We start from the raw sequence: 122724 nt of genomic DNA on the forward strand, positions 1-122724 counted from the left end.
CGCTCTGGCGAGAGGGTAAACAGTGACTTAACGACTTAACCATCCAGGGGTCCTTAACCCTTTTTTACCTTCCCCAGTACCAACCATCTCGGACCCTATGCTCAGCAGAGGAAGCCTTGTTCATGCTGCTGTCACCAGAGTATGGCCCACACTCCCCAACCAAACAGGGCCTTTTCGGTGGTGGTTCCCCGCTTGTGGAATGCCCTCCGCAGTGAAGTGCTCCTGTCTGTATCCTTACAAACTTTGAGGAGGAATTTGGAATCATTCCTCTTTGCCCAGGCATTGGGAGGCTGAAGAATGCTTTTCGGGGCTACCTTAAGATCATTGGAGAAAAGTATGTTTTTAATTGTAATTGTTCTTTGAAAGTTTTTGCTGCGTTTCCCTTTTTTTAGAATCTGTTTGCTGCCCTGTGGGCTGCAGGGAAGAGCAGGCTATAAATTCCATGACTAAAATAAATAAATATGCAAAAAGCAGTGCAATTTACCTTTACCTTAAAGTAAGCATGAAGGTTTCCAGAGAGATTGTTGCCATTGCAGTCCAGGCAAAACAGCCAATGCTTCTTCTTAAGTTTCCAGCTCATGGTTTGCCTAGAGGAGACAAACCATGAACCTGGGTTCAGGTGACACACTATATCATGGCATGTTCAGAGCAGCAGCACCAGAGAAGGACAGCTGTCAGTTTTCTCTCCAGGAACCCTGACGCACCTGAGCTCATGCTAAGGCATGGTTTGGCTTAGTGTCATGTCAACCAGCTCACTCCAAGTAGTAACTAATATATAGAGGTAAAGGGACCCCTGACCATTAGGTCCAGTCGTGACTGACTCTGGGGTTGCGGCGTTCATCTCGCTTTATTGGTTGAGGGAGCCGGCGTACAACTTCCGGGTCATGTGGCCATCAGGACTAAGCCGCTTCTGGCGAACCAGAGCAGCACACCATTTACCTTCCCGCCAGAGCGGTACCTATTTATCTACTTGCACCTTGATGTGCTTTTGAACTGCTAGGTGGGGAGGAGCTGGGACTGAGCAACGGGAGCTCACCCTGTCGCGGATTCGAACCGCCGACCTTCTGATCAGCAAGTCCTAGGCTCTGTGGTTTAACCCACAGCACCACTGATATATAAATGAGCATTTATCCCATGAACACAACCCCTTCACTCTTCCCCCATTGTGTCATTAAAGCAGGGAGTCTTTTATTAATTAACCATCATTGAAAATAGCCAGGCTATTGTACATTGCGGCAGCCTTTGGCTATGTGCAATAAAACTGACCTACTGACTGACAATGTGTCCACTGTAAGCCAGGCGCTAAGGGCCACCTCTGCCCATCACTCAACAACAGAGCCGGCTCTGAAAGCATCCCACCCTATCTGGGCTGGCCATTTCCCTGCAGGGACATCCCCTGAGCGACCAAATTGGATTTCTCCCCATTTTCCTTCCGCCACCTTGCAAATCTCTTTGCTACACGGTTCTCTTTCGACTGCAACTTAAAACAAGGGGCAGGGCAGAGAGTGATGGTTGGTCACGGTTCCCCCCCCCCCTCCTCGAGGAAGCTATGCTGACGTTTGTTTCTCCTCTGCCGGGTTGGTGGGGATGCAGTTATTTATTTATTTTGGAGGGGCTATAAATTAGGATAGCGAGAGCTGGGAGGAGTGCACTCAGCTCTTGACAGAAGCCGGAGGAAAAACAGCGCCTGTGGAGTTTTCCTTGCTGCAGACATCCATCCTTGGGAAGCAGACAATCTCTCTTCCTCCCCACACAGATACACCCCCCCCCCCAAAAAAAAAGATGAGAGGCCTCCGTTTTTACCTGCTCTCCATCCTCTGCCTCGCCTCCTCCCAAAAGGTGCCCAGGCTGAAGCTCAATCTGCAAGGTTTGTGAGAGAACTATTTATTTATTATAATAGTGCCTGCAATTTCTTTTTTTTTAAAAAAGCCAATCTTGCATTCATCTTAGATGATCTAACCAGAAACATTCCCTCCCCTCCAAAAAAAGGGGGGGTGTATATACAATAGCTTTTAAATTTATTTAATGCATGGTAGTTGCAGGAGATTGGAAATAAGAACAGGTTAGAATTGCCTCTGTTCAGCTTTCTGCATGAGAAACTATTTGCAGATTTGCAGAGTTCAGGACATCCTAGGTGGTCGCTCTGCGTTTGTTGGGGAGTCAGGAGGGGGGGCTCACCCCACCAGCCTGAAAATTGGGGGTCTGCTGAGCCTTTCATGGTCAGGGTCCATTTGTGGGTGTCGTCCCCCAACTCAGCTGTGAGATACTCGGTAGAAAAACAGATATATAACCTAAGATGTTATGCATTCCTTTTGCACAGAGGCATGTTGGATGAGGAGGAGGAGGCGGTTGCCACGGAAACCTGTTTATCATTAAGCACATTTTGGAGAGGACTGGGTCTGCTCAGTCACTCTGAGCCGACCAAGCTGCTTGTTTTCATCTCTCGGTCTCAAGTCTGACAGGGAGGGATTTCACTTGTGGGCAGGATGGGCAGCCCCATCTACTCAGAGTAGACCCATTGAAAGGATTGGTTTCGTTGGGTCCACTCTGAGCACGCCTAGCGCCGCAGGCAACACATGAAAAGCTGCCTTTTACCAAGACAGACTCATTGGTCTCTGGAGCACAGCATTCCCAACACTGACTGGCAGCTGCTCTCCCGGGTTCCAGACCAGAAGTCTTTCCCAGCCCTGCCTGGGGATGATGCCTCTAGGGATTGCATGCCTTCTGCATTCAAGGCATGTGTCCTGCCAATGAGCCGACTCAGAACTTCGATACCCCCTGCCCCATTGCCAGACAAAAGTCTGTTTTGGATGAAGCCAGTTTGCAACTTCCAAGGAAAGCAGTCAGGTCACAGGGTGGGGCAGCAAAGGCAATTATTATTATTATTATTATTATTATTATTATTATTATCCTTTTGCTGGCTACAGCCTGACACAGCAAACTGCATTCCAAGCACACCCCTCCCAAGGCAATTATAATACCATCTGCCCGTTCCTTTGGGTCAAGACGTTTTGTTTTGCCAGAACTGGCGGTGCACATCTTTCTTGCTGGAACCAAATCTTCCTTGCCGCGCGATGCAGCTGTGTGGGGAGGGGGACAGGTGTGGCTTCCAGGCAGATAATCCTGCTGCCAGAACAGAGATGAAAGGCGGGCGATATGCCTGTGTCACTAGACAGCACTGGGGGGGGTGTTTTCCTTTATCGATTTGCACTGGGGCTTCCTGAGCAGGCGCAGTCTATCTGAGCAGCTAGAATCCTGGTTTTCCGAAGCAGCATGGAGAGGGAGGCCCAACAGGCTTCAAATATTGTTGTTGTTGTTGTTTAGTCGTTTAGTCATGTCCGACTCTTCGTGACCCCCTGGACCAGAGCACGCCAGGCACTCCTGTCTTCCACTGCCTCCCTCACGCTGGTCTCTTCGAGAACACTGTCCCACCATCTCGTCCTCTGTCGTCCTCTTCTCCTTGTGCCCTCCATCTTCCCCAACATCAGGGTCTTTTCCAGGGAGTCTTCTCTTCCCATGAGGTGGCCAAAGTCTTGGAGCCTCAGCTTCGGGATCTGTCCTTCCAGTGAGCACTCAGGGCTGGTTTCCTTCAGAATGGAGAGGTTGGATCTTCTTGCAGTCCATGGGACTCTCAAGAGTCTCCTCCAGCACCAGAATTCAAAAGCATCCATTCTTTGGCCATCAGCCTTCTTGATGGTCCAGCTCTCACTTCCATGCATGCTTCGAATATTACATAAGATAATGACAGGTTTTTTAAAAACATATCTAGGGTTGGTTGGAAGATTTGGAACGAATGCCTTCCTTAAATCACTTTCCCAGCTTTCAGGTGTGGTCCTTGCTAGTCTGGAGCAAGGAAGGCACTCGGTGGTATGGCATCTGCCTGGCTTGTAGAAGGTCCCAGGTTCAAGTCCTGGCATCTCTAGGTAGGGCTTGGAAAGATCCCACCCCCACCCTTGCCTGAAACCCTGGAGAGCAGCTGCCAGTCAGTGTAGGCACTTCTGAGCTAGATGAAGCTCTGTCTGGGTATAAGGCAGCTTCCTCTGGTCCTATCCTGAGCCATGAGCTCAGTGGCAAAAGCCTAAGGGAGCCTGAACATCATGAGGCATCGTAGTGATGAGTGCATTGAACTCTGTAAATCGGTGGTGATAGGCAATCAGGGATGCTGCAGTGCAAACAATTAGGGACCAAACTCGTTTGCGAGCTTCTCTGAGTGATCCTAGGATTAAGCATCAACATCGTGTGGGACGAAGTCGACCTCCACACCCTAAATTTAAATCACATGACTTCCCACCACTCGGGAATCCTGGGAACTGTAGTTGACCGCCCGCCAAACTGCAATTCCCTGCACCCGTGAACTACAGTTCCCAGCATTGGGTTTTAAATATAGGGTGTGTCCGAAGCCTAATTGTTTGTTTATGAAATGCCATCGTTGCGTTTCAAGAGACATACACCTTCCTAATGTACTGTGCATTTTATAAGCGTGAAAACACCCATATTTGCAGTTAAAATCATTTAAACTTCAGAAGCAGGAGTCTCTTTCATTTCAGAGAAGGGAGAGGGCTGTGTCATCGTGAGACCGGCTTCCAGTTCTGTGGAATGATTTCGGCAGAACTTGCTGGGGAAACAGTAGTTCAGGGGTAGAGAATATGCAGAAGAGTCCAGGTTCAGTTCCTGGGATTTAAAAATAAAAATAAAAATCAGGTTAGCAGATGAAAGTGGGTTTTGTTTTCCCCCGGCCTCAGATCCTGGAAAGATGCTATCACTCAAAGCCGACAAACCTGCTCCAGACACACAAATAGCCTGATCTGATAGGAGCTGGGTTTCCTACATCCCTAATCCAAGACCCCCACAGTTTTTCCTGGACCCATAGACATCTGGGGCGGGTGGCAAACAGCCTCTTGGCTTATCTCACCTTTGTGATTCACAGATGCATAATTTGAAGAGGCACAAGAAGTTTCCATCTTGATGTTGTTGGGCAGAGCAGTGGCTCTGGGGCAGAACATCTGCTTCGCCCCACTTTCAATCTCCACCCCTCTCCCTCTGAAAACCCAAAGAGCTGCTGCCAATCAGTGCAGGAATACTGAGTGGGATGGAGCCTGGCTTGCACAAGGCGGCTCTTTGCGTTCCTCTTTAAACAAACATGAGGACTGGGACCTTGACTGTTGTTTTTAGGGGAAGGAAGCGGCCCAGCTCAGTGGCTAGAGCGATCTGCTTCACTTGCAGATGGTCCTGGGTTCAATCACCAGGAGAGACCCTCCGTCTGAAAGCCTGGAGAGGCGCTGCCAGTCAGTGTGGGCAATACTAAGCTAGATAGACCAAGGACATAAGGCCAGCTTCCTGAGGGCCTCGTGCCACTAAATAGGCCATTTCGGCAGCGAATGAATCAGCTTAGCAACCCTTTAATAGAGGGGCGAGGCAAATTCATGGAAGAGAAGCCTATCGTTCGCTACTATCCACAATGATTATGTTTTCCGTCCTCAGTTGGACTCTGGAGGCCAGTCGCTGAGAAACACAAACGGACAGAGGTGTTCTTGCGCTCGGATCCTGCTGGGGGGGCTTCTCATTGGGGCACCTGGTTGGCTGCTGTGAAAACAGGATGCTGGATTAGATGGGCCCCTCTGGGTCTGATCCAGCAACCGGGCTCTTTTGAGGTTCTTGTTGAACCTCCAGGTCCAGAGGCAGTCTATCTGGACTTCTAGGTAACCGGGGGCATTTGGCTGCTGCGAAAGCAGGGAGGCTGGACGTGGGGCCTGCCCAACATTTTCACACTGGCTGGGTTGTTGTTTTGTTTTACTCTGGGGCTAAGGCCTCGAATGCGCAAATGAATTGGCTTTTATTTATTTCTTGCTATTGCGTTTTTGTTCCACCGTTTTCCTCTACGGAGCTCAAAGTGGCACACGTGGTTCTCCTCCTCATTTAATGCCCACAACATCCCTGCGAGGTAGGAGAGGCTGAGAGGCAGTGACTGCCCCCCAGGTGGACGAGTGGAGATTTGGGCTCTCCCAGGTCCTAGTCTGACACTCTAGCGGCTACACTACAAGGGGTCTTTTGGGGGGACGGGGACGGACATAAGGACAGCCCCGATCTGTCAGACCAAGGGAAGCCCACGCATGAGGTCTGAAACCACCAGCTCTCTTCCTTTACGCTGCATGGCGAGGCTCTCCCTAATGAAGGGTGTAGAGTGCCTTTGTAAATGGAGGTTCCATTCCGAACGACCACGGCTAGCAGGAAGAACCCTCTGGAGCGGGGTCCATCTGAGGGGGTCTGGCCTAGACCAGTTCCCCACAATGGCCATTCAGACACTCCTGTGAAGCCCTCCGGTAGGCCACCATGGCAACAGCCTTCTCCTGTTGCATTGCTACATGTAGACTGCCACTGCATCTGGAGGCTCTGTGTGGGTCTTCACGGCTAACGAAAGCCATTAAAAACCCCTATGCTGCCCCTCTCCCCCAGTTTTTCTGGCTTTTGTCAAATCATGCCTCCAAATTCCATAGCCATCTAGGAAGTGGCACAACTGGGGTCTAGACACACATACACACACACACACACACACACACACACCGGTCCTGCCCCCTGGGTTCTGAGCAATGTCTAGTAAGTAGGAATAAATGGCCTTTGAGAAGGCCAAGCAGGTGTTTGTCCCCCTTTGCTGCAGAAAGATGCACTCTGCACGTCCTCAGAGAATCTCTGCACATCAGGTTTTTCTCAATGCTTTGAAGAAGGTAGGAAAGGCACTCTGCACGTCCTCAGGCAATCCCTGCACACTCGGAGGTTTCCCAGACCAGATAGTGCTTCTTTCAGGCATACCTGAGACCTGGGCATCTCTTTCCCCTTGGCTCCAGAGGCAGTGCCACACCTAAGATTGGATTGCAGGGGCCTCGCTGGGAGCCAGCAAGACAGCCGCTCTCTTCCAAAAACAGGAGGCTTTTTTTTGCAGAGAAACAGAGGAGGAGGAGATTTTATAGACTGGGTCAGGCTAGACTTGGCACTCTCTGCAGTGCGGATAAAAAGAGAGCTGCGAGCTCCGAGAGGAGGGGAGGCAGGGAACACAAAAACAACGCCCCAGATTCGTTCTCCGATACGCGGTTGCCACACGCAGGGCTCACCCTAGCAGATCCAAATTGCACGCTGCTCCTCATCATGACACATTTGTTAGAAAAACCCCCAGAGAAGAAAGCGTGTGGGTTGAACCAGAATTTCTGCAATGAGAGAGAGAGAGAGAGAGAGAGAGAGAGAGAGAGAGAGAGAGACCAGGTGGGATGTTCTGGTTTCCTGCCCTTTGAATGCCCATTCTGGCTTCCCAGTTCAGCGCCCCCATTTGTGGATGACGGACAGTTTCTAGCCAAGAGTGACCTTAGGGGAATTTCCCCATAAATGCTCTCCCCGCTCCTCAACCCCACTGCAATGTTGTTGTTGTTGTTGTTGTTGTTTAGTCGTTTAGTCGTGTCCACCTCTTTGTGACCCCCTGGACCAGAGCATGCCAGGCCCTCCTGTCTTCCACTGCCTCCCGCAGCTTGGTCAAACTCATGTTGGTAGCTTCGAGAACACTGTCCCACCATCTCGTCCTCTGTCCTCCCCTTCTCCTTGTGCCCTCCATCTTTTCCAACATCAGGGTCTTTTCCAGGGAGTCTTCTCTTCTCATGAGGTGACCAAAGTCTTGGAGCCTCAGCTTCAGGATCTGTCCTTCCAGTGAGCACTCAGGGCTGATTTCCTTAAGAATGGATAGGTTTGATCTTCTTGCAGTCCATGGGACTCTCAAGAGTCTCTGCAATGTTAGCACAGGGCAAAGGAGCTAAGGAGGTTTGAAGCATAGGATTGCAGAATCGCAGACCTGGAAGTGATCCAGAGCGATCTAGTCCAAACCACGGCATTGCAAGAATCAGTGGTACCCAAACCTTTGCTCCATAAGGTAAAAAGGTAAAGGGACCCCTGACCATTAGGTCCAGTCGTGGACGACTCTGGGGTTGCGGCGCTCATCTCGCTTTATTGGCCGAGGGAGCTGGCGTACAGCTTCCGGGTCATGTGGCCAGCATGACTAAGCCGCTTCTGGTGAACCAGAGCAGTGCACGGAAACGCCGTTTACCTTCCCGCCAGAGTGGTACCTATTTATCTACTTGCACTTTGACATGCTTTTGAACTGCTAGGTTGGCAGGAGCAGGGACTGAGCAACGGGAGCTAACACCGTCGCGGGGATTTGAACCGCCGACCTTCTGATCGGCAAGTCCTAGGCTCAGTGGTTTATCCCACAGCGCCAACCCACCCCAATGTCCCTTTCCCCTATAAAAAAGCATTATTCAGAATAGCAGTTTGCACGATAAAAACCTGGTCACATTCGAAACAGTAACGGTTAATTGCAAATGTAATCAAAACTGTTCAGATTAACTAATTCAATGAACGTGTTCCGGTGATGCCAGCTTTTCGGAGTCTGGTGGTCATTTGCGCCCCTGGTGCCCCCCCCCCCACCTCTTGGCACCCCCTGGGTAATTTCACCACCCTCCAGGGGGCGCTACCACTCACTTTGGGGAACCCCTGGTTTAAACGTTGAGCAGGGCAGTTTGCTAGGGACTTGGAAAGGATGTTCTGGGTATTCCAGTGGAGAGGTTGGTCCATCAGGGTGAATGGTGCAGGGCCCCACTGGCCTCACTCTGCTCTCAGGTAGCTCCCTACCGGCCGGCCGGCTCACAACCAGTCCGGGGGGGAGGAACCATTAGGGGGCTGCGTCCTCCTCCTCATCTCCCCCAGCATTGCACTTTTCAGAAGGAGGAGGAGAGATGCAAAACTAGAATTAGTGAGTTCCTGCCTGCCATTGGCTCTCTGGCGCCACCTACTGCCAGGCTCCTTGCCTTCCGCCCAACCTGCTCCAATGGGCACCATAGATCAGGCACCGCCAAACTCGGCTCTCCAGCTGTTTTGGGACTACAACTCCCATCATCCCTAGCTAACAGGACCAGCGGTCAGGGATGATGGGAGTTGTAGTCCCAACACAGCTGGAGGGCCGAGTTTGGGAATGCCTGGAGTACTATTTTGTACATACAAGACAACGGCAAGAATCCACCAACGGCATATGAATCAATATGGCTAACCTGATCCAAAACACCCACCCCACTCAAACATGAAAATAAAATTCGCCACAGCCAATCACAAACAAACAACCACACCCTAGGGCAGGCATAGGCAAACGCGGCCCTCCAGCTGTTTTGGGACTACAACTCCCATCATCCCCAGCTAACAGGACTAGGGGTCAGGGATGATGGGAGTTGTAGTCCCAAAACAGCTGGAGGGCCGAGTTTGGGGGATGCCTACCATAGATGGATGGATAAGATATAAGATCAATCCGATATGGGGAATTTCAGGTTCAGAGCCAAGGGTGGCCCTCCAGCCCTGCTTCTCCAGCCCTGCTCATGGGGTGTAATTAAAACAGGGCAGGTTTATTTTTAATTGTATATTTTTGTAAAGAGCCCACCGCCGCTCTTGGTTTCTGTGCCGCCACCCCCTGTTCAGTGTTCTCCTCTGCCCTTTCTCTGCCTGATTTTATTTTTTAAGCCCATGTATTATGCATTAACCGCATTAATATCGCCGCCGTGGAAGCTCTCTGGACAGATGAGGCAGCAGAATGGAGCTTGTTCCATTGAACTCGAGCTTAAGTGGAAGCCGGTTCCCATTTTCTCTCTCCGAAGAGAGAAAGCAGAATCTTTTTTCCAGTCTGAGGGCCACGATCCCTTCCCGGCAGCCTATCCGGGGGCCACAGAGGGGGCGGAGCAACAAATGCAAATCTTCCCTCTGTGCAATCAGACAGCTCCTCTACACGCCTGCCCCCTTCCTCCAAGGAGACCTCAGGTCCCAGATCCATTCAGGCTCCAAACCGCCGTGCTGGTGCGGACAGGACGGCAACATTTCGAAAGACGGCTTTATCCCTTGCACGCCCAGGAGATCGCTGAGTTTCGTGGGAAAGTCTCTTCTGCAGGTCACAAAGATCTCTGAAGCCTGCTCTCTAGGAACTCCGAAACCAAATAAACAGAAATCTTATAAATCTCTGAAAATCGCTAAATAATAACATTATGACCACTCACACCTCCACCACATATGTACAGTGGTACCTCAGGTTAAGTACTTAATTCTGTTAAGAACAGTTTCAGGTTAAGAACGGACCTCCAGAACGAATTAAGTTCTTAACCCAAGGTACCACTGTAATTATAAAACCTTTAGAAGACATCTGAAAGCAGCCCTATACAGTAGTACCTCGGGTTAAGTACTTAATTCGTTCTGGAGGTCCGTTCTTAACCTGAAAGTGTTCTTAACTTGAAGCACCACTTTAGCTAATGGGGCCTCCTGCTGCCACCGCGCCGCCGGAGTACAATTTCTGTTCTCATCCTGAAGGGAAGTTCTTAACCTGAAAGCATTATTTCTGGGTTACTGGAGTCTGTAACCTGAAGCATCTGTAACCCAAGGTACCACTGTCTTGTTGTTCCTATTTCTCCACCGCATCTCCAACCATGACCAATACGACCCCCTCTCCTTTCAGATGCCCAGAGGTTCAATTTCAGTGAACATGAGAGACCGGCGGCCATGTTCCACGAGCCCGGCTCCAACCAGGTCCTCGTCGGAGGCCGGGGGAAGCTGTTGCTCTTGACGTTTACGGACTCCGAAGTCACTCCGAAAGAGGTACAGAGCTTCAGGCGGCACAGTTAATCTGTGCTGGACCTGGGGGAGGGGTTACCGAGAGGCGTGGTCAGAGTCCGGTCCTGGGTCGAGGGTCCGGAGACTGTCCACCAAGGGCGAAGCGGGGTCCAAAGCAGGAAGCCGGGCGAGGTCAGGAACTCCGGAAGAACAGGTCTGGGTGCTGGCAGAAACAGGTTTCCAACCACGTTGCTCCCACAACCTGGGACTGGCCTGACTGGCCTTTATCTTCTCTGAGGCCAGGGGCGGTCCCGGCCCACAGGTGACTCGCCTCTCCTGGCCTTAAGGTGAGCACTCCTCCTGAGAGAACCCAGTTCCCTCTGCCTCTCTGCCCTGAGCCTCTGCAGCTCAGGAGAGGCTGGAGGGTTACTGGACCCAGGGGGAGACTCACCTTCCCCTGACAGGGCTGGGAGAGGAGCAACTGCAGGCAATGGGTCCTCAATCACCTCCGGAGTCAGAGTGGATACATCTGGTGTCTGCTCCTGAGGATCCGGCACAGGTTCAGGCCCTTCAGATTCAAGGCCCTGCCCTGGCTCAGCCGGCCCTGGAGGCGGGGACTCCTGTGCAGGCTGGGATTCCTCTGGTTCAGCCTCTGAATCAGACTCCCAGGCCATCACATAATCTGCAGAACTCGCTTCCACAGGTGGAACAGATTGCCAGCAATCGGAATGGTTTTAAAAGAGGGTTACACAAATTCATGGAGCCCCTTGGTGGCTACTAGGCCTGATTGCTGGGCTCTGGAAGCAGTGATGCTTCTGAATGCCAGTTGCCGGAAAACTGCAGCTAGGGAAGAGTTGCTTTTGAGTTCGAATCCTGATTGCGGGTTTCCCTTTGGGGCAGCTGGCTGGCCACTGTGAGAACAGGGTGCTGGACTAGATGGGCCATTCCCCTGATCCAGCAAAGCTCTTATGTTCTGAGGTCAAGGCTCAGAAGAGCTTGGGTTACTAGGGAGCACGTTTCTCCCTAGGAGGTGTCCGTGGTGCTGAAACGAACAACCAGGGAAGGGATGTAGCTCAGCTGTAGAGCTCTTGCTTTGGTTGCAGAACGCCGCAGGTTCAATCCTTGGCTTCCCCAGTCAGGGCTGGGAATCTCCCTTTTCCAAAACCCTGGAGAGATGCTTCCAGTCATTGTAGACAATTATTTTTTTATTATTATTATTTATTTATTTAACCCCGCCCATCTGGCTGGGTTTCCCCAGCCACTGTGGGCGGCTTCCAAAAAAAGATTAAAAATACATGAAAACATGAGTCATTAAAAACTTCCCTAAAAAGGGCTGCCTTCAGATGTCTTCTAAACGTCAGATATTTATTTCCTTGACATCTAATGGGGAGGGAGTTCCACAGGGAGGGCGCCACCACCGAGAAGGCCCTCTGCCTGGTTCCCTGTAACTTGGCTTCTCACAGTGAGGGAACCGGCAGAAGGCCCTCGGAGCTGGACCTCAGTGTCTGGGCTGAAAGATGGAGGTGGAGATGCTCCTTCAGGTATACTGGACCGAGGCCGTTTAGGGCTTTCAAGGTCAGCACCAACACTTTGAATTGTGCTTGGAAACGTACTGAGAGCCAATGTAGGTCTTTCAGGTGTTATGTGGTCTCGGCGGCCGCCCCCAGTCTCCAGTCTGACAAAACTTCCGACTCAGTAGAAGGCAAATTCCTGGGTTCCTATCCTGATGTCCTCTTTCTCTTGAGCTGCATCCCGGGACCAACACGGGGCGAAATAGCCTCCTAGTTTTCGCAGGGGCGTAGGGTTGGCGCCTCCCAGTTTCCTCACCAGGGTCTCTCTCCTTGCTCCAGGTCCCCCTGAAGGCTGATGAGAAGGCGGAAAAGGACTGTAAAAGCAAGCCCAGAGCAGTGCGGGTAAGGAGGAAGGAGGGAGTTGTGGGGACCGGGATCGGAGGTCTACAAAATGTTTCCTAAGTAAGATGGGACTATGGTGGGGGGCGTGTCTCAACTTCCTGCCCCACTTGTGCTGCAGCGCCACCAGTGGCTGGAGGGGGTACTGCAGCGCCAGCAGGGATCACGTGGCGACGCAAGGAGCCAATAGGATCCTAGCTGGCCCTATTACGCTACCGCTACTGCTGATTCGGGTCTCAGTCTGCGCAATGCATCTTTTAGGGGCCACCCTGGCAGAACTCCCGGCCTCCATGTTTGTTGAGGACCCTTCACAGTTGTTAAGCCAACAGCTGGCACAGACCATTGTGTAAATCTCCTGGGATCAGCACCTCCACAGCCAATCTGTTTTGGGATGCATTTTGCTGTATAACCCACCCAACCCTTAGGGCTAGAAAGGCTGCATTAAATTAAATAGTTGGCGCCCCCTAGTGGCAAGGAGGGCATGGTTCATCAACTCATGCTTGCTAGAAATATATTATTTTACATACACACCTATATATATATTTATTGCACTGAAAATGTTAAATGTAAATATTTCAAGTGTGTGCATGCAAAATGCAAACTCATGTTTTCCAGCAGCATGAGGTTATCAATGGCACGGGGAGGGTGGCTTGAGGAGAAAAGGGTATTTCCCTACAACTTCCCTCCAAGAGAAACAGTGGCAATTTTTAAATTCTCAGTGGAGCACAGATCACTTTTTAACAGAGTAGAACTGTCCCCATTTCTAACAAATATACATTGCTGCTTTTATTGCGGTTTGTGTTTTTATTGTTGTTGTTTTACAAATATCGATGGATCGGTTTTATTGAAGCCACCTTGAAGGATGCCATGGAAGCGTGGGTCATAAATGTTACAATAAATCAATACGCTTCTGTGTTTTTCCTCTCCCCTCCCCATCACCTTTCCTCATAGGACGACTGCGATAATTTCATCCAAGTGATCGAGAAGCTGGACAACAAAATGATGGTCTGTGGAACCAATGCAGCTTCTCCCAAGTGCTGGTTTCTGGTGAGCTTGAGAAATATCAGAGTGGTGGATGGACTCTGCAGGTGTTTTGCCTATTTTCATTTCATAAAAATTACCGTATTTTTTGCTCTATAAGACGCACCAGACCACAAGACGCACCTAGTTTTTGGAGGAGGAAAACAAGAAAAAAATATTCTGAATCTCAGAAGCCAGAACAGAAAGAGGGATCGCTGCGCAGTGAAAGCAGCGATCCCTCTTGCTGTTCTGGCTTCTGGGATAGCTGCACAGCCTACATTTGCTCCATAAGACACACACACATTTCCCCTTACTTTTTAGGAGGGAAAATGTGAGTCTTATAGAGCAAAAAATACGGTATATGTTGTTTGATTGGAGGTGGGGAAATCTACCCTCAGAGCAGTTTAAAAAAGAATAAAGCAATGAAATTATCTGTAAAAACAATTTTAAAAAACGTGGCAGGAAGTCGCATGAAAATCGAGAGGCCGCGAGTTCAGTTGATATATCAAAATGCATTCATTTTTCTTTTTTTGTCTCTTTACTCCAAGGTCAACACCACGACCTTCCAAACGGACAAGCAAGGCCGGAATATCACCGCTTCAGGGGAAAACATCTCACCAGCATCACCATCTCAAAATGCTGTGGTCATCACTGTAGGTATGGAGTAAGGAAAGACTGGCTGGTTTTGTTCTACTCAGATTTTGGGTTTCAAATTTTCTGCTTTGCCTCAAGCGGCAAAATCTCCTGGTTCACAAAGGCAGGGCAGGATTTAGGTTTGATGAGGCCCTAAGCTCCTGAAGGTAATGGGGCCCTTTATATGTCCAGCTGTCCTTTGTCAACAACAAATTGTCACTGTTTTTTGTGTTGAATATATGCTACAGTCATACCTCGGGTTGAAGTAGCTTTGGGATAAGTATTTTCAGGTTGCGCGCTGCGGCGACCTGGAAGTAACGGAGCGCGTTACTTCAAGGTTTCGCCGCTTGCGCATGCGCAGACGGTCAATCGCGACCTGTGCACGCGCAGATGCGGGCTGCATTCGCTTCTGGATGTGAATAGGGCTCCCGTTCACATCCAGAGGTACCACTGCATATGGTAAGTGATGGACCTAATAGGTATCTGTCAGGGAACTGCCATCGGCAGGACAGGAGGTGCCAAGGCTCTCTGAGGTAGAGAGAGACTTGACACCTGAAGAGGGAACCAGTAGGGGGCGAACAGGAACGTCAAGGGAAGGAGAGTCGGAGGAATGGCTCAGAGATGCTTCCAGTGAAAACAGTGGGGAAGTCTCAGGACCTCCTATAGGAACACCCGTTCCTCGGCGGAAACTGTCACGCAGAGAGTCCAGAAGACGTGTTTCCGTTAAGGAGCTTTTATGTTGGAAACGTTTCCGAAAGCAGCCACTTTCGGATTCTGCTAGCGACTGACACAGCCATGCTGGAGGGGCTCCGTCACAGGCAGAGGTTTGAGAAGCTGTTCAAACTCTGAGGGATTGCAATTTACACACAAGCAGCTCTTCATCCCATCACAGCAATCCGAAAGTCATCGACAGCTAGCTTGTGCCAGGGAGAGGCATCATGAGCGAACCAGCAGGAACCGGAGGGGCAGCTGGAGGAGGTCCAAGCCTGGAGGAAAGGTATAGGACGTTGGAAATCCAGCTTGCCTTGCAGACGGCGAGGCTGGAAGAAAGGAGGGCTCAGGATGCAGAGAGGGGGAGGGAGAAAGCCACCCCACTCAACAGAAAGATGCCAGGATTGGTGCAGAAATTTGGGGGGGACCCCAGGAACTACCATGCCTTTAGGACAGAGATGCAATATGCTCTCAATCTGCAATTCGATGACTTCCCTGATGAGGAATCGCGAGTGGCTTTTGTAATTAGCCACCTCGAATCGGGCGAAGGACTGGGTTAGACCCTTGATGGCAGCAAATAATGAGATCCTAAAGGACGCGATGAAGTTTTTTCGTGCCATGGACCTGATGTTTTCCAGTGACATTGAGCAGGGAGGGGTGCGAAGGCAGTTAATGGCTTGCAAACAGGGAAACCGGACTGTCCGTGAGTACTGGACTGAGTTCACTATGTTGATTCATCGATTGGGGTGGGACTTGGCTTCTGAGCCCATTCAAATGCTTTTCGAAGAGGGTCTGTCTTCGTCCTTGAAAGATGAACTTTCCCGGAACCCCAGAGCAGAGTCTATGGACCAGCTGACTAAAGCCGCGCTAGCCATTGGAGCGCGCCAGGAAGCGAGGGCTTTGGAGAAGCGGGAGGGGAAAGGAGAACGTTGGAGGGAGCTCCGCATTCCAGACATTCCAGAGCAGCCTTTCCCGCCGGCAGAGCCGATGGAAGTGGGAACAGCGCGTGCGCACACAGTTTCAAACATCGGTGAAGGGCGGAAGAAAGAGGGAAAGGGCGGGAAAAAATGCTATCTCTGCCAACAGCCAGGACACTTTGCCAGAGTCTGTCCACGGAGAAAGGAATGGCAAGGCATGGCAGGAGCTGTTGGGGGAGAGGAGGAGGAAAGCACAGAGCAAGTAAAAGCCAACGCCTGGCTGCCGTCGGGGCACAGCAGCCAGGCTCAAAAGCAGTGAGAGTGCCCGCACCAGAACCTCCCAGGCCTGCTCTAGTGATAGAGGTGTTGCTAGAGCTGCCAAATGGACACCCCCTACAGATCAAGGCCCTGCTGGATTCAGGCAGCTCCTGTAATTTCATGAGTAAGGAGTTCGCAGCTGAGCACCAGATACAAACCCTCCCCTTAAGTAAACCCCTGCAGGTAACCACGATTGACGGCAGAGAGCTGTTGGGAGGAGAAGTGAACCAACAGACAGTTCCCATGATAATGAGGGTGGCAAGACACACCGAGAGGATAGCGTTTAATGTGGCCACATTGGGAGGAGCTCCCATTATTTTGGGGATGAGCTGGCTGGCACTTCACGATCCTCTAGTGGGATGGCACCAGAGGGTGGTCTCCTTTGGGTCGGCGCATTGCCTGGAACACTGCAAGCAGGGGAAGGATCCAGGGGGAGCCAAGATCACCTTAGCTGGGATGGAGGTAATGAAGCAAGGGGAGGTGCCTCCGCAATATGCAGATCTGAGCAACGTATTCAGCGAAAGAGAAGCGGACAAACTGCCGCCGCATAGACCCTTTGACTGTCAAATCAACCTACTCCCGGGGGCTCAACTCCCAGTGGGCAAGCTGTACGCCATGTCAGACAGGGAGATGCAGGAGCTGAGGGAGTTCATTGACAAAAACCTGAAGAGGGGTTTCATCAGAGAGTCCCGAGCGGTGGGGGGCAGCCCAGTGTTTTTTGTGGACAAAAAAAACACAGATAAGCCGAGACTTGTAGTGGATTTCAGGGCCCTAAACGCCGTGTCGGAACCCCTGGCCTTTCCTATGCCCCGAATTGATGACATTCTGACCAGGGTGAGGAAGGGGAAGATTTTTACAAAACTGGACCTGCGGGGGGCGTATAATCTGATACGAATAAGGAAGGGGGATGAATGGAAGACCACCATGTTCACCCCTTTGGGAGCATTTGAATACCTCGTAATGCCCTTCGGTCTCCAAGCCGGCTCCGCATGTTTTCAAGCGTTCATCAACCACGTCCTGGGGCCGTTGCTCTACAAGAATTGTGTGGCCTTTTTGGATGACGTGTTGGTGTATTCGGAAAATGAAGAGCAGCATGTGAGGGACGTGAGAGAAGTGTTGGGCCGGCTGCAAGCCAATCAGCTGTGGGTGAAACTGGAGAAGTGCCAGTTTCATGCCAAGGAGGTGGAATTCCTGGGGTACCGCCTGTCAGACCAAGGATTGGCCATGGATCCAGGCAAGGTCCAGGCGGTGCTGGAATGGAAGACACCGAAAACCAAGAAGGATGTGCAAAGATTCCTGGGGTTTGGGAACTTTTATCGGAAGTTCATCAAGAATTTTGCACACTTGACGGCGCCCATCACCGACTGCCTCAGTAGCAAGAAGAAATTTGTTTGGACGGCGGAGGCGGAGAGAGCTTTTGAAGAACTGAAAAGGGCTTTCGCTTCGGAAGAACAACTTCTGCATGTGGACCTACAGAAGCCCATGAGGGTGGAGACAGACGCGTCAGACAGAGCGGTGGGGGCTGTGCTTCTTCAGCCGGGAAGAAATACGTCGGAGTGGAGACCGTGTGCCTTTTTCTCGAGGAAGCTGAATAAGTCCGAGCGGAACTACACGGTGTATGACAGGGAACTACTTGCCATTCACGAAGCGTTCCGGAGGTGGAGACATTTATTGATTGGGGCACAACACAAGGTGCAAGTGTGCACCGACCACAAGAATTTGGAGTATTGGAGAACAGCTCGAGTACTCAACCAACGGCAAGTGAGATGGGCACAGGAATTTTCCAAATTCCACTTTGAGATTTGTTATGTACCAGGCCCAGAGAACGTCAGGGCGGACGCTCTCTCACGCAAACCAGAGTACTTGGAAGGGGAGGGAGCAAGCGAAGAAAGACATGTCATTCCTGAGGACCGCTGGGTGTGTGGGGCGGCGCTGGTGGGGAGACGAGAGCTGGTAGAAGAAACGGAAACTGACGAATATGCCCAAAATAAGCTCAGAGGCCTCAGGGGAGAGGGTGAGAGCCCGGAGGGTTTTGAAGAAAGAAATGGGGCATTGTATTACAAAGGGGCACTGTATATACCAGAAGGTGAATTGAGAGGGAGGGTACTCAAGCAGTTGCATGATAGTCCCACGGCGGGACATTTTGGACAACACAAGACCATGTGGATGGTCACCAGGGAGTTTTGGTGGCCCAAGGTGAGGGAAGATGTAAAGGAGTATGTAAGAGGGTGTGACCAATGCCAGAGGGCCAAGGGGGAAAGAAGGGCGCCGGCAGGGTTATTGGAACCACTACCCACGCCAGAACGGCCTTGGGAGGCGGTATCAATAGATTTTATGACGGATCTGCCCAAATCCAAAGGGAAGACGGCCATCATGGTAGTAGTGGACCTGTTAACTAAGATGTGCCACTTTGTAGCATGTTCACATGCAGCCACAGCGGAAGAAACAGCGAAGTTGTTTGTAGAACACGTCTTCCGGCTGCATGGCGCCCCCTTGAGGGTTGTCTCGGACCGCGGGAAACAATTTACTTCCAGGTTCTGGAGGAAGCTCATGAGCTTGCTGCACGTGGAAGTCAATTTTTCGACGGCCCGGCATCCTGAAACCAACGGGCAGGCGGAAAGAGCAAATGGCATCCTCCAACAATATCTGAGGTGCTATGTCAATGACAGAGGGAATGATTGGGTCGAAAAGCTGGCGCTGGCAGAATTTGCCTACAACAATGTGGAGCATGTGTCCACAGGGATGAGCCCCTTTTTGGCCAATTACGGGTGTCACCCCAGGGCATTCCCGGGGGAGGGGGGCGAGAGATGGAGCGTCCCAGCGGCCGAACATTTTGTAGAAGAGATGGAAGCGATCCATCGTCAGCTTCAGCTCAACTTAGAAAGGGCCAAGGCTCAATATAAGAAGCAGGCAGACAAGAACAGGAGGGAAGGTGAAACCATAAGGGTGGGGGATCAGGTGTGGTTGTCCACCCAAGGGTTGCCGTTCAAAGGGGGTTGTAAGAAATTAAGACCCAAGAGATTGGGACCCTTTGAGGTCATTCAGCAGGTCAACCCAGTGGCTTTCAAACTCCGGTTACCCAACCACATGAAATTGCATCCAGTGTTCCACAGGTCATTACTGTCACCGTACAAGGGGGGAGGTGAAGAGGAGCACACCAGGGGACCGGTCTTGGAAGAGAGGGAAAGCAGTAACCATGTAGCGGAAATCCTCGATTCCAGGTGGAAGGGCAATCAGGTGGAGTATTTAGTGGCGTGGGAAGGGGAACCGGAGTCAGAAAACACCTGGGTGACTGCAGAGGAGGTCAATGACGAGGTTTTAACAGAAACGTTCCACCAAAGATTCCCGCGGAAACCACAGCCGGTAGCAAGGTTTAGAAGGGAGTATTTCGGCACCACAGACGAGGAAGAGGAACTGGAAGGATTCGCGGAGTCGGAGTTGGAAGAAGGAACGGACTCAGATGACGAGGAGTACCGAGAGACTAGGAACCACAACGAGTGGAGAAAGGTGTTCGAAACTTCAGACGATGAGGAAGGTTCTTTCCGGGGTTTTACCTCCTCACAACCCGTAGGGGAGGAGACGGGAGGGGGTGAAGGGGGCTCTGGAGGGGAGGTGGATGTCAGGGAACTGCCATCGGCAGGACAGGAGGTGCCAAGGCTCTCTGAGGTAGAGAGAGACTTGACACCTGAAGAGGGAACCAGTAGGGGGCGAACAGGAACGTCAAGGGAAGGAGAGTCGGAGGAATGGCTCAGAGATGCTTCCAGTGAAAACAGTGGGGAAGTCTCAGGACCTCCTATAGGAACACCCGTTCCTCGGCGGAAACTGTCACGCAGAGAGTCCAGAAGACGTGTTTCCGTTAAGGAGCTTTTATGTTGGAAACGTTTCCGAAAGCAGCCACTTTCGGATTCTGCTAGCGACTGACGCAGCCATGCTGGAGGGGCTCCGTCACAGGCAGAGGTTTGAGAAGCTGTTCAAACTCTGAGGGATTGCAATTTACACACAAGCAGCTCTTCATCCCATCACAGTATCTAAAGCCCATTTGCACATGTTGTCGTGCAACCAGTCCATGCAGAATGTAGGCACCCTATATATAGAAAGGAGCAAACCAGTGATATGTTAGGGAGCAGGCTAGCAGGCGGGGCCCGTGACTTACATCATAGGAACCTACACAACACAAAACACTGTTGCTGTATGTAGGTTTTATTTTATTTGCTTTTTACCTTATATTTTGGAAATTTACATCCAGGTGGTTTTTTTCCTTTAAATTTTTTGGGGGGCCCCAAGAAGAGAAGAAGAAGAGTTTGGATTTGATATCCCGCTTTATCACTACCTGAAGGAGTCTCAAAGTGGCTAACATTCTCCTTTCCCTTCCTCCCTGACAACAAACACTGTGTGAGGTGAGTGGGGCTGAGAGACTTCAGAGAAGTGTGACTGGCCCAAGGTCACCCAGCAGCTGCAGGTGGAGGAGCGGAGACGCGAACCCGGTTCCCCAGATTAGGAGACTACCGCTCTTAACCACTACACCACGCAGGCTCCCAAGAGAGTGGGGCCCTAAGCTATAGCTTGTTTAGTTTATACATAAATCCGGCACTGTACAAAGGGCTCTTGTCCGTCCCAGTAATTCTTCATGGAGTCAGTTGCACTGATGTAAAATTCTAGTCCACATGATGGAAGAAATATGTAAGTGTATAAGTGTGATCACAGGCATCAGCTGTCAGGAAGAAGGCAAGTCTATGTTTCGGCTCTCATAATTTCGAAGTCTGCAATGGGCGACTCACATTTTTTTCTTCCCCGGCATGTTCCAATTTCAGAAGACACCCTTTATTCTGCATTGTCTGGAGAAAAAAGCAGCATCCATAGAAGCTATGGGAAGAAAAAAGGACTGAAGACAGAAAACAGCTGGCTGCCCCGTAAGAAACTCTCTCCCTCTTCCATCCCTTTGTATATGTCTTAAAAGTCCTGGTTTTTATTTATATTTTGGTTGGTTTGGGATCAACCAGGGGCAGCTTACAGACCCTGCATTTAAGGCATGTGACTTCCCCCAAAGAATTCTGGGAATTGTAGTATGCTAAGGGTGCTGGGAAGCATAGCTCTGTGAGGGGCAAACTATAGTTCTCACAACTCTTCTGCACAGGAGAAGCCATGTGCTTCAAATGGCTTGTTTTTGAACAGTTGCTTTCACTGGCATTTTTAGGAATATTTTAGATAAGCGGCTCGGAGGTTTCGGGTCATTGGGCAGTATGGAAAACCCGTGAAATAAATACATTAAAATAAATAGAACATCGTCTGCAAGTAACAAAGGCTCGGAGTGGATAAGGAAAACACCATTGGGGTCTCTGGCCTTTTGCAATTCTGAGGAAGTGCTGCGAGTGCAAAACACAAAATGGTTGCCGTGGAGTCTCGACGTAGCACAAAACGGCTGCCCTGTTTAAGAGGGCAGGAAATGGGCATGGCCACAAAATGGCACCCATCAACCACCCTGTAATAAACAAAAATCTGCCCTTATTCCCTTATGGGGAACACAAGAGCCCTTATAGAGTCCTTTGCAGGTTCTCCATCGGTCGGAGAAAAGAACAGAGGCCAACCAGAAAATATTGAGAAGCAAAGCAGCTAGTAAGCCTGATCTTTATTGATCTGTTGCAACAGGGTGCTCCCCTCTCACGCAGGAGAAGGAGGAGGACCCAGAACAAAGGTGTGCCAGCCCTTATATAGACATTTTAAATTGCCCGCACTGGAGCTCAAGACCACCCCCTCCACCAGAAACATCATACATACATCACAGAAAGGGCGGTCTACAACAGAAATCTGAGTGTGTTGTTTACCTCCTGTCTGGCAGGCTACCTGTTAATGGTCACTTGATTGGATACCCTGGGGAGCCTGGCCTGTCTTTTGTAATGATAAATACTTAGTTCCTGAGCCAGGTCATAGGCTCACCCTATTCATACACAGACAAACCCTTCAGACAGGATTTGTGAAGGAAAAGACAATGGGGAGGTTTTTCCATTTGCCTTCGACCTTGCAGAGAAAACATTTGGTCAGTTTGGGAATCAAAATGGTTTCAGGGCTCTTTTCCTGTGCTGCTTCAGACATGTGGTTTATATATTTATGTACATGTTTGCTTGGTACATTTATGAACATTTCTTATATATATATATAAGACCTTAATTTTTTTATTTCAGCCCCATCAATGGGGGAAAGGCACCCACATCAGCCATCGGCCGTAATTGCTCATAAAGCTAATGTCTTTGCAGCTCTCCTCTGAAATGCTTCTTCCCCCGCCATTTTGAGAGCCACATTTGTTTGCAGGTAGCCTGCCCTGGTCCACAGGCCCAAGGACAAACATGGATGGTGCCACCCTTTTCCCATCTCTCTGTCTCTCTTCCTAACACCTCCTTTTTGCTAGTCTGTTCCTTCCTGTCCCACTGGCTCTTAGGGCAAGTACAGTGGTACCTTGGTTTACAACCATAATCCATTCCGGAGGTCCATTTGTAAACCAAAACAGGTTGTAACTGTTAAGTTGTGGGTGAACATATCAGACGACACAGCAATTCTAAAACAGCTCTTGTTTATTCACAGGCCAGAACAGAACTGAACTGAAGGGTTCAGCCAGCCTGCTTATATAGAGCTCCACTACAAAGCAACAGTAACCACTTCCTATAACTATCCAATCGCCGAATGTCACTTTCAATCCCTTATTTGCATATGTGGACCTGAACTATCTACAGTATCCCCCTGCTGGCCCAGGGTGAGAACTTCAGTACATAACCGTAACCCAAGGCGCGCTTTCGCCAATGGGGCCTCCAAAAAAAATTGTTCATAATCCCAAAAAAAAGGGTTGTAATCCCAAAAAAATTGCAAACCGGGAAATGTACTTCCGGGTTTGACGTGTTTGTAATCCAAAACATATGCAAACCAAGACGTATGCAAACCAAGGTACCACTGTAGTGATTGCTCTTGCTTATGAACGGAGAGCTTGCAGAGGACTTTTGGAATCTGGTTAGATACATGGTCAACAGGAATAATCGCTCGCAATACATGGCTGCCCATCAGCTGTTGACTGCAATAATGGGGCCTCCATGTGTAGATCCAGTCTATCCCTTGAGAAGGGCTCCTCTCGTGTGTGTTTTTCCGAGCACAGGTCCTAAATACCAGCCGTACCATTTCAATTCTCTCCCGCCCCAGCAGGTGCGGAGTTTGTTGGCGCCGCCCTGCTGGCGGAGAAAGACCAGAGCAAAGATGAAATCTTCTTCTTCTACAATGAGGTCAACCAGTCGGCCGGGCTGGACGAGGAGCCTTACAAAGCTGGGCTCGGGCGTGTCTGCAAGGTTAGAGCAAGGCAGTGACATCTGGGAAGAGGTTTCCACCTGGAGGGATGGGGCGCGGACCAGTTACATGGCCCGTGGGCAGGGGCTAGGGGGGGCTGTAGTCCCAGCAGCACCCGGAAGGCCACTTAGACACCACTTAGACAAGCGCCGGGAGCAGGTCAGTAATAACTCACGGTGTTGGTAAAGCTCTTTATTCAAAGAGACAAGACAGCTCAGGAAGCCAGGCCTAGTGAGCACAGCAACTTGTCACAGTAGAACTTGCCTCATGAGGCAGTTGCAAGGACTAAAGGTCCCTAAAAGGTAAAGGTAATGGACCCCTGACAGTAAAGTAACGTTGCGGACGACTCTGGGGTTGCGGCGCTCATCTCGTTTTACTGGCCGAGGGAGCCGGCGTTTGTCTGCAGTTTTTCCGGGTCATGTGGCCAGCATGACTAAGCCGCTTCTGGCGAACCAGAGCAGTGCACGGAAATGCCGTTTACCTTCCCGCCAGAGCGGTACCTATTTATTTACTTGCACTTTGACATGCTTTCGAACTGCTAGGTTGGCAGGAGCTGGGACAGAGCAACGGGAGCTCACCCCGTCGCGGGGATTCGAACCGCCGACCTTTCGATCAGCAAGCCCTAGGCTCAGTGGTTTAGACCACAGCGCCACCCAACTAAAGATCCCTGCCTTCCCACAATTGCATAAGTTTGTTCCTACCCCTGGGTCCTTCCCAAGCAATCTGAGACTTCCTTGCCTTGTCTGTCTCTGCTCCACCCTCTTCATCCCTCTTCTGGGAGAACTGGTCACAACAGAAGAGGGAGAGTCCTTGGCATACCCTCCAAACATTTCTCCGATGAAAATGGAGACATTCTATTCCGTACCCTTCAGCATTTCTCTGGTGAAAATAGGGACATCCTCTTCCATACCCTCCAGCATTTTTCTGATGAAAATGGGGACAGTCTTTTCCATACTCTCCAACATTTCTCTGATGAAAACAGGGAACCAAACAGAGGGTCTTCTCGGTGGTGGCGCCCGCCCTGTGGAACGCCCTCCCATCAGATGTCAAGGAAATAAGCAGCTAGCCTATTTTTAAAAGACATCTGAAGGCAGCCCTGTTTAGGGAAGTTTTTAATATCTAATGCTGTATTTTTTTTAACACTCGATTGGGAGCTGCCCAGAGTGGCTGGGGAAACTCAGCCAGGTGGGCGGGGTATAAATAAATTATTATTATTATTATTATTATTATTATTATTATTATTATTATTATTTCCTCTTCCATACCTTACAACATTTCTCCGATGAAAATAGGGATGTCCTATTCCATACCCTCCAACATTTCTCCAATGAAAATAGAGACGTCCTATTCCATAGCCTCCAACATCTCTCCAATGAAAATAGGCATTTCCTAAGGAAAAACGGGACATTACAGGATCAAATCAGAAACCAGGATTCTGTAAATCCCGGACTGTCCCTGGAAGATAGAGACACTTGGAGGGTCTTTCCTCGCTTCTTCACCAGCTGGGCTCCTCTCTGTCTCCTGGCCCCCCTCCCCTCCAGCCTCTGCTTCTGCCTCGGAGTCTGGGCTGCTCTCTGCCACAGCCTCCTCCTGCTCACCAAAGCCTGTTACCTCGTCCACCTCCTCCCAGTCTGCTCCCTGTGACCACCCGTTGTTGTTCCACCACCACTCCCTGAGCTCTGAGTCTTCTTCTCCAGCTGGTGTCCCCCTCCTCTCCTCTGAATGCATCCAGCCCGCCCATGACATCAGGTCTTCTGCCCTTCCAGGTGGACCAAGGCGGCAGGCCTGTCATGGCGGATTCCTGGAGCACCTTCCTCAAGACGAGGCTGGTGTGTGGACACCCAACCGAGCCCATGCGCTTCCACCGCCTCCAGGACGCCTTCGTCTCCAGGAAGGAGGGCGGTAAGGGCGAGACGGTGCTGTACGGCGTCTTCTCGAGTGCGTGGTGAGTTAAGGGCAGGATCCAACCCAGCTCCCATATCAAGGCCAGCCTACCTTAGTCGCATTAAGTGCACTACAGTCATACCTCATGTTACGTCCGCTTTGTGTTACTTTTTTGGGGTTACATCCCACTGCGACCCAGAAGTACTGGAAAGGGTTACTTCCAGGTTTCACCACTCACGTGTGCGCAGGTGCACAAAATGACATCACGCGCATGCACAGAAGCGTTGAATCGCAACCCGCGCGTGCACAGACGTGCCGCTGCAGGTTGCGCTCTTTTCGTGTTGCGAACGGGCCTCCAGAACGGATCCTGTTTGCAACCAGAGGAACCACTGTACAGTGGTGCCTCGCAAGACGAAAAGAATCCGTTCCGCGAGTCTTTTCGTCTTGCGGTTTTTTCATCTTGCGAAGCAAGCCCATTAGCGGATTAGCGCTATTAGCGCTATTGGCAGTTTAAGGGCTATTAACGCCTATTAAAGGCTTAAGGGATTAGCGGTTTAGCTGCTAAAAGGCTTTTAGCAGCTTAGCGCTTCAGAAAAAGGGGTTTTGGAGCAGAAAAAAAACTCAAAAATTTTCGTCATTTTTCGTCTTGCGAAGCAAGCCCATAGGGAAATTCGTCTTGCGAAGCGCCTCTGAAAACGGAAAACCCTTTCGTCTAGCGGGTTTTCCGTCTTGCGAGGCATTCGTCTTGCGGGGCACCACTGTATAAGGTTTCTACCCTCCGAGATCCTGTGCAACAGAGTTGGCAAAGTTCCCTTATAAAGCCAGGAAGACAGGTAATAAAAAAATTCAATAATACATCTAACTTGTTATAAGATGTTTGTTTCTTCAGCTTGTAAACCGCCTTGAGTATTGTAAGATAGAAAGGCGGTATACAAATTAAAAATGATGATGATGAAGATGATGATGATAAAGGCAAGGGCATGCAAAACCTAAACATATTGAATGATAACACCCAATCTAAAATCATGACATCCATATTTCTGTAGCCAGCATGGGGGATATACCTGTACTTCTGAAACTAAACTATACGGAATAAAATACCACCACAACTGGGTAAGAATGGCCTGAATCTTCCTGTCCTTTAGAGACCCATAATTCGTGTGCTACTTTTTCCTGAAATAAATAAATTCCAGATTTCTTTTAATGCCACAATAATTGAGTCTGATTTTTTAATGCCATTTCCACTGTTGTGCTTCAGCCAGCAGCATCGATGTCAGAAGCTGCTTTCGACAAAATGTCTTTGTCGTATCCATCCAATACTCTGTGCTAGGAGTATTCACTGCAGAGAAAAGCCGATTTTGCGTTTGTGATTTTGTGCTTCCTGGAATGGTCAGTCGGCTGTAAGACTGACATCACACCAGTGTTTTTGGTTTTCCCCCCTTTAGGGGTTCATCTGCTGTCTGTTCTTACTCGATGAACCGGATCAGCAACGTTTTCAAGACTTCGAAGTTCAAAGGGGTCACCAGCCCCATCCCTGTGCCCAGACCCGGCATGGTAAGGTCATTACTGGCCCTCTGGGTTTTTTTAAAAAGCAGGAACCTTACTAAACATCTTCCAAGGCTATAATGTCCACTTGCACCACAAAGAACTCATAACCCACATGTTAAGTTGTGGGTGAACATATCAGACGACACAGCGATTCTTCAGACAGCTCTTGTTTATTCACAGGCCAGAACAGAACTGAACTGAAGGTTCAGCCAGCCTGCTTATATAGAGCTCCACTACAAAGCAATAGTAGCCACTTTCTGTAACTATCCAATCACTGAACGTCACTTTCAATCCCTTATTTGCATATGTGGACCTGAGTGAAAACTATCTACCGTATCCCCCTGCTGGCCCAGGGTGAGAACTTCAGTACATAACACCACCTACTTTCAGCAGCCAGAAGCATCATAGCCAGACACTGGAGAGACCTGTCAGGAGTAAGCATGGACCAATGGTACCAAATAGTATGGGAAACAGCCTTACCAGAAAAATTAACCGATAAACTGAAACTGACACGGGGACAAATAGAAGAAGACGCCTTCACCCCGGTATGGCTCCCTTTTATCACATACACAGCCCAACAGGACAATGACAATAATCCACCAACAGCATATGAATCAATATGGCTAACCTGATCCAAAACACCCACCCACCCCACTCACACATGAAAACAAAGACCATCACAGCCAACCCCAAATGAATAACCACACCCTAGGCCAACCCCAACCTCTCTCACCACCAAAGGAACACAAGTGAACAGCACAAGCAACGCTGACACCAAACCCTACATATAGTAAGGATAATAGAAACATCGCCACCTGACCCCACCCATCTTTCCCCCTTTTCTTCCTAAAGTCTCAACAAATGAAACTGATTTGTAAAAAATGTTACATGGGGGGGGGGAATACGAGAGAGGGACATTGCACACACTTTTGTAAATCAAGAAAATCTTTAATAAAGATAAACAACCCAAAAGCAGGAATCTTTATTTATTTCTTTGTACAAAATGTTCATTTCTCCTACACACGCGCTGACTTATCCCCGTCTACCTTTCTCTCCTCCTGCTCAGTGTGTGCCACCAGATGGTCACCCTCCGTTGCCCAAATCTACCCTGACCTTCATTAAGGACCACCCCGAAATCGACTCGGTCATCTACCCAGATGAAGAGCACCCCCTCTACATCCTCCAGAACAACGACACGTACACCCAGGTGGTGGTGGATAGCGTGCAGGATGCTGCCGGCATCTCCCGCGATGTCCTCTACCTGGGAACAGGTGAGCTTGACATGGCTGGCAGACCCTTTTGGCACCACACTCTTGCTCTGTGGAACTGCTTGTCCGTGGGGATCATCGTGCTATAAGGGATAAAACTTATCCCTTTCCCTTATGGGGTATTGTAAAAAAAAATACTGCTCTTTTTTCCCTTATGGGGTATCCGAGAGCCCGTATAGAGTCCTTACGTAGGTTCCCTATTGGTAGGAGAAAATAACAGAGGCCAACCAGAGAACATCGAGAAGCAAAGCAGCTAGTAAGCTTGATCTTTATTGATCTGTTGCAACAGGGTCCTCACTCACCACACGAAGGAAAGAGGAGGAACCCAGAATAAAAGTGTGCCTGCCCTTATACAGTGATACCTCGGGTTACATACGCTTCAGGTTACATACGCTTCAGGTTACAGACTCCGCTAACCCAGAAATAGTACCTCGGGTTAAGAACTTTGCTTCAGGATGAGAACAGAAATTGTGCTCCGGTGGCATGGCGGCAGCAGGAGGCCCCATTAGCTAAAGTGGTGCTTCAGGTTAAGAACAGTTTCAGGTTAAGAACGGACCTCCGGAACGAATTAAGTACTTAACCTGAGGTACCACTGTACAGTATTGCAGTGCTTTAAATGCACAGAGTGAATGTGGTCTAATGCTGAGGAAGAGGAAACCGACAACTCTCAGTGGCGCAGCGCCTGATGTGCTAAGGTCCCAAATACAATCCCTGGCATTTCCAGGTAAGGCAGGGAGAAATTCCTGCCAGGAAACTGCAGAGGGCCACACTGCTGGTCAATGTGTACAGGAGTGAGGTAGATGGAACAATGATCTGACTCGATATTTAAGGCAGCTTCCTATGAACACAACTCTCCTTCTCTCGGTGCTGCAGCAAAAGGGAAGATCCACAAGGTGCTGAGAAGCAAAGACCAGACGGTGATTGTTGCCGAGCTGAGTCCCTTCAAGAAGGAAGCCCCTGTCTCTTCGATGATCTTGGACGACGATTTGGTAAGAGTGCAGATAAGTGGCACAGTTGGGCAAGTGCAAGAATGTTTTCTCCCCTCCTTACTCCCCAAAACTAAAAGAACAGCCAGGCAGGGTTGCTTTTTCAAAAAAAAGAAAAATTTAAAAATCCCTATCTCAGTGATCCATCTTAGTTTCCCAAACTAGGGGGGGCATCTTACGGTCCTCTCTTCCTTGCAGTGGGTGGGGTCCCCTTCAGGCAGCTCTTTTTCCTTTCTTTCTCCTGCCCTTGGCAGGTTAGGCTGGCCTCAACTAGAGCCAGGGCCTTTTCGGTCATGGCCCCAATCTGGTGGAACGCTCTGTCACAAGAGACTAGGGCCCTGCGGGACTTGACATCTTTCCGCAGGGCCTGCAAGACGGAGCTGTTCTGCCAGGCCTTTGGTCGGGTTTCAGTCTGACTCCCTCTCCCCTTTCATAAGAACTTACATGAAAGTGGCCTCCCAATTTTTCTCACAGGCCCATATAAGTTCAGTTGGGCCTGGTGAGCATTTAAGGTCCCCAACCCTAATCTGCGGGTTGCCATCTGATTGGATTTTATTCTGATCCTGATCTGATTTGAGGATGTACCGTATTTTTCGCTCTATAAGATGCACCAGGCCACAAGACGCACCTAGTTTTTGGAGGAGGAAAACAAGAAAAAAATATATTCTGAATCTCAGAAGCCAGAACAGCAAGAGGGATCGCTGCGCAGTGAAAGCAGCAATCCCTCTTCCTGTTCTGGCTTCTGTCATAGCTGCTCAGCCTGCATTTGCTCCATAAGACGCACAAACATTTCCCCTTACTTTTTAGGAGGGAAAAAGTGAGTCTTATAGAGCAAAAAATATGGTATTTTAATTGATTGTCTGATTTTATGTTAATGTGTTATACATTTGATGTTAGCCGCTCTGAGCCCGGCTTCGGCTGGGGAGGGCGGGATATAAATAAAATTTATTATTTTTATTTTTATTATTATTATTATTTTTATTATTATTATTATTATTATTAATCCATCTTCTCTCCGGCAGGGCCACCTGTACGCCAGCACCGAGTTCGAGGTGGTGCGCCTGCTGTTGGCTGACTGCGACCAGTACAAAGAAAACTGCTGGAAGTGTATCTTGGCCCGTGACCCCTATTGTGGCTGGGACGGGGAACAGAAGACCTGCTCCATTGTCTCCCAGGACACTAACTCCACTGGCAGGTCTGGCCCAGAATCAAAAGGGGAAAGGAAATTTGGGGTGGCTGATCCTGATAAATCGACTTTCCAAAGTACCTCCTCCCCATCGTCCGCATGTTGCTTCAGTCTAATTGCTGCATTTTCCTGTGATGTTGTATACAATTGGACGCGGGTGGCGCTGTGGGTTAAACCACAGAGCCTAGGGCTTGCCGATCGGAAGGTCAGCGGTTCGAATCCCCGCCACAGGGTGAGCTCCTGTTGCTCGGTCCCTGCTCCTGCCAACCTAGCAGTTCGAAAGCACACCAGTGCAAGTAGATAAATAGATACTGCTCCGGCGGGAAGGTAAACGGCGTTTCCGTGCGCTGCTCTGGTTCGCCAGAAGCGACTTAGTCCTGCTGGCCACATGACCCGGAAGCTGTACGCCAGCTCCCTTGGCCAATAAAGCAAGATGAGTGCTGCAACCCCAGAGTCGGCCACGACTGGACCTAATGGTCAGGGGTCCCTTTACCTTTACCTTACCTGTATCCAATTAAGTGATACTCAAAGTTGATCTATTGAAACTGATGGCCCCTCCAGACTAGTGGAAGGTGGGGAGGGTGTTTGCAAGGGTGTTTGGCAAAATTGCATCCCAAAAACGTGTACATTAGGAAGAATTTGCACTGAAACCCTCCTAAATTTTCATGAGGACTTTTTTAAAGAAAAGCACAAGCTGATATGGAAATGTGGAGAGCTGAACTTCAGCGTGGAAAAGGGAGATATGAAAACAAAATTGACATATTTATCCATTCCAACTGCTGGTCCATTTGCACCTCTGAGTACCTGGTGCTTGGGACTAAGGAAACCCCAAAACACAAGGGTGGAGCTGTCGCCTTCACGTGCTGCTTTTATACTTATTTGAAACATCTCTTTGGCCACTGTGGGGAACAGGATAATAGAAATCATAGGATTGTAGAGTTGGGGTGGATCTACACACAGAAAAAACCCGCTATAAATACGTCAGAAATTAAACCAGTATAACAAAAGGAGGGGAAACGCTATGTTAGATATATATATATATATATTTGCTCTCCAGCACCATCAGGGCTAGATCTAAACACATCAAAGAACTGTTTTAGTTAAACGCATTGCAAACTTTGTATGAGAAATCAGGTTGGCAAAAACAGGACTCCACAGCGCCATCTGGCGTCTCAGTGTTAGAATGCATAAACAAAACATATAAAACGTCTTTTCTTTGCCAATGTAGCTGAGTCCCTAGTCTTGCATGTTTATGATGCATTCAAAGCGTTGTTTTTTGACTAACGTAGCTGAGTCCCTGGGACCCAGTCCAACCCATTGGTTTGTTCCGGCTGGGCTCTTCTTACACCCGTATGTTTCCTTCAACAGCTTGCTTCAGAACCTAGATTCATCGAGTACCGCTTCCATGTGTGAAAACGCTGAAGGTAAGACGATGCAGCATAGAAACCTTTTAGCCCTGTGGATGCAAACGGCTGGGTTGGGTTGTCTTTAAGGGTCACAGATGATGGGGAAACGAAAAGCCTGGGTTTCTTTTTACTTGAGGCTTCTTCGAACCCTCATCTCCCTGAACCCTCAGATAATTCCAGCACAGGTTTGATTGGGCCAAGTACTGAAACAATTAACTACCAAAGACTTTTGTCTGCTGCTGATTCCAAAGGGCAGGACTAGACCTAGGCTGTATTCAGAGGGGGAGAATATTGCATTAGTTTTCCTGATTATAATGCTAGTGCTTGTGTCCCGTTTTCTAATGTTCCTTGCGCAGAGCATTCAGTGCAAGGTGTTGGACTAAATTACCCTTCAGGTTTCTTTCAACTCTGCAGCTCTGTGATTCTACACAGTACCTGTTGCGTTATGGAACCGTGGCTTACTGACCAATATACCAGCATTTTATGCTAAATTGCATTCACACCAGTGGGTGTGATGTGATACAATGAATATCACTGGACAACACTATTACACTTGCATCCTTTCTGTTCCTCCATGGAAACCTCAGGAAAGAACTGAGCGCTAACATACTGCCCCACATTTGGTCACTTTACTCCTGCAATCTTCTGGGTCCAGTGGGTTGCAAAATGAGCTTTTTCTGGAATTAGAAAACAAGGAAATGAATGCTGAGCACGTGCTATATTCCATTAGGTTTCCATTAAGTGGCTTTTACATCACATGAAAGCTCAGATATAATGGCGAAATGGAATAAACTGCTGTTTCAATGCAAGCCCATTGGCCTTAAGTGATGCGAGGCTTGGTTTCTGTTAAATGTCTTGATGGTAAGTGAAGTTCTACATGGTGCCAATTCTCTAGAACAGGGGTTGGGAACCTTTATCCAACTGAAAACTGCCTTCCTTTCAGAGCAACTTTCTGAGGGCCTTCTGGAGGAGGAGCCTTAGTTGAACCTGCAAACAAACCTAAAATTGGTTTCTCCTCTGTTTTTTTTCTCTCTCTCTCTCTCTTTAAATGTTGACCCTTGAAGAAAAGTTAGCCCAGGAGGCTCTCAAGAAAGTGAGTGTAGATCCCACTGGCTACATCTACCTGCCGTGCCCTCTGCGGTCTCACCACGCCATCTACACCTGGGTCAAAGATGACAAGACGTACCCATGCTCCATGGATGAACAGTCCTGCACCCTCCGTTTCGGGGAGAGCACCCCGATGGACCAGGGGGTCTTTAAGTGCACCTCCAGGGAAGAAGGTTACCAAGAGGAAATCACAGCCTTCAAAGTCACCCTCAACAGCGGCCGGATCCCAGAGGTCTCCGTGGCTGTCATGGCTATGGGCATATTGTTCCTCACCATAACAATTCTCTTGCTATAGACCAGGCTGCAGATCTCTTCACACACTGCCAACTAATTGTCTGTCTGTCTGTCTTTGAAAACGAAACAAGGGGCACCACATTATCCCGACCCACCTGCCCATTCTTGAGCATTGGGCAAATCGCACCCAATTCAGCAAAAATGGATCCATCATCCATCAACTTTCTCCAAGTCCACCATTTCATCCCACACACACAAAAAGAGAGAATTAATTCCCTGGCTCCCAATTCCAGAATAGCCTTTTACTAGGAAATACTGAGAGTCAGAAGAGAATCAAGGAAGGCAAGACTTGTCATTGATTGTTTGATTTTTCCATTCCAGTACGATTACCAATGAAAGAATGTTTCTTGAGCCATCCTGGACTAAACTCTGGCTCAATCCAACCCCGCAAACCATTTTGTTTTCCCAGTGGCCCTTCCCAACTTGGGTAGAGTTTACCCAGAGTTTATTTCCTTTTTTTAAGCAAACCATTTTCCAGTAATGAAAAGAAATGCACTCCACACTTTATTGTTACATTTCTGTTCTAGATTCTGGACATAATAACCCAAGGCTTTGTCTTGTTGCATGAGCTACACAGTCTGCGAAATCTTTACCGCTAGAAGGCATGGGATTGATTTGGGTTCCATGCCCAACTCTTAAGAATTGGGACTTCTATGTAGCGGAACAGCTTCTGGGCCTGGGCTGCCATTTTGGAGCAAATGTTGGCCAAACTTCTGCCTTACTTCATAAGCTGGATGCCAAAACAGCTGTCAACATCTGCCAGAACTCAACTGCCTGTGTGTTTGAATTCACCCGGAAGCGGATTATCTCAAAAAGATCAAAGTTGGACGCTTTTTGCCGTCGTACCCTCACGCCAATGATTCCTAGCTTCTTTTTCCAGTTTGTCAATGTGCAAGGCCCAGCCTATATAATGTTTACAATCCTAACAGTGCATGCAGTTAGTGCATTTTATATATATATATAAAAATAAGCGGGAAGGTTCTGTAAAGGAGTGAGAGGAAGGATCCAGTTATGAAGGAACGCAACTGTAGGTTGATGACCAGCTGAAAGTGGAGAAGGGGTTTTTGGTTTCATAATGCATAATGAACTTAACCAAACACAAGAGGGGCGAAGCCTGCATTTGGGTTGATCACGGCATGCTCTTTCCCAAAAAAACTTGGGAATTGAAAGAGAGGAACCAGGAAGCTTCTAAAATAACTGCGCCTCTGCCCCAGTGGCAGAGCCTATGCTCGCAATGCCCAGGGTGGGTGCATGCGGGTGCGCCCCCTTCACAAAATTGCAACTGGGGCGACAGACCCCACAGACCCTCCACGCTACGCCTCTGCTCTGCCCACAAGTTACTGGGGAGATTGGCTTTTAAAAAGCGATTCAGCAATTTCTGGACAATTCCTATGGTGGGGTTCATATTTTAGGTTAAGAGGCGCCATGCATCTGAATGCCAGTTGATGGGGGAGATGAGCGAGCAGAGTCCTGTTTTTGGGATCTGGTCGGTTCACTGTGGGAAAACAGTGTGGACGATGGTGTTAGGACAGACGCCAGAGATGCTATTTATTTTATTTAGCAAAATGTATCCGCCGCTTGATTGTAAATAGAACCTCTTAAGCGGTTTGCAGAAAAAATAAAGCGTTTAATATTGTCAAGAAAGTTTGAAAACAGTTTTTTTGAACAAAACAAACAAATGTTCCTATGTTCCCAAGGTTGTGCAGTGGTTAGAGCGTCAGGAAAGACCCAAGGTTTGAATCATGCTTCAGCGAATGCAGTTCACTGGGCATGACATGGGGTGCCCACCTCACAGGGTCGTTGCACGGGGGAGAGAACCACAAACTCAACCTTGGGAAGAAAAAAGGGGGGCTATAGATTTGATGAGTAAATAAATTGATTTAACGCTTGCTGTGGTTTTAACTCTTTATTTTTTATTCTGCGCTGGGCATCCAGCCACACTATATACTCAGGATAGACCTATTGAAATGAATGGGACCTTTAATTGCAATGGGAATTTTAAGTGTTGGGCACAATCCTAACAATACTGATGAGCTCATTTCCTGCTCACACACCCTAATTCCAAAACCATTTGCTTTGTATATTCAGGTAGGTAGCCATGTTGGTCTGAGGTAGGCGAAATAAAAAAAATAAAATATTGTCCAATAGCACCTTAGTTGGTCTCTAAGGTGCTACTGGACAATTTTTTAATTTATTAATTTCACATGCTAGGTGTGTAACCATGGCAACCCCGTAGGCCCAATTTTCCCCCGCAGTGCATTATGGGAAGCCATAAACGGCAGCCTCCTAAGGGCGCAGCGCATCATGGGACCACTTCTGAGCCACCTGTGATGCTAAACAGTTACACCTGCGCGAGAGGACGACGGTTAAGGCTCTCTTCCCGCCCCTCTCCCCCTCCCACCCTCGGGATTGGCTGCCGTCTGGACTTCTCCTTTGCCTATTGGTCGGCTTTTATATTCTCCCTCCTCAGGCACCTATCCCCAGCCTCGCTCACACCTCTACCCCTCCGGCGCTTTGCTTCTTCCTAATTGGCTGCCGCCACCTTTCTCCCTCCGCCCCCATAGTAACTACGCCCCCTCCTCCAGTTGCCTCAGAAACTCAGCACCGCTCTGCCTATTGGTCGAGGACTCGTTGGGAAGCTTTGTGGGCGGGGCTTCCCCTCGCAACGCCCTCCGGCCCCTGGTGCCCAATGAAAATCTCCTCTCCTCCGCAATCGCCCAATTAGAACGGACTCCTCTCTTTATCCCACTCCCTCTCTGAGGGTAGCGTCGAATTGGAATGGTTCGTCCGTCCCGCCTCTCCCTCCCAGCATCTCGCCCAATGACAACTGTTCCTCCGCCCTACTGCTTGGGGCCGCTCCCCTCGGCCAATGAAGGGCAAGGGGCGCGGCTGAGCAGCTGCTACGTAAGCAGGAGGGAGGAGCAGCCTGCGCTGGGCGTCGTCATTCTCATTTGTATTCCGGCGCGGAGGAGAGCGGAGGGCTCCGGGGAGGCGCTCTGGAAGGTCTCTGGGGGATGTCGTCGTGGGGAGGCCGGGGCCTCTGGTTTTGCTCATTTCACTGCCAGGTTTAATGTATTTTAACTAAAGGCAACGGGGAGGGCAAGCCTTGCATTGCATTATTTACATTGCACAGCTTTTAATTTACATTTTCATTCATTTTTCCTACCAGGCTTCTATGATCTTCTCAGAGCACAGGTTTCTGCGTGGGCTTTATATATTTTATTACCTTAAAAAAACCCAAATGAGAGATTAGGATTCTCTGCAGATGTGATTTTTTTATATATAGCAAGCTAATGGGTTTTGCTTGGAGAAATTTGAAAGGGCAAGGTTTTCCATCTATATCTTATTCTTTATTTACTTGCTTACTAGGTCAGCTGGGAGAAATGGGAACGAACCAGGATTCTGCTCGAATTTCATTTACGTTTTTCCGTTTTATTACCAGGTTTAGATTATTATCTCGGATTAAAACCGGAGAGCAGGATTCTGTATGGGAGTATTCATTTCATTTTATTGTCAGGTTTATATGTCTTAACTGAGAGAAATAAGGATGGCAGGGTTATCTTTGTGGGCTTTTATTTACTTTTTCGTTCGTTTTCTTGTCGGGTTCATGGGATTTTCTCAGATAAAAACAGGTAGGCCAGGATTCTGTGTGAGTGGTACTTGCATTTTTAATTCATTTTATTACCAGGTTGATAAATTTTAAATGGAGAGAGAGAACCAAGGCCTTGTTTACATGTACTTTCAGTGTGTCTACTCTGAGTATTTCCTCCATCGCCTATCACACTAAGAATAGCAGAGGAACACACCATATATTTAAAGCGCATGACTTCTTCCAAAGAATCCTGGGAACTGTAGTTTTCTTTTGACATAGTAAACCGCTCTTAACAAGCTAAGGTTCCCAGCAGTCCTTGCTGAAACTCAGGTTCTTTGTATAGTGTCAATATCCCCACGTGTGGGGTGGCTAAGATTCTGTGTGCATGTTGTCTATAATTTTAATTAATTTTATTGCCAAGTTAATATGTTTTACAGCAGATACCTGTTGATTCGCAGAAGGGAGCCTGTTCCATATTCTTTACAGAAAGGCCCGCTGTCCATTGCTGGGAGATGACTCTCTAGGCTGAGTGTAATTAATAGGTGCTATAAATGTTTTAAGTGTTTCGGGATACAAGCGACGTATCAGACATTTTGAATAAAGTGGGACGCAAATATTTTCTAACGTATGAAAAAGATCGCATCGTTTTTCTTAAAAGCCCTACATTTTAATAATTACATGCACCTAATTTTCTCCTCCAACAGAATACCCCTTTCCAAGAAGCCCCCCCAAATAGCTACGTTGAGGGGGTTTACCAAAGCCCTCACAGGCTGTGGCTGAGAAGGGCTCTGTGTGGGGTTGGGGGGAAAGTTGTGTGTTGTTGAGCAAAGAGCAAATTTCAGAAGGATAGAGATGTATGTCGTGTATCTTGTGATTTCAACAAACTTTCCAAAGGTTGGACCATGGCTTTTGCGTTGTTTTCAATCCCTCAGCTCTGGGGTCCTTTAAATAAAAAAGCAACAGCAGGCATTGGGGTTAATGACCGCTGTTTGCACAGAGTTTCAGAGCAGTGGTGAGGCAGCAGCTGCAACCAGATGTTGTGGGGTTGCACCTCTCATCTGCAACTGATGGGAGCTGTGTCACCAGTATATGGAGTTCCCAAAGGCCCACCCCCTTTTGTGATGCAGGGGCTTGCATGTAAAAAAACAAAACCCTTCCTTGCCTTGCTAAAACATTTCAGGGTGTTGGTAGTGACTCAGGGACACTGGTGGGCAGAAGGTTTGGAGCATATAGAAGAAAATGGGCTGCTGTGTAGGGTGTGTCCTGAGCTGTGGAACTCACTGCCACCAGATGTCGCGAGTGCCACAGACTTGGATGGCTTTAAAAGGCCATCAAGCCAATTCACTGTGGAGGGGAAATAATCAAGACATTGGTCATGAAGGCTAGGCAAAATGTCCACGTTCAGAGTGCTCGGTATGTGAATTCCACTTGCTGGAATGAGGGGCAAAAACAGGGCTGTGCTTCACGCATTGCTTTTGCAGTTCCCAGGGTTATGTGGCCTGGCCATTGTGGGAGACAGAATTCAGTCCTTCATTCCAACCCTGCAGGGCTCTTTTGGTCTTTATGCTAGTTAGGAGTGGAACTTCCAGATACTGAGGCAGTATACCTGAGTGTTAGATGCTGGGGACATAGGAAGGAAGAAAGGAAGGCAATCCTCAACCCGTGTGTGTGTGTGTGTGTGTGTGTGTGAAGCTTCATGGGAACATGCTACTGTGGGCGGGGAAAACCTGTGTTTCACCCTGAGGGCCACATTCCCCCTTCGGAAACCTTCCAAGGGCCGCTTGCCAGTGGTGGGCAGAACTGGGTACGGGAACTGATGTAACTGATTTCTGCACCCACTCAAGATGCCACAATCCTTCATCCAGAGGCATGCTCAAGAGTTCACGGGAACTTTAAAGTAAAGGTAAAGGGACCCCTGACTGTAAGATCCAGTCGTGACCGACTCTGGGGCTGCGGCGCTCATCTCGCTTAGTGGCCGAGGGAGCCAGCGTACAGCTTCCGGGTCATGTGGCCAGCAGGACTAAGCCGCTTCTGGCGAACCAGAGCTGCGCACGGAAAAGCCGTTTACCTTCCTGCTGGAACGGTACCTATTTATCTACTTGCACTTTGACGTGCTTTCGAACTACAAGGTTTGCAGGAGCAGGGACCGAGCAACGGGAGCTCACCCCGTCACAGGGATTTGAACCGCCGACCTTCTGATCGGCAAGCCCTAGGCTCTGTGGTGTAACCCACAGTGCCACCCGCGTCCCTTCAAACTTTACAGCCAGGCGAAAAGCAGAAAACCCTGGGTGCAAAACAGGGCCATAGAAGGGTATGGCTTGGGGGAATTTATGAGGGCCGGATGCAGGGGTCCAGAGCGCTGCATTGGGTTCCCCAGGCCTGGTTAAATGGACTCTTGGCCTGTTCTGCCAGGAGTAGTGGGTGGTGGAAGTCAGCCCTGAAAGTGCATTTCTGAAACCACATTGATTCACACACCCCCTGGCTTGGCTCGGCCATCCTCTTTGAAACACAATACCTGGCACCTTCTCCGTTTCTTCCCTTCTCCGAGGTGGGGAGGGGAAACCTCCGACCGGGACAGGAAGGCTGGCTGCAGGCGGCTCCAGGCAGCCGTCCAAACCCTAGAGAAGCAAAGTCATTTCTCAGGCGTCGGCCGGGTTGCTTCCACCGTGGAGCTGCGGTCCCTGTCTGGCGGATCCCGTCTGCTGCTGCTGCTGCTGCTTCCCTGCGGGGCGATGTACTTGGTCGGCCTCTCCCGAGGGGAGATGCAGCTGAGGAAATTCTTCCCCTTCCCGTTTAGGGCACCTCCGGCAGGGGCCATGGCATCCGAGAAGGGCTCCTGGAGCAGTCTGACCACGCTGCAGAAGGTGGCCCTGGCGCTCGGGGTCCCCGCCAGCGGGGCGATTCTGTACATCCTGTACCGCCGCTACCGGGAGAGCCAAGGTGGGTGTGCGCCCTGGGACGGAGGGAAGCGCGGCTGTGCGGCCGGCATCTGCTGCGTGGGTGGCACTGGGCTGTGAACAATCGATCGCGCCTGCCTGCTGTACTCCTCTCCTGTCTGTGTGCGCTGCTCGTTCTGGGAAAGCTTCCAGAGCCGCTTCTGCCCTCGAGCGTTCGCTTGACACTTGCTGTCATTTCGTACGCACATCCCATATTGACATCCTTCCGCCCTTGGGCTCAGGCAGAGGGCGGGGTCGTTGGTGAAACCCGATGGGTGGCAAATGCAGCTTTTAAGTGCTTTCATTTTTGTTGTTGTTGTTGACATATAAAATGCATACATATACATTTACACAATACATGGACACGACACACTACTTTCATAACATAAAACATACCTACATTACTCTAGATGATACCTACCTATACTATACATATCAACATACCTACACACCTACCCCACACGGACACCCACCAAGTGACTTGATTTCCAGCTGTTCTTTTTATGCTACTTTATTTTTCCAACTAGCCTAAACGCATTTCATTATTTCTTTAATCTCTTCTTTTAACTTTACTTTATTCTCCTTTCACTCTAATCATTTTCTGGATTCACTCAGTATCTGTCAGAAATTCTGCTTTTCCCACATAAATTTTGATGTATTCCTTAAAGATAACCCACTCCCTATTCACTTTTTGTACCATAATCTCCTCTTATCCTCCCTGTTAGTTCGGCAGTATGGAAGTATTCCATCATTTTAGATAACCAGTCTGTTTTAGTTGGGACGCTGCTGCTTTTCCAATTTTGGGCAGTCGACAACCTTGCCGCCGTAGTTGCATACAGAAATATTTATGTAAGCTTTTAAGTGCTTTTAGCCTATTCTTGCTTGGAAGTTGAGTCCAGCTGTGTTCGGTGGAGCCTCCTGACTCGCCACATGGCACGTGTTGGGTCAGAACCAGGATTTCAAGGACCCCTTTTGAAATCCCGGAGAGAGCGCGGACTGCTTGGCTGCTTGCTCTCTGCTCTTCCAACTTACTGGTCTCCTCTTCCCTCATCCCAGCAAGGAAAGTGCTGGGTCTCTATAGACAGGTTCATACAGAATTGGAGAGCTGGAAGGAACCCAAAGAGTCATTGCAATGCGTAAGAGTTTGTTTTCTCCTCTTGAAAAGCACTATGCTGTGTCAAGGAGATGCTGTGATGGCTGGCAACAGAGGGAAAGCGCAGCCGCCGTGTGAATTATTAACAATAATAATAATAATAAATTTTATTTATATCTCGCCCTCCCCAGCCGAAGCCGGGCTCAGGGCGGCTAACAACAATAAAACAGTACAAAAGTACAGCACAAACAACACTCTAAAATCATTCATTATAAAATTAATTAATTCAAGCCACTGGCAACCATTGGGCCAGAGCTCCGCGAAGATTGCCGAGGGAGGGAGTCAGGCTGTGCCCTGGCCAAAGGCCTGGTGGAACAGTTCTGTCTTGCAGGCCCTGCGGAAAGATGTCAATAATAAAAAAATTTATTTATTTTAACAGTACTGTACTAATAAAAATTGGCCGGGTTCACCGTTCCCCATCCTTATTTTCTAGCCTGCTCCATGGGGGTAGCAGTGTTGGTCAAGAATATTACGGGAGCCCTTAATAATAATATTTTTTTATTTATGCCCCGCCCTCCCCGGCCAGAGCCGGGCTCAGGGCGGCTAACACCAGTAAAATTACAATCAAAACATAATAGGGGGGGAAAGCAAATTTAAAATACAGGTGGATCAGGCCCATCTAGCCCACATCACAAGGGCAATCCCCCGCCGTAGTTTATGTCCATCGGTATTCAAGGGCCTTGCTGCTTCCAACCGTGGAGAACAGAGTATAACAGCCATGGCCAGTAGCCATTGATAGGGAATTCCTCTAGTTCTATAATATCTTGAGAAGATCAGGCCAAAGGGAGCCCTTCTGACCACGCATCCTGTTCTCACACCGGCCGGCCAGATGCCCCCAAGGGAAACCCCCAAGCGGGGACCTCAGTACAGCAGCATATCTCCCCACTTGCTGTTCCCGGCAACGGGCATTCAGTGGCACCGTGCCTCCCGCAGCGGAAGTGGCACAGAGCCTTTGTGGCTAGTAGATGGGCAGGTCCCTGAGCTCTTGAGTGGGCAGGGAGGCCGGCCACCATCTCTTCCCTGGGGTGATGGCCTCACGGCTGCCGAGGAAAAACAGCTGCCTCAAAAATGGGGGGATGTTTTGGGTCCTCATCGCTCTGTGTGTCTGTTGTCTTTCTCCCTGGCTGGGGCTTCCAGAGGAGCGGGTGACGTTTGTGGGCGAGGAGGAGCTCCAGGTGGAGATGAAGGTCCCGAAGGATGCCGTGAAGCTGCTCATCGGGCGCCACGGAGCCAACGTCAAGCAGGTAGGTTTGCTGACTCCTGGAGCCTGGTGGATTCGGCGCTGCCCTCAGCTCAACGGGGAGGGAGAAAACAGCGCCTTGGGCCTGACCCCCGCATCTCTGGGTTAAAGCCAGGGGTCCCCAACCTGCTGCCCATGGGCCGGAAGCTGCCCACAGAGGCTGTTTAACTGGCCCACGAGCCGCCCCCGAACCAAGCTGCCCGCTTGGCGAATCCCAGCGTACTGTGCCAAACCGGCGGAGCGGGGACTCTCCTCTGAGACCTCGGAAATTGCTTCTGCATATGCCCAGATGCCGGAAATCATGTCTGCTCATGTCCACGGTGCCAGAAATCGTTTCTACACATGCCCAGACACCGGAAATCGTGTCTGCGGGGCCAGAAATCACTTCTGCACATGCCCAGACGCTGGAAATCGTGTCTGCACATGTCCGTGGTGCCAGAAATCACTTCTGCACATGCCCAGATGCTGGAAATCATGTCTGCGGCACCAAAAATCACTTCTGCACAAGCGCGATTTTCAGCATCTTGGCCTTCGCAGAAGTGATTTCCAGTGTCGCAGACATGCGCAGACGCGATTTCTGGTGCTGCGCCGGTCTGGACCACAGAGGATCTCCGTGGTAGTGATTCAGCCCATGTCCGGTAACCCTTGCCAACCCCTGGTTAAGGCCCTTGCAGGGTTACGGTTCCTCAGAGTTCCCCACAAAGTGGGGCTCTGTAGTGGCAGGAAAGGGTAGCTATATGAGGGGACCAGCGGGGGTCTCCTAACGGCTCGCTTAACTAACAGCAGCCCCCCAGGATTCTTTTGAGGGAAGGTACGACTTCTTAAATTGATATCGTGGTGCTTTAAATGTTTGGTGTGAATGCAGCCTTCATTTCTTCGCCTTGCAGAAATCAGCAGGGAAGAGGATATCGGGACCAGGCTAGAATTATTTAATAAGGCTAGAATTAGTTACCCAAAGAATTCTGGGAGCTCTAGTTTCAGGGTGCTGAGGGTAGTCAGTAATAGGTAGCCCTATTACACCTTCACAGAGCCGCAGTTCCCAGAGTGCTTTAACAACCAGTCCGTCTTCTGGGAATCGTAGCTCTGGGAGGGAAATAGAGGGGTGTTCCCCTAACAATTCATATCACTCTGAACAACCAACAGCTCCCAGAATCCTCTGAGGGAAGCGGCGACCGTTTAATCCTCACGCTGGTGTGATTGGGGCCTCTGCCGCCATTTATAAAATTGGATGAGGCCCCCACCGTAGAGGCTGCTGGGAACCGGGCGCACTCCGACCTGGCCCGGCCATCGCTGTTTTGGAGATTGCTGAGGCTGAAGAGCCCCTGTCCCCTCTCTCCGCAGCTGCGGAAGGAGACCCAGGCCCGCATTGACGTCGACGTGGAGGATTCTGGCGAGGAGCGCCTGATCCGCATCTGTGGCTCCGCCGTCCAGGTGTGCAAGGCCAAAGCCGCCATCCACCAGATCCTGGAGGAGAACATGGTTGTGACTGAAAAGATCCTCGTGCCCCAGCGTGCCGTGGGGCGCATCATTGGTAATCCCTGTTCTGCGTCCTCTAAATCCCTCGAAACTTTCTTGCGCTTTGTTTTGATTGGGTGGCGGGAAGCCTGCACGCTTGGCGCATGTCCTGGGCTTATAAACCAACAGCAAGGGAACTTCAGGTGCCATTACTGTTGGGGGTTGGCCTAGTGGTTAGAGTCTTGGACTCGGACCTGGGAGACAAGGGTTCAAGTCCCGCTGGAGTACAGGGTCAGGTTTAAAGTGCTGGTTTTGACTTTTAAAGCCCTATGAGGCCTAGGAGCCGCATACCTACGGGACTGCCTCTCCTGGTATGCCCCACGGAGGACCTTAAGGTCCATAAATAGCAACACTCTAAAGGTCCCAGGTCGCAGTGGTTAGATTGGTCTCAACTAGGGCAGGGCCTTTTCAGCACTGGCCCCAACTTGGTGGGAATGCTCTGTCACAAGAGACTTGACATCTTTCCCCAGGGCCTGCAAGACAGAGCTGTTCCGCCTGGCCTTTGGTTTGGACTCAGTCTGACCCTTATGTTTCCCTTCCCTTACGGTTTTGATTTATGGGCTATTTTTAAAATGAGGCTGCATTTTAAATTTCTTTTTAACCTGTATTTTAATTTGGGGTTTTTTTCCTATTATGTTTTTATTGTAATTTTACTGGTGTTAGCCGCCCTGAGCCCGGCTCTGGCCGGGGAGGGCAGGGTATAAATAAAATTTATTATTATTATTAGCCTTGAAGCTTACTGGGTGACACTGAGCCAGTCACAGTCCCTCATCCTAATGTGCCTTGCTGTGTTGCGAGGGTAAAATGAAGGGTGAAGACCATCTATAGTATTATTTCATAGAAACATAGAATTGTAGAATTGAAAAGGGACCCACAGGGGCCATCTAGTCCAACCCACTGCAAAGCAGGAAGCATGGCTGAAATATCCCCGACAGGTGGCCACCCGACTCTTATTTAGCAACCTCCCCTAGAGGAGAGTCCTCTACCTTCCAACGCCATCTCTATTGAATGGCTCTTGCCGTCAGAAAGTTCTTCGTGATCTTTAGCCGGAATCTCCTTTCTTGAATCCATTGCTTCAGGTCCTGCCCTCCGGGGCAGCAGGAAACCAGCTTGCTCCACACGACAGCCCTTTAGATATTTAAATATTACTTTTAAATTTTATCACCTGCATAGGTCAGCGGTGTCCGCAAAGCCCCCAGGCTCTGCAAACTCGGATCAGCCACTTGGCAGTTTGCTGGACTCTGCCTTTGCCCCCCATGTCAGGGTTTGCAGACTCATCAGCCTAGGAGGAAACGAGCAGAAAGTTAACAGGGCAAATATTTTGCAACTTGTAGATTAGCCTCTTTGGGCCTATATAGTTTGTTATTATTTATTTGGAGCATTTGGTGCCCTCTGCTTCAGGCATAAAGGCTCCAGGAGTGGTTTACATATGGTCAAAAGAAGATAATCCCTACCTCTGAGCTTGCGATCTTTTTTTTTCCCTAAGGACAGCACACAAGGAAAGAGGAACTGGGAGGGTAGAGGAAAACAAAAGCCCCAACACTCAGGCACCGATTTCTAAACAGCTGCTCAAATGACCAAATGGGCCTCCGGCGAAGCTGATGGAGGGAGCCTTCCTCTTCCAGTCTCTTCCAGTGTTACAATGGAGGTGCCCTCAGAGGACAGTGGAGAGGACAGGACACGATCCTTGCGGTTTCTGCTAACCTTTTCTCGTCCCCCAGGCAGGGGCGGGGAGACGGTGCGAGCCATCCACCAGAGCACGGGGGCCAAGATCGATTGCGACCGCGAAGGGAGTTTTTCGCTCACCCGCCAGATCACCCTCTCTGGGACTCGCCAGGAGGTGCTGGCAGCTAAGGTGAGCCCCTGCCCTGCTCCCCAGCTGCCGGCGTCGTGGTGGGCGACTCCGATTCAATCTCACCATGTGCCTTACACCCTCTGAAGCTGCAGGCATAGCCTCCTTTCTAAGCAGGGGGCCAACCGCCCTTCCAAAGAATCCTGGGAAGTATAGTTTAAGGGTGCTGGGAGTTGTAGTTCTGTGAGGGTTAAGCTACAGTTTGGGGATTCTAGAGGAGGTAAATATGTGGTGTCTATGCCAGTTCTGTTTCAGAAAGTGGCACTGTTGGGTTTTTATTTTTTTATTTGGGGGGCGGCGAGAAACTTCTCTGTGAAACTCATTTGCTTTTTTATAATTATTTTTCGAGGAGGTTTTTTAATTGTAATTAAGTGCAACTTATTTCCAAGGCTGGGTTTTATTGTTGAGCCTGGATGCTGCTATACTGGGCTCCTTGTTCCTGTATTTTTAAGATTTTTGATTCCTTGTGTGGCAGAAGTGAGGAAGTTTCATTCAGTCCCTCCTCTCTCTCTCTCTCTCGCTCACACACACATAATAATAATAATAATAAATTTATTTATTTATACCCCACCCATCTGACTGGGATTCCCCAGCCAATCTGGGCAGCTTCCAACAACAGATTAAAAATACATTAAAACCTCAGTCATTTAAAACTTCCCTAAACAGGGCTGCCTTCAGATGTCAGGTAGTTGTTTATTTCTTTGACATCTGATGGGAGGGCGTTCCACAGGGCGGGTGCCACCACCGAGAAGGCCCTCTGCCTGGGTCCCTGTTAACTTTGCTTCTCACAGGGAGGGAACTGCCAGAAGGCCCTCGGAGCTGGACCTTCTGATCGGCAAGTCCTAGGCCTCTGCAGGGGCGCGATCCCTTGGCCAGCCAGGCTGCAAGCTGAATCGGGACCCCTGAAATACGTTGGGAGCCAGTTCCGACTGCAGCCTGCCCTAGACGAAGGGAACTCGCACCCGGCCCATCAGCATCCTTTGCTACTCTTCCAAATCTCCCGTAGAAGCTGATCGCGGAGAAGGTTTTGGAGGACGAGGCCTTCCACAAGAAACTCTCGCACGCGGCTTTGGCCCGGTCCCAGCGGAAGCAGCCTCTGGGCACGAGGAAAGAGGACACTGGCGGCAGCGGCGATCACAGGGGGGATTCTCCTTGCACCGGAGAAGCTTTCCGCCAGCCGCTGGGGACCAAACGCCAGGAAGGAGCCGCTGGGAAATTTCCAGAATATCCCCCCGAGGAACCCCAGGAGCCTAGGAGCGAAGGCGGATCCTCCGAGGAGTCCTTATCGGAAACCTCTTGCCTGAGCTATGCTTTTGAAGGTAAGCGGAACGAGGCAGACTTTATCTCTCTCTTTTAAAAAATACTGTATTTTTCGCCCTATAGGACGCACTTTTTCCCCTCCAAAAATGAAGGGGAAATGTGTGTGCGTCCTATGGGGCGAATGCAGGCTTTCGCTGAAGCCTGGAGAGCGAGAGGGGTCAGTGCGCACCGACCCCTCTCGCTCTCCAGGCTTCAGGAGAGCCGCAGCACCAGCCCCACAAGCTTGGGGGACAGCGGGGAGGCAGAACGCTGCCATCCTGCTGTCTCCCGATGTGGTTTGGAGGCTGACGGCTGGGAGACGCGTGCTTCTCCCCGCCGCCAGCCCCGCAAGCTCTGGGGACAGCGGGGAGGCGCAGCGCGTCTTCCCGCTGTCCCCGGACCTGGTCTGCAGGCGGGCGGCGGGGAGAAGAGCGCTTCTCCCCACTGCCGGCCCTACAAGCGCCTGGGGGGGGGGAATAATTTTTTTTTCCTTTATTTCCCCCCAAAAAAACTTGGTGCGTCCTATGGGCCGGTGCGTCCTATGGGGCGAAAAATACGGTAATAATTTCCCCTCCTTTGCTGTTGTCCAGAAAGCCCATTCAGAGGTAGGCTGCCTCTGGAGCTGGAGGTTCCATTTAATTATCAGCTGTTGGTCGGCTTCTCTGTCAGCTTGTCTGATCTCTTCGAGGCTTTAGAAGCTGTCTTAAGATGGTGGCCAGGCCCATAGGTAGTTGCGCTGAGTTAATTCAGTTGTGAGGACTAGAAACCTTCCCCACGCCCAATATAATTTTTATTGCGTTTCCATTTTTTTTTACAAATTAGCTTCAATTGAAAGAATCGGAAATCGGGAAGACCTAAATTTTAATAAGGAATGGGGGGAATTTATAACATATCTCAAAGAACATTGTAAACAGTTGAAATCGTTGGATTGGAATATCGCTTGTAGTTTAATGGTGAATTTTGAATACAGTGGAGAGACAAAAGATTTGGATTGCAGTCGTGCCTCGGAAGCTGAACGGAATCTGTTCCGGAAGTCTGTTCGGCTTCCAAAACATTCGGGAACCAAGGCGTGGCTTCCGATTGGCTGCAGGAAGTTCCTACAGCCAATCAGAAGTCACAGAAGCCCCATCAGACGTTTGGCTTCCAAAAGAACGTTTGAAAACCCGGAACAATCATTTCCGGGTTTGCGGCATTCAGGAGCCAAAACGTTTGAGACGCAAGGCGTTTGTACAACTGCTGAGGTACAGCTGTATTAGGAAAGATGTAGGAGAAAATTATTAACAATAGGACCCAAAAAGGGGAGGGAAGTTCTAGAGATTCCTTGGAATGTTGTTTTTATGTTGTATGCTGGACATGTGACTAAAATTTTAATCTGAAAAACCACATATATTTTTTTAAAAACAACAAGAACAAATTAAACAGTTACATTGTTTCATGTATTGACTTTCCACCTGGGAATGATGATGATGGTGATGATTTTATTTCTGTAACTGACTAGTCCAGGCATAGGCAGACTTGGCCCTCCAGATGTTTTGGGACTACAACTCCCATCATCCTTAGCTAACAGGACCAGTGGTCAGGGATGATGGGAGTTGTAGTCCCAAAACATCTGGAGGGCCGAGTTTGCCTATGCCTGGCCTAGTTGTTAGATTGGTGTGTGTAGATGTCTACAGCTGTAGAAGCGGCTGTTACCTTTGACAATAAATAGCTGACTCTCTGCTGTGTGTTAACCCGCTTCCAGGAGGTAATCATGAGGACTAGTGCCTTTTGTTTTTTGGTAGGATAGGTTGAAATAGATTTCCCACAGCTGCAATCTTACCTCCCATTTTGATTTTTGGGCACCTTATTTGTCTACCTTAACCATTCCAAAACTTAGGCGGGCCTTTACACTGGCCAGACTAAATATGTTACCGTCAGCTGTTCTTGAAGGTAGATATCAAAAAATTCCATTTGAGAACCAGCTCTGCCCCTGTGGAGCTGGCTATGTAGAGACGGTGTCACACGTTCTCTTGTCTTGCTCCCTATATAAAGATCTCAGGGACGAGACCATCACGCCGCTCCTATCTGCCATCCCGGGCCGCTCTTGCGAAGCCAAATTGTTCTCTCTCCTAGCCGACCAGAACAGCTCGACAACAGAGAAGGTTGCCAAATTTATCAAGAGAGCAATGAGACTGAGAGCTGGTATCTGAATGATATCAGTGTCGTCACCCGGATTCCTCGCCTAGGTTTTTATGATTATTATCATTATGTTTTATTATTATTATTTTATTACTTCTGCCAAGTTTTAAGTACTGAGATTATTAATTTACCTAGGGTTTTAATAGGTCACAAGATTTTATGGTAACTATATCTGTAATGTATTCCTGTTGGTGTTTGTCCTTTGATGCTATGGCCTGTCGGCTATGCAAATAAAGTCTAGTTACTTACTTACTTACTGCAATCTTACCTGATGCTGGGGCTCCTGCGGAGGCGCCATCGTTGGGGTGTTGTCTAGGGAGGAAGAGATGGGGGGAGGGAAACTATGAGTCCGATCCTGACCGCTCCAGCCATCTGTTTAGACTCGCAGCGGTTCTCAACCTGTGGGTCCCCCCATGTTGTTGGACTACAACTTGTCGTTTTGCAAGCCCCCTCCATAGAGGCTGGCCCCTCTCATTGTCCTTGGAGCTTCCTTACCGGTAACCTCCTCTGGCTGATATCCAGACAGACCAGGGAGATTTTGATAGGCGACATTTTCCCAAGCGTGGGTAAAATGCACAACCCCTCCCTCCTGCTTCCGCAGGGGAAAGAAAATAAGTCAGAAATCTGTTTGCATGATGTTTATTTCTGACATTACAGCACTAGAGAAAAACACGTCCTTTCAGTTCTGTTCTTCTAGCAAGTCAGACAAACTTCCTGAACATGCGCACACAGAAGGTTTCAAGTTACACTCTTCACAAAGACTTATCCAGCCTGTGAACGTCCTGGGAAACTCCTCTTTCCCACAGATAGGCGCATCATATGATGTCAACAATCTGTGTGTCTGCAGCGGTGATGTTTCCATATACTGACACAACTCCCATCATCCCTGAGCTCTGGCCTTGCTAGCTAGGGGTGATGGGAGTTGTAGTCCAACAACATCTGGGGACCCACAGGTTGAGAAAGGCTGGTTTAGAGAGAGGGCTGGCCTCTGCTCCTCACTTTCCTCCTTCTGGGTCTTCAGTCCCCAGCCCGGACTTCAGCTTCCACGCCAATGAGCACCTGGAAGTCTACGTCTCGGCCTCCGAGAGCCCAAACCACTTCTGGATCCAGATTATCGGCTCGCGCACCTTCCAGCTGGACAAGCTCACCCGCGAAATGACTCAGTACTACGACAGCGGCCTTTCGGTGAGGATTTGTGCGGCGGGAGAAGCCCCTGGCGTGGGGGGAGAGGAGGGCACCCCCTTCGTTCCCTCGCCCACCCGGTCTGAGCTCCGGGTCCTTTTGCAGTGCTAGTGTGTGGGTGTGTGCGAGGGTCCCCTCCTAGTGCCTCTGTTCCTCATGTAGCCTTCTTAGACTGGTGGGGTCTGCGATGCTCCCGGGAGGGAGAAAGGAAGTCAAATGACACCGAGGTTGATTCAGAGAAAGAGTTTATTCTGCTCTCCGGATAGCAGAAGGCACTTGCGTGGACAGCAAGTCCAAAGAAATGAGAGATTCCATGCTGTATATATATCCTCCAGGCACCCTCTCCCCCCTTCCCCAGGAATCCAGCTACGTAAGCTTATACAGTGGTACCCCGCAAGACGAATGCCTCGGAAGACGAAAAACTCGCTAGACGAAAGGGTTTTTCGTTTTCTGAGTTGCTTCGCAAGATTTTCCTAAGGGCTTGCTTCGCTAGACGAAACAGCCCTGCCTCTCCTGTCATGGCGACGGTCACTGCACGCACGCTCGCTTCCCCGCTCCTCCGGCTCCCTCCCACCTTCCTGCTGACGGCTCCTCCGGCACCTTCTGGCCGTCCTTCCGGCTGCCTCGCGCCACTGCCCACCGCCCTCGCGCGCTCCTCTGAGAGAGCTGTTGCCGCCAGCAGCCAGCGTTGCAGCCGGAGTCGCGCTCCTGAGCCCCGCTGCCCTCCAGCAGCCGCGTTGCGCGGTGTCCACAAGGCGCGGGTGAGTCCAAGGACCGGCTGCGGCAGCTGCCCTGCTTCTCCCCACCCCTCCCCGCCGTGGTGCTTCGCAAGACGAAAAAACTCGCTCTACAAAAAAACTCGCGGAACGAATTAATTTCGTCTTGCGAGGCACCACTGTACACGTAAGTTGACATCACAGATGTTCCTGCTCCTGTACTCTTGACCATAAAAGGGTGTTCCTGTTCCTGTGTTCCTTATCTTGGGGTAAGAAGGTCACCAACTCTAAGAGCACTCCTGGTGCCGTTCCCGGGGGGCTGACAAGGTCTGTGTGTCAGTGTGGTCAGGATGTAAGATAAGACCCAGATGTGTCATCCCTGCTCCACTTTGGAACTGATAAGGCCATTCATTAGGCGTCGCGGACTGATAAAGGAGAGAGCTCTGTTTATACAGCTGGGTTCCTGTTACACATTTGCTCAAGAGCTCAAGTTAATGGTTTTTAGCTCATGCACCCTAGGAGAAGGGAGAATGGGATTTTGGGGCCCGTTTCAGACTGACTGCACAGTCAGATTTTAGATTTGGGAAACCCATTCCTTCACTCAGGCTCCCCAGCCGGAACCCCTGAAGGTGAACGTGGGGGACATCGTGGCCGCCCCGTACCCTGAAGACCGCGCCTGGTACAGAGCCAGAGTCCTCGGCACACTGGCCAATGGAAACATGGACCTCTACTACGTGGACTTTGGAGACAACGGAGAGGCTCCTTTGGAGAAGCTGCAGCCGTTACGGTGAGGGAGGAAAGAGGCTGGCACCTCTAACCTCTAACTTTACCTCTGTAGGCCGAGGGAGCTGGTGTTTGTCCACAGACAACTTCAGCGTCATGTGGCCAGCATGACTAAGCCGCTTCTGGCGAACCAGAGCAGCGCACAGAAACGCCGTTTACCTTCCCGCCGGAGCGGTACCTATTTATCTACTTACACTTTGATATGCTTTTGAACTGCTAGGTTGGCAGGAGCAGGGACCGAGCAACGGGAGCTCACCCCGTCGCGGGGATTCGAACCGCTGACCTTCTGATCGGCAAGTCCTAGGCTCTGTGGTTTAACCCACGGTGCCACCCATGTCCCAGCTATAGGCATATAAACACATAAAAACTTTAAAATAGACTACCTTAGAGAAATGACCCAAAGTCACCCGTGGATCTGGGTTTGGGAATTTTCTTAACAAACTAGATTGAATCGGGATGGTCTGTGCCTACAGATCTGTGTGCAGAATCTGGCGACAATTCGGGTCATCTTGTGGTCTTTGCCTAACAGGAGAACGAATTTTTGCTTTACCGGGAGGTCAGCAAGCCTCACCAGCAGGGGGTCAATAGTTTCTCTATGTGCCTCAACCCTTGCACCACTTTTAAGAATTGTGCCTTTCCCCCTAAGGAACCCGGGGACTGTAGCTTGTTAAAGGTGATGTTCTGTCTTGGGGTCCCCCTAACGACACTGGGCACCCTTTGCAAACCGCAGTTTCTGGGATCCTTCGCGAGAGGAACCAAGACGGTTTGGAGAGCGCTTTAAACATCTGGTGTGGATGCAATTGTGGTCAGACCTCTGTAGTCTGCACAGGAGAAGAAACGGAAGGGGAGGGAAGAGGAAGAAGGCAAGCTCAGACCCCGTTTCTTAAGGGGAAACCATTCTAGGGAGCCTGATGGAGCGGCTGCTGCGAGGCGACCGGTCCTTCTATGTCAAAAGCCAGATTGGCATCTCTTGGGAGCCGAGCGGGGAGGAATTTCTCCTCCCCTAGTGCCAGCAGTGGCAATTTTAATCTGAAATCTTAGCCGCAGTGCTGTACCCAGAGCTCAGAAACTGCTCGCGCTAATGGAATTCCCTGGTGGCGAAGTATTGGAAAGGGAATCAGTTACCCACTAGGGGAGAGTGGTTATGTAAGCTTTCAGAATTAGCCCAATTGACAGATCTAACAAGACAAAAACCAAAAAGTGAAGTGAAAAAGGAACGGGAGTGTCTAAACGAATCCCCTAAAAGCCAAGGTTCGAGGACAGAAATCTGGCTGAGTCTGGAATAACCTTGTGAAGTGAAAGGATAAGAAAGAGGGATTTATATCTAGATGCTAGGATAGAGATGATCAGGAAAACACAATGAGAGATAAAGGAGGTGCTGTGGGATTGGTGGAAGGCAATGTTTGCTTTTCTTTTTAGTGTTTATATTAACTTGTAAGATGGATTTGTGGGGGGGGGTCGTTTTTTTGTGGGGGGACTGTTGGTTTTTGTGTTTTGTGTACTGTTACTTTTCGATATTTTTCCTGTTGTGGTTGTTGTTTGGAAAATACTAATAAAATGTATAATAATTCTATTTTAAAAAGTGGAATTCCCTGTCGCAAAATGCGCCTGGAGCAATGGGAGTTTCGACCGCTGCCTTTGTGGCGGCGGCCAGTCCTTTGGCAGGCTGCACGTTTAGCCGCCTCCCCCCCCCTCTCTTGGCACCCCGAAAGCAAGAGGTTAAGTCCTTTCCCCGCTGCTGTTGGCTGTCTTTTGAAACGGTGCGCCAAGGCATCTGGGAGGGTGGTTGTTCCCTGGAAGTAAGCGTAAGCCTCTGTTTAAGGCCATGGTGGTTGAGGCCTGTTCCCCATCTTCTCTTCTCCCAGGAGTGACTTCCTCAGCCTCCCCTTCCAAGCGATAGAGTGTGGCCTTGCCGGAATCGCTCCAGCGGGTGAGTTGCATGCTCAGGAACCACCAGCTTGATTCTTCGTAGGCTCAGACACATCCACAGAGGATAAAGAAGCCCAGAAACTCCAGCGGGTACAGAATGCTCCTTACGGAGTCCTTGCCGCGGGATCACATTCATCCAGTACTTTACCAACTGCACTGGCTTCCGGTGGAGCACAGGGTCAGGTTGAAGGTGCTGGTTTTGACCTTTAAAGCCCTGTGCGGCCTAGGACCCTCGTACCTACGGGACCGTCTCTCCTGGTCTGCTCTGCAGAGGACCTTAAGGTCCACAAATGACAACATTTTGGAGGTCCCAAGTCGCAAGGTGGTTAGATTGGTCTCAACTAGGGCCCAGGGCCTTTTCAGTACTGGCCCCGACTTGGTCGGACGCTCTGTCACAAGAGACCAGGGCCCTGCGGGACTTGACATCTTTCCGCAGGGCCTGCAAGACAGAGCTGTTCCGCCTGGCCTTTGGTTTGGACTCAGTCTGACCCTTATGTTTCCCTCCCCTTGTGGTCTTGATTTATCGGCTACTTTTAAAATGAGGCTGCATTTTAAATTGCATTTTAACCTGTATTTTAAATTGGTTCCCCCCCCCCTTTTTTCCCCTATTATGTTTTTACTGTGCTTTTATTGGTGTTAGCAGCCCTGAGTCCTGCTCTGGTCGGGGAAGGCAGGGTATAAATAAAATTTATTATTATTATTATTAAAGGCCACCAGAGCCTACTAGCCTCAATGTTCTGCCTCCACTCTCAGAGGCGAATCGCTTCTGAAAGGCAGACGCCGGGAATCGCAAGTGGGGAGCGTTGCTGCCACGCCTGGTCCTGTTTGGGGGATTCCCAGAAGAGGCATCTGTTTGCCTGCTGTAAGAACAGGGTGCTGGATTTGGTAGGCCTGATCCAGCTCAGATGCTCTTATGTTCTTAACCAAGTCGCCCTGCAGAGCAGGCCATGGAATCAGGATATTCAGGTGAAACTTGAAAAATAAGAATATTGTGGAAAAGTTCATTTATTTCAGTAATGCAACTTAAAAGGTGAAACTAATATATGAGACAGACTCATGACATGCAAAGCGAGATATGTCAAGCCTTTATTGGTTATAATTGTGATGATTATGGCGTACATCTGATGAAAACCCCAAATTAACAATCTCAGAAAATTAGAATATTAAATGAAATCAGCAGAACAAGGATTGCAAATAGAGCAATATTGGACCTCTGAGAAGTAGAAGCATGCATATGTACTCAGTACTTGGTTTGGGCCCCTTTTGCAACCATTTCTGCCTCAGTGCAGCATGGCATAGATGCTATCAGCCTGTGACACTGCTGAGGTGTTATGGAAGACCAGGATGCTTCAATAGCAGCCTTCAGCTTTTAAGCTGAATTACTGAAATAAATGAACTTTTCCACGGTATTCTAATTTTTCGAGTTTCACCAGCAACATGCTGTTGATAAAGACAAGTCCAGTCCACCCTACTAAAAGGTGTCGCTGCCCTTCGGAAGTGACAGTCGAGCTTTTAGCTGATAAAGATCTACAAATTACATGCCTGGTAGTCAAATTTGCTCTGGCAGCTAAGAAGCTCCATTCCAGCTCTGTTGATGCTTTCTTCCATTCTGTTGATGCTACTTTATGCTGTGAATTTTTAATGCTGTAAAATTTCATAGGCTATGCTGTGTGATTTCAGAAGCCTTCCTCTTGCCCTCTGTCGTTCTTGTAAAGGCCTCTGGCTATACACTTTTTTAAATCAATAAAAAGACTAAAGGTTGAGCAGCGCAGGAGAAGGAAACTTGATTGCCAAAGGCCTGAGTTAAAAGGCCACAGACTGGCAAGGATGATGCTAGGCACATCTCCCCGAGGAGAGCATTCCTAGGGCGCGAGGGTCTCACCACCAATAATGCCCTGTTCTCGTGTTGCCACCCCCCATGCACCGCTTGGTTTGGGAGCGCACAGTTTTAATCCACCTTCCAGGGGAGACGCACTTAGGATGGGGCTGCTTGACCTTGATGTCTTTTTGCTTCCATGGCTTGAACAGGAGAGTCCTGGTCCGAAGCCGCGTTGGACGAGTTTGACCGCCTCACACACTGCGCCAAGTGGAAGCCGGTGCTGGCGAAGATCTCCAGCTACCTGCCTGCTGGGAGCAGCACCTGGCCTCACGTCAGATTGTACAATACCACCAGCGGGCAGGTAAGGCACGGTTTGTGTGGCGCTGTTCCGTTGTTGGAGCGTTAAGATCTTAAAAAGGTAAAGGGACCCCAGACCATTAGGTCCAGTCATGGCCGACTCTGGGGTAGCGGCGCTCATCTCACTTTATTGGCTAAGGGAGCCGGCGCACAGCTTCCGGGTCATGTGGCCAGCAGGACTAAGCCGCTTCTGGCGAACCAGAGCAGCGCACGGAAATGCCGTTTACCTTCCTGCCGGAGTGGTACCTATTTATCTACTTGCACTTTGAGGTGCTTTCGAACTGCTAGGTGGGCAGGAGCAGGGACCGAGCAACAGGAGCTCACCCCGTCACGGGGATTCGAACTGCCGATTTTCCGATCAGCAAGTCCTAGGCTCTGTGGTTTATCCCACAGCACCACCCGCGTCCCTGTTAAGATCTTACAACAACTAAAAATCTCGGCCCAATATGGATGTACAGCCCAGGTTCGCTAGCACCCTATTTAAGGGGCAAGGAGGACCTAGTTTGTTCAGGGGTGGGGAACTGGGTCCTTTGCACAAACCACGAGCCCCTCTTTCCCCTTCCGATTTCAGGACATCGACGTCGGCGCCGAGCTGGTGCGGTTGGGCTACGCGGTGCAGTGCCCGCAGGATGGAGACGGCGGGGCTGGAGATGGGCCCGATCCGTTGGACAAAGGTGCTCAGCACAGAAGCCTGGTGAGTAATGGGGTCGGTTGATCTGCCCTCCCTTGCTTTGAATAGGTTGGGCCAGGGGCTCTGGGCTGTGGGCCGGCTCCAAATACTGGGAAACAAGATCCTAGTCCTCATGATTGCAGCCGAAAGATTTGCTCTTGGGCTCTGGGCTCCAGGCCGGTTAGCAAGTGATAAGAGTACAAGATTCTAGTCCTTAGGATGGCAGCTGAAACTCTTGCTAGAAATGGAGAGTGGGTTGGGGGGGCAGGATGTTGGGGGTGGTGCCGTTTGCTGCGTCCCAAAGTCTTTTCTCTCTCTCTTTTTTCTAAAATTTATTTATTGGTTTTCACATATTGTATTACATTACATTACAGATGTACCAAAGCCAACACCATTTCCTCATCTCCCCATACATTTACATTCCCTCAATCCATCATATTATTCTTTTCTCCTTCCTCCCACTTCCCTCCACCCCCACTCAATTTCCCCCACATTATTTTCTCCTATAAAGAAAACAATGCCCGACCTGAAGAATTTGGAGCAAATGATTCAGCAGAGGAAACACAGCCCAGAATAACTAAGGAGATAGTACAAGAATACTTGGCTAGTTTAGATGTATTCAAGTCTCCAGGGCCAGATGAACTGCATCCAAGAGTATTAAAAGAACTGGCAGATGTGATCTCAGAACCACTGGCAGTCATCTTTGAGAATTCCTGGAGAACAGGCGAAGTCCCGGCAGACTGGAGGAGGGCAAATGTTGTCCCTATTTTCAAAAAAGGGAAAAGAGAGGACCCAAATAATTACTGCCCAGTCAGTCTGACATCAATACCAGGGAAGATTCTGGAGCAGATCATTAAGCAAACAGTCTGTGAGCACCTAGAAAGGAATGCTGTGATCACCAATAGTCAGCATGGATTTCTGAAAAATAAGTCATGTCAGACTAACCTGATCTCATTTTTTGACAGAATTACAAGCCTGGTAGATGAAGGGAACGCAGTGGATGTAGCCTGCCTTGATTTCAGCAAGGCATTTGACAAGGTGCCCCATGATATTCTTGTAAAGAAGCTGGTAAAATGCGGTCTTGACTATGCTACCACTCAGTGGATTTGTAACTGGCTGACTGACCGAACCCAAAGGGTGCTCATCAATGGTTCCTCTTCATCCTGGAGAAGAGTGACTAGTGGGGTGCCACAGGGTTCTGTCTTGGGCCCAGTCTTATTCAACATCTTTATCAACGACTTGGATGATGGACTCAAGGGCATCCTGATCAAATTTGCAGATGACACCAAACTGGGAGGGGTGGCTAACACCCCAGAGGACAGGATCACACTTCAAAACGACCTTGACAGATTAGAGAACTGGGCCAAAAGAAACAAGATGAATTTTAACAGGGAGAAATGTAAAGTATTGCACTTGGGCAATAATAATAATAATAATAATAATAATAATAATAATAATAATAATAATTTTTATTTATACCCCGCCCTCCCCAGCCAAGGCCGGGCTCAGAGCGGCTTACAAGATGGGTGACACCTGGCTTGAGAGCAGTACATGTGAAAAGGATCTAGGAGTCTTGGTTGACCACAAACTTGACATGAGCCAACAGTGTGACGCGGCAGCTAAAAAAGCCAATGCAATTCTGGGCTGCATCAATAGGAGTATAGCATCTAGATCAAGGGTAGTAATAGTGCCACTGTATTCTGCTCTGGTCAGACCTCACCTGGAGTACTGTGTCCAGTTCTGGGCACCGCAGTTCAAGAAGGACACTGACAAACTGGAACGTGTCCAGAGGAGGGCAACCAAAATGGTCAAAGGCCTGGAAATGATGCCTTATGAGGAACGGCTAAGGGAGCTGGGCATGTTTAGCCTGGAGAAGAGGAGGTTGAGGGGTGATATGGTAGCCATGTTCAAATATATAAAAGGATGTCACATAGAGGAGGGAGAAAGGTTGTTTTCTGCTGCTCCAGAGAAGCGGACACGGAGCAATGGATCCAAACTACAAGAAAGAAGATTCCACCTAAACATTAGGAAGAACTTCCTGACAGTAAGAGCTGTTCGACAGTGGAATTTGCTGCCAAGGAGTGTGGTGGAGTCTCCTTCTTTGGAGGTCTTTAAGCAGAGGCTTGACAACCATATGTCAGGAGTGCTCTGATGGTGTTTCCTGCTTGGCAGGGGGTTGGACTCGATGGCCCTTGTGGTCTCTTCCAACTCTATGATTCTATGATTCTAAATTTACAATAATCTTTGCATTCTACAGTCTTCTCAAATCATCCGTATATTCTAATTATCTTTCCTTATTAATTTTTCTTCCATCCAGTACTTCACATTTTAATCTAGGCCTATTAGCGTATCTTTTTTTTAGCAATATTTTGCCATATATTCATCAAAACATTTCCACTCCTTTTTTAATTTTTGATTCGACTGATTTCTTATTAGGGCAGTTAATTTTGACAAAACTAAATACTCATTTAATTTACAAATCCATTCCTCCTTTGTGGGTATAGTTTGTGACTTCCACCTGTGCTGCATCCCAAAGTCTTGGCTGCATCCATCCACGATGGCTGTGCTCTGCCTTTACGTTCGGAGGCAGAAACCCTTCTGAATACTGATTGGTGGAGAGGGCAGAGGGTTCTTGCGCTCTGGTTCTTCTCGCAAAGAGGCGTCTCATCGGCCACTGTGAGAACAGGAGGCCGGACTCCTGAGCCTCATCCAGCAGGCTGTTTTTACGAGACATTTTGGCATCGCAGGGGGTTGGCCTAGATGGCGTTTTCTCATTCTGCATGTGCCTTGACAGCCCTTGTTTCGGCCCCTAGGGAGACACGACGGGGGTGTCCCTGGAGAGCCTTCTCTCAGACACGCAGAAGACCCCCGACGAGATGCCCCTCACTTTGTCGTGCCTCAGCCTTTCCGGTAAGCTCCTCTGTCCCACCACGTGGGTTTGTACACCGGTGTGCCCTGGTCACTTCCAAAAACAGGAACGCGAGGACACCGGAAGCTGCCTAAAACTGACTTCTGGGCGCTTGTTCTGTGAGTCCCTTACAGGCTTTCCAAGTACACACACAGCTCTTACAGTCCCTGCTTTTGCACTCAAGCCTCATCAGTTCCCAAACAAAACCATTTTCAGCAGGTGCGGAAAAGAGCACAGTGAAGGTGCCTCAATAGGCAGGGAGTTCCCATGATGGATTCTTACAAACGTAGAGCGGGGGCTTTATTTTATTGACTAAAAATAGCACCTTGAACCTGGCCAGGTAGCAAATCAGCAACCGGTGTATTCGCTACTGACATTTATATCTCAAAATGGCATTCAACGTTCTTCCTCTATCCTTTTTATTCCCACAACAAGGTAGGTTTGTCCGAGAGACAGTGACACCCAGACAGATTTCTCTCCCTAGTGGGGATGTGAGCCCTGGCTTAACCCACTAACCGTTAAGCCACACTTCCATTATATATAAATAAATCACAGCACCATATTTTTTTTGGTCATGGCCGAATTTAGTACGAACATCTTTGGACAGTAGTTTTCCTATCAAATCTTCTGCACTATGGGGAGAGTCATTTATATTTTGCTCAGTATCCAGCTCAATAATTGCGCTAGTGCAGGGGTCAGTGTGACTCGCCTTCCCCTCTCTCCCCAAAAATGTGTGTCTCTTGTTGCCCCCAAATCTGCTCCAGCAGTTTGGGGGGAACTTGGGACCGTTTAGGAGAGAGCAAGAACGTTCCTGGAACTATTTTATCAGTGCTACATTGAATACAACCCCCTTACCCTGCACCTTGAAGAACTCCTGACACAGTGTAACCGGAGTGTGTTTGGGGTTGTTGTTTTTTTACAGAGGGAATTAAAGCAAGAGACAGCCTTTTGCTGATTCCCTTAGAAAGTGTCCTATCTCCATCTTTGAGTCTTAGCAGCCCTTTGCGAATGACAGCTGCTTCTGGTGCGTGTTTAACGGTGCTAGGTTCAAGGAGTTACTAGTACAGTGGTGCCTTGCAAGACGAAAAGAATCCGTTCCGCGAGTCTCTTCGTCTTGCGGTTTTTTCATCTTGCGAAGCAACCCCATTAGCGGATTAGCGCTATTAGCGGTTTAGCGGCTATTAGCGGCTATTAAAGGCTTAAGGGATTAGCGGATTAGCTGCTAAAAGGCTATTAGCGGCTATTAAAGGCTTAAGGGATTAGCGGATTAGCTGCTAAAAGGCTATTAGCGGCTTAGATCAGCTGATAAGCGGCTTAGATCAGCTGTTAAGCGGCTTAGGGGCTTGGGAAAAAGGCTGGGGGGGGGACCCCAGGAATCGCAAGACATTTTCGTCTTGCAAAGCAAGCCCATGGGAAATTCGTTTTGCGAAGCACCTCCAAAACGGAAAACCCTTTCATCTAGCGGGTTTTCCGTCTTGCGAGGCATTCATCTTGCGGGGCACCACTGTAGTGAATAAAGCCCTTAACAACTCGGGACCAGTTTACCAGCGAGAGAGCCTTACCCCATGGGTGCCCTGGCAGAATTGGCACTTCTGCAACTGCCATCTACTACCCATTCCGCCCTTGGAAGAACTCAACATTTTAGCGTGCCAGCAGCTTCACTTTGGAATTCCCTGCCAATTGAGAAGCGAAGCACCTTCACTGTACTCTTTTTTGCCACCTGCTTAAAAACACGTGCGTTTAGACAAGCTCTTGTTTTTACTATGTATTTTGTGGGTTTTTTATATTGCATTTTTATGTTGTGAACCGGCCTGAGAGCTACCGAGTGTAGGGCAGGACGCAATTTATTATTTATTAGTATTATTTATTGAATTTATATACCGCCCTATACCAGGGCAGTTCACAGAATAAAATCAAGATATAGAACCACAAAATACATAATAAAAATAAAACCAATAGCCCCCCTCCAATATTTTAATACTTATTTTATGAATATTAAAAATAATAAGCATACTGGGAAGTTGATGCGAGTTTTAATCTGTTTTTTAAAAAAGCTTTTCGGAATTCTTAAATTATTGTTTCATACCAGTAATCCTTTTTTTTGTGTGTGTGTGTAAACCGCATTGAGGTTTTTCGCAACCAGGCATTGTATGTCTTTTGTGTGTGTAAAATGAACTCCGCCCTTTTGACTTACATCAGATGAGCCTGTTGAAGGACCTCGGGACGAGACGGAGCCCCCCCACTGCTTGGCATCCACCCTGGAAGGTCTCCCCCCCTCGCTGGAGTCCCTGCAGCTCTCCCTCCCCTTTGCCACCCCCTCGGAGGGTTTCCCCTCCACCCCTCGCCCCTGCGAAACGGGGGGCGGCAGTGGGCGCTCCGATTCGAACCCGCCTCCAGAAACGCCCGCTCAGGCAGAGGCGGTGATGGAGTCGACCCCTCTGCCGGACGTTGAGCTGTGGGCGGCCAAAGCGGACCAGGCGTCCACCCCCAGCGGTCTTGGCCAACCCGGAGAGGGGGCCTTGTCCCCCTGGCTCTCGAGCGAAGGCTCCCCCGGCGAGGAGGACCTGTCAATCAGCCAGGCGGACAGCAGCACCTACTCTCCCCGGGGCTACTTCTACTACCTCTCCTCGTCCAGGGACACTTTCGATTCCTCGGTCTTCTACTGCAAAGGGTCCCCCTCTCTCGACGACGAGTCTAGTGGCACGTCCTCCAGCCCCGAAGGCAGCGGGAGGGAAGGTACGGTCCTCTCCGCTTGAAGCGGCACTCCTGGAGGTGTCGAAGGGGGAGCACTGCGCTTGAGCCGGGGGCCACTGGGCACACTGCCTGTCACACACAGGATGCCAGCTTTGGTTGCCTTCATCACCTCTGCTTTGGGACGGCGGTTGTATTCTGCAGAGCTCTGGGGGTGGAGGGGAAACATCCCTAGGTAGGAGACCTTGGGGCCTCCACCAGACTTCAAGTGTCAACCCTTTTATTCAGAACCATAAGGACTGGAAGCTTAGGTTTTGGGCGAAAGCCGCTACTTTTTATGCATAGATTAATCAACACTCATTTAAGTTGGTTGACCCCTGAAGGCTAATGGGAGCCATCAAGACTGGAAGTTGACACACGACCTCCTGTTAGGATTCTTCTTCTGTGTTCGCAGTCATGGGATTGTTTTCTATCACATGATGGTGTATGTTTTCATTCCACAGTGTGGGAAGTGACGGAGACGGGATGTTTTGGTATTACTGTGTTCTGTGAAGTGGGACTATTTTCCTTTGTTCTTCTCTTTGCTGTCTGATGAGAAAGAGGAAGGAGCTAAGGCAGAATGCCCCAAGTGTATTATATATAAAGTAGATTAGCCAAAATGCTGAATTGCTGAGATCTGTTATGCAGTTGTGCAAACTCTGCGGATCCCTTATTGTTGTTAGCCGCCCTGAGCCCGGCTTCGGCTGGGGACGGCGGGATATTATTATTATTATTATTATTATTATTATTATTATTATTATTATTATTATGTGTGCCGGTGTCTGTTGGAATCGGTCGCTGTGATGTTCGGGCTGAAGAAAGCTTTTGAAGCTCCCGAACGACGACCAAGTGGGAGAGAACGTGCCAGCTGGGCATATGTCTCTGCCAGGGTCCTACACGCGAGTAGCACTATCCCAGCACCTCCTTCAGGTTTTCCTGGATCTACCATACTCCGTGAAAGGGACCTTTCCGCAGGCTGTAGCTTTCTTTTCATGATTTGCTGAGCTATTGCCTTGTCCTCAGCATCTTGGAAAGGCCGCCCATTTTATATGCGATCAGCTAAAAATGACAAGCGTGGTTGCCCGTCCTCTTTGTTGCCCATTGCAGCAGCACCCACTCATACCCACGGGGCTGCTTTGCTGAAAGATCTCCCACCCTCTGGTAGCACCAGGCACAATAAGACTAAACAGCACGGGTCTCTATGTCGGTGGCTGTCAGGCTCAAATCCTGGGTTTCATCCTGTGCTTCGCGTGGGGTTTAACGCACTCGCTCGAAGGGGCTTACACTCCTGGGGTACTTTCTCAGCACATCTATACTCCCTGTGGCACATTGTTGCTGTTAACGGTAGCGCGAAACCCCGCAGCAAACCTTGTCCTAACACTCACTTTTTCCCAACTCCTCTGCAGAGGTTGCCTCCGTCTCGGAGGCCGGTGAGCTCCTTCCATTGGACAGTGGCTCCTTGACCCCTTGAGCTGCGCAGGTGGGGAGCCCCGCTGTGAAGCCGGTGAGTTCCTGGGGTGCTGAGTCTCTGGGGGGCCCTTCCTGAGAGAGGAAGGATCGTGAGTGAGCAAGAACCTCGGTGCCGAGTCGATTGGACTGATCCTGGAGGCTCTTCTCAAGTTCTCGCCTGCTCACTTTTGAGGGGCTTTAAATTTGCACACTTAACACTTTTGCGTACCTGGCAAGTCTCCCAAACGTGGAGAAACCATTCGGGGAGAAATGGGCAGCTGCTGTGCTGGGAAAACGCTTGGCACGAAGGCAGCCGATTTGGGTATTAGAAAGAACGGGTGGCAGCTGTTTGTAAATCACGGGGAATTTGATCTCTCCTTCTCTTGTCCCCACTTTTGCTTCCAGATTTTCTGCCTGGGATTGAGCAGCACAGGGAATCGTCTGTTCCTCCAGCTTTGCTCAGTGACTCAGGAACATCCCAACTTCTTGACCGGCCAAAGGAAGTTGACGCTTTCAGCGTGTCACCACGTCCGAGGGGAAGGGGACACCTGTTGGCTGTAGCCACGAAGAGCCTTACTTTTTTTAAAAAAAAGACTTTTTGCTCCTTCTCAAAGCTTGCAAAACTGTAAGACTTCGGCAGGCCCAGAGCTGTGTTCTGTTCCGCGTGGTCACGGCTTTCCCAAAGGGGTTTCCAAGAAGGATCCGCATGTGCTGCTGTTGTTTATTTGCAGAGTTTTGTTAGCGCCATTGCGGTGAAGGGTCAAGCGCTCCGTTGAGGATCTTGCCAACGCACAGATGCCCAGCTGTGGGTTGAGACTCTGTCCTCTTGATCTTCGGCCGGTACTAGCAGCTGGGAGGCGAGCACAGCTACTAGAGTCATCATCTTTTTTTCTGCGGGTCAGCTGGCCTCGGCAGAGGAATGTTGCATCCTTATTCTAAGTTCTTTTGGCTTCGCTAACTGTGCCTCTTTCCTCTGTCACAGGATGGGTAGGGAACCAACTGCAGCGACCTTCGTTCATCCGGTCTCTGTGGGTCACATGTTTCCAGGGCCGTACCATTTTTCGGCTTGCCCGGGGGGGGAATGATGCGAATGCTCCCACCACACCCAGTCCAAATTCAACGCTTCCTTATCATATTGCGGAGCGAGCAGAGGAGTTCTCTATCCTAGCGTTGTTGCATTTGAAATGGAGGGGATTGTCCACAAAGGGCTCTCCTGTCCCCCAGCCATATCCTTAAATACTACAGCCCAGCAGGATTGCATCAGGTGACTTTTGTTGCATGTGTTCATGGGCTGCAAGACCATCGATTAGGCCAGGCTCAATGGAGGCAAACCATCGTTAAGATGTCAGGCTGAACGACAGCCGTCCTCTCACAAGGGTGGTTGTAAATGGCAGTGGCGATGGGCAGCTTGACATTTCAGATATGGAAAAGGGGTCAGGGAGGGAGGCTGAGTCCAGCTTAGAGCAAGGCGGGGGGGGGCCTTTGTGCATCCAGATGTTCCCAAACTACAACACCCATCATCCATAGCCACTGGCGTGGATGATGGGAATTGTAGTCCGGCAACCTCTAGAGGCACAGAGGTGCCCCATGCCTGATCTAGAGGGTTGTTAGGAGCAGCAACCTGCCTCTGGTCATTTTGGCCCAGGGGTGGTGAGAGAGAAAGGGGGCCAGCAACATCTAGCCCTACTGTGACACAAGTCTTAAAAACCTTCGGTTGAGCCCCATTCTTTTGTTGTTAAAAGGGGGTTGGCCTTTTCTCAGAAGCAAGAAGACTGTGTTGTCCAAAAGAGACCACATTTCCTCCTGCTCCCAATAGGCGAGGGGGCCCATTAATTTAAAAAGCATCCTAGTTTTGGACATGGTGGGAGTTTTCATGTCTGTGTCTGGGGGGGACAGACAGGCATCGTACATAAAGGTGGAAGCGCCTTTGGCGCTGTGTCCGCCTCTTACCCCCACAAACAAAATGCGGTGTTTGAACTCGATGTGTGTTACATGCATTATTACATTGATTCTCGTTTTCCTCTTTAAATAAAGGCTCGTTTTTGGATTGTTCTCAAATTCTTGTCAGGAAGAAACCAGTGCTGAGCACGGCACATGGGATTGCCTCACGAGCAGGGTGTATGGAGGGCTTTAAAAGAGGTTTAGAAAAATGGGTGGAGGATAGTAATAATAATAATTTATTATTTATACCCCGCCCGTCTGGCTGGGCTTCCCCAGCCACTCTGGGCAGCTTCCAACAGAATATTAAAATACAATAACCTATTAAACATTAAAAGCCTCCCTAAACAGGGTTGCCTTCAGATGTCTTCTAAAAGTCTGGTAGTTGTTGTTCTCTTTGACATCTGGTGGGAGAGCGTTCCACAGGGAGGGTGCCACCACTGAGAAGGCCCTCTGCCTGGTTCCCTGTAACCTCACTTCTCTCAGGGAGGGAACCACCAGAAGGCCCTCGGCCCTGGACCTCAACTGACCCTCCTCATACAGATGTGGTACCATGACCAGAGGAACAAATGACACCTGTTCCGTCTTAACATAACAGGGATTTACGAGATGGGGAGCAGAAAGAGGGAGACCCAAACCACGTTTGCCATCAGCTGACTCGGGAACTAGTCACTGGTTGGGGACCCTGCAGGAAGGTAAACGGCGTTTCCGTGCGCTGCTCTGGTTCGCCAGAAGCGGCTTAGTCCTGCTGGCCACATGACCCAGAAGCTGTACGCCGGCTCCCTTGGCCAGTAAAGCGAGATGAGCGCCACAACCCCAGAGTCGGCCACAACTGGACCTAATGGTCAGGGGTCCCTTTACCTTTAAACAAACAAACCAACAGGATGCTGTGAGCTGTGATGCCAGTTTAATGCCACCCTCTGGGGGAATCGGTGATCTGCTCATTCAGGGAGCCTGTCCGCCAAGAACAGCCCCACCCTGCCTCCCCGATGGGTCTGCTTTCAGGGTCCTCCACTTCTCATCCTCCGCTTGGCAAAGTTCTCGTTCCATGGGGTAAGCCATGAAGATGACGTCCTCCCAGGGAGGAAGGGAAGGGTGATCCGGCCGCAGGAGCGTGAAACCCAAGAAGCCAAAGGCTCGTAGCAAGTCTCCTTCGAGCGAGGGGAGAAAAAGAAGAGGATTAGGAAACCAAGGGCAAGATGATCTTTCCCCATCTTTCCTCTGGTTTATCCCATTTATCCGCATGTTTGTCAAGCCATAAAAATGCAGCGTATGTACACGCTTCCCTAAAGAGCAGTAAAAGCATCAGTCGGTGCTGACTGGTAAAAATAAAACTGCATGGCAGAGGCCTGTCAGATTAACAGACATCAAAAGCAAGGCAGGGATTATTCCTGCCCAAACTCTAGTGGCAAGGAGTTCCACAGGGCACAGACCCACAAGGGGTGGCAAGGAGTTCCGCAGGAGCACAGTGCTGACTAAACCTCAAGAGGTGTGCGAGCAACCTCTGGAAGCGCCCTGCCAGAGGATCGTGGTGGAGCGTAAAGGATCCGGCCGTGTTTGCACACCAAGCTGTTACAGGGATTTGTGAATGAACATAACTGGTCCAGTAGCAAACTGGTTTCACTCTGCCTTCCACCTCACATTCTAAAGAAAGGTAGATTCCGGCCCTATCTGGAGACGCTGTTGGGCATTGAACCTGGGACTCCCTTGGAATAAAGTAAAGGTTCCAGTCCTCATGGTTCTGAAAAAAACGTGGCTTTGAATCGGAACATAGGAAGCTGCCTTAGAGTGAGCCAGGCCATTAGTCCAGCTAGGTCAGGACTGTCTGCACTGACCGGCAGCATCTCTGCAGTTTCAGGCAAGGTACTCTCCTGGTGACCAAATTGGATGATGCTCAACCAAAATGTTCTGGCCCTTTTTAATGCTTTTTAATGGAGTTTTTTTCTGGCCTAATAAAAGCCCAAATTTGGAATTGGGATTCCCCCCCCCCTTTGCCCTTATCATTTCCAGATTTCTGGAATGTGGATAGTCCAGGACCCAAAACCCAGATTCTATTAGCAAAGGGAATCTTTTTTTCCCCTTACCCCTGTCCCGTCGAGACTTGTGGAAGTTAACAAGCACCTGGTCTGCCTCTGTATTTTCTTCCACGTATTCCAGCGTTGCAGTCAGGCTAGGAGCAGAAACAGCCGCAGGGTCCGTATTAAGCATTTATTCTTACTAAGGGTGCTGTTCTCTTGCAAGCAGGGCTTGCAAAGGGACTAGTCCTCAGTAAGGTGTTCGGCTTGTGTGTGGCCGGTACCACTGAAATGTGGGTGAGAGCTCCCATGAGTGAATCTATCCAAAGAATTCCCTGAACCTAGAAAACCAGACTGTCACAAAAAAGGCTACTCTTCTCCTTGACATGCTAGATTTCTACATACAGAGAAAGGTGTTGTGTGTATTTTTTCCCTGTTTTAAATTGGAGGTCCAGTCATAAATGCCCCGGTCTGACACCACTCCTTTGCATGCACCCCACAATCATTTACGGAGCCAAAGCATAGTGCCGAGTTTGCTAGCGGTTCAAATCAGCCATTTTGGGAGGTGGAAATCTATTGATGTTAGCTGCAGCAAAGAATTGCAGTGCAAGGAGCTCTTGTTGAAGATACTGTATTTTTCGCTCTATAAGATGCACCAGACCACAAGACTCACCTAGTTTTTGGAGGAGGAAAACAAGAAAAAAAATATTCTGAATCTCAGAAGCCAGAACAGCAAGAGGGATCGCTGCGCAGTGAAAGCAGCAATCCCTCTTGCTGTTCTGGCTTCTGGGATAGCTGCGCAGCCTGCATTCGCTCCATAAGACGCACACACATTTCCCCTTACTTTTTAGGAGGGGAAAAGTGAGTCTTATAGAGCAAAAAATACAGTACTCTATTCCATCTCCTCCCTCCCTCTGGCTCTTCCATTACACATGCAAAAATTAGCAACCCATTATCACTGAGCATGCTCAGAACACTCTGGGCTGTTTCTGAAGTTCAACCCGAACCCATCAACTTTTTTCCTACTTCTGTAAATCTTAGGTTCCCCCAGTCAGGTGCAGGCGACAGCACCAAGAGCATCTCTGCCCATAAATAAATCCTCAGTGCCTTGGGTTTGGGTTTCATTGGTTCCGAACTATTGCCTCCCTCGCTTTGCTTCTAAATATTTCCCCCCACAAGAGCTGGGGTTTGGGGTGAGTGGTGGTCTCTAAACCGCTGGAAAAACGCTGGGCTGTTTCCAACGTTAGTCCTGCTCAGAGCAGACATCTTGAAAAAGAACGGGTACGGCCAATGTAGGCACATTCAGTGGGTCTACTCTGCGCGCAATGACAAAGCCGCCCACTTCTGACACCCAGTTGCAGCGGAGAATCGCTCTCACCTTTCGCGGCTGTTGCAGTCCAGGGCAAGGTGAGGCGTGTCGAGGAAAACCGTGCGTGCCTGGAGGAGGCCGTGCCAGTGGCTGACCCCCTGGCTGCCGCGGGCAAAATGGAAGTCCAACTGAACGGGCTGGTCGGGACGTTGGCGTTCGCCGGCGAAAACAGTGAGATTCCCAGCCTGGGCAGTTATTGGGTGAAACATTTGCAACTACTGGTTAGAAAACACCTTAGCAGAATCCCCCTTCTTTCCAACCTTCAGGTGGTGAGTGACGGTGATTGATTGATTGATTGATTTGCTAAAATGCCTCCATCCCTGCGCAAGTGGGAGATGTCAGCTGGTTTGCACAAGTGCTGAGTTATGGCAACATTTCGTTAGAAAATTGTAGATTTTGGAAGGAGACCCTAGAGCGTATATATCGCCCAATCCCATGCAATATATTTAAACCAGTCGAAGGAAGGAAACTAGCAAAACAATGAGAGTCCACAACCTTCCCCCCCCCCCCAACTCAGTTTGTGAAATTAACACTCTTTGGAGAGACCTGCTGGCGACTCCTTTGAAGCTGAAAGTATCTATTTGCAAAGTATCTGTAATCCAATATCCGCTGAGGGATGATATTCCCACCCAACTACTGAGATGGTTTCAGACTATTTAGTTGAGATTTTTTCAAAGTCTCATTTAAAACTACTTAATGGTGGCTACTGAGTCTTTTATATGTTTTATATGTGTTCAATAGGTCTGTATTGCAAATATTTTATGTGATTTTTATTGTCTAAATTGTGTCAGTAAAGGCTGAATGAATATTCTCCCCGGAGAAATCTGCCTTGTATTGAGTCAGACCATGAGTCCATCAAACCCAGTGTTGTCTACACGAACTGACAGCAGCTCATCAGGACTTCAGACACAGGATATTTCCCTGAGGTTGGGGGGTAGGGGCAAACTTTGTATGCTACCTTCAGCTCCTTGGAGAAAAACGGTGGGGTAGATATATAATGTGGGGGGGAGCCCTGTTCTCAAATTTCAGATTGTAAGCTCATTGGGGCTGAGACCCTTTCTGTGCACTTTTGTACAGCATCGTGCAAGCAGATGGTGGTCTATTATGACACAAAGGGCGGCAAATATGTTCCAGCAGCCTTAAGGGTTTTCAAAATCCATTTCCCAACTCCTGTACACTGCAAATGTCTGGCATAATGGGGACCTGCCAAAGCTAGATGGCTTTCAGGCAAAATTTATCTGATCTCTGCTGCAGGTACCCAGCTGTGTCCCCAACTCCGTACTTCTGTTAGAAGCTGGTGAATGCCCAGTTTCAACTAAAGCCTGGCGGGCTGCCCTAAAACATTGGCTCAGGATTTCAGTGTTTGATCTAGAGATGGGTTTGTACCAACACCAGACCATTGAGGAATTTGTCAGCAAATGGCAGAAAACCATGGCTAGAAAAGCCACCTCTATTGGTCTGTCTCCCCCCGCCCCCAACTCTATTACCTGGGTTATGAAGGTGCCCTAAAGACATTAAAGCAAAGATTATGGGATAATACACAAAGTGACTTGCAATCTCGATCACACACATGTCTTTAAGTTAACACCTTACATTAAAAACCTGACAGTACCAAACTATCGAAGGCTTTTCATCAAAGCCAGACTAAACGTCTTTCCTTCTGCAGTGTTGGATGGCAGGTTGAGAGGAGTTCCCTACCAGGACAGACTTTGCTCGTGTGCTCAAGACATCGATTCCATAAATCATATTTTGTTGCACTGTGCGAAGTATGAGCAAGCCAGGGCTGAACTGATATTACCTTTGCTGGTACCTTTCCCGGGAAAATCAGAGGCTCACTATGTCAGGTTCCTATTGGAAGACCGGACAAATGCTAGAACATTAGCAGTGGTGAAGTTTTTATCGGTGGTTGCAAGAACAAATGATCCCTATCTTTAAGTCTGAACAAAATGCTTGTTTAACCTGGAGGTAGGCTGTATGAATTGTGCATTGCTTTGTAAGGATTTGTTGGGTCTCTGGACCGTAATAACATTTCTAATAATAATAATTACTGATCCGATGCAAGGCCGGAAAGGCCCGAGGCAGAAGAAGCCTACCTTATATACCTCTTTAAGGCTCGCTTGGTCTCCTTTGAGGCTCCTTCTCCTGTCTGGGCAGCCGCCCACGAACTCAGGAGCACTGCGGGCAGTAGCGGGGCCGGATACTCAAGCTCTCACGTTGGGTAAGGGTTGAGCTGTGCCGCAGAACGGAAACAAGAAAATAGATGGCATGGATAAGCAGGTTGTGAAATTGGCAGGTATCTTGAACACAAGGGGCTGGAAACTTGACATTAGGCCCCATAGTTCTGAATAATAATGTGTAAAGTATAATGGCTCAATTCACACTGAAATGAAAAACGCCCGAAGGCTTTAACATGGGAGATTTTCCTCTGGGCTCCTTGATGGGTTGGAAATTAACTGTTATCTGCTAGTTCTAACAATGTGTTTAACTTTAGATCACATGGGAGGTATTGGGTTGCAAATCCTCATCTTGAAAGGGAGATGCCTTTACAGTGGTACCTCTGGATGCGAAAGGGATCCGTTCCGCAGCCCCGTTCGCATCCTGAGTAAAACATAAGATGCGACTGCGCGTGCATGGGTCGCGTTTTGCCGCTTCCGTGCATGCGCGTGATGTCATTTTGAGCGTCTGCGCATGCACGAGTGGCGAAACCCGGAAGTAACGCGCTCCATTACTTCCGGGTTGCTGTGGAGCGTAACTTGAAAACGCTCAACCTGAAGCACATCTAACCCGAGGTATGACTGTAGTCTTTTGTTCCCAGCCGGAGTGGAAGCAAGATGCGATAAGGAAGCTCTCCAGGAGCACACTGTCTCAGGCTAGAATGGGGACACAGAAGAGTTTTGATCTCAATCCTGTTCAAAGTTATTTTTAAGATGCCAAGCCTGTGCTAGACACACACAAGATAAGTGCATGGAATTACAGTGGTGCCCCGCAAGACGAATGCCTCGCAAGGCGGAAAACCCGCTCGACGAAAGGGTTTTCCGTTTTTGAGGTGCTTCGCAGAACGAATTTGCTATGGGCTTGCTTCGCAAGACGAAAATGCCTTGCGATTCCTGGGGTTTTTTCCCCCTCCCCCCCTTTTCCCCAAGCCCCTAAGCCGCTTAACAGCTGTTCGCTAAGCCGCTTAACAGCTGATCTAAGCCGCTTATCAGCTGATCTAAGCCGCTAATAGCCTTTTAGCAGCTAATCCGCTAATCCCTTAAGCCTTTAATAGCCGCTAATAGCCGCTAAACCGCTAATAGCGCTAATAGCGCTCATCCGCTAATGGGCTTGCTTCGCAAGACAAAAAAAACCGCAAGACGAAGAGACTCGCGGAACAGATTCTTTTCGTCTTGCGAGGCACCACTGTATCTGGATGTATCTCTGATGCTTTTGTTCTGTTTTGAAGAAAAAGTAAAGCTCAACAAGGAGTCAGCTTGTATGCTTCCACTTGCTTCAAGCTGTGCAATATTAATATCTGCAGTATAATGGGCTGACTTAAATAGGGAAATAGGAGGTGAGCGGATTGAAGCGGAGTCAGACCATTGGTCCATCTTGCTCAATATTGTCTACACAGGCTGGCAGCAGTGTAACAGCATTTCAGAGAGGGGTCTCTTCCAGCCCTACCTAGAAATGGTGGGGGCACTGAACCTGGGACCCTCTGCTTGCAAGGCAGATGCTCTACCACTGAGATTCAAAAATGAAGCAAGATCCTAGTCCTCATCGTTCTGAGAACACGTCTCTGACACACCTCCGCCTGGAGATGCCGGGCCTTGAACCCGAGGCCTTCTGCATGACAAGCAGCTGTGCCACCACTGAACTATGGTGCTTCTTCATTTCCAGGCAAGTGTCCCAACAAAATCTGGGGGTCCAAAAGTTCCCAGTCCTAATACAGGGATGGGGGACATTGCAGCCACTCCCATAGTGTCTGATCCTTGGCCGTGCTCGCTATATGTGCCTAGCAATATATGGGTCGCGGGGGGGGGGACGTCCTCTAAGGTACCTATGTGGCACCCATGTGCCCAAGGTAAAGGTAAAGGGACCCCTGACCGTTAGGTCCAGTCGTGACCGACTTTGGGGTTGCGGCGCTCATCTCGCTTTACTGGCTGAGGGAGCCGGCGTACAACTTCCGGGTCATGTGGCCAGCATGACTAAGCCGCTTCTGGTGAACCAGAGCAGCGCACGGAAAAGCCGTTTACCTTCCCGCCGGAGCGGTACCTATTTATCTACTTGCACTTTGACGTGCTTTCAAACTGCTAGGTTGGCAGGAGCTGGGACTGAACAATGGGAGCTCACCCCGTCGCGGGGATTCGAACCGCCGGCCTTCTGATCGGCAAGTCCTAGGCTCTGTGGTTTAACCCACAGTGCCACCCATGTCCCTTGCACCCAAGGTAGCCCCCCTCTTACCTCTTGCCACTGGGCGTCATTTTCCGCCGATATCTAAGGCGGCGCTTAGTCCAAGAAAGGGTGTTTTTGGGTGCCCGGTTCGGCCGCGTTTTGCTGGGCAATGCCTCCCGGCCCCGGGCAAAGTGGGTCCTAGCTGGCAGGGCCCCCGCCTTAAGTACCCAAGGGACCCCTATTGTGACCTGTGCGAGCTTCTGCCCCATGGCAACTTGGCTGTGTCACAAGCATCATTGTGAGAGGCCACACCCCCTCCTGGCCACACCCAGGCGAAGCTCCTCCCACTCCCGGGTACCACAGCATCCTCTCCCTCGTAAGGACACCTGGCTCTGGGTCCGCACCATATGGGATGCATTTAAAGCACATTCAACACACACATATCCGGCACACGGCTCCCACAGGAGGATCATGGGAGCTGTAGTTTCCCTCCCTCGCAGAATCCTTGGCAAACTACCGTTCCCAGCATTCCTTGGGGGAAGCCATGTGTTTGAAATGTGCATGGGTGTGCTTTAAATCTATGCTTTGGGGCTGCCCATAGTATTGTCCACACTGACTGGCAGCTGCTCTCCAGGGTTTCAGGCAGGGGTCTAAGAGATGTTGGAGACCAAGTCTGGGACCTTCTGCATTAATAATAATAATAATAATAATAATAATTTATTTATATCCTGCCCTCCCCAGCCGAAGCTGGGCTCAGAGCGGCTAACAACAGTAAAATGATACAACATTCTAAAATCATTTCATTTTTTTCTATGCATTTCTTTTAAGAAACCACTGAATTATCTTCAGGGGCGCACTCTGCGCACACTCAGAGACACGTTGCCCTTCCTTTTTGAGGAGACTCAGTTCTGTGGGGGTTGTTGGTGAGAGAAAGGCACAGCATGCTTGTTGTCAGGCCCTTTGTCCTTACGACTTTTAAAATAAATTTAAAAATCACCTTTCTGCTGTACTTGCAGAAAGGAAAGGAGAAACACACTCAGTGTATGCTCAGAGGCCATTGAGAGCACCCTGCTAATTTGTGACTTCCTGCTCCACTGGATGGATGCAGTCAAGACCCCCAACATCCTGCCCCCCCACCCCACCCCCCGTTTCAAGCAAGAGTTTCAGCTGCCATCCTAAGGACTAGAATCTTGTGCTCTTATCGCTTGCTAGCCTGCCTGGAGCCCAGAGCCCAAGAGCAGAGCTTTTGGCTGCAATCATGTGGACTAGGATCTTGTTTCCCAGTATTTGGAGCCGGCCCACAGCCCAGAGCCACTGGTCCAACCTATTCAAAGCAAGGGAGGGCAGATCAACCGACCCCATTACTCACCAGGCTTCTGTGCTGGGCACCTTTGTCCAACGGATCGGGCCCATCTCCAGCCCCGCCGTCTCCATCCTGCGGGCACTGCACCGCGTAGCCCAACCGCACCAGCTCGGCGCCGACGTCGATGTCCTGAAATCGGAAGGGGAAAGAGGGGCTTGTGGTTTGTGCGAAGGACCCAGTTCCCCACCCCTGAACAAACTCGATCCTCCTTGCCCCTTAAATAGGGTGCTAGCGAACCTGGGCTGTGTACCCATATTGGGCCGAGATTTTTAGTTGTTGTAAGATCTTAACAGGGATGCGGGTGGCGCTGTGGGATAAACCACAGAGCCTAGGACTTGCCGATCAGAAGGTCGGCGGTTCGAATCCCCGCGACGGGGTGAACTCCCGTTGCTCGGTCCCTGCTCCTGCCAACCGAGCAGTTCGAAAACACGTCAAAGTGGAAGTAGATAAATAGGTACCACTCCGGCGGGAAGGTAAACGGCGTTTCCGTGTGCTGCTCTGGTTCGCCAGAAGTGGCTTAGTCATGCTGGCCACATGACACGGAAGCTGTCTGCGGACAAACCTGCCGGGAGCCCAGAGCCCAACAGCAAAACTTTTGGCTGCAATCATGAGGACTAGGATCTTGTTTCCCAGTATTTGGAGCTGGCCCAGAGCCCAGAGCCACTGGCCCAGCCTATTCAAAGCAAGGGAGATCATTACCCCATTACTCACCAGGCTTCCGCACTGGGCCCCAGTTGCTGCCCCCTTTGCCCATCCTGTGGGCACCACGCAGCCCAACCACACCGGCGTCTAGGGCGTCAGTAAGCAAATTTAATGATGATCTTGCTGGCAACAGAAATATGAATAATAATAATAATAATAAATTTTATTTATACCCCACCCTCCCCAGCCAAGTCAGGGCGGCCAACACCAGATATAAAAACAATAGATTAAAATACAATTTAAGATTAAAATACAACATTAAAATGCACCCTCATTTCAGCAGAAACTCAAAACAAAAACTTTTGGGGGATAATAACTAGTGAATATTTTTTTAATAATAATGATTATTGATTTTAACATATCAATTATAAAATGTACCACGAAACCTATCACTTATACAATCTTTTTAGCACCTCTGATAATCCACTGTTTTATCCGCTTCTTATACAGTTCTTAACTTTATATTGCCTTTAAAATAACTAGTGAATATTAATCGATTGCTCAGCCTTGGCCCTAGGCGGGTTGCAGCAAAGGGCTCCTCTTTGCAAAAAAAAAAAAAAATTTTGCACTCTGTCTATGCTCAGTGGCACTCTTGACATGCTTTTATTTTGGGGCGGCGGGGGAGGTGGGTTTTTGCTACCGTGTTAAGATGGGCAAGAGAGAAAGAGAAAAAGGAGTAAATAAATCCTGGGGGAAGAAAGCGTGCCGGGTTTGTGTGTCGTCCCCGCCACGCCGGCTCCTCCCTCCTCTGCCCGCCCCGCGGTCGACTCACCCCGGCGGGCGGAGCCAGGCGAGACCGAGGCTTCTGCGGGGCCTGCGCGAGGCGAGGCGCGTGAGGAGACGGGCGATGCTGGCGGCGGCGGCGGCGAGGGGCCTGATCCTGGCAGGGGCCTCCCTGGGGGTCCCGCTCGGATGTCGGGGGCTTCGCCTCTCGGCCCCCCTGGTGAGGAAGGAGGGGGTAAAATGTATGGGGGGGAGAGAGAGGGGGGTCTTTGGGGAGAAATATTATAAAATATTAGATTTGGGGAGAAATATAGGGGTGGGGGTCTTTGGGGAGACTGCTAAGGGGGCGAAAGGGGCAGGAAGGTGATGCCTATCTAAATGGAGGCCTTTAAAACGAGGCTCTTTAGGGGGGGGGACGGAGGTTGGGGGGTCATTTCAGAGAAATTACAGGGCGGGGGGTGTCTCTGGGGGTCGCTTTTTGGGGAGGAGAGTCTCAGGGGGCAGGTGTGGGGCTGCATTGATCTGCATTTAAATCTATGCCTTTGCTGCCTATATGAATAGGCTTCTTTTGTTGGGGGGGGGGAGTAGTAGGCACAAAATATAGGGGGCAGACTAATAATAATAATATAATATTATTTATACCCTGCCCATCTGGCTGAGTTTCTTTGGGGGGGGAGGTAGTAGACACAAAGTATAGGGGGCATTGCAGATGGAGAGGGGGCCCTGGGATTTATTGGGGGGGGGGAGCTCAAAGAGACTGTAAAAGGAGGCGTTCAATGGACTCTGTGCATTTATGTCTTTACAGTCCAGGTATGTCTGCGCTGCTTTCCGAGATGGGGGAGAGCAAAGATATTTTTTTTTGGGGGGGTCCTCCTGGGTTGCTTTTGGAGCACAAGATAAGCACGTATTTTGCTATGTGTTTAAATCCAGGCATATGCTGCCTTTAAGAGTACAGTAGACTCTTCTTTCGGTTAGGGGATGGGAGAGAAAATGCGGAAGGGAGAATGCAGTTGGGGGGCTCTGGAGTGGGGTGACTAGGGGGAAATTCAGAGAGACTGCAAGGTGGGAACAGTGCCCAGGAAGTGTGCATCTCTCTCTCTCTCTCTCTCTCTCTCACACACACACACACACACAGTCATACCTTGGGTTGAATGCGCTTCGGGTTGAGCGCATTCGAGTTGCGCTCCACGGCAACCCGGAAGTAAAGGAGCGCATTACTTCCGGGTTTTGCCGCAGGCGCAGATGCTCAAAATGACGTCACATGCATGCGCAGAAGCGTCGAAAAGCGATGTGCGCGTGCGCAGATGTGCCTTCGCTAGTTACGTTTGCTTCTAGATGTGAATGGGGATCCGTTCTGGTATCTAGAGGTACCAGTGTGTGTGTGTGTGTGTGTGTGTGTGTGTACCTCGGGTTACATACGCTTCAGGTTACAGACTCTGCTAACCCAGAAATAGTACCTCAGATTAAGAACTTTGCTTCAGGATGAGAACAGAAATCATGCGGCAGCAGCCAGAGGCCCCTTTAGCAAAATTGGTGCTTCAGGTTAAGAACAGTTTCAGGTTAAGAATGGACCTCCGGAACGAATTAAGTACTTAACCCGAGGTACCACTGTATATGTATATGTATATGTATATGTATAGATATGTATATGTGTATATATACGTGTGTGTGTCCCCAGTGCTTTTCTTCTAAAAAAATGTTTAGGGGTACTCTCATTTTTACTCAAGAAAATCACCATTTTTCACAGGTAAACAAATTGCCTCTTCGCAAAGTAAAAAATGATTACAGACAACCAAAATATGAGATTAGAGAACCTGTATAGTGGTTGAAGGAAGTCAACCTTTTTTCTTTTCTTTCCTTTCCTTTCCTTTCCTTCCTTCCTTCCTTCCTTCCTTGTATATCCTTATTCTTTTTATTTTATTTTTCCACTTCGTATTTCTGGAATTTTTGTATGGTTTGGGGGGTTTTTTTGTATTTTTGGAATTTTAATTTTATAATTTATGCAATTGTATTCCTTTTTGTATGTATGTAATAAGTATATAGCAAATAATTTTTTTTAAAAAAAGGAACTGGCTTTCGGCTCAAGGCAGCTCCCTGTGCTTGTTTTTGAACCATGAGGACTAGAACCTTTGTTTTTAGAGAGGGGGCCTCCTAACAGGGAGTGGCGAGGAGGCAGTCCGAGCGGAGGTGTTGGTGACTTATCCCAAGTTCTCTGTCTCCGCTGCTCAGGAAACGTGCATCGTGGAGCGTTGGTGGAAGGTGCCTTTGAGCAAGGTGGGCCGGGAGCCTCGGATTAAGCACCGCCGGTACAAGGTCTACCGCTTGGTGGAGGACACCAAACACAAACCCAAGGAGCCTCTCGAGCTCATCCTCACCCAAACCGTGGACGGTACGTAGCTCCTCATCTTACTTGCACATCTGGTGCCGTTCTGCAGAAGATGCAGAAGCCCATGCTAATGGACAATAACCCACCAACAGCATACAAATCAGTATGGCTAACCTGATCCAAAACACCCACCCCGCTCACTCACACACGAAAACAAAGATCACCACAGCCCAATCACAAGCAAACAATCACACCCTAGGCCAACCCCAACCTCTCTCACCACCAAAGGAACACAAGTGAACAACACAAGCAACGCTGACACCAAACTCTACATACATTAAGCATAATAGAAACACCGCCACCCGACCCCACCCCCATCCATCTTCCCTCTCTCCACCCCCCTTTCTTTTTTCTTTCTTTTTTTCTTCTCCCCCTAATGCCTCAACAAATGAAACGTATTTATAAAAATGTTACATGGAAAAAAAAATATGGGGTATTACACTTACTTCTGTAAAACAAGAAAATCCTTAATAATAATAAAAAAGAAGCCCATGCTAATCCAAATTTACTGTATTTTTCGCTCCATAAGACTCACCTAGTTTTTAGAGGAGGAAAACAAGAAAAAAAAATATTCTAAACGAAACAGTGGATGTGTGGTTTTTGTGGTGTAGCCCATGGACATGCTGTATGACCTGATGGTGAATTTGGGGCGACCCAGTGCATAAATCCTGAGGATCCATGGGCTTTTACCTCCCAGGCAGCCTCCTTTATCTCCAGGCTCCCTTATCTCCCTCCCTGATCGCTTGCCGATCAGCTGGTTCCTTTCAACACCCACTTCCCTCTTTCAAAAAGAAAAAAGCATGATCTGCTTTTCGCCTCTGGGCAATTCGGCTCCAGGGACCACGCATTTCTTTCTTCATGTTCTCTAAATCGCATCTTCATCCAAACATAGATGCTAGGATAGTGCAGTTAAATATATATGCAAGTATCTTTAGTAGGGGGTAGTCCGAAACCTATTTGGAGAGCATCAGATTAGGAACTGTTGTGATACAGACTGGAAACTTCTCTCCTGCCTTAGTTTTTATTTTAAAATTGAGCTGGGATTTCCAGGAAGGAACTATACACCGGGTGTGTTTTGTAAAGGGAGCATATTCTCTCTCTCTCTCTCTCTCTCTCTCTCTCTCTCTCTGTTGCCCTGTGTTTTGGGAGAGCGCTTTAGTTCCTGCCCCGCTTTGCAGGCGAAAACATTCCACGTTTCTCGTTCACAGATGTGGGAAGCCGAGGCGACACGGTCCTGGTGCCCAAATCTTTCGGCCGCAGCCGCCTCCTCAACCAGAACAAAGCCGTTTACGCCTCTCCGGAAAACAAGAAGATATTTGAGGAGGAAAACCGGGTGAGTGCTGTAAGAACACTGGAAGACCTTGGCTGCTGGATCGGGCCGGGGGGGGGGGGGGCTCATCATAGTCCAGCATCCTGTTTTCACAGCAGCCAACCAGGTGCCCCAGAAGCACAACGGCATCATCTCCTGCAGTTTCTGATAGTGACAGCAGAGCAGAGCCATTGATAGGCTTCTCCTCTATAGATTTGTCCAATTCTCTCCGGAAGCCTTCCAAGTTGGGGGCCTTTGAATCATAGAATCCTAGAGTTGGAAGAGACCACAAGGGCCATCGAGTCCAACCCCCTGCCAAGCAGGAAACACCATCAGAGCACTCCTGACATATGGTTGTCAAGCCTCTGCTTAAAGACCTCCAAAGAAGGAGACTCCACCACACTCCTTGGCAGCAAATTCCACTGTCGAACAGCTCTTACTGTCAGGAAGTTCTTCCTAATGTTTAGGTGGAATCTTCTTTCTTGTAGTTTGGATCCATTGCTCCGTGTCCGCTTCTCTGGAGCAGCAGAAAACAACCTTTCTCCCTCCTCTATGTGACATCCTTTTATATATTTGAACATGGCTATCATATCACCCCTTAACCTCCTCTTCTCCAGGCTAAACATGCCCAGCTCCCTTAGCCGTTCCTCATAAGGCATCGTTTCCAGGCCTTTGACCATTTTGCTTGCCCTCCTCTGGACACGTTCCAGTTTGTCAGTGTCCTTCTTGAACTGTGGTGCCCAGAACTGGACACAGTACTCCAGGTGAGGTCTGACCAGAGCAGAATACAGTGGCACTATTACTTCCCTTGATCTAGATGCTATACTCCTATTGATGCAGCCCAGAATTGCATTGGCTTTTTTAGCTGCTGCGTCACACTGTTGGCTCATGTCAAGTTGTGGTCAACCAAGACTCCTAGATCCTTTGATGCCTCTCGTGGGATTGACGTCACAATTTAACCACACTGTGTGAAGAGTTCTTTCCCTTTGCCTGGACTGAATCTCTGAAGCTCAGTACGTTTCCGAGCACAATTCAAAGTGTTGGTGCTGACCTTTACAGCCCTAAAAGGCCTCGGTCCAGCATATCTGAAGGAGCGTCTCCACCCCCATCGTTCAGCCCGGACACTGAGGTCCAGCTCCGAGGGCCTTCTGGTGGTTCCCTCCCTGCAAGAAGTGAGGTTACAGGGAACCAGGCAGAGGGCCTTCTCGGTGGTGGCGCCTGCTCTGGGGAATGCCCTCCCAGCAGATGTCAAGGCAATAAACAACTATTTTACCTGAAGGAATTTTACCTATTTTACCTGAAGGCGGCCCTGTTTAGGGAAGTTTTTAATGTCTGACAGCGCTGTATTGTTTTTGATATTTGGTTGGAAGCCGCCCAGAGTGGCTGGGAAGACCCAGCCAGATGGGCAGGGTATAAATAATAAATTATCATCATCATCATCATTGGATGTCCCCAACTTCTAGTTACGATGAGAGAGTGAGAGAAACCTCTTATGTCTCTACAGCTTGCAAAAACAAAACAAAAAATGCCTATTGGCCAGAATTGTGTACAAAAAGGTGGATTTGAGGATGATTCATGCCTGCGAAGCTAACAAAATCAGTGGACATCAACATACCCTCTGTGGCAGCATCATGTAATTATTTGCTGTATGAAAAAGTGCATTGCTCTGCCCTGAATCTTCCGTTGTCTGGCTTCATTGCATGGCCCCGCTCTCTCGTATTATATGCAAGGGAGAAAAGATTATCTGCTTTCTCCTGAAAGTGCATGATTTTATTTTACACCCCTCCTCAATATTGACATGGGTATGCCTGTAGCCTTGGTCTATCTGGGCTGAGTGGGACAATATGCAAGCTGTCTCGCTCGTCCTTGACTTCTCTTCTGTTTTTCTGCCCCTTAGTTACGTCAGGAAGGGAAACTGCCGAGGCTGCAGACCCACACAGGCGAAAAGGTAAACTGATGCAGATCTGCGACGTGTGTGTAAATGCAGTTTTCTGGTAGGACAATGCCCTAGTGAGAAACCTAAAAGCAGAAATTGAGCACAAAAATCTAATGCTGGGAAGTGAAGTTTACTAAAACTCTTCCAAGAGAACCTGGCAGGACCAGATCAATGGCAACATGCGTGGCCGAGTGCTTGCCGCTTTCGTGAATCTTGTGAGAGTTCCTAAATCATGGATTCCTGGGCAGGGGTGGGACGCACACCACTTCCGTCGCCCAGCTTGCGCAGACGGGTGAAACGCAAGGAGGGGGGAGGAGGGGGCTTGGATTGCCGAAGTTCTTATGTTGGGGCCACTCCCGGATTCTGCAAGTGACTGAGACTGACATGAACTTTGTGGATCTGCACTGTAAATAGTTTGCACAATAAAACCTGTAAAAGACAGGTCGGAGTCCTGCCTGGTTACTCACGAGCAACCACCCCCAGCATCTGACAGGTAGCGTTGTATATTCTCCCTTGCAGTTCTCTCTTTGGGGGGGGGGGCGGCAGCAGGCCATCTCTCCCTCTCCCCTCCCTGCCCAGGAAACCCCACCTCGCATTTAAATATGCCAAAGCCCCATCAAATGTCACCTTCAGCTACAAACAGTAGGACTCAACGCCATGGAGAACAGGGAAAGCGGCTTTTTACAGAGTCAGACTGCATGTGCACCTAGTTCAGTCTCGTCTGCTCTGTTTGACAGTGGCTCTCCAGGGGTTCAGACAGTGGGTAGTCTCCCCTAGCCCTACCTAGAGTTGTTGGGGATTACGATACAATACGATACGATATGTTTATTGCCATTGTCCCACACAGAACAATAAAATTGAAAAATCTACATAAGACATTCCAAAACCCCTAAAAATTCTGAAACCCCATCTTAAAATACAATATACTATAGAGACTCCTTATACTGTTTCTCAGGCGGCTAGTCCTGGTCTTTATAACCGTGGATCTTCTTCCAGAAGGCAGAAGCTGAAAGAGATCATTTCCAGGCTGCGCACTGTCCTGCGCTATCTCTGCAGCTTTCTTATGGCACCTGGAAGCGTAGATTTGATCCAAGGTGGGAAGAGTGCACCCAATTATTCTCTCCGCCGTCTTTACAACCCTGGACTGCATTGTTTTTCCCCTGGCCGTGCAGCTCCCAAACCACACACACAGACCATAAGTTAATACACTCTCCACAGCACAGTGGTAAAATGCCATCAACAGGTCCTTTGAGAGATTGTTTTCCCGGAGGATTCTCAGAAAATATAACCTCTGCTGTGCTCTCTTCACCAGGTCTTTGCTGTTTTCTCCCCAGGTTAGGTCGTCTCTCAGCTCTTTCCCATTCTCCATTGAACCTGGCCCCTTCTGCTCTGTCCGCTAAGCTAAGCCTTTCCCCTGAAAGAAAAGCAGGAGTCTAGTCCTCATTGTTCTGAATGAAGGGCTGATAAATAGGAACAGAGGAAGTTGCCTTACACAAGCCAGAACACTGGCCTATCCAGCTCAGCATTTACACTGATGGGCAGAAGCTCTCTAGGGGTTTGATTTTTTTTTTTGGGGGGGGGGTCTCCCCCAGTCCCAGATGCTGGGATTGAACTTGGGACCATCTGCATGCAAAGCAGGTGTTCTGCCACGGGCGAAAGACGATCTTCCGGGCGCAGTTTTTTGGAGGGCTTCTTTTCTTAAGGCTTTCTGTTGTTCCTCTCCCGGTTTTCAGACCGTCCGGTTCCTGCGCAAGTGCACCCTGGAAGTCGGAGTGAACGACTGCGAGCAGTTTGAGCTGACCCACGAGATCGTGGCACGGCACTTCCTGAGAAACGTGAGCCCCGCCTGCGCGGCCGTTGGCGTCCTGCCTTCCTGGCGTGGAGGACGGAGGGGATCTGGCCGGCTCCTCTCAGTCCCAGCCGACACAGTCCTGGGCTGGCTGACGGGAGCCGTAGTAAAAAAAATGGCCGTCCTGGCAGGGGCTGATGGGAATCGCCGGCCAAAATGGCCATGCTGCGCATTAGATTTGCTCAAAAAGCACACAAGACGTAACCGGCTGTACGTTTGAAAAAACTAATATGTTCTGATATTTGATTACATTTTTGTATGAGTTGCGTTACTGTTTATACGTATAACATCTGAGTATGGATTAAGTTTGTTTTACCTCTGCTGTGCCATATGGGTCACTTTAAGAAATAAATTTTGTATCTGTTGATTGCCAACACCTGTCACTCGAATCAATATTGGGCTTGTCCATATAGCGCCACTCTGTAAAAGTTGCTGCTTACATCAGCTACTACTATGGTATAAGATGCACTGTCCTGTGTTATCATATATGGTATGTACGGTCGTTGACGGTTTTTATATTATTTTTGCTGTAAAAATGTGTGAGATTACGATACTGTATTTATTTGCATTACCTAGAGTTTGTACTACTGATGAAGCCTAGGATGGCGAAACAAGGCTAATACAGTGGTGCCTCACAAGACGAAAATAATCCGTTCTGTGAGTCTCTTCGTCTAGCGGTTTTTTCGTCTTGCGAAGCAAGCCCATTAGCGGATTAGCGCTATTAGCGGTTTAGCGGCTATTAAAGGCTTAAGGGATTAGCGGATTAGCTGCTAAAAGGCTATTAGCAGCTTAGTGCCTTAGAAAAAGGGGGTGGGGAGCGGAAAAAAACCCCCAGGAATCGCAAGACATTTTCATCTTGCGAAGCAAGCCCATAGCAAATTCGTCCTGCGAAGCACCTCCAAAACGGAAAACCCTTTCGTCTAGCGGGTTTTCCGTCTTGCGGGGCACCACTGTATTCCGGAAATCCTTGTCTTAGACTCTGTGGAAGGATTCTGTGGAACTGCAACAACCTTTTGTGTGGATTGTTGGACTCTATGACAGGTGGAATAGACACTTTCACATATATGGACCTTATGCATAAACCGATTAGAGAATGAACTGATCCACTGGGTCTTCTACTTTTTTCGTTGAACTTTGAGCTACTTCTGTTGTAATCTACAATTCAATACAATGAATAGCACATATTATTTTTTTTAAACGTACAGCCGGTTACGTCTTGTGTGCTTATTGAATGTTTCGCGTAACCAGGGGTTTGTTGTTGTTTTTGCCTTTAGATTTGTGACAGCGTTTTTCCATTTGCAAAAAAAAAAGAGAGAAAAAGGCTAGGATGTTTGGGTGAGAGCCCTAATGAGTTACGGGGTGGTGGGGTGTGGCAACGGAGGGTTTTAAGAGCATATCGTTGAGTTGATCTCTACCTGATTAGGGTGGGCTCTCGGCGGCATATATCCTTGGGGGGAGAGGAGGTGTTTTCCTAGGGGATGTGGAAGTCTCAGACAACGTGCCCCTGCCCCTCTTGAAGTGGGTTGCTCTGATAACGCTGTGCCCTGGTCCTTCCAGCTCGGAGTCGTGGTTCTGCCGCATACCTTGAAGCTTCCGGACAAGCCCATCACGGAATTGGGGGAATATTGGTGCGAAGTTACGGTAAGTTCACCTCCTGTACATTGGCGCAGGTCAATGTATGGGATATTTGTACAGTGGTACATCGGGTTAAGTACTTAATTCGTTCCAGAGGTCCGTTCTTAACCTGAAACTGTTCTTAACCTGAAGCACCACTTTAGATAATGGGGCCTCCTCCTGCCGCCGCACTGCTGCTGTGCGATTTCTGTTCTCATCCTGAAGCAAAGTTCTTAACCCAAGGTACTATTTCTGGGTTAGCGGAGTCTGTAACCTGAAGCGTATGTAACCTGAAGCATATGTAACCTGAGGTACCACTGTAATAGGAAAGTTGTGCCCTCTTTTTCTCCAAAATGCCAGGGTGGATGATGCATGTATTGTGTAAAATACATTTCTTTGTTTATTCTGATTTTTGTGCCCACTCTTCCACCACAAGGTCCCAGCAATTTAAGAAATACAATATGAAATCCAGTTCAAAACAAGTTATGGGAGCAAGATTAGGGTATCAGAGGACAGAGGCGTGTCTTATGCATACAACAGAAGCTCTATAATGAGGATTCCAGGAGGGGAAATTTCACAGGTTAGGGGGTTGCCACAGAGGAGACCCTCTTCCCCAGGCTGAGGCACACTCCCCAAAATTTCTGAGGGTGTTGGAACTGCCAAAAGGGACCCCTCGACTGATCCTAGCACCCGAGAGTGTCTGCGGGGTACAGGGAGATGATATTTCGAATATTTGGGGCTCAAGTCATTTAGGGCTTTCAAACTCTGAAGTGAGCACCTTGATTTGGGCCTGGAAACAAACTGGCAGCCCAGGCAGCTGTTTTAAAATGGTGGTGTCATATGAGACTTAAGAAATTAATTAAGATTAAATTAGGACTAAGAGAGCTGAGTGGGGGGTGCTCATGTAATCTCACTGTATACAAGTTATACAAGTGACAAGAAAGTATTTCATTTCATCTAAATGGAACCCCAGCCAGTAACGTGGGCACTGTGTTTGGGGCCTGTTGAAGTTTCTGAATTATCTCCAAGGGCAGCCCCACATAGAGCACATGGCAGTAATAATGAAAGCTTAAGAAGAGCCTGCTGGATGAGGCCATCACTGCCTCCTGCAGGGGCGATAGTCCAGCCTGGAAGTTAGAGTCCTGTGGCCGAGCCGTCTGCCCGAAAGGGACCATAGCTGGCCAGGGATGGGGAACGGCAGTCCTAGTCTCAGCAGGGGAGCTTAAACGTCCTCCCCATTTCCTCTTTCGATTGACCGTTGTCGTCGTCTTGGCTCTGGGGGAGACACCCGGGCCCCCTGTCCCACTTCTGCCCTCCTTTTGCAGGTGAACGACCTCGATACCGTCCGGGTCCCTCTTTCCGTGGTGCGGTTTGCAGAACCCAAGCCCGAAAGCTACAGGGTCTGGCTGGCTCAGCCAGAAGACGCTCCACAGCAATATCACTGAAGTCCGCCCCATCCCAGGAGGAAACGGGAGCAGCGGGGGCTCTCAAAACAAGCGACGGAGACTGGGGGGCACCCAGCTTGCCTGCACAGTTCAGGAGGTCCAGGATCTTCGTCAGATCGGGTTTGGACAAGATCTTCGTCAGATTGGTGGGAGGTTTTTTGGGGGCTGTACTCCTGTCCTAAACGTTCAGAGGCATCTCTGACGGAAGCGTTTCTCTCGAGTAAGAGGATAACGCCAACTAGAGTTCTATGATTTCTCTCCTCTCCTGAGGAGCAACAAAATGTCGAGTCTCTTACGAATAAAAACGTTTCAAAATCAGAAACTCTTCCTGGTTGCAGTGAGTCAGCTCGGCCAAGTTCTGTGGACCAGGAAGGAGAGTCGGAGGGAGAACGGCCACTGAGGCACGCTGCGTCTCTCCTCTCTTAATGTCCAAGGGCATCTGGATAGTAAAGTGCTGAAAGGGTTTTGTGATGGCGATGGAGGAGTTGGCCTCCATTGATTGCCTTGGTCGCAGGGTGTGGAGACGTAAGGGAGCCGCTGATCTGCCATTGGCTGAGACTTGCTCTGACCCTAAAGGTTACAGATTTGCCATTGGCCGAGCTTGCCCTGACGCTGCGGCAGTTGTCAATTGCCATTGGCTGAGTTGCCCCCGGTTTCCTCTAGAGGGGCGGGGCTGGCAAAATATCCCAGCAAAGAGGTGGAAGAAGCCTTGAACAGGAAGGTTTGAAGAGGGAGAGGTCCCAGGGAAAACAGGGAGACGGTCGGGAGGAGGAGGAGTTGCAAGGGCAGAAACCCAGGAAAAGGAGCAGGCTAGAGGAGTGGCGCTGTGGTCTAAACCACATAGCCTAGGGCTTGCCGATCAGAAGGTCAGTGGTTCGAATCCCCGTGACAGGGTGAGCTCTCGTTGCTCTGTCCCTGCTCCTGCCAACCTAGCAGTTCGAAAGCACACCGGTGAAAGTAGATAAATAGGTACCGCTCCGGCAGGAAGGTAAACGGTGTTTCCGTGCACTGCTCTGGTTCGCCAGAAGCGGCTTAGTCCTGCTGGCCACATGACCCAGAAAAACTGTCTGCAGACAAATGCTGGCTCCCTCGGCCAGTAAAGCGAGATGAGCACGCAACCCCAGAGTCGTTGGCGCCTGGACTTAACTGTCAGGGGTCCCTTTACATTTTAGAGGAGAGGCGCTTATGGGTTGGAGAAACCCATGCACCGTCAGAATCATGTTTCCAGAGTTGTGAGAATTGCTTTATTTTTAAAGGAAGTATTGCAGCTCAGTGCATACAGATGGTGCTAGGGTCATTGTGTCATGATACCTCCCGATAGGGCTGGGATTCTTGTCCAGGACGCTGGAGAGCTCCTGGCAGTCAGCGTGGGCTGAGCTGTGTCCCAGCTGAAGTTTTGAACCTTTCGAGAACAGAGCTCTTCCATCTCCCTCTGCAGTGTGTCCTGCCACCAAGGAGACTTTGCCACCTTGGCAACCCCTTCCCCGGGTCGTGCAAAAGGATACGGAACCGATGGCTCCATCTTGGACGACACCTGGCGGCCCAGCCTGGACTTTCGCCCGTTCGGGTCTGTGTCTCTCCTTCCCCACAGCCATTAATTACAGCATTGCGCACCTTCGGCATGAACAATGGCATTTGAAGCGCGCCCTGGAATAATTCACGCCTGGGGCGGTGTGCCTTCGGAGCCAGCCCTTCAGATGATGGATGGGGCCCTCTGCCTCCTCCTTTTTTAAAAAAACCACCCTCCCTCCCGAGAGGGGAAGCACGAGCTTTCGCTCACTTTAGCCGCGAAGCGCTTGGAGCGGCCCGGGCAGGAAGAAAGTGTGGGCGTGCTTCCCCCACGGGGAAGATAGCCGGGAAAGCTTTTTATTTCGTCCTCCCCTCCTCCCTCTTAAAAGCAAAGCAGGGGAAGCTGCCAAAAGTGTCATTAAGCCCCTTACGTGGGCCGGCGGAGGGGCTCTCTCTGCCGGTGGGAGACGGAACACAGCCATGAATATTCACAGAGGCGCTCGGCCCTTTGCCGCAGAAGGCCCATCAGTTATGGCGAGGCTGACGTCCCGCCTCGTCAAGGTGACTCCCGAGATAATGTCAGAGGATGATTCTTCCAAGCAAGGGAGGGGAAGGCGGCTCAGAGGACGGGGGGTGGAGGGAGAGGGTGTGGTGCGCTAACCCCCATCTCTTCCTTTAATGGGACGGATGTGGGAAGTTGATCTCCCAGCTGGGATGCAAATATCTGGCCACCCGCTAGCGAGTCCGTAAAGACACACACACACCAGTTTTGCTGCGAAGTGCAGTCTGTTAGCAAGCATGGTGCCATCATCCAGATGTGGTTGAACCCCCAGCTCTGTCACTTTTGCTGGGAGTTAGGAATCCCAACAGCACCTGGAAGGTCATAGAATGGTAGAGTTGGGAGGTGTGATGGCCCGGGACTCAGGCTCTGACTCAGAACCGGAGGAGTCCCAGTCCGCACCGGATCCTTTGCCTCAGGCGGCGTCTGAACCAGGTCTGGGGCCTGATTCTGAAGAGCCCCATTCTGCACTGGTTCCCCTGCAACAAGCACCAGCTGGGCCGAGTCAGGGGCCTGAGCCTGTCCTGGCTCCAGATGTGGGGATTCCCTCGTTGCTTCCAGCTGGGCCATCGCTTACAGCTGCTCCACTACCGGTTGGGTCGGGAGAGGCTGAGGCGGCCTCTGGGTCTAGTAACCCACCGACGTCTCCCCAGCTGCAGAGACTGAGGTCTGAGAGAAGGAGAGACCTGAGTTCTTGCAGGAGGAGTGCTCGCCTTCAGGCGAGACAGGGAGGTGAGTCACCAGGGGATCAGGACCGGCCGTTACCCCCGACAGAGATAAAAGGCTGCCGGACCTGCCCCAGGTTGCAGGAGCAACGTTGCTGTTTGCCAGAACCTGACTATGCCTGGTTTCCTGCCTTGGCCCTGCCGGACTGACTCCTCGCGGAACCCTTGGATTCGGGACCAGACCTGGACCTTGTTACCCAGGTTACCCCTGGGCACAGCACAGGAGAGACCTCAGGGGTCGTCCAGTCCAACCCCCTTGCAGCCCAAGAATCCCTGACAGACGGCTTCCCAGCCTCTGCTGAAAAACGTCCAGCGAAGGAGAGTCCGCTGCCTTCTGAGAGAGTCCGTTCCACAGTCTAGACACCCGTCCTCAGCTAGCTCAGGGGTGCCTTAACCCTCGGCCCTCTACATCAGTGTTCCCCAACCTTGGGCCTCCAGCTGGTTTTGGACTACAACTCCCATCATCCCTCGCTAGCAAGACCAGTGGTCAAGGATGATGGGAATTGTAGTCCAAAAACAGCTGGAGGCCCAAGGTTGGGGAACACTGCTCTACATCTTGCTGGACTCCCATTGCATAGGAACACAGGAGGAGCCTTCCAGGCCAATGGCCCATCTGGACCAGCCTCCTGTTCTCACAGGGGCCAACCAGTCGCCTCAAAGGGAAGTGTGCAAACTGTCTCCCCTCCTGTGGTTTCCAGCAACCAATTTTCAGAAGCATTTTTATATATATATATAATATTTTATTGGGTTTTACAATGAGTACAAAGCAACAAAAAAACAAAACACAACACAACAAAAAATAGAATACAACGACATACAAACACAAAACAGCAAAAAATATACAAAAAAAGAAAAAACAAAAAGAATAAAAACAGTTTTTGTTTCCTTATATTTTTTGCATTAACTTGTTTCTCCGACCTCCCCAGACCTCCCTTCTCTGTATTCCAGATCATATATTCTATCAGCAAATTCCTTCCCTCTGTCATACTTTGATTTTATCAAAATCTTAATATCTTAATATAATTACATTTCCTTATATCTTAAAATATTAATCTTTCTCATTCTTTACACTTTTTTACTAATAATCTTTTACGTTCAATCTGGTGTCATCAAACATTCATTATCTTGTAGTGTTTCTGTAAATAGTCTTTAAACTTCCTCCAGTTTTCTTTCACCGTCTCTTCTCCCTGGTCTCTGATTCTGCCGGTCATTTCCGCCAATTCCATGTAGTCGATGACTTTAATCTGCCATTCTTCCAGCGTGGGTAGCTCCTGTGTCTTCCAATACTGTGCGATGAGTATTCTTGCTGCTGCTGTAGCATAATTTTCAGAAGCATTTTTGCCTCCGACTGGAGAGACAGGGCACAGCCATTGTGGCTAGCAGCATGCCTGACCATTGGCAACAATATCTGGAAGAAGCCATGCTAGCTATCCCTGCAGTGATCTCCTGCCATTGTGCGGCCCACTGCCTCTTCCCCATCCCCTGTAGACACTCCCCAGCCATTTAGCATTTATTTATTGAATTTCTTCCATATCTTTTTTCTCTCCAAGGAGCTCAAGGCGGCATATGCAGGGCTCTGCCCCTTCTCTGTAGTGCCCCCAACAACCCTGCAGGGTAGCTCAGGCTGAGACGAAGTGATAATAATAATAATTTATTATTTATACCCCACCCATCTGGCTGGGCTTCCCCAGCTACTCTGGGCGGCCTCCAACAAAACATTAAAGGCGCTGTGGGATAAACCACAGAGCCTAGGACTTGCTGATCAGAAGGTCGGCGGTGCAAATGCCCGCGACGGGGTGAGCTTCCATTGTTCAGTCCCTGCTCCTGCCAACCTAGCAGTTCAAAAGCACATCAAAAGTGCAAGTAGATAAATAGGTACCGCTCCGGCGGGAAGGTAAACAGCGTTTCCATGCGCTGCTCTGGTTCGCCAGAAGCGGCTTAGTCATGCTGGCCACATGACCCGGAAGCTGTACGCCGGCTCCCTCGGCCAGTAAAGCAAGATGAGCGCTGCAACACCAGAGTCGGCCACGACTGGACCTAGTGGTCAGGGGTCCCTTTACCTTTTTAATGCATGGAACATTCAGATGTCTTCTAAAAGTCTGGTAGTTGTTGTTCTCTTTGACATCTGATGGGAGGGTGTTCCACAGGGCGGGCGCCACCACCGAGAAGGCCCTCTGCCTGGTTCCCTGTAACTTGGCTTCTCGCAGTGAGGGAACCACCAGAAGGCCCTCGGCGCTGGACCGCAATGTCCGGGCAGAACGATGGAGGTGGAGACGCTCCTTCAGATAGGGCCAAAGGCTTGCACCCAGTGAACTTCACGGCCAAGTGTAGACTTGAACCCTCGTCACTCAGAGTCCTGGCCTGGCATTGCTACACTGCTACACCGGCTCTTCCAGAGGTTGACCAGTGGAACCAGAGGGGTGGCCACCAGTTCTTGGTCACCATTGCCCTCTCCCCTTTCTTAAATTCTGAGCAGCTTTGTTCCAATAGGAAAGCAGGATATACTGTATTTTTCGCTCTATAAGACGCACCAGACCACAAGATGCACCTAGTTTTTGGAGGAGGAAAACAAGAAAAAAAAAATATTCTGAATCTCAGAAGCCAGAACAGCAAGAGGGATCGCTGTGCAGTGAAAGCAGCAACCCCTCTTGCTGTTCTGGCTTCTGGTATAGCTGCGCAGCCTGCATTCGCTCCATAAGACGCACACACATTTCCCCTTACTTTTTAGGAGGGAAAAAGTGAGTCTTATAGAGCAAAAAATACGGTAAATAATGAAACATAATGGGACCCTAGTGAGAGCTCAGGGCCTAGAACACAAGAGTAGCTGGGGCAACCCAGCCAAATGGGGTGTAAGTAATAAAAAAAAATTATTATTATTATTATTATTATTATTATTATTATTATTATTTTCTTAGGAGTCTTGGGGAGCTGTGAGCAGAGGGGAAGCGCAATCTGCACTAATGAAGCAGAGATTCACCTCCCCTTTTTTGTTGGTGTCTTCCTCCCTACAGTTTGGCTGCTATTTTTATTCATTTTACAGCCCTGACAACGTAAATCCCCCCCCTTCCTGTTTGGCACCACCAGGTGGCAGCCGAATCACACATGATTTACGAGGGCGTTCCCCCGTCTCGTCTGCCCTCATCCTGCCCTCGACTCCTCGAACCGCTAAGCGAATTCTGCCTCTCGCCACCCATTTCCCCAAACTACCTTGTTTTCGTAACTAACGTCCTTGCGGCGCAGGTATCCTGCAGGTATCCTAAAGGCCCTGCCCTCCCTGCCCATCTCTGGGCTCTCCCTTGAGTCTGCTATCAAAGCACATCCCTCAAAGAACATGCGTCACAAATAGCAGAGGGTTCGTTGGGTATCCAGGCACCAGCTAGATGAACCAAAGAGGAAACGAGGTGGGGGGGTTTAGCTCCGGATCCACGCTGGGCAAGAGTGGACTGAGCAGGGTACCAGCATGCAGCTTAGTTCTACATTTCCCAGAGAAGTTCTGGGAGCTGTAGCTCCATGAGGTGAACTGGGGTCTCTGACTAGAGTGCAAAAGCAGCTACCAGAATTTTTTTTTGGGGGGGGTAGCCCTGACAGTGGTATTGCTGTTTAAAGTGAATGTGGCCTTACTCCCGAGGAAGGCTACTTAGGATAGCATACTTCCTTTTACAAAGGTATACCTTCTAAGCCATGGGTAGGCAAACTAAGGCCAGGGGGCCAGATCCGGCCCAATCACCTTCTAAATCCGGTCCGTGGACGGTCCGGGAATCAGCGCGTTTTTACATGAGTAGAATGTGTCTTTTTATTTAAAATGCATCTCTGGGTTATTTGTGAGGCATAGGAATTCGTTTACTTTTCCCCCCTTCAAAATATAGTCCGGCCCCCCCACAAGGTCTGAGGGACAGTGGACCGGCCCCCTACTGGAAAAGTTTGCTGACCCCTGTTCTAACCGTTTGTGGGTACCCTCTGCCTTACACCTTTAATCCCCAAGCAAATAATTGTCGTGGCAAATGAAGTCAACATCACCCTTGTTTTGGAAGTCCAGTTTTATTCTCTCTCCTCCGGACCCGGAGGAGAAGAGGTTAAATTAAAACACTAAAGAGTAAAAGAGTTGGGTTGTCCGCTCCACACTCCTGCTCTGAGGAGACCCACTGAAATTGGTGGATGTTGGTTTCAGACGTTCTCTTGAGCAGAAGCGAGCCGCAGACAACCCATTTCCAGGGGAAGGTCTTTTCATTTGTGATGGGAAGTCCAAAATCGAAGAGTTTGCGTTCTCCTCCGAGATGGGTCCAAGTGTGAGGCGTCGCTTAGACGGCCTCGTTGAGTTTCTCCATCATCTGCTGCTTGATCTTCTTGGGGAGTTCCGGGTTGGTGAAGTAGTCTGGGAGGAGAGGGTGAAGGAAGACGAGGGGATTAGCCAAGGGGAGAGAGAAGCTAGGTCCGCTAACAGATTTATTGCATCTCCAAGGTGCACCGAGGACCTTCAAGGCGTCCTCAAGAATTCAAGGGCATATCCCAGCCGAGCAAAAGCGCTCCGGTCGTGTGCGGCTGTGGAAGGGAAGCGTTGCCTGGGGAGACTCTCGGGGGCCAGATGGAGAGGTCTGGAGGGCCGCATCTGGCTCCTGACGTTCCCCATCCTTGGCCCTAGAGGGCACATCCCAGCCAGAGAAAAACACGCAAGGAATCTGTGGGGCAGGGCTGGTGGGGGACGTGGCCTGGCGAGAGCTCCCCAAGGGCCAGGGAGAGCGGTTTGGGGGCCGCATTGAGCCGCCAGGCACATCTGGTGCTGATCTGCCTGCCTCATCCATTCATCCTCCATAAAAGCAAAAGGGCGCAGAGTAACTGAATGGCCCTATCCGTATGGGGTGTTCTCTTTGTCACAGACCCGATAGCAAAGAGAATTACATGCACTGGCCATTCCTGAGCGCCACTTCCAGTGCCAGAGCATCAGCTGTGATTGCCTGGGATTCGGACTTGGAGGCTGAACCTGAGGAATCCCAGCCTGCACAGGATTCCCTGCCTCCAGAACCAGCTGAGCTGGGACCTGAGCCTGAAGGGTCCTCACCTGTGCTGGACCCTCAGGTGCAGGCACCAGCTGAGTCTGCTCTGGCTCCGGAGGTGATGGAGGACCCATTGCCTGCAGGTGCTCCACTCTCAGCCCCGTCAGGGGAAGCTGAGGTTGCCTCTAGGTCCGGTAATCCTCCAGCCTCTCCTGAGCTGCAGAGGCTCAGGGCAGAGAGGCGGAGGGAACTAAGTTCCCGCAGGAGGAGGGCTCACCTCCAGGCCAGGAGAGGCGAGTCACCTGTGGACCGGGGCCGCCCTGTGCCTCGGGGCAGATAAAAGCCAGCCAGCTCCAGACCCAAGTTGTGGGAGCAATTTTGTTGGTAGCCGGTTCCTGCCTGCATGCTGTCCTGCCGGATCTGCTGACCTCACCCGACTCCCTGCCTTGGACCTAGCTTCAGCTTTGACAGATGGCCTCAATACTGCAGCCTCGACCTTGGACTGGACTCGGACCACGCCGCACGGAAACCCAGGGGACCACCCCATCAGCCCTTGTTGGAATGACTTCGGTTTATATTCCTTCTGCAAGCTGTGTCTCTCTCCTGATCTCTGATTTCTGACAAAGCTGGGTTGAGTTGGGCGCACTTTGTGCTTTGAAAGCCCCCTTCCTCTTTTAAAAAGAGGCCGTGGCCCTTGACCTGTTCTTGGGACTACAGTTCCCATCATTCCTGTGGTTGGGGCTGGTGGGAACTGGAATCCAGCAGCCTTCAGAAGGCCATGGGTTGGGTTCCCTGAAGGAGAACAGTGCTGGTCACTCTTAGCTAAATTTGGACCGGACGTTCTCGAAAGGGAAAAATGGGGACGCTGATTTACAAGGGACGAGAATTGGGAAGGTGGGAACCTCCGTGGTACATGGCAGAAGCTCAAGCGCACATCGTCTCCGCGCAGAAACTGGTGCGCTGTTCATTCAGGTGCGCTTGGTTCTTGTCAGGTGTGCGTGCAAGAGCCAAGCCCTGTGACCAATAGGACTTTGCAGGACGGGGGCCTTCCTAAGTTTGTTCTGAAGAGGCAAGGTGCAGCCACACAGGTGAGGCCGATTGGTAACTCACAGCACCTGGTGGCAAGAGCTGGGAAGGGATATAAGGTCAGCATTTCCCTTCGGCTCTTTGCCACAGCAACACGTTCCCTGCCTTGCTGCGTTTGGTTCCTTGACTCCTTGATCCTCGGACCTTTGATTTCGTAACCCCTTGCTTCCTGCCCCTTGGACCCCTGACTTCGTTACTCCTTGCTTCCTGACCCTCAGACCCTTGACTTCGTGACTCCTTGCTTCCTGACCCTCAGACCCCTGACTTTGTGACTCCTTGCTTCCTGACCCTCAGACCCCTGACTTCGTGACTCCTTGCTTCCTGACCTTCGGACCCCTGACTTCGTGACTCCTTGCTTCCTGACCCTCGGACCCCTGACTTTGTGACCCCTTGACTTCGTGACTCCCAGCTCTCTGACCCTTGGACTCTTGGCTTCCTGGCTTCTGGACCCCCGTTTCTGCTCCCACCCTGCCATCTTGCCCCTGGTTCCAAGATCCCTATCCGGGACTTCAGCCGCCCGGGAACTGGACCGTGACTGTTCTCTCCCCTGCACAGTTGAAATGTCTGTGTGCATTCCATGACACCCAGTGCCATCTCGCAGAAGCTGGTCGTGCCAGCTGTGGAGGTAATGGCCAGGGCCAGACTCCACAATCTTTTGCACGGGTGTTGCACGCATGAGGCCAGGGATGGGGGGAGGACACCTACGGGTGCCCAGCGGTGAGGGGGTGCCGGGAGTCCCAAATGCCTCCAGAGGGCTGCAGGTACTCCATTGCCAGACGCTGCTGTGCTACCTGCTCTTAATAGCATAGGAAGAATTTGCAGGATCAGGCCATCGGCCCTTCCGTTTGAACATCCTGAGTGCAACCAGATTCCTGCAGGAAACCTGCGTGATTCGAGCACAAGAAAATACTCCCCTCCAGTTCCTTCCAACAACTGGTATGTGAAAAAGTAAAATCTCTCAATATGTAAGGCTAGTAAATGAAACTCTTACCAGCAGCAAACTCTCGTATATTATTTGGTCTTTGCAGCAGAACTTCCCTGGAAACATGGAGCAGGAAGGAGGGGGAGGGAGGTGGAGAGGGGGAAAAAGACTTTTTAAAGGGAGTTTTTTAAGCAGTTGATTGTGTCCCCCCCCCCTTTCTCCTCATTGTTGATTTTGTAAGTCCTTGTCAAAGGTACGCAAGACAAATTGGTAAATCACTCTTTCCTTATTGGGAATCGATAAGCCAATTAGCAACCGGGGAGAAACGTTTAATTTACATCTGCATTCACCTTTGGGGAGGTGCGTGTGTGATGGAGTTTTATATTAAAAACAAGGAACAAGAACGTACAACCGTCACAGGGCCGAGGAAATATTTATAACAATTAAGAAGACCTCTTCGTAATTACAACGGTTCCTTCATTGGGAATCGATAAAGCAATTAGCAAGGCAGCTAGGAAAGCGAGGTGGGGGGGGGGGGAATTGCCAAACTTTTTTTCCGTGAGCGTGAACTGCAGCCTCGCAAGAAATACCCTGGGCACCTTGTAAATTAAAAGAACTTTTTCAGTGTAATGGTGGGTCACCAGCTGATTCTTCCAAGGCTGATCACACACACACACACACCCGCCAATCATAGAAGTCGAAAAACTTACCTGAGAAATCCCGACAGCAGCATTTCCACTTCCTTGTGCGCACGAAGGTATTTCTCATTAGCGATCCTGGTGTTTATCTGGGGGGCGGAAAGGGTCGTGAAGAAGCTAAGATCTGAGAATCTAAGCACCTTTGTCCTGACTTGGAGGCGAGGTTTTTCCCCAGTTCCAAATCTTATTGCAGGCTATGGCTAAAAGCCTTGTAGCTGTTGGAGGAGACTGTTCACAACCCATTTCTTAACAGCTTGGTGGGAGGAACTGCCAGCAATAGAATGTGAACAAGCAGCGCTCAGTCTTGGAGGAAAGTGGAAGGTCATTTTGGCTGGGGAGGAAAAATACTAAACAAGGTCTAGCGATGGGGAAAATAATAATAATAATAATTTATTATTTGTACCCCGCCCATCTGGCTGGGTTTCCCCAGCCACTATGGGCGGCTTCCAACAAAGATTAAAAATACATTAAAATGTCACACAGTAAAAACTTCCCTGAACAGGGCTGTCTTCAGATGTCTTCTTAATGACAGGTAGTTGTTTATCTCTTTGACATCTGGTGGGAGGGCGTTCCACAGGGTGGGCGCCACCACCAAGAAGGCCCTCTGCCTGGTTCCCTGTAACTTCGCTTCTCACAGTGAGGGGACCGCCTGAAGGCCCTCGGCGCTGGAGCTCCGTGGGCGCTGGACCCCCAAGATGGGGGTGGAGACACTCCTTCAGGGATACTGGGCCATTTAGGGCTTTAAAAGTCAACACCAACACTTCAAATTGTGCTCGGAAATGTACCAGGAGCCAATGTAGGTCTTTCAAGACCGGTGTTATGTGGTCTCGGCAGCTGCTCCCAGTCACCAGTCTAGCTGCTGCATTCTGGATTAGTTGTAGTTTCCGGGTCACCTTAAAAGGTAGCCCCACGTATAGCGCATTGCAGTAGTCCAAGGGAGAGATAACCAGAGCATGCACCACTCTGGCAAGACAGTCTGTGGGCAAGGAGGGTCTCATCCTGCATACCAGATGGAACTGGTAGAAGCCACCCTGGACACAGAATTAACCTGCGCCTCCATGGACAGCTGTGAGTCCAAAATGATTCCCAGGCTGCGCACCTGGTCCTTCAGGGGCACAGTTGCCCCATTCAGGACCAGGGAGTCCTCCACACCCACCCACCTCCCGTCCCCCCAAAACAGTACTTCTGTCTTGTCAGGATTCAGCCTCAAAAGCACATTGTGGGGAAAGTGAGATGAGCGCCGCAACTCCAGAGTCGGCCAAGACTGGACCTAATGGTCAGGGGTCCCTTTACCTTTACCTTCTGAGTAGGGTATGTAGCAGCCCTGTCAGCCCCAAGCATGGCTAGCAGCCAAGAAGGGGTGGGATTTATAGTTCATCAACGTTCTCCGACTCCGATGCCTATCAGCCCTAGCCAGCCCAACCAATGGTCAGGGATGATGGTTCTTCTAGTCCACACGAGCCATTTTAGTAAGACATTCCTCAAAGGGGAAAATATGTCGTCTTCTTTGGTGGTCACTCATAGCCGAGTCTTCCATGAACACTGTTTTAACAATGAGTCCGTAAGTGACTGTGGAGGCCAGTTCTGGATCCACACGTCCTTCCACAGTGGGAACATTGGTTCCGGGCGGGAGTTGATCACAGTGTGGATTTGCCAAGCGTGCCTTCCTCTTAGCACGTTTCTCCCTTGTGTCCTGAGTTCGAGTGTCTTCAAAGCCCATGACACCTTTGGTAAAGGCTGTTCTCCAACTGGAGCGCTCGCAGGCCAGTGTTCCCCACTTGTCAGTGTTTATACAGTCATACCTCGGGTTGAATATGCTTCATGTTGAGTGCGTTCAGGTTGCGCTCCACGCCAACCCGGAAGTAACGGAGAGCGTTACTTCCGGGTTTCGGCGCTCACGCAGATGCTCAAAATGATGTCACGCACATGCGCAGAAGCGGTGAAAAGCAACGCGTGTGTGCGCAGATGTGCCGTCGCTAGTTACGTTTGCTTCTGGATGCGAACGGGGCTCCAGAACGGATCCTGGTCATATCCAGAGGTACCACTGTACTAAATTTTTAAAGAATTGCCTTGAGACAGTCTTTAAACCTCATTTGTTGACCACCAGCATTACGCTTTCCATTTTTAAGTTGGCAATAGAGTATTGGCTTTGGAAGATGATCATCAGGTCTCCGCATAACATGACCAGTCCAACAAAGTTGGTGTTGAAGAATCAGTTGGAGGTAATTTATTAGAAAGGGACGCAGGTGGCGCTGTGGGTAAAACCTCAGCGCCTAGGACTTGCCGATCACATGGTCAGCGGTTCGAATCCCCGCGGCGGGGTGCGCTCCCGTTGTTCGGTCCCAGCGCCTGCCAACCTAGCAGTTCGAAAGCACCCCCGGGTGCAAGTAGATAAATAGGGACCGCTTACCAGCGGGAAGGTAAACGGCGTTCCGTGTGCGGCTCTGGCTCGCCAGATGCAGCTTGTCACGCTGGCCACGTGACCCGGAAGTGTCTCCGGACAGCGCTGGCCCCCGGCCTCTTGAGTGAGATGGGCGCACAACCCTAGAGTCTGTCAAGACTGGCCCGTAAGGGCAGGGGTACCTTTACCTTTTAGCTTATTAGTATGTAGCAGCCCCGTCAGCCCTAAGCACGACCAGCAGCCAAGTGGTGGGAATTAGAGTTCAGCAATCTTCTCTGACTCCGATGCCCATCAGCCCCAGCCAGCACAGCCAATGGTCAGCCTGTAGTCCGCATGAGCCATTTTAGTTAGACATTCCTCAAAGGGGAAAATATGGGCAGGGGATAGACTACCCAGAAAACCAGGACCACAGGGATCCTTCCAACCCACTCCGATAATAATATAGACACCTTTAGCTTGCAGAGAAGCCCATTAAAATGTACAACAAAGATCCATGTGGCACCTTTAAAGACTAGCAGATTTATTGTGGCATAAATGTTCGCGGACTGGATGCGCCTGATGTGCTGGGCTCCAGTCCATGAAACCGTCTGCCACAATAAATCTGTTTTGTCTTGACGGTGCCACGGCGCTCCTCTTTTCCCCCCGTGTTGGCTGTACTGAGACGTAACTCCAGGCTGCCCTCTCCGGAATGCGTCACAGTTAAAATACGGCCTCGGTTAGCTTTTATGGTGGTTGTGGTTGTTTTGTTTTGTTTTATTAAATTTATATCCCACCCTTCCTCCCAGAGGAGCCCAGGGCAGCAACTGCACAAACGAGAAAGCAATTAAAATATCTCAAAACAAGCCCGATGCAGATGCAAACCGTGGAGGGCGTCTACTTAAAAGGATGGCGATGATTTATTAATTTACGAATCTGCATTTACATTCATGTCTCAAGGCGATTTGCCGCTGTATCGTTAAAAGAGAGAGAGAGAGAGTTTTGAAGATGGTAAGCAAAGAAAAGCCAAAGCAGAGATCTTTTTATCCAGTTTGGAAATAAAATAAAAATGTATTCAATTGTTTCTGGAAAGTACAGGTAATAGCTGCCAGTCATATCTCAGCGGCAGCCATGTAGTAGCACAGCCCAACCTGCAAAGATCACCACTAATTGCAGGCAAGTGTTTTGAGTGCAGAATAAGTACCCCTGAGCATGTGTAGAGTGCTGATGAGCACTTGCAGCCACCTCCCTAAAGCTGTATCTTCTGTGAGCAGGCCTAGTCCTCTTGAAAAGCCACACCAGCCCCAGAGGCTCGCCCAAAATGGACAAATACTGGAAGCTTTTGCACTGGAAAAATAAAGTCAATCCCGCTCCAAATTGCACCATCACATAAAAAAAGACGAAAGATGATAGATAGATAGATAGATAGATAGATAGATAGATAGATAGATAGATAGATGATAGATAGATTAGACAGACACACACACAGAGAGATTAGATAGAAGATAGATGATAGATGATAGATGATAGATAGATAGATAGATAGATAGATAGATAGATAGATAGATGATAGATAGATAAGAGAGAGAGAGAGAGATGAGAGAGAGAGAGAGAGAGAGAGAGATTAGACAGAGATATAGATAGATAGATGACAGATAGATGATAGACAGACAGATAGATAGATAGATAGATAGATAGATAGATAGATAGATAGATGATAGATAGATAAGAGAGAGAGAGAGAGATGAGAGAGAGAGAGAGAGAGAGAGATTAGACAGAGATATAGATAGATGATAGATGATAGATAGATAGATAGATAGATAGATAGATAGATAGATAGATAGATAGATGATAGTAGAGAGAGATTAGACAGACAGACAGACAGATTAGAGAAAGAGAGAGGTTGGATAGAGATAGATAGATGATAGATAGATTAGAGAGAGAGAACAACAAAAAGAAGCTAGCGCGAAGCAGGCAGTTATTTAAAACTCTGTTCTGAAAGAAACAGGTTTAATAATAGTAATCATAATCATAACCACAATGTGATTATGCTAAGCAACTTCTCCAGGGGGCTCTGACTTTTGCACACCCCAAAACTAAACTGCCCATTTCCCCCTGCTCCCTGTCTTTGCGCCTTTCATCCACTTTATTTCTTGCCCAGCCGCCTTACGGCATCCTCTCCAAACCCGCTTTGCCCCTCCCAAACCACGAGAGAAGCCCCTTTGTGGGGCGTGTGAACCAGACTCCCAACATGCCTTGGGAAAGCGGAGCCACAGCACTGAGCTTTGTGGGTCTTTTCTAAGGGACCCCCCCCCCCGACACCCACCCCTCCCTCCTCGCCCCCCCTTGACCCACCTTGAAGTGGGAGAGCTTGATCTGCTGCTCTTGGTTGAGGGCCCCCCAGTCCTGGCCTTGCAGGCCGGAGTCCAAGTCCACCATGTCACGGAGCGCCATGCTCAGGCAGGCAGGCAGGCGGCTGGCGTTGCCATGGGGACAGAGACACACAGAGACGCATGCCAGGATCCCCGCCAGATTCCTCAGGAAGCACTCTCTCTCTCTCTCTCTCTCTCTCTCTCTCTCTCTCTCTCTCTCTCTTTCTCCTCCTCCTCCTTCCTTCCTTTCTTCCTTCCATCTCTCTCTCTCTCTCTCTCTCTCCTTCTCCTTCTCCTTCTCCTTCCTTTCTTCCTTCCATCTCTCTCTCTCTCTCTCTCTCTCTCTCTCTCTCCTCCTTCCTTCCTTCCTTTCTCTCTCTCTCTCTCTCTCTCTCTCTCTCTCTCCTTCTCCTTCTCCTTCTCCTTCTCCTTCCTTTCTTCCTTCCATCTCTCTCTTTCTCTCTCTCCCCTTCTCCTTCTCCTTTCTTCCTTCCTTCCATCTCTCTCTCTCTCTCTCTCTCTCTCTCTCTCTCTCCTTCTCCTTCTCCTTTCTTCCTTCCTTCCTTCCATCTCTCTCTCTCTCTCTCTCTCTCTCTCCTTCTCCTTCTCCTTTCTTTCTTCCTTCCATCTCTCTCTCTCCCCCCCCTTCTCCTTCTCCTCTTTTTCTTCCTTCCATCTCTCCCTCTCTCTCTCTCTCCCCTTCTCCTTCTCCTTCCTTCCTTCCATCTCTCTCTCTCCCCTTCTCCTTCTCCTTTCTTTCTTCCTTCCATCTCTCTCTCTCTCCCCCCCCCCCTTCTCCTTCTCCTTTCTTCCTTCCTTCAGGGTATGCGCTGTTTATACCTCAGGCAGTAAATGCAGTTTCAATAATATACCCTCTCTATATGGGAGAATCCACAAAAGAGAACCTAGAGAGAGAGAAAAAAATCCTAGAGCCCAGATTTCCTGGGCTTCTTAACCACCAATTGATTGCAGACAGGGGAAATTATTCTTTATTTAGTAATATTTACCGTATTTTTCGCTCCATAAGACACACGTTTTTCTTCCTAAAAAGTAAGGGGAAGTGTCTGTGCGTCTTGTGGAGTGAATGCGTGGTCCCTGGAGCCGAATTGCCCAGGGGCAAAAAGGAGATCATGCTCTCTTTTTTCGAAAGAGGGAAGTGGGTGTTGAAACAAAGCCGCTGATTGGCAAGCGATTGGGAGCGAGATAAGGGACGCTAGCAATAAAGGAGGCTGCCTGGGAGGGGGGAGGTAAAGACAGCAAACTTGCAAAGGGGGGAAACAGGAAGACTAAAGCAATAAGGAGAGAAATTAGAAGAAAAGGAGGAGCAAAAAACTGCTCCAGCGGAGGAAAAGACACTAAGGCAAACAAGAGGGAAGGGAGTGTTGAAAGGCAGCAGCTGATCGGTAAGCGATGGGGGGGGGGGGGAGAGATAAGGGATGCTAGCGATAAAGGAGGCTGCCTGGGAGGGGGAGGTAAAAGCCCATGGATCCTCAGGATTTTTGCATTGGGTCACCCCAAATTCACCATCAGATCACATAGCATGTCCCTGGCTACAGCCTGCACCAAAAAAATCACGCATCCGCTGTTGCGTGGTGCCGCAATGGCGCAAAAATGTGGTTACAAATCACGGATCCACATGGATTCTCGGGATTTTTGCATTGGGCTACCCCAAACTCACCGTCAGATCACATGTCTGTGGCCACAGCATGAACTACAAAAGTCATACATCCACTGTTTCGTTCAGAATATTTTTTTTCTTGTTTTCCTCCTCTAAAAACTAGGAGCATCTTATGATCAGGTGCACCTTACGGAGCGGAAAATAAGGGATTTCATTTATATTGCACCTTTCTTCCAAGGATCTCAAGGTGGGCCACACCTGGCTCTCTCTCCCACTTCCTTGCCCATTCTGCACTCACACAACAACCCTGTCAGGCAGGTGAGGCTGAGAGATGACGAAGGGTAAGAAAGTCGACAAATAAATAAGGTGAAGAAGTAAACACAATCAGCAGAGCTGGCACAAGCGCTGTGCCTTTAACACAGGCAGGAATTCTTCAGGTGCAGTTGGGGGGGGGAGAACTTCACCAGTTGGATTTCTGCCTGACTGCGCAGCTGGGAAAGGCACGTGAGCCCTGCTGGGTGTTGGGCAGGCACTGGCAGTTAGTGTTTTGACCCGTGAGTTTATCTTAAGCCTCCCCAGCCCTCAGGGCCTTGGCAGCCTCCCAGTCCTATCTGAAGCCTCTTTCGTTTCGCTGTGCGGTTGTATAAATAGATTTATTTATTTTCTCCGAGCGACCGCAAGCCCTCCCTTGAAAATGGCCAAGGAGCGGGAGTGCGGGGTGGAGGCAAAATGAGAAGAGAAACTTGCAGCAAAATGGTTTGATGGCGGCGGAAAGGTTAAAACCAACCTTCCAAAGTTCTCTCCCCCCATCAAGGGCACGAAAATTGAACGGGATATCAGCGTTGGTTAATTAAGGAAAACAAAAACGAGACAGAAAGAGTGAGCACGGTATTGTGGTGCAGGCCAACCCAGCAACTCATTCTTGCCCTTTGGCGAGGTAGGCACTCTGTCCATGCTCAGAAGCTTCCCTTCTCTATCGCATCGCATCTTCCGACAGGCTTTTTGTTGGGGTTCATCGTTCCCCAACAGGGGTTCGCTCCAAGGCCCTGCCACCTACTCGCCCTCTGCCCCTGAGCTGCCTAACTGCCCAGGGAGGAGACCGTAAGGGAAACTGAGGCTGCGTTCTTGCAATGCTCCAAGCGGGGCAGGTAAAGTGGTAAGGACAGCACCAAGGCACTGCAGTAATAATAATAATAACAATAATAATAATAATAATAATAATAATAATAATTTGTGTTTTAAAAAATATTTTTTATTAAGTTTCCCATTTTAACAATCCAATCAAATCACATTGTATGTTATAAATACATATCAAATAGTCCAAATATTCTGCCCAAATTATAATTTTTTTGTTGGGACTTCCCATACTTCAAGTTCGGGGGATTAGGGTTAATATAATAATAATAATAATAATTAATAATTATTATTTGTACCCCACCCATCTGGCTGGGCTTCCCCAGCCACGCTGGGTGGCTTCCAACAAAGATTAAAAATACATTGAAACATCAGTCATTAAAAATTTCCCTAAACAGGGCTGCCTTCAGATGTCTTCTAAATGCCAGGTAGTTGTTTATCTCTTTGACATCTGGTGGGAGGGCGTTCCACAGGGAGGGTGCCACCACCGAGAAGGCCCTCTGCCTGGTTCCCTGTAGCAAGGCCAGAAACTGGCAGCGGCTGCCCCCTGAAGCGTCGTGGGGTTTGCCAACGGTGTGTAAGCAAGGACTCCATCTAGTGAATTTTCAAGAAGAAATTCTCACGAACCAGCCAGCATCTCTGGGCAGGTGGGAGGGGGGGCGGTTTGGCCTTAGCAAGCATTGCCAAACTCACTCTCCTGGATATATTAACCCCCCTCCCTTGTGGTTTTTGTTTTTTTTTAACCTGTAGGGAAGATTTTCTTTCAAGTGAATGTCAGATGGAGGAATGGGGAAGGGAATAGAGAGGGATGGAGAGAGGCGTGTCCCCCCCCCCCAGGTTCTAATTAAAAGAGGGAAAGTGGGAAAACGAGGAGGGCCCGAAATAGCTGCCTGCAAGAAGGCCACGCACTCCAGAGTCGATATTTTGCGCCAAGATGACTTTTGGTTTGAGATTTCTGGGTAGAGCAGCGACCTTTGGAGAAGAGGAAAGGAGAAACTGGCAGGGAGAGAGATGCTTTGTGTGCCAAGAGATGTGCTTTGTTGCACAAAGGACTAGTGGCAATGACTTGTGAGAACAAGATGCTGCGCTAGATGGGGAGTCCCTGGCCTGATTCAGCCAGGGTTGTTTTATAGAACCTCCAGCTCCAGGGGGAGTCTATCTAGATTCCTAGATTTTTAGGGATATTTGGCCAGTGTAGGACCAGGTTGCTGGACTAGATGGGCCTTTGGTCTAATCCAGGGGTCAGCAAACTTTTTCAGCAGGGGGCCGGTCCACTGTCCCACAGACCTTGTGGGGGGCCGGACTATATTTTTGAAGAAAAAAATAATGAACGAATTCCTGTGCCCCACAAATAACCCAGAGATGCATTTTAAATAAAAGCACACATTCTAATGAAAAAGCACACTGATTCCCAGTCTGCCCGCAGGCCGGATTGAGAAGGCGATTGGGCCGGATCCGGCCCCCTGGCCCTTAGTTTGCCTACCCCTGGTCTAATGTAACAGGCTCCACTTACGTTCTCATGAGCATGGCAACTGGAAACGGATCTGCCGGCTGCCTCGGTGCAAATTAAGCCCTGCCAATTGAGAGGACGGGCTCTCCTCTCCTCGCCGCCTCCCGTCACTTCACAGAGGCTGCTGCGCAGGGCGCTGCCAGTGGTGGGAAGCTGGCCTGGCAGGATAATTACAATTATCTCCTGACGAGCGGAGGCGGCCGTGGCATCGCTAAACACAGTCGTTTGCACATTTGCTCCTTGAAGGGCAATCAGCAGCCCACGGGCCTCTTTCTGCAACCTGGCAAAGCACCGGGCAATCAATCTGATGTTACACACACACACACACACACACACACACATATCCTTTTTGGCTGGATTTGATTGTTTACAATGTCCCTTATGTGGGGCTGCCCTTGAAGACTGCTCAGGAACCTCAGCTGGTCCAAAATCCAGTAGCCAACTTTCCTGGCTTGGCTCCTTCCAAATCTCATATTGTTGTTTAGTTGTGTCCGCCTCTTTGTGACCCCCTGGACCAGAGCACGCCAGGCCCTCCTGTCTTCCACTGCCTCCTGCAGTTTGGTCAAACTCATGCTGGTAGCTTCGAGATCACTGTCCCACCATCTTGTCCTCTGTCTTCCCCTTCTCCTTGTGCCCTCCATCTTTCCCAACATCAGGGTCTCTTCCAGGGAGTCTTCTCTTCTCATGAGGTGGCCAAAGTCTTGGAGCCCCAGCTTCAGGATCTGTCCTTCCAGTGAGCACTCAGGGCTGATTTCCTTCAGAATGGAGAGGTTTGATCTTTGATTTTCCGCTCCATAAAACGCACCTCTTTCCTCTTAAAATCTAAGGGGAAATGTCTGTGCGTCTTATGGAGCGAATGTGTGGTCCCTGGGGCTGGGGGGGGGGGGGGACCCGGGCTTCCCTCACCAGCCCCACAAGCGCGGGGAGCAGCGGAAAGGCTTCATTCTGCTGCCCTGGGAAGGCTTTCCGCAGCTATCCCTGGCTTTTGTGGGAGGTGGGGGAAGGGACAGAGCGAGGCTTTATCACTTCCCCCACCTCCCACAAAGGCCCCAAGAGCCACAATTTTTTTTGTTGAATTCCCCCCCCCCCCAAAAAAAGTAGGTGCGCCTTATGGAGCGAAAAAATACAGTATGTGGCGGGCAGGCAGGCAGCTTCCTTCCCAAGCCTCCTCGGGAGGAGAGTGATCCTCGCAGACCCCTCTGCATCTGCTAAAGACGGCCCTGATCCTGGTCATCGTCGTCCTCCTCCTGCTTCCTGTCGAAAGGCAGCGTGCAGCCTTCCTGGGTGCCCTAACGCTGGACACCATGTCCACCAGCACGTTTTCCTGCTCGATCGCCGCCGCCATGCCAGGGATCGGGGTGGTGGGGGAGGCAGAGGACACTTTCCACTGCCCCCTCCCTTGTTTTGGAGTTGCCAGGGGGGGGGGGCGTCGGAGGGATCTTTGCACCACGGCGCCAGATATGCTTAAGACAGCCCTGGCCTTCCCAGAAGTCACTGGAGCTGAATCTTCCCTTTCTGCAAGAGATGACGTGCTCAGGGTCCCCCACTGGGAAGGCAGCATCTCCCATCCACCCCCACCCACTCCGAGGCTTTTCAGACAGGTCCCTCCTGTAGCCCCGCCTCTGTGCCCCCCCCTTCTCCTCCTCCCTCCCCTCTCTCTGTGGGGAGCAGATAATAGACGTGAAGCAAGCGGCTTCCCGCGGCCCTTCCATGTTTTGCCGTAGGAGGGGCCCCAGCTGCTCTCCCTCGTCCCAGCAGGAGGGAAGGAGGCAGCTGGCAAGAGCACTCCAGGTCAAGCCGAGCTTGGCGAGGGAGGCATTGGTTAGGGGTGCAAAGTCAGCAGGGGGCGGGTCGTGGTTTTTCCATTTCCTTGGTTGGAAAGGCAAAGCCAGTGGCTGAATGTGACTGTCGAGTCCTCACTCTAAAAGCCCAGGCTGCTCTCTTCTGCAACTCTGCATTGCACCCTCTCCTGGAGTGTTTTTGCCTGGTCGAATTGGGCCCACGCACTCCAGCCGTGCCCCTTCCTTCCTTGGATAGAGAGGAGCACATGTAGAAATCTGGGTAGGGTTGTTGCCAGTGTTGGTCCTACTCTGAGTAGACCCATTAAGGTTAAGACCCTATCTGCCCGTGGACTGCCTCGCCAGAGTGGTGCATGCTCTGGTTATCTCCTGCTTGGACTACTGCAATGCGCTCTACGTGGGGCTACCTTTGAAGGTGACCCGGAAACTACAACTAATCCAGAATGCGGCAGCTAGACTGGTGACTGGGAGTGGCTACCGAGCCCACATAACACTGGTCTTGAAAGACCTACATAGGCTCCCAGGACGTTTCCGAGCACAATTCAAAGTGTTGGTGCTAACCTTGAAAGCCCTAAGCGGCCTCGGTCCAGTATACCTGAAGGAGCGTCTCCAGCCCCATCGTTCTACCCGGACACTGAGGTCCAGCTCTGAGGGCCTTCTGGCGGTTCCCTTGTTGCGAGAAGCCAAGTTACAGGGAACCAGGCAGAGGGCCTTCTCGGTGGTGGCGCCCGCCCTGTGGAACGCCCTCCCACCAGATGTCAAAGAGAAGAACAACTACCAGACTTTTAGAAGACATCTGAAGGCAGCCCTGTTTAGGGAAGCTTTTAATGTTTGATGTATTACAGTATTTTAATATTCTTTTGGAAGCCGCCCAGAGTGGCTGGGGAAACCCAGCCAGATGGGCGGGGTATAAATAATAAATTATTATTATTATTATTATTATTATTATTATTATTATTATTATTATTGGATTTGGCTAACTTGGGCCCATTGTCTGGAATGTGGCCCTCAAGCTGGAAATGGTTCTTCCTCAACCCTGAGCTCAGCTGTTTACCGTATTTTTCGCTCCATAAGACGCACCTGACCGTAAGACGCCCCTAGCTTTTAGAGGAGGAAAACAAGGGGGGAAAATATTCTGAACGCAACAGTGGATGTATGGTTTCTGTGGTTCATGCTGTGGCCGCAGACATGTGATCTGATGGTGAATTTGGGATGACCTGATAGAAAAATCCTGAGGATCCATGAGCTTTTACCTCCCCCCTCCCAGGCAGCCTCCTTTATCTCTAGCGTCCCTTATCTCTCTCCTTGATTGTTAAATGATCAGCTGCTTCCTTTCAACACCCCCTTCTCTCTTTCAAAAAAAAACACATGATATAACAAATCGAAAGCACGTCAAAGTGAAAGTAGATAAATAGGTACTGCTCCGGCAGGAAGGTAAACGGCATTTCCGTGCACTGCTCTGGTTCACCAGAAGCGGCTTAGTCATGCTGGCCACATGACCCGGAAGCTGTACGCCGGCTCCCTCGGCTAGTAAAGCGAAATGAGCGATGCAACCCCAGAGTCGGTCACGACTGGACCTAATGGTCAGCGGTCCCTTTACCTTTAAAGATAAAGGTACCCCTGACCGTTAGGTCCAGTCGCAGACGACTCTGGGGTTGCAGCGCGCATCTCACTCTATAGGCCGAGGGAGCCGGTGTTTGTCCACAGACAACTTCATGGACTAAGCCGCTTCTGGCGAACCAGAGCAGCGCATGGAAACGCCGTTTACCTTCCCGCCAGAGCAGTACCTATTTATCTACTTGCACTTTGAGGTGCTTTCAAACTGCTAGGTTGGCAGGAGCTGGGACTGAGCAACGGGAGCTCACCCCGTCGTGGGGATTCGAACCGCCAACCTTCTGATCGGCAAGTCCTAGGCTCTGTGGTTTATCCCACAGCGCCATCCACATCCCCTTTGGGACAGGATCAGGATGAGCAAATACAGTCAATTCCAGTTTCTCATTTTTCCACAGTTTTAAGTTCCGTTCACCACATTCTCCATCAGTTTGTACATTTTTGTTGTTTAAAAAGTCCGTGCAAAATATATTCAGTGGTTTAGTGCAAATTACTCTGAATATGCACGTTTTTGTATGCTGTCTGGCACAGCGTACACACATATATTTTTTTCCAAAGCAACTTCCCCTAATATATATGTTTATATGCATACATGTATCCCAGTACACTATATGCATTTTTGTGCACGTAACTTGGCTGGAGAACTGCATCGCAAAATTTGTAGAAAGTGAGGATTTCAGTATGAGGATTTGCAGTTTCCTCTAATTTATTTTGGCAGGTTGTTCTCACTAATATATGTGTCCCTATTCACGCTTTACCCTAGTAATATAAGCATTTCTGTACACTTTTGTTGTTGCTGGAGAACAGCGTCACAACATTTAAATAAGTACAAATCTCAAGGGATAGGCGCATATTGTCTCGGAAGGTGCAATTTCTCATCTCCATCCCAATCCGCCTGGGTCGTCCTTGCATTTGAGGTTTCCCTGGAATTAACTGGAGATACTGCTGAAAGTTGAATTTCTTTCTGGGTTTCGGCTCCCAGCTCTTCCAAACAGCAGAAACGGACCTTGTCTTAACTTTGGGCAGTGGCGTAGCGTGGGGGGTGCAGGGGGGGCCGGCCACACCAGGCGCAACATCTGGGGGGGGGCGCTCGCATTCGCAGCTCTCTGCCCCTACCTGGCTCACTCACTCTCTCTCACTGCAGTGCTGGCTGTGCGAATCCGATCCGAGCCGCCGGGTCGCCGCCCACTGTGGAGGGGAGGGTGCCAGGTGTGCGGTGCGGTGCGGAGAGAGAGTGAGGGACTATCTGGGGAGGGACAGTGCAGCGGGGGGGGGCGCAAATTACTTGCCTTGCCCCGGGTTAGGGGGCGCAAATTACTTGCCTTGCCCCGGGTGCTGACAACCCACGCAACGCCACTGACTTTGGGAGCAAAATCCTGTGTGAACTGGGGCACTGTGGTACCAAATAGTATGGGAAGCAGCCCTACTAGAAAAATTAACCAATAAACTGAAACTGTAAAGGTAAAGGGATCCCTATTAGGTCCAGTTGTGGCCGATTCTGGAGTTGTGGCGCTCATCTCGCTTTACTGGCCGAGGGAGCCGGCGTACAGCTTCCGGGTCATGTGGCCAGCAGGACTAAGCCGCTTCTGGCGAACCAGAGCAGCGCACGGGAACGCCGTTTACCTTCCCGCTGGAGCGGTACCTATTTATCTACTTGCACTTTGACGTGCTTTCGAGGTTGGCAGCAGCTGGGACCGAGCAACAGGAGCTCACCCCGTCCTGGGAATTTGAACCACCGACCTTCTGATCAGCAAGTCCTAGGCTCTGTGGTTTAACCCACAGCGCGACCCACATCCCAAAAACTGAAACTGACACGGGGACAAATAGAAGACACCTTCACCCCGGTATGGCTCCCCTTTATCACATACACGCCTGTTTTGCACGCTCAAGCTTCCAGGTTCAACCCCCAACATCTCCCAATTGTTGTTGTTGTTGAGTCGTTTAGTCGTGTCCGACTCTTCGTGACTCCCTGGACCAGAGCACGCCAAGCACTCCTGTCTTCCACTGCCTCACGCAGTTTGGTCAGACTCATGCTGGTAGCTTCGAGAACACTGTCCCACCATCTCATCCTCTGTCGTCCCCTTCTCCTTGTGCCCTCCATCTTTCCCAACATCAGGGTCTTTTCCAGGGAATCTTCTCTTCTCCTGAGGTGGCCAAAGTCTTGGAGCCTCAGCTTCAGGATCTGTCCTTCCAGTGAGATCTCCCAATACAAGGCCAAGAAAGACCTGAAACCCCGAACAGCTTCTGCCAGTCAGTGTCTGCCGCACTAAGCTAGATGGACATATGGCTTAACTGAACACAAGCCAGTTCACTGTGTTCCCTGTTATCTGTTTTAAAAGCTGGTTTAAGTCTTGGGGTGCAGACACGTCTGTCACCCCTCACAGTCAGAAATCAGCTGGGGGGAACCTGTCAGCTCATCCAGGACAGGGCAGGCCATTCCCACCAGCTCTCTCCCCCCCCCCAAACTCTAGCCAAGACTCACCTTGGCAGGTCTCCAAATCAGGATGGAGGGACACCCCCTCCGCTCTCGCCCCTCCGCCGAACCTGCCTTTTGCCCTCCTCCGTCTCCAGCAGCTGTTCCGTCTCTCTAAGCCACGGGCTGCCTCGTGACCCACTTTCTCTGCTCCTTCCCCTCCACCCCCTGGCATGGAGGGCTCAAGCTGTTCAGGCTCGCCTTGACGCCCCCCCCCCCCCCAGTTCATGTTCCTTCCATCCAACCAGCTGACTGATAACAAAGCTGTTGAGCAAAGCACATTCTGCACCCCTTCCCAGGTTTCAACGGGCTCTCAAAACCAAAACATAGCAGGTTTTTGGGGATGTGGCCCCCAGCCCTGTCTTTCTGGCCCTTAGGATTCTCCCCAGCCCAGATTAGCCCACATTCATTTTGTTACTATCATTCCTAGCTAGAATGAGTCTTTAATAATAATAACTACAACTAATCCAGAATGCGGCAGCAAGACTGGGGACTGGTGCTGACCTTTAAAACCCTAAACAGCCTCGGTCCAGTATACCTGAAGGAGCGTCTCCACGCCCATCATCCAGCCCGGACACTGAGGTCCAGCGCCAAGGGTCTTCTGGCGGTTTAGGGGCAAAATCCATCCAATAAACATTAGATGATCACCAGGGCTAGCTGGCTAAATTAGTCCTATTTGGGCCAGCGAGGAGACCAGGGGAGAATTAGTTGTGGGATCCCAGAGCAGGTAATCTTCATATAAAGGGAAGGAAGGGGAAGAAAAGATCAGGCTAAGTTCAAATTGAAAGCCAGGCGGAATAGCTCTGTCTTACAGGCCCTGCGGAAGGAAGTGAAATCCTACAGGGCCCTGGTCTGCTGGGACAGAGCATTCCACCAGGTCGGAGCCACCACTGAGAAGGCCCTGGCCCTGGTGGAGGATAGTCTGGCCTCCAAGGCCTGGGACTGATGGGAGCTGGGAGTTCAACAGCACCTGAAGCCTGGGTAAGGTTACCAGTCCCCCCCCCCCCATGAATCCTGGGACTAAATAAATAAATAAATAAATAAATAAATAAATACTACACATTGAGAAGCAGCCCCATACCAACTCCTACTTGTGTGCAAGCAGGAGGGGGCAGGGATCTCTCAGGCAGCGCGATGCCTCCCTTCCCATTGGAGCAGCCCCAATCCCATTCCTACTTGCGTGCAAGCAGGAGGGGGTAGGGATCCCTCAGCTGGGAAGGGAGGCTTCCCATTGCCTAACTGAGAGATCCCTGCCCCCTCCTGCTTGCACGCAAGCTCTGATAGGCAGCGGCAAGCCTCCCTTCCCAGCTGAGAGATCCCTGCCCCCTCCTCCTTGCATGCAAGCTCTGATTGGCAGCATGAAGCTTCCCTTCACAGCTTTGTTGCTGGGGTCAGGGAAGGTGGAGGCAGCCCGGAAGCTGCATCTTGGAGCCCCTGCGCCACCATCAGATGGGGACTTCCATTCAGCTCCTGAAGCCAGCCAGAGCCAACTGCTCCGGGCTGCTGAGACTGCCACCGCTGCGTTTCCCAGGGACATTAGGTGAAATCCAGGGACATTCTGGGGATGGTATTTGTCCGGGGACTTATTCGCAAATCCGGGGACTGTCCCTGGAAAACGGGGACATCTGGTAACCCTACCTGAAGGGCACCTTTGGCCCCTGACTTATAACCTGCTTTTGGACTAAAATGCTCTAGAATTAAAGCATCACCCACATGAACAAGCTTTGGTCAGGCTGCATTGGAGTTAACTGAGCAGCACCAGACTGCACTGCCTTGCCTGGAGAACACTTTTCCTGCAAATCTGATTCTACCCCCACCGAATGGTACACAGCCCTTTTTTGCTTAGAGCTTTCCAGCAATGGACATTTCTGGCACAGGGCATCACTCCTGGAAAATGTAGCCATGCTTTTGCAAGAGAACAACTGTCTGGGATACTTTAAAGAATCTGTCAGGGATTCTTCAGGGAAGCTTTTAATGCGTGGCATTTTAATGTATTTTTAATCTTTGTTGGAAGCCGCCCAGAGTGGCTGGGGTACAAATAAATAAATATTATTATTATTATTTAGTTGTGATTCCTGCTTTGCGGGGGGGGGGGGGGTTGGACTAGATGATCCTTAGGGTCCCTTCCAACTCCGGCTCCCTGGGAGTCTTGAAGGCTGTCCGTCCGCCTCCCTTTTCAAGCACACCTTTTCCTGCGCTCTAGATCTACTGCCTCTCCGCTTGATTTGATCCACCGCAATCCAGGTCAAAACGAATTACAGCTGAGCTAAACGCCGTTCGTTTTGAAAAATTAAATACTGGCCTCTGGGAGGGTGGGGAGTATCTCAGGACCAGGCTGCTAGCATAAGACGAATGGTGTGTGTGTGTGTGTGTGTGTGTGTGTGTGTGTGTGTGTGACACAGACAGAGGCAAAGAGAGGCAAAGAGAAGAGATCATTCTTCTGCCCCCCTCCTCCCCAAGCACGAATGAGATCATCGTGGAAACGAGCAAATTCTTAAATCATCTTGTCATCTCCAATATCAACAAACAGTGCACGCTCCTCGACAGATGCCAATATATATTACACAGGCGGGCATCTCGCCCATCCCCACGCCGAGGCGCCGAGGGCCTCTTACGAGAGAGGAGGTTCCGCTTTGGAAGTGGCGGCGCTGAGGCTATTAGCCACGGGGTGGGGTGGGGTGAGGGGGTGAGATGGGAAGGGAATCACAGGCCTCGGAAGGCAGCAGGGAGCAGTAGCAGCGTGGGGCATTGGCTGAGACCTGCGTGGGGCAGAGGGGCACTGCCCATCTCTTGGGCCTTGTCTGTGCTGTGGCTGCTCTGATTGCTCCTCTTTTGCAACAACAGAAACGCCCCAAACCCTCCTCTATCCTGCTGGACACTGCTACAGATTAGGCAGAGAGACAGACAGACAGACAGACAGACAGACAGACAGACAGGAGCAAAGGGGGACTCTTGCTCTGGGGGTGCTCCCCCTCAAACCTAGAGCCATTGCAAAAAGGTGGCATGCACTGGAAAGTATGCTAATAATAATAATAAGCTCTGGTTTCCCAGTAGTTATGTATGGAAGTGAGAGCTGGACCATAAAGAAGGCTGATCGCTGAAGAATGGATGCTTTTGAATTCTGGTGCTGGAGGAGACTCTTGAGAGTCCCATGGACTGCAAGAAGATCCAACCTCTCCATTCCGAAGGAAATCAGCCCTGAGTGCTCACTGGAAGGACAGATCCTGAAGCTGAGGCTCCAAGACTTTGGCCACCTCAGGAGAAGAGAAGACTCCCTGCAAAAGACCCCGATGTTGGGAAAGATGGAGGGCACAAGGAGAAGGGGACGACAGAGGACGAGATGGTGGGACAGTGTTCTCGAAGCTACGAACATGAGTTTGACCAAACTGCGGGAGGCAGTGGAAGGCAGGAGTGTCTGGCATGCTCTGGTCCAGGGGGTCACGAAGAGGCGGACACGACTAAACCACTAAACAACAACAGATTTATTATTTGTACCCCACCCATCCGGCTGAGTTTCCCCAGCCACTCTGGGCAGCTCCCAATTGAGTGTTAAAAACAATACAGCATTAAACATTAAAAACTTCCCTAAACAGGGCTGCCTTCAGGTGTCTTTGAAAAATAAGATAGCTGCTTATTTCCTTGACATCTGGTGGGAGGGCGTTCCACAGGGCAGGCGCCACTACCAAGAAGGCCCTCTGCCTGGTTCCCTGTAACCTCACTTCTCGCAGGGAGGGAACTGCCAGAAGGCCCTCGGCACATCCTGTTCCTCTTGTGGCCTTCCCAGAGATTTTCTGGCTGTCCACTGCTGGAAGCAGGAAGCTGGTACTGGAGGTGGCTACCTGTTCTGATTAAGCTGGTCTCTCCTTCTTCTCTTATTGGCATGATATTTAGGAATGGAACACCCATGTATAGGTGCAGTGTGCCCCTGTAATTCAAGTGCCAGGGGGCAGCTCAGGCCTTCTGCCCTGCTTGAGGGCTCCGCTAGAGGCATCTCCTGATATGCCCCACGGAGGACCTTAAGGTCCACAAATAACAACACCCTAGTAGTCCCAGGCCCTAAGGAAGTTAGATTGGCTTCAACCAGAGCCAGGGCCTTTTCAACTCTGGCCCCGGCCTGGTGGAACACTCTGCCTCATGAGACCAGGGCCCTGCAGGATCTGATTTCTTTCTGCAGGGACTGTAAGACAGAGTTGTTCCGCCTGGCCTTTGGCTTGGAATCAACTTGATCCCCTTCCCCTCTTTCCTTTTTCCTTTTGTGATGGAACTCCTATTTGGGGACTTCCCTGGCTTTTTTCTGGCCCATGTAGGACCAGTCTGGATAGTTAGCCTTGGTAACTTCCTTCCTAACTTCCTTAAGGCCCGGGACCTCTAGGGTGTTGCTATTTATAGACCTTGAGGCTCTCTGTGGGGCATACCAGGAGAGGCGGTCCCATAGGTATGAGGGTCCTAGGCCATGAAGGGCTTTAAAGGTCAAAACCAGCACCTTAAATCTGACCCTGTGCTCCACCGGGAGCCAGTGCAGCTGGAAAAGCACTGACTGAATATGCTCCCATGGCAGGGACCCTATGAGGAGCCTCGCTGCAGCATTCTGCACCCGCTGGAGTTTCTGGACCACAGGGAGCTGTTTTGGTTTTATGTCTCCAGACATATATTGGGTTCTCTCGTATATCTGTACATCCCCACCATCACCCAAGACCCAAAGGCTTTTGCAGAAAAGGTGCAGCCAAGTCTTCTGATCTTTGAGATGTACAACAGGAAGGTCAGCGGCCGACCTTCCATGGTGGTTTTCAAATTAGAGGCCTGGGGAGTCGTGCATCCATGAAATGGCACAGAAAAATCCTTATACAAGGAGAACTGAGATAAGGCAACTGAGAACAATGCTTGGACATATTTTCTAAAAGAAAAAGAGGTGTCAGGACTTGTAAAAGTCACACTAACTGTGCCACCAATTTTTTAAAAACAATAAAAACGGTACAGGGACCCCTGACCATTAGGTCCAGTCGTGGCCGACTTTGGGGTTAGGGTGCTCATCTCGCTTTATTGGCCAAGGGAGCCGGCGTACAGCTTCAGGGTCATGTGGCCAGCAGGACTAAGCCACTTCTGGCGAACCAGAGCAGCTCACGGAAACGCCGTCTACCTTCCTGCCGCAGCAGTACCTATTTATCTACTTGCGCCAGTGTGATTTCAAACTGCTAGGTTGGCAGGAGCAGGGACAGAGCAATGGGAGCTCACCCCGTCGCAGGGATTCGAACTGCCGATCTTCTGATCGGCAAGCCCAAGGCTAAGTGGTTTAGACCACAGCACCACCCACGTCCCTTAAAAACAATATGTAAGCTTTTAAGCACCCCACAACTCTTCCAGCATTCTGGACTGAGAGAAGAACTCTGAAGGACCCAGAAACTTGCTCATAATTTTCTAAAGTATTGCCTTAATGTAGATTTTGGATTTCTTCTGGCTGATTTATTGTTGTTGTCGTTGTTCTTTGTGTGACTGGCTGCCTTGAAAACCTACCTTAGGAACCACAGAATCTGCCTCTGTACTGAGTCAGCCATTGGGGTCCATGTAGCTCAGTATGGTCAGCACAAACTGAAACTTTTCATTCTGTATTTGGGTAGGTTTTTTTTCTTGTTCTAATTCTACTAGCGTTTAATTACTTTACAATTATCTTTTAAACTTTTTTTTCTTTTGTCTGTGCTTTAATCTGTGCAAGCCTCCTTGAGACCCTGTCTGGGGGGAAAGGTGGGATGTTATTGTTGTTATTGTTATTGTTATTGTTATTGTTATCTTCATTTGGCAGCAGCTCTCCTGGGTTTAAGGCAGGGGTCTCTCCCAGTCCTTCCAGATCCCTGAAGCCTAAGGCTGGCTGCTTTTTGGAAGCAAGCCTCTCTGCATATGCTCAGAGGCACTCTCTTTGTACATATATCCTGGGGCTGCGGGAAGGTTCCAGGGTGAGCGCAGGAGCCGGTTACGCCCCAAGCCTCCTGCCAGTGCGAATGGGTAGGCTAGAATCGTATGCATATGAGAGAGAAGAGGTGGGTAGAGGTTTGGCTGCTGGCACAGCCTTCTCTCCCCCTCCCTCCGCCCCCCTTTCTCCTTCTCTCCCTCCCTCCCTCCATGGCGGGCGAGGGGGGCGAGTTGCTCCAGCCTCCCTCCCTCCCCCCCCCCCCGGTCCATTTCCTGCCCGTCCTCCCCAAGGTAGGCCTTTCTTCTAATTGTGATCTGGCCAGCTGTGTTTCAGCACCGAGGACAGCTCCGTAGCCGAACAATGGGGCAGCGCGAGGGAGGCTGGCTTAGGGATGCTCAACAAATTCCTAGCCGGGAGCAAAGGAGAAGAAAACTCCAGGCAAGTCAGTTGAATGCAGGGCGGGGTAGAATCTCAGAGAGGGGCGCGCTTTCTCCCTCTTCCTGGCCTGGGTCTGGCTGTCCATGTCCGGGCTTCCTCCAGGGACTGAAGGAAAATGGGCCTTGTGTTGAAGCTTATTTATTATATACCTGCCCACTCTGTCTCGCCAGAGTGGTGCATGCTCTGGTTATCTCTCGCTTGGACTACTGCAATGCGCTCTATGTGGGGCTACCTTTGAAGGTGACCCGGAAACTGCAACTAATCCAGAATGCGGCAGCTAGACTGGGAACTGGGGGCAGCCACCAAGACCATATAACACCGGTCCTGAAAGACCTACACTGGCTCCAAGTACGTTTCCAAGCACAATTCAAAGTGTTGGTGCTGACCTTGAAAGCCCTAAACGGCCTCGGTCCAGTAGTCCTGAAGGAGCGTCTCCACCTCCATCATTCTGCCTGGACACTGAGGTCCAGCGCCGAGGGCCTTCTGGCGGTTCCCTCGTTGCTAGAAGCTAAGCTACAGGGAACCAGGCAGAGGGCCTTCTTGGTAGTGGCGCCTGCCCTGTGGAACGCCCTCCCACCAGATGTCAAAGAGAAAAACAACTACCTGACATTTAGAAGACATCTGAAGTTTTTAATGTGTGACATTTTAATGTATTTTTAATCTTTGTTGGAAGCTGCCCAGAGTGGCTGGGGAAACCCGGCCAGATGGGTGGGTTACAAATAATAAATTACTTACTTATTATTATTTTTATTTCTAGTCCACCTTGTTCTTCAAGGGGCTTGAGGCGGTGCACATGGTTGTATGCCTACAGAGCATAGTTGAACTCGCTGCCACAGGGAGCAGTGCTGCGTGGTTCCAAATATCAGGAAACGGCAGGAGAGGAAAGTGTTGCTGTGCTCAAATTCTCCCATGGGGGCATCTGCTAGGCCAGTGTGAGAACAGGGATGCTGGACTAGATGGGCAATTAGCCTGACCCAGCTAGCTCTTCTTACATTTCTCATTTATTCTCCACAACAACCCTGTGAGGTAGTTACAGGTAGGTAGCAGTGTTGGTCTGCCATAGTCAAAACAAAATTTAAAAATTCCTTCCAGTAGCACCTTGTTGTTGTTGTTTAGTCATTTAGTCGTGTCCGCCTCTTCGTGACTCCATGGACCAGAGCACGCCAGGCCCTCCTGTCTTCTACTACCTCCTGCAGTTTGGTCAAACTCATGTTTGTAGCTTCGAGAACGCTGTCCAACCATCTCGTCCTCTGTCGTCCCCTTCTCCTTGTGCCCTCCATCTTTCCCAACATCAGGGTCTTTTCCAGGGAGTCTTCTCTTCTCATGAGGAGGCCAAAGTCTTGGAGCCTCAGCTTCAGGATCTGTCCTTCCAGTGAGCACTCAGGGCTGGTTTCCTTCAGAATGGAGAGGTTGGATCTTCTTGCAGTCCATGGGACTCTCAAGAGTCTCCTCCAGCACCATAATTCAAAAGCATCCATTCTTCGGCGATCAGCCTTCTTTATGGTCCAGCTCTCACTTCCATACATCATGACTGGGAAAACCAGAGCTTTAACTATACGGACCTTTGCATACCAATAACAAACTTAGTTGGTCTCTAAGGTGCTACTGGAAGGAATGTTTTTATCCTGTGAGGTAGGTTAGGCTGAGAGGCAAGGACTGGCCCAAAGTCACACCCCGTCATCTTCATGGATTCAAGTGTGGATTTGCACCCTTTCCCAGGGGTCCTTTTTTCCCCGGGGGGTCCTAGTCCAGCTCTCTCACCACTTAACCACACTGGCTCTATATCCTTATCTTCCATGAATTTGTCCAGTCCCCATTTAAAGCCATCCAAGATGGTGGCCATGCATGTCTCATGCGGAAGTGAGTTCCACAGTAGACGCTGTGCGAAAAAGCACTTTCTTTTATCACATTGTGGATCAACTTTGCACTGTCTATGCACAGATTCAGCTGTTTGGTTCTGTATTTCTACAGTGGGTTTTTCCCCCCTGCAGTGTATTTGATTGCCCCCATTGTCTTATAATATACAGACACAGGCAGGTTGCCTGTAAGGATGGAAGAGGTCAGGCATCATTGTGAACGCTGCGCACAGCGATGGAAGGCACCCACTGGGTGGAATGCAGGGAGCCCAACAGCAGGAGGCGCCAGAGCTCATTCTGGTTCTGCCTTCATCCTCCTTCCTGCTCAATTTTAAATGGGCAACACTGAGATCAAGGAGGAGGAAGATGGCGGCCAAGGTCACCACCCGCTGGACGGGTTGCAAGAAGGCAGACAGGTGGTGACTGGCAGACAGCAGGCGTGTGTTTGGCAGGGCACGGCCCCTTTCACCCTAACGAACCAGCCTCCAGGGTCTGAGCGTTCTTTAAATGCTAATGAAATGCTGTTCTCCAAATGGTCTGAAATTTTGGGCAGAGCATCCAGGCGCCGTGCGTTAGAACTGAGCCAAATCTCAGAGACATTTATCAAGAAGATGTTTAAAAGCTTTGCGCGTACGTTTTCCTATCGAAAGCACCCAAAAATTCTGGGGGGAAAGAGCTTGAATACAGGAAATCTGTTCTGCATCAAATTGTAAACTGTGGAGAAGTTGAACGAAGAGACACTTTCCTCTTCGCTCATAGTACTGGTGGCACAATGGGTCGGTGTGTCTCTCTGTTGAAGGTTGGTGGTTCTAGCCCATCCAGGGATCGGACTACATGACTCTTGGGCATAGCTGTCAACATTTCCCCCTTTTTAAAGGGAAATTCCCTTATTCCGAATAGGATTCCTCGCAAGAAAAGGGGAAAGTTGACAGCTATGCTTTTGGGGTCCCTTCCAACTCTACAGTTCTGTGATTCTATGATACTTGAACTCAGGGCCATCAAACGAAGAAGAAGGATTGCTTTTCAATACCCGTCCCTGGAAGCCACAACAGGAGAGAGAGCTCTGGCACTCAGATTCTTGCAGGCTTGTAGGCTTCCCAGAAGAGGCACTTAGAAGGGCCCTGTGAGAACAGGATGCGGGCCCAGATGGGCCCTTGGCCTGATCCAGTGGTCTCTCCTTGTCCTCTTACGTTCTTAGCAATGTTAGGAGAGACAGGACTCATACAAGGGAGATGTTGTTGTTGTTTAGTTGTGTCCGACTCTTCTTGACCCCCTGGACCAGAGCATGCCAGGCACTCCTGTCTTCCACTGCCTCCCGCAGTTTGGTCAAACTCATGCTGGTAGCTCCGAGAACACTGTCCCACCATCTCGTCCTCCGTCGTCCCTTCTCCTTGTGACCTCCATCTTTCCCAACATCAGGGTCTTTTCCAGGGAGTCTTCTCTTCTCATGAGGTGGCCAAAGTCTTGGAGCCTCAGCTTCACGATCTGTCCTTCCAGTGAGCACTCAGGGCTGATTTCCTTCAGAATGGAGAGGTCTGATCTTCTTGCAGTCCATGGGACTCTCAAGAGTCTCCTCCAACACCAGAATTCAAAAGCATCCATTCTTTGGCAATCAGCCTTCTTTATGGTCCAGCTCTCACTTCTATACATCACTACTGGGAAAACCATAGCTTGAACTATACGGACCTTTGTTGGCAAGGTGATGTCTCTGCTTTTTAAGATGCTGTCTCACAATGGAGATGCCTCTTCAAAAAGCGCATAGTCTAAACCTTGACATTCCCTCCCAGAAGTTGTAGGAAGGTCTACCAACCTGGATGGTTTGAAAACAGGATTAGGCACATCAACAGAGGAATAGGCTATCTGTGGCTATTGGCCATGTTGCCTCCACAACCAGTGGCTTAAATGCTTCTGAATGCTGGTTCATGATAATAATAATAATAAATTTTATTTATATCCCGCCCTCCCCAGCCGAAGCCGGGCTCAGGGCGGCTAACAACAGTAAAACAGCACAAACAACACTTTAAAATCATTCATTATAAAATTAATTAATTCAAGCCACTGGCAACCATTGGGCCAGAGCGCTGCGAAGATTGCCAATGGAGGGAGTCAGGCTGTGCCCTGGCCAAAGGCCTGGTGGAACAGTTCTGTCTTGCAGGCCCTGCGGAAAGATGTTAAGTCCCGCAGGGCCCTGGTCTCTTGTGACAGAGTGTTCCACCAGATCGGAGCCACGGCCGAAAAAGCCCTGGCTCTAGTTGAGGCCAGCCTAACTTCTCTGTGGCCTGGGACCTTCAAGATGTTTTTATTTGAAGACCGTAAGTTTCTCTGTGGGGCATACCAGGAGAGGCGGTCCCGTGAGAACTGCAGTTGGGGAGAGCTGATTTCGCACCCAGATCCCGCTTGTGGGCTTCTCACTGGGGCACATGGTTGGTCACTGTGAGAACAATGTGCTGCACTAGATGTGCCTTTGGGCCTCATCCAGCAGCCAGGCCCTTCTGATGTTCTTAAGGTTTTAAAACCTTTGCGTAAGCCAATTAATTTTTCACTTAAGGGCTGTTAGGGTGAGCTGCGCTTAGTGGATCTGATGGGCATGTGTGTGTTCACTGTGGTGTGTGTGTGTGTGTGTGTGTGTAACTGTATTTATATCTGTCTTCCTGGACCAGTCCACCCCCAACTTGATGCCCGCCA

At 49.8% G+C, this 122724-nt stretch overlaps 5 protein-coding genes and 1 long non-coding RNA gene across 12 annotated transcripts; 3 read left to right on the plus strand and 3 right to left on the minus strand.

Moving 5' to 3' along the window:
* The first annotated feature begins 1442 nt into the window (after positions 1 to 1442).
* On the plus strand, positions 1443 to 35017 carry LOC310666055 (semaphorin-7A-like). 2 transcript variants are annotated; one of them, XM_083416587.1, is made up of 14 exons: positions 1443 to 1867; positions 10523 to 10662; positions 12468 to 12530; positions 13479 to 13574; positions 14096 to 14204; positions 20938 to 21036; positions 23309 to 23451; positions 25216 to 25394; positions 26779 to 26887; positions 27948 to 28152; positions 29023 to 29138; positions 30158 to 30330; positions 31690 to 31745; positions 32792 to 35017. In XM_083416587.1, exons 1-14 carry the CDS (start codon positions 1783 to 1785, stop codon positions 33127 to 33129), a joined length of 1911 nt encoding a protein of 636 aa, XP_083272713.1. In that variant the 5' UTR covers positions 1443 to 1782; the 3' UTR covers positions 33130 to 35017. The 2 variants fall into 2 exon arrangements, with proteins under 2 accessions (XP_083272713.1, XP_083272714.1); XM_083416588.1 differs by having other exon boundaries at positions 1444 to 1867; positions 23312 to 23451.
* Positions 35018 to 35756: 739 nt separating this feature from the next.
* TDRKH (tudor and KH domain containing) lies at positions 35757 to 65494 on the plus strand. Of its 6 annotated transcripts, none has more exons than XM_083416518.1 (14): positions 35784 to 36193; positions 39518 to 39660; positions 41947 to 42053; positions 43391 to 43580; positions 45286 to 45419; positions 46423 to 46735; positions 49915 to 50078; positions 51397 to 51578; positions 53440 to 53504; positions 55532 to 55683; positions 56251 to 56373; positions 59163 to 59259; positions 63394 to 63491; positions 63842 to 65494. In XM_083416518.1, exons 1-13 carry the CDS (start codon positions 35907 to 35909, stop codon positions 63456 to 63458), a joined length of 2022 nt encoding a protein of 673 aa, XP_083272644.1. In that variant the 5' UTR covers positions 35784 to 35906; the 3' UTR covers positions 63459 to 63491; positions 63842 to 65494. The 6 variants fall into 6 exon arrangements, with proteins under 6 accessions (XP_083272641.1, XP_083272644.1, XP_083272645.1 ...); XM_083416519.1 differs by having other exon boundaries at positions 36039 to 36131; XM_083416520.1 differs by having other exon boundaries at positions 36082 to 38623.
* Positions 65495 to 66262: 768 nt separating this feature from the next.
* Positions 66263 to 73398, minus strand: OAZ3 (ornithine decarboxylase antizyme 3; the record flags this gene model as incomplete). The annotated part of the gene is given in 6 exon segments (XM_083418854.1): positions 66263 to 66525; positions 67459 to 67544; positions 68768 to 68943; positions 70852 to 70926; positions 70928 to 70988; positions 73199 to 73398. Coding segments are annotated over 6 exon segments (804 nt in total). The 3' UTR covers positions 66263 to 66319.
* An 861-nt stretch (positions 73399 to 74259) lies between these two features.
* LOC310666284 lies at positions 74260 to 76035 on the minus strand. The gene is made up of 3 exons (XR_014505850.1): positions 75967 to 76035; positions 75204 to 75317; positions 74260 to 74621 (listed from the first exon to the last, which is right to left on the minus strand). It is a non-coding gene; the product is annotated as an uncharacterized lncRNA (long non-coding RNA).
* MRPL9 (mitochondrial ribosomal protein L9) lies at positions 75829 to 86778 on the plus strand. The gene is made up of 7 exons (XM_083416775.1): positions 75829 to 76137; positions 78147 to 78306; positions 79512 to 79636; positions 81510 to 81560; positions 83282 to 83383; positions 84955 to 85038; positions 86337 to 86778. Exons 1-7 carry the CDS (start codon positions 75844 to 75846, stop codon positions 86454 to 86456), a joined length of 936 nt encoding a protein of 311 aa, XP_083272901.1. The 5' UTR covers positions 75829 to 75843; the 3' UTR covers positions 86457 to 86778.
* Positions 86779 to 93268: 6490 nt separating this feature from the next.
* On the minus strand, positions 93269 to 101834 carry RIIAD1 (regulatory subunit of type II PKA R-subunit domain containing 1). Its single transcript, XM_083416905.1, has 4 exons — positions 101679 to 101834; positions 96959 to 97035; positions 96318 to 96364; positions 93269 to 93621 (listed from the first exon to the last, which is right to left on the minus strand). Exons 1-4 carry the CDS (start codon positions 101775 to 101777, stop codon positions 93548 to 93550), a joined length of 297 nt encoding a protein of 98 aa, XP_083273031.1. The 5' UTR covers positions 101778 to 101834; the 3' UTR covers positions 93269 to 93547.
* Positions 101835 to 122724: the final 20890 nt, after the last annotated feature.

This window comes from Podarcis tiliguerta (genome assembly GCF_965153285.1).
Source record: "Podarcis tiliguerta genome assembly, chromosome: 16".
Taxonomy (NCBI): Eukaryota; Metazoa; Chordata; class Lepidosauria; order Squamata; family Lacertidae; genus Podarcis; species Podarcis tiliguerta.

Coding starts and splice junctions, on each gene's coding strand:
- TDRKH (XM_083416515.1), top strand. CDS start 35,907: ATGGTTCGTCCGTCCCGCCTCTCCCTCCCAGCATCTCGCCCAATGACA. Junction 51,579..53,439: donor GAGAAGCTGCAGCCGTTACG/GTGAGGGAGGAA, acceptor CTCTTCTCCCAG/GAGTGACTTCCTCAGCCTCC. Junction 55,684..56,250: donor ACAATACCACCAGCGGGCAG/GTAAGGCACGGT, acceptor TTCCGATTTCAG/GACATCGACGTCGGCGCCGA.
- MRPL9 (XM_083416775.1), top strand. CDS start 75,844: ATGGGCAAGAGAGAAAGAGAAAAAGGAGTAAATAAATCCTGGGGGAAG. Junction 76,138..78,146: donor TTCGCCTCTCGGCCCCCCTG/GTGAGGAAGGAG, acceptor TCCGCTGCTCAG/GAAACGTGCATCGTGGAGCG. Junction 83,384..84,954: donor CACGGCACTTCCTGAGAAAC/GTGAGCCCCGCC, acceptor TGGTCCTTCCAG/CTCGGAGTCGTGGTTCTGCC.
- RIIAD1 (XM_083416905.1), bottom strand. CDS start 101,777: ATGGCGCTCCGTGACATGGTGGACTTGGACTCCGGCCTGCAAGGCCAG. Junction 97,036..101,678: donor TCAAGCTCTCCCACTTCAAG/GTGGGTCAAGGG, acceptor TCCGCCCCCCAG/ATAAACACCAGGATCGCTAA. Junction 96,365..96,958: donor CTGCTGTCGGGATTTCTCAG/GTAAGTTTTTCG, acceptor CCATGTTTCCAG/GGAAGTTCTGCTGCAAAGAC.
- LOC310666055 (XM_083416587.1), top strand. CDS start 1,783: ATGAGAGGCCTCCGTTTTTACCTGCTCTCCATCCTCTGCCTCGCCTCC. Junction 10,663..12,467: donor CCGAAGTCACTCCGAAAGAG/GTACAGAGCTTC, acceptor TCCTTGCTCCAG/GTCCCCCTGAAGGCTGATGA. Junction 14,205..20,937: donor TGCTGTGGTCATCACTGTAG/GTATGGAGTAAG, acceptor TTCCAATTTCAG/AAGACACCCTTTATTCTGCA.